The 142752-nt window shown below is 49.8% G+C and overlaps 2 protein-coding genes and 1 long non-coding RNA gene across 4 annotated transcripts in view; 1 reads left to right on the forward strand and 2 right to left on the reverse strand.

Annotated features, from left to right (window-relative positions):
* Nucleotides 1–452: 452 nt before the first annotated feature.
* On the reverse strand, nt 453–7228 carry TENT5B (terminal nucleotidyltransferase 5B). Its single transcript, XM_082614448.1, has 2 exons — nt 6747–7228; nt 453–2332 (listed from the first exon to the last, which is right to left on the reverse strand). Exons 1-2 carry the CDS (start codon nt 7008–7010, stop codon nt 1310–1312), a joined length of 1287 nt encoding a protein of 428 aa, XP_082470574.1. The 5' UTR covers nt 7011–7228; the 3' UTR covers nt 453–1309.
* A 58203-nt stretch (nt 7229–65431) lies between these two features.
* SLC9A1 (solute carrier family 9 member A1) lies at nt 65432–116088 on the reverse strand. Of its 2 annotated transcripts, none has more exons than XM_082612345.1 (12): nt 114939–116088; nt 78377–78837; nt 75069–75319; nt 73946–74163; nt 72778–72980; nt 70754–70843; nt 70209–70279; nt 69917–70090; nt 69566–69680; nt 69301–69402; nt 67911–67983; nt 65432–67235 (listed from the first exon to the last, which is right to left on the reverse strand). In XM_082612345.1, exons 1-12 carry the CDS (start codon nt 115288–115290, stop codon nt 66949–66951), a joined length of 2397 nt encoding a protein of 798 aa, XP_082468471.1. In that variant the 5' UTR covers nt 115291–116088; the 3' UTR covers nt 65432–66948. The 2 variants fall into 2 exon arrangements, with proteins under 2 accessions (XP_082468471.1, XP_082468470.1); XM_082612344.1 differs by having other exon boundaries at nt 65432–67289.
* Nucleotides 116089–135060: 18972 nt separating this feature from the next.
* LOC309799781 overlaps nt 135061–142752 on the forward strand; it is a 19982-nt gene continuing 12290 nt past the window's right edge. The window contains exons 1-2 of the long non-coding RNA XR_014293339.1: nt 135061–135168; nt 135318–135466. This is a non-coding gene — a long non-coding RNA (uncharacterized lncRNA). The remainder of the gene's footprint in view (nt 135169–135317; nt 135467–142752) is intronic.

Consider the following 142752-nt stretch of genomic DNA (forward strand, 5'->3'; position numbering starts at 1 on the left):
TCCTAGCTGCCACCACTAGGGGGTGGGTCTCCAGTCCAGAATCACCCTGCTTGTTCTCCACCTGCTTCCTGGGAAGGGTTAGGGAAGGGTGAGCAGGGCTGGGGTCAAGCAGCCCTGAGCACTGGAGTGTGAGGCCAGGTCCAGGGTCATTAGGACTCCAGGTAGGAAACACTGAAATATTTGCTCTTTAGCAAGAGACTTGCTGAGGTGATGTCCAGGGGCAAGTCACACCTATGTGGACAGGGGCTCCTAGGACAGTTGCCAAGCTGGGCTGGTGTTGGGGGAAGGAGGAGCATTCCCCAGCTACAGCCCAGGACTCAGACCCTGCCCTCCAAATGTCCCCTCCCATAATACAAGCCAGACTCAGGCTGGGGGAAGCAGCCACAGATCCCACAGACTGTGGAAGGTCCTTCTCCCAGGAGAAAGCATGGTACTAGGTTCAGTGTAGACAATCTTTATTGGTAGGTGTTAAGAGTGCTAAATAGTAGCAAATACAGAGGGATGGGAAGGGAAGTGGGGCGTGGCTCTCCTCCCCCATGTAAGGACCCTGTAACCAGGCCAGTGGGGTGGGAGCACTTGACTGTGGCTACTTTGGACCCAGCACCCTCTGGAGAACAAGCTCCCAGGCAGGAGGACTCCTCAGCACATGGGGGAAGGGAGCTGTACCCCGGCAGGGGCATGGGCTGTGTCCCACCCCAGGCTGCTTAGTTCCTGTCCACCGCACACCTCAACCGACAGCTTGGGGTAGGGGTGTTAGGGGACTGAGCTAAACCTATCCCTTTCCAAACCTAGGTATCTGCCTCATGCTTCAGTTTCCCTCCTCCTAGTTAGTGGCCCAGCCCGACCCAAAGTGACAGTTCCCATAACATACCATATTTTAGCCACTGTGTGGGCTGCAGGCCCTCGGAGGCTGCTGGTTTCACTGCGGGCTGGCCCGACCCAAAAAAGACCCCTTCTAGGCCACAGAAATCAACCTGAGATAGGCATTGAAGCTACCATCCCAAACATTCTTTGTCTCCTGAAGGCAATTGACCCCCAAGACGAATTTCCCCTGCACCCCACAATCATGCTGGTCCAAAAGTGTAGTGCAAATAACCAAAAGGTCCATTTACCAAGAATCTAAGCTTGGCCTTCAGCCCACAGGGGCTTCACTCGGGGGAGGAGTCTGGTCTGTTCAGTTTAAGGCCCAACCCTGCAGCAGTGCTGGGCTACCTGGCACAGGCTGCCTGTCTCTGGTCATGTTCTCCAGGCACTTCTGGAGGCCCCACTCCATCTGCAGAGGCCTAGTCCTTGCTGGCCAGGGTCTGAGTCAGTTACAAGGCAGCCAGGTGGGATAGGAGGCATGGGCCCGGGACAGCAGAGGCTGCACGGGGGTCACGTAGTAACTGACAGTGGCGGGCACGACCCCGTCAGGGACTGCGGAGCGCCAGGCCAGGCAGGCCGCGGCCGCCGGGCCCTGCTCGGCCAGCGCCTGGAGCGCCAGCGTGGCGATGAGGGCCAGCGTCTGGCGGCGCTCGTGGCTCATGAGGCACACTGTGCTCTCGTTGACCACCCGGTGCAGCGTCACCAGGCAGGCGTAGCGGCGCGCCGAGTCGGCCCCGCCGAAGTGGGCCTCGAGGTAGCGCTCCAGCATGCGCTGCTGCTCCGCCAGGTCCGGGAAGTCGATGAAGAAGCGGGAGCACATGTAGCGCTGCAGGGCGCTCACGTCGGTGCTGGGCCGCGGCCGTAAGCCCCGCACCAGCAGGTGGCAGTACTTGAGGAGGCCGCCCCCTCGGATCTCTTCGGGACTGCGTGTGGCAATGACGCGGTGCCGCAGGTGGTCCAGGGCCTCGGCGAAGTCCCCGTACAGGCTCTCGCCTGTCACTGTGGGGTGGAAGGCCTCGGACATGGGCGTGGAGGAGCACTGGCTGAAGAGCAGCAGGGAGTCCAGGAGGATCTGGAAGGAGTCTACGCTAAACTCGAATTGGCGCCTGACCGAATCCACGAACTTGAGCTCCACGTTCTTACCGCTCTTGTTGGACAACGAGATGAGGCTCCAGCGGTCCGTGTCTGTGCACACTTTCACCAGCTTCTGCACGTAAGCCTCCTTGAGTGTCAGGGGTGTGATCTTGGCCCGGCTCACGCCGGCCGGCAGGAAGTCCAGCAGGCAGGCCAGCACCACCTCTTTGGTCAGCTGGAAAGACGCCTCACTGCGCAGGTCCACGCGGAACACCAGGTCCAGGTCCTTGTAGCCCAGGCCACTCTCGGGGTGCAGCACGTGGCTGGCGGCCGAGCCGTGCAGCCGCACACCGTGCACACGCAGCCCCTGCTCCTCCAGGCTGCTGCGGACAACCTGCAGAGGGGATGGCAGGAGGGACAGGTATCAGCAACCTGGGCCCCTGGGGCCCGCTGTGGGCTTCCATGTAATAATCACAGTGACATCAACCACTGTTGACCACTTATCAGCTGTTGTGCCTTTGGAAAATCATTTAATTCTCTAAGCCTAAGCCTCTATTTCCTAATCTAGAGAGTGACCCGTTTGGAGGAATGACTCAGCAATAATGAAAGCACATACGTGCATAGAAGTTACTAAATGCCAGGTCCTGATCTAAGCACTTTATACATTAGGATATAAACTCACGTAAATCTTACAGTGACTCTATGAGGTGGGTATTATTACTCCCACTCTACAGATGGGGAAATGGAAGCACAGAGGGGCCAAGTAACCTGCCCAAAGTCACACAGCTGGTGAATGCAGAGCTGGGAATTAAACTCAGAGTTCATGTCTTAACCAGTATGCAATCCCACCTCTCTAAAACTTCAAGTAAAACACTTCGTTTTGTGCCAGACATGATGCAAACTGCTCAAATGTGTTGGGAATGTAACTGGCCGTTTACATGCATTACTACATTAATGCTCACAATAATCCTGTTTGAGTATTATTACTCCAATTTACAGATGGGGGACCTGAGGCACAGAGAGGTCATGTCCAAAGTCAGAGAGTAGTCGGGCTGAGACTAGAACCCAGGACAGCTGGATTCTCAAGTCCATGCGTGCTCTTTTGACTATGACACATTCATTTATCTTTACAAGGACACAGAGAGGCAAATATTAGACTAATTTTACAGATGAGGAGACTGAGGCTTATAGTGGTAAAACACTTAAGGCTCAGAGAGGAAGCCATTCAGAAATGGCAGGGCTGGAAGTTGAAACCCAAACTCTTTCTGCTCTTGGGTGAGGGGATGGGTCAAAATCCCTGGACCCAGACATTCAGTTTTCTCAGCAGCCCAGAGTACTTCACACACCGAAAGTGACCAGGCAGCATTCCTACCCTGAGCGATTCTGCAACTCCGCCTTGCTGCCAAGTCAGCTCCAGACCAGGCTGCTCTACTGGCCTCCCAGGGAATTACTACAAAGAATGCACGTAAGTGCTGAGGAGGCAAGCTGCAGTGGGGCAATCTGAGGCGGGCGACTCCCTCCAGAAAGCTTCCAGGAGGAGGACCCTGACTAGGGGAAGGTATTATCATGGCTATGGTGGGGGGAAACATCTGGCCATCAGGGACCTGCGGGGCCAGGCAGCTGGGGCAGGAGAAGAGGAATTTTGGCTCGGCACCTATTGGGTGCCAGGCATTGGACCTTCTTACCAGAATCTATGGGGAATAGATCTTTAAAATCTCCAAGTTATAGATGGGGAAACTGAGGAGTGAAGTTACCTGCCCAAGATCACCCAGAGGTGATCCCGGTATGGCTGACTCCAAAGTCTATCTTCTTTCTACCACATTACCAACCCAGGGTTTGGAAGGAGCAGAGGCCAGAAAGTAGGGTTCTAATCCTCTCTCCCTTTCAAAATTTCAAAGTGAGGGCAACCCTCCAATCACTGAAGCCCAGGGCCAGAGTAGCTAGGGAGCAGGAGGGTGGGGGTTTGGGAAGCCTGGCCAGGCAGATGGGGGAGGCTGGAAGTAAGGGGCCAGTTGTTGCAGTCCAGCCTGTGGGACTTCTAACCCACACTCTGGCAGCTGGCATCTGTGCCTATGTAGGCCAAGGGGAGAACTGGGCCAAAGACTTTGTCCTAAGGACACTGGCAGACCTGCAAAGTAGACCAGCCCCCTCTCCAAGTCCCATTAGAGCTGACTGGGCCTTACTCAGTGCCAGTTCCTGCCCCCAGGCTGATGCCCACCCTAGGGCATGGCAGCTGGCCTGGTGAGTAGGTAGGAGTACCCTTGTTAAATCGCCTGTGTCAGGCCGTAGGGCCGGCCGTGTCAGCCAGCCAGCCAGCAGCTGTTGTCTCTTTCCCAGGTGTGACTACAGCCAGCTTGGCAGGCAGTCCCCAGATAGATACCGCCACACCCAAGGACTGCAGGGCAGCTTGGAGCCTCCTGAATCAGACTTTCCAGCCATGGAGGGGGCAGTGGCTGCACCTTCCTTTCTTCTGTGCCAAGGCCCTCCCCCAAACCACTCTGCTCCCAGGCTGCTGCTGAGACCTGCAGGCCCTCTAGGTGCAGCTGGAGAGATCAGAGTCTAATTCAATCCTCTGGACCCAGAGAGGGCAAAGGACTTGTTTAGGGTCACACAGCCAATAAGTGGCTGAACTTAATTAAAACCAGTCCTCCTAGAGCTATGAGCAGGGGGCCTCCTACAGGAGTGTGGTCCCTCTAGCCCAGGGGACAAGCAAGAATAGCATCTCTAACTGCCCAGATCACTGCTGTAGGAAAACCTTGTGGGGGTAGAGAGCGAGAAAGGCTCCAATTCTTGAACCATCGGACAACTCAGCACTAGTGAGAAGCCCAAAATCAACAACCAGCACCCCCCCACACAAAACCAGTACCTCCACCCCCCCGCCCCCCCCCCCCACACATCCCAATAGTTTGTGAAGCTGCCAGCTGCAGATTCCTGCCAGGAGATGGTCTTTCTTCACACCAGGTGAAGGCACCTGTTTCCTTTGGATTCTGGAAGCAGAAGGGGAGTTGGAGAGCAGTTCAATCCATCCCCATTGAACAAATAGGGACACTGGACCCAGCAAAGGGAATTGACAACTGTCCAGGCCCTGAAGCCAGATGTCCAACCTCCCAGTCCAACTCTGAAGTCACCACTTCCCCCTCCCCACCACAGCCGGCAGCTCCCTGTTTTGTGATATTTCTGACCCTAGTCTAGGATAGTAGTACATTGTACTATTATCACATTGTAGAGTCAGCTCCTATTGACCTGCAGTCTCCCCCACCTGGCTGGAAGGCAGGGAGGCTGGGTCCCAGTCACATCTATGCCCCTTGTGTCCTGAACAGGGCCTGGCACAGAGCAGACACCAGTAAAGGCAGTTTGGACCATACTGATAGGGGCAGGGACTTCCCCTCCAGGGCACTGCATGGTGCAGAGGTGAATTGCCACACTGGGTTCATGCCTGGGACAATAGTCCTAGAGACAGCATTTGGGGCCCCAAGGTTGACCTGACTGTCAAGGGGAGAAAAGCCTCAACTGGTTTCCTAATTACCCCATGACAGTGGGGCAGCCAAGAAATGCCTCAGTGAGCACCACTGATGAGTCAGCCCTGGGGAATCTGTCCCCACCCCCTCCCATTCCTTGGGAGGGAGGGCGAGGTAATCCCCCAGCAAGCACCACTCCCCCTCTGTGGAAGCTAAGGCAGAAGGAGCAGGGGGGTGGCCTGCTTCACCTGGCTTGCATGGTTCACTTCCCCAGAAAGAAAGTCAATCTGCTGGCAGGAATATGCAGGAATTGTGGCTAGATTTTCTGGTTCCTTCTATCTGCTAACACCTAGAAGTTGAGTCTTGGGAACTGGGGAAGAGGTGGGAAAACCTTGAACCTGCAGTAACCGGCTCCTGGGAAGACCCAAGATTCTCTAGGTTTGATTTTCCCCTCTAGGTAATCTTAGGCAGCTCGCTGCCCATCTTGGGGCCTCAGCTTCCCCAGCTATAAAATGCATACAATAATTACCATCTTCTGGTATTTCAGGGCATGACAGTGCCTGGGCTAACAGGTGAAAGAGCAATTTTAGGGTTGTTGAGAGTCAGGTAAAGGGAAGAGGGAGTCTGTGGAAGAGAACAGTTGCCAGAATTCTCTTCTGCTCCTCAGGAGAGAGGTGGGGCTTGGGGCCAGAGACTCGGCCCTCATTTCCAATCTTGGGGAGGGAGAGAAACACCTAAACTGGACACCTGATGTTGCCCTCCAGCATGCAGGCATCAGGTCTGGACTGGGGCTTAATCTCCTTCTGCCACAACCCTACTTGAGAGGGAGGGAGTCCTTGCTGAAATTTCTCAGCTTTCCCACCTAGCGAGGGGGCTCTTGATCCATGCGCTGTGGGACCACAGGACAGAGTCTGCTCCTAGAACCTTGAGAGAGGGAAGAGGTAGAGGGTGAGACCCGGGGATGACGATTTAGAGACGAAAAGAACTATTTTGGACTCAAGCATGTACATCTACCCACCCAGCGCTGCCTGGCATCTGTTGTCGGGGTTGTTCTTCCTCCACGGCCAGGTCCCTCCCCATTTCCCGCCCCTCTCCCAGCCAGGGCCTAGGTGAATGGTCCGAGCGGAATTGGGGCTCCTTAAGGGGCGGGGGACGGGAAAGTCAAGTGGGGAGAGAGTATGAGGTGCAGGGGGAGGAGGGTATGGACTACCATCAATGTCGTGCGATTTTGTTACGGCCCCTGTCCTTCTCTGAGCCTTGTTTTCTTAGCTTTCCAGCAAATCGAACAGACTCCGGGAGCCTCCCAGCCACGAGAGCCTCAGCCCCATATCCCCGCCCAGCGCCTCTCACCTGCACGATCTGCCGGGGCTGCACGCTCAGCGTGGGGAAGTTGCCGCGCCCATGAATGGGAATGGGTTCGCTCAGGAGCGCATCCAGCCGCTTCACCTGCGGCCAACTCAGCCCACTCAGGTGCCGTCCGAGGGAGGCCGATGCGGCCTCCGGGTCGGGGCCGCTGCCTGCCGGGGCGGCCGTAGCCACCACCGAGGCCGCAGCGGTCTCCACCTGTGCAGTCGCTCGGTCCGGGCTCTCCGCTCCGCTTTCCGAAGGCATCATTAGCCCGGCCCCGGGGCCCCGACGGCAGAAACCGGGGGGCGGTTAAGGGGAAGAGGGCAGGGAGAGCGGCTGGGCCGAGGCCAACGCGGAGGGCGCGGGGCCGGACGGCAGCGACAGCGAGGCAAACCCAGGGCACACCTCCGACGGCAAAGACCAAAACTGACCCTAAAGCTTGTGGCCTGGGGGCCCAGCCGACTCTTATAGGCCGCGGGCGACACGCCCATTGGTCCCGGCTGCTGTCACACAGCGGGAACCGCCCCGCCTCTCGACGCTCCTACCATTGGTCAGCAGAGCTTTGCACGTGAGTCACTGGTCACCAGGAAGATTCCGATTGGCTGGAAGGCACGCCCCTGCCCCGCCCACCTTCTCCGGCAGAATTCCCTCCTTTGGTCCTTAAAGAACTTCTGTTCTCCGTGATTGGCCCGGGCAGAAGGCAGGGCCTGGATTTAAAGGGACTGCGCCCTCCAGGGGCAGACGTGAGGGAAGTGACCTGTGGAGTTTGTAGTGGAGTCGGACCACTAAGATCCCCCCCACCCCCGCTGGAAGGAATTTCGAAATCACCCGGCCTGGTGCTGGTCATACGCTATTTTCAGAAGCCCAGAGAGATTGTGCCACTTTTTCAGCTCCACACAGTGCTCCTCCTGCTCTCTGGCAATCTTCCAGAGTTGAGAAGAGGTAACAAACTTGTATACTGTGGTAGATACTTTTTTTTTTTAATGTGACTTTATTTGGAAATAGCGTCTTTAAAAAAATTTTAATTTATTTATTTTTGGCTGCGTAGGTCTTCGTTGCGGTGCGCGGTCTTCTCATTGCAGTGGCTTCAGTAGTTGTGGCTCGCGGGGTCTAGAGCGCAGGCTCAGTAGTTGTGGCGCACGGGCTTAGTTGCCCCGCGACGTGTGGGATCTTTCCGGACCAGGGCTCGAACCCATGTCTCCTGCACTGGCAGGCGGATTCTTAACCACTGCGGCACCAGGGAAGCATAATACTTTTTAAATGTACTCTCTTGAGTACATCACTGCCTGGCCAGCGTTAATGTTTTGGTCTAGGGGTGAGGAAACCTGCTCAGAGAAGGGGCCTGACTCTCAAGGTCACACAGTAGGTGAGACGGGGCCCTGGTGCTGAATCTGCGCTATAGAATCTGTGGGCGCATGCTCTTTCCACTACACTTGAGCAGACCCAGGGCCTTCACGGGGCTGGAGGTTGGAGGGAAGCTGGAACTGGGGTATTGGTCTTCTGGCAGGAGCTTCCTGGGCAGCTGGTGGAAGTCTTTCCTGCCAGCCTCTTACCTTTCTTAGGTCCTGTGTGACCTTGGGCAAGTCACTAAACCTCTCTAAGCCAGTTTCCTCATCTGCTCCAGAGAAGGAGCTCAATAAATTTTTTTTAAAAATTTGATTTGGGCTTCCCTGGTGGCGCAGTGGTTGAGAGTCCGCCTGCCGATGCAGGGGACATGGGTTCATGCCCCGGTCCGGGAGGATCCCACATGCCGCGGAGCGGCTGGGCCTGTGAGCCATGGCCGCTGAGCCTGCGCGTCCAGAGCCTATGCTCCGCAACGGGAGAGGCCACAACAGTGAGAGGCCCATGTACCGCAAAAAAAAAAAAAAAAAAAATATATATATATATATAAAATTTGATTTGATTATTTATAGTTGGCAAAACATTTTCATATGTTCTATTGAAATAATACGTTTACGTGTTTTTCTCTTGCACTTTACAGAGCCTAGTGGGATGAGGCTTATTATTGTTACTTTTAATCTTTTTTTCTTATTTTAAATATATGTGCTTGTGGCAAAATTTTAGAAATTGAGTCTGATTCATCTCTGCAATATTCTCTTTTAAATTAAACATCATTCTTCTATCAATTAATTAAATATCATTCTCCTAACACCCTCATTCCATAAGGTAGGCTGGGCAAGGAGCAATGTGTCCAATGAACAGACAGAGAAACCAAAACCTAGAAATGGTAAACTATATTCCAAGGTCACCAGGTTGTCTCAGACAGACCTAGGACTAGATCCCAGGAGCCTGACTCTCAGACTAGAGCAGCTGCTTCCTCTGTCTGGAGGCCAGCCCAAGCAAGATCCTGCCCTTGTCCCCTCCCTCCTTCCCTCCATCTTATCTGGGGTCAGGGACTTCCTCTGGCCCCCAGGGTGGGGACCTGCTGTTTGCTCCACTGCTTGGCTTTGTGACTTCGGGCAAGTCTCTTGCACTGTCCTCAGCGCAGTTGCTTGCTATTTTGTTTTACCTCCTCTTGAAAGATAAGAAATAGATAAAAATATACTTCAACCAAACCCAGAGTCTCCAAACCCTTGACCTATCACTTCCATGCCCCAGCAGAGGAAGGAAAAGAAAGGAAACTAACATTTACTGGATAACCTACTATGTACCAGATACTTTATATATGTGATCTCTAATTCCTAAAAATACATCTCAAGAAGTGGCATCATTATCCTCAACTTACAGATGAAGAACCTAAGGTTTAGAGAGGTCAAGCGACATGCCTAAGGTCATACAACTACTAATTGGCAGTGTGAGACTTGAACCCAGGTCTCCTGACTCCAGAGCCCTAATTCCCTCCTCTTCTTAAAAGAGTTGGCACAGATCACAGAGTCATGCTTGGCATAACCCTGGATGAATGGACCCACAAGATCCATTCATTTATTTATTCATCAACCAACACAGATATACTAAGCACCTACTGTGTACCAGGGGCTGGGCTAGGCCCTGGGATATGATAGGCAAGGTCCCTGCCCTTCTCGAACTGACATTCAAGTGTAGTAAGACAATAGTCAAGTAAGTAAATAAATAAGACATTTTGAATAGTGCTAAAAAGAAAATAAAACAGGGACTTCCCTAGTGGTCCAGTGTGTAAGACTGTGCCCTCCCAATGCAGGGGGCCTGGGTTTGATCCCTGGTTGGGGAGCTAGATCCTGCATGCATGCCACAACTAAGAGTTCACGTGCCACAACTAAAGATCCTGCATGCCGCAACTAAGACCTGGCACAGCCTAAATAAATAAATAAATAAATAAATAAATAAATAAATAATTTTTAAAAACAGGGAAATGGAAGAGAGAGCAGCCACAGGTGTATGTGAATGTGAAAAAATATATAGCAAGAGAGGGGAAGAGAACTAGAGAGATCAATATACATCATTAGATGGTGTAATCATGGAAGTCCTCCCTAAGGAGGGGACATTTCCATTGTGTCTGCTGGATTCACTTCTGCCCTATCTCCCCATGCTTGTCCCTGGACAGCCAGAGCAGCAGAGAAGGTGTCAAGCTACATATTCCTAGAACTCTGAAGGCTTTAGCTGAGAGGCCCTTTGGCAATCATTTTGTTTACTCTCTTCCCACTTTGTAGATGGGGAAACTGGGGTCCAGAAAGCAGAAGGGATTTACCCCAAGGAGACTGGCTAGGGCTGGAACTACACAGGGGCAGCGCCTTGTAGTGTGGGCTGGTGCTGTGCCCACCCCATACACTTGAATTAAGTTCTCTAAGGAAGGAAACTTAGAGATCTCTTTTCCTCTCCCCTTCCTTCTGCCTGGGCTAGGAAGAGCAATTAGTAAATTCATGCACTGTGAATCACCCTTCTGTTGACACTTCTATTTCCAAAGCTAATTGGTCCAATGTTTGACCAATCACAGGACCTGAACTTTAGTGTTGGAGGCGGGTGTGACTTGGGGATGTAGGAAGAGGAGAGAGAAGACAAGAGCAGGGGTAAACTCATAGGGTTTTTCAGTTTCACCAAGACCAACTTTTAATTGTTCCAATGAATGGAGGGGATAATGACAGCTGAAGTACATCCTGAAGAGTCCAACTGGCTTTCAAATTTTATATATGAGCCTTTTCCCCCCTGTACAAATTTCCCATCTTAATTCTGACTCCAGCTGATTTTAAAAGGGAACTTACTCTGTATAATAATTGACTCATAAGTGACACACTTAACCTATCTGGGCCTCAGTTTCCTATTCTGTAAAATGGGAGTCAGGCTCTTCCATTCACACCTTCTATGATTTAAGGTGGTGGGAAAGGAGAAGAGGTCCCAGGAGAGTCTTGGTCCCTACATTGGCCCCTCAGCTCTGGAACCCGAGGCAGGAGCATCCTGGGATCAGCCCACATTACTGAGTGCATTGTTCCTAGACCCACACCAGGCACTTTCCACGCAGTTTCTCATTCAATTTTCAGAACATAATCTTTTGACATAGGAGTCATCTTTCACTTTGCACGAGAGAAAACTGAGGCTCAGAGAAACTAATTAATTTGAGCATGAGTTGGCGAGTGGCACTTCATATCCAGGTCTGGCTGAATCCCATGCCCTACCCAGGGTCCTGCCCCTGAGGATGACTTGGTTTGTTCAGTTACACACAGATAATCCTCCCCTATGGAGAACACCCATTCCCTCCTCCCATGGTTCTTGTCCTCCACCCTGCCTCAGTCCCTCATGGCCAAGGTGATTTCCTAGACTTTGTCATTACCAACAATTATGCCCCTACCCTGAGTATTTTCAATATCAAGTATCCCATCCTTCGGACACCACCTCCTGTCTCTTCTGCTCACTCCCTCTAGAACCCTGACTCCATCAGTTCCAGATCTACCAGGACTTCAATCCACTGATCTTCCCACCTTTTCCCCTACTGTTCCTCGCCTCCCTCATGTCCTGACTTTCCTCCTTAACCAGCTTAGATTCTGTGGACCATAATTATAATTACTTCCTTGCATACGCCCTCAACCCCCTTGCTCTTTTCTTGTTAAGTTGCTCTCGCCTGACAAAACCACACCCTGGTTAATCCAACTCTGCACTTGCACCCACACAGTTGGCAGAAGCTTGAGGAAGACACACAGCCCTGCTGACTGGTCTCACTTTAATGTCACACCCACCCTCCTCCAGGGGACCCTTTGCACTGTCTCGAGATCCTACCATATGACCCAGTCCTGTCACTCTCCCGTGGTCCTATAGACAATTTCTTACCTTCTCCTCTCCCCTCAATCCTGGACAGCTCTTCCCCCAACCCTCCCTCAGCTCTTGACCTCGCTTCCTACCTCACTGAGAAGATAGAAGTGATCAAAAGAGAATTTCTGCAGACTCTCAACACCTCCTCTACCCAATCCCTGGGTCTGTGCCTCACTTTTACCCTCCCTCCTGCTACCTTGGATGAACCCCATTTGCTCCTCTCTGTGCTTCCCTTCCACTCATACACCGGATCTCCTGCCTCTCACCTGCTCAAGGACTTCGCTTGGGCCATTTCCCCCTCTCTACTGGTTCATTCCAATCAGTGTTGAGACATAATTTTTTGCATCTCAGAAAAAAACACAACAAAACCAAGAAACCTCTCTTGACCTCACATCTGCATCCCCTCTACCCCATTTCTCTATATAGATCTTCCTTGACTTACAGTGGGGTTACATCCTGATAAACCCATGGTAAGCTGAAAATATCCTAAATTGAAAATGCATTTAATACATGTAACCTACTGTTAACTAGGTTTAGCCTAGCCTACCTTAAACGTGCTCAGTACACTAACATTAGCCTGAAGTTGGGCAAAATCACTTAACACAAAGCCTATTTTATAATTAAATGTTGATTATCTCATCTAATTTATTGAATACTGTATTGAAAGTGAAAGACAGAATGGGTGTAAATGTATCGGTTGTTTCCCCTTGATGCGATGTGGTCATATGGTTCAATGGGAGCTGCAGCTCACTGCACAGCATCACGAGAGAGTATCAGACCCAATATCGCTAGCCCAGGAGAAGATTACAATTCAAAATTCAAAGTACATTTTCTACTGAATGAGTATCGCTTCTGCACCATTGTGAAGTCGAAAAATTGTAAGTAGAACCATTTTAAGTTGAACCACCATAAGTTGGGCCCCATCTGTATAGAAGAACTCTTTGAAAATGTTCATATTTGCTGCCTTCGCTTGTTCTCTTCTTGCTTGAACACACTTTAATAAGGCTTTTGTCCCCACCGCTAGACCAAGACTGCTTTTTGTCGAGGTCACCTGTGACCTTCATGTTGCTTAATCCAATTCTCAAGGGGTTTTGGCCCCACCGTGCAGCTTGCAGGATCTTAGTTCCTCCACCAGGGATTGGACCTGGGCCACAGCAGTGAAAGTGCCCAGTCTTAACCACTGAACCGCCAGGGAACTCTCCATCACATTTTTTTTGGAAATAGGTTTACTGAGATAAAATTTAGCTAATGAATTATATGGGTGAAGTATATGATGGCTAACGTATACTTCACCCATATGAAGTGTACAATTCAGTGGTGCTTGGTATACTGACAGAGCTGTTCAACCAGCACCATAATCAATTTTAGAACATTTTCGTCACCCTCCAAAGAAACCCTGTGCCCTTTAGCAGTCACTCCCCATTTTCCCCCAACCCCTTCAACTCACAGGCAACCACTAATCTACTTTCTGCCTCTGTATAGATTACCCTATTCTGGGCATTTCATATAAATGGAATCATACAATATGTGGTCTCTTGTGACTGGTTTCTTTTACTTAGCATAATGTTTTCAAGGTTCACTTATGTTATAGCATATATTAGTATTTCACTTTTTCTTTATTGATAAATAATATGCCATGGATATATGGATATACCACATTTTATTTATCCACTCATCAACTGATGGACATTTGAGTTGTTTCTACTTTTGGCTATTATGAATACTGCTATGAATATTCATGTACAAGTTTTTTTTAAACTTTTTTTTTCTTTTTAAAGAGCAGTTTTAAATTCACAGCAAAATTGAGAGGAAGGTACAGAGATTTCCTGTATAGACTCTGCCCCCACATATGCATAGTCTCCTCTGTTATCAACAAAATCCCACCAGAATGGTACATTTGTTACAACTGATGAACTTACATTCACACATCATCATCATTCAAAGTTTACATGAGGGTCCACTCTTGGTATTGTACACATACAATTTCTTGTGTGGACATGTGTTTTCATTTCTCTTGGGTAAATATCTAGAAGTGGAATTACTGGTCATAGGTAATAAGGTAACTTTATGTTTACCCATTTGAGGAACTGCCAGACTGGTTTCCAGAGCAGCTGCACCATTTTACATTTCTCACCAGTGGTGTATAAGGGTTACAATTTCTCCATATCCTTGTCAACACTTGTTATTATATGTCTTTTTTTTTTTTTTTTTTTTTTTTTGCGGTACGCGGGCCTCTCACTGTTGTGGCCTCTCCCGTTGCGGAGCACAGGCTCCGGACGCGCAGGCTCAGCGGCCATGACTCACGGGCCCAGCTGCTCCGTGGCATGTGGGATCTTCCCGGACCGGGGCACGAACCCGTGTCCCCTGCATCGGCAGGTGGACTCTCAGCCACTGCGCCACCAGGTAAGCCCCTCTTCTCTTTTCTGTCTACACTCACTCCCTTGGTGATCTCATCCAGTTTCAAGCTTTAAATGCCATCTCTGTGCTGGCAAATCCCAGATTTATATATTCCAGCCCAGAGCTCTCTCCTGAACTCCAGGCTCATTTATTTAATTTTACACAACACCTCTACATGTATCTTTATGGTCTCCTCAAACTTTGAACATCAAAAGCTGAATTCTTTTTTTTTTTAATTTTTAAAAGAATTTATTTATTATTTTTGGCTGTGTTGGGTCTTTGTTGCTGCGCACGGGCTTTCTCTAGTTGCGGCGAGCAGGGGCTACTCTTCGTGGCGGTGTGCTGGCTTCTCATTGCGGTGGCTCCTCTTGTTGCGGAGCACAGGCTCTAGAGCATGCGGGCTTCAGTAGATGCAGCACGTTGGCTCAGTAGTTGTGGCTTGTGGGCTTTAGAGCACAGGCTCAGTAGTTGTGGCGCACGGGCTTAGTTGCTCTGCGGCATGTGGGATCTTCCCGGACCAGGGCTCGAACCTGTGTCCCCCGCATTGGCAGGTGGATTCTTAACTACTGCGCCACCAGGGAAGCCCCCAAAACTGAATTCTTGAACTGAATTGCTCCTCCCACAGCAAATGGCAACTTCCAGTTCTTGGGCTGAACATATGAAGCCATTTTTTATTCCTTTTTCCTCTCACATCCCACATCCAATTTGTCCGCAAGTCTTGTTGGCTCTACCTTCAGAATACAGGCAGACTCTGACCCCATCTTGCCCCCCACCCAGCTTGCTGTCACCTCTGTGGGCATCACCCCCCTCCCCTGGATTATTGGAGCCTCCCTGCTGGCCCCCCTGCTATTGCACTTGTCTCCTACAGTGTGGTTTCAACCCAGCAGCCAGAGCGACCCTTTTAAAACACAAGTCAGATCATGTCATTTTAATGCCTCCATCTCACTTGGAGTAAAAGCCAAAGTCCTCCACTCACCACAAGGCTCCATGGGACACCCCTCCCCCATCTCCTCCCACTCTCCCCTCGCTCATCTGCTGCGGGTACACTGGCCTTCTTGATGCTCCTCTCCCACCTCAGAGCCTTTGCAAATTGCTTTCATCTGCCTGATACACTCATCCCCTCTTGGCCACATGGCTTCTGCCCAGTTCCTCCAGGTCTTTTGCTCAGTGTGTCCTTTTCTCAGTGAGCCCTAACTACCCAATTAGAATGGCAGTCTCCCCTCCCCACCCTCTCCTCTGCTTTATTGTTTCCATAGCACCCAGCACCATCTACACATCATGCTACACATCATACCTATTTATTGCCTGTTCGTCTGTTGGAACAGAAGCTCCAGGAGGGCAGAGATTTTGTCTGTTTTTGTTTTCTGTGTATCCCAGCTCCTGGAGTCTATAAATATTCATGGGACGAGTGAAGGGATGCTTGAGGGAAGGAGGAAGGAGCACCCTTCCAGAACCTGATCTTGCAGGGCGTGGTGCAGTATGGCTAGAGACAGATCTCTGAGGAGGGACTTGAATGGAGTCCTCCTCAAGGCCATGGAAAGTTGGTTCCTGTTTCCAGCTAAGGAAGCCTGGTGAAGTAGGAACCGAAAGCTTGAGTTCCTGTTCCAGCTTGGCCTCTTGTTGGCTGTGTGCAACTGGGTGCAAATCACTCCCTTTCACTGAGCCTGGGTTTTCTCATCTGCTCATTGGGGTATATGACCTAGTCTCAGGGCTGGCATAAAAGACCCAGTGCATGAGGGGTCCTGGCATGTAGTCAACAGTCAGTGCATGCTTGCTCTCCACAGAAGCAGTGCTAATTTGCTAATTGGAGCAAGGTTCAGATAGGTGTGGGGTTTTGCGGGGTGCAAGGGAGGAAGGAGGAAGAGAGAGTGAGACCATAGCGGCAGATGAGGCTCTGGGAGAGAAGGAGGAGGCTGAGGGCTAGACCCTAAAGGACAGGGAGAGACACAAGAAGACAGAGCTGTGAGCAGAGCACCCTCAGATCTCACTGCCCTCACCTATGGGGCAGCTCATAAAGCCCCACCCCTAACAAACTCATTTGAGCCCGTCCAGCCCCTTGGGGAGGCAGGCAGACATGACTGATGATTGATTACACCCATTTCGTGGGTGAGGAAACTGAGGCTCAGGAGGTGGCAATATGCATCTCTGTCTCATCTCCCTTGCTAGAGGTAAGCTCCTCAGGTTCAAGGGCTGCCCACTTCCATTTCTGTCTCCTCAGGGCTGACGCTGCCAGCTGAAAACAGGAGTGGGTATTCATCAGTGGGCTTCCAGCCCCAGCAGACCCCACACCCTCTTCTGTAATAAATTTCTTGCAATATCTCTTTCCTGTAATGGAATGAGATTCACAGATAAAATATCCTATTCACACACTCAAAATTTTGGAAAAAAAAAAAAATCAAGGTAATGCCCTAACTGAAATGTAGAGAAGAAATGAAAGGAAGGTAATCTGTTTTTTTTTTCATGATTTAATTTTTAATTGATATATAATTATAAAACATTACTTAAGTTTCAGGTGTATGACATGGTTTGATATTTGTATACATTGTGAAATGATCACCACAAAGTCTAGCTAACATCTATCACCACATGTAGTTACAATTTTTTTTCTTGTGATGAGAACGTTTAAGATCTACTCTCTTGGGACTTCCCTGGCAGCGGTCCAGTGGCTAAGACTCCACACTCACCACAGCTAAAGATCCCACAGGCGGCACCGAAGATCCCACGGTGCAGCCAAATAAATAAATAAAATAAATATTAAAGATTTACTCTCTTAGCAACTTCTGAATTATGATACAGTATTATTAACTTTAGTCACCCTGCAGGACACCCATGATTTATTTATCTTAACTGGGAATTTGTAGATATTTATTTATTTATTTATTTATTTGCTGTGTAAATACACAGGCAGACAGTTGCAAAACAGGGCTTGCCAAATTGAAATGTGCATAGGAGTTACCTGGAAATCTTGTTAAAGTGGAGATTCTGAACAGCAGGTCTGGGGAAGGACCTGACAACCTGCATCTCTAACCAGCTCCCTGGTGTTGCCCAGCAGCTGCTCCACTGGCGCTGGCGGGAGAAGGATGCTTCCTGTTCCTTGGGCCCACGCACCACCCCGCCTTCCCAGCAGGACCTCTGCCCAGGGCCATCCCCTCCCCAGGCCCAAGCAAGGGGCAGCCCTGTCGGGACGGCCCAGAACAAACACTGCCCAGGAAAGTGCCCGCCCTATGCCAAGCCTCATTCCCGGCACCCATGTGGCTGGGTGCCCGCTGCCACTGCCGAGACAGCAGTTCCCACAGGAGGAGCCCGCCCTGGGGTATGGGCCACTGGGGAGGGAGGGAGGCCCTGGCAATCAACGTCTGAAGGGGTGAGGGCTTTGTGTCCCTGCCGCACTGCCGCTTGGGCAACTAAATCCCAGTGCATTGTTCTCTTGCCAGGAGTGCCCTCCCATCCCCCTGTCTCCCACTTCTCCCTCATTCCCTTTGCCCTCAGTCTGGCCTAGGCCCCTGTAATGGGGAGCCCAGATTAATCTAGCTGTTCCCTATCCTGAGAAATTTTTAGGCTGGAGGCCAGCAGACAGGCAAAGAGACACCTTTCACCTTTAAGCAGGTGTTCTGTCAAAGGAGGTATGTGGGAGGGAACTCATTTCCAGCCTTTTGGGTACCAATCAGAGAAGGCTTCCTGGAGGCGGCAGGAGCCCAGCAGGGCATGAAGGCAGTGGAGGGATGCCTTAGACAGCCCTCTCTCCCAGAGTTCCTGCCTGGCCAGGGCCTGCTGATCTGGGGCACCAGCAGGGGCATTGCTGCTGTGAAGATTCCAGAGGACCCCATTTTACGGGCTAGGGTAGAGGAAAGAGAAGCTGGGTTTGAGGCCCAGCTGTGCTGCTGACATACTGTGTGCCTTCTGGGGCAAGCCCTTTTCCTGTCTGGGCCACCATAAAGGGATGGGATCTGGGGATCCCCAAGGCCAGTCTAGCTCTAAAGCCTGCGGTCCCTTGGTGACCAATGAGGAGGATTTATCAGCTCTGAGGTGGGGAGGCCAGGCAGCAGGCTTATGCAGGGCTGGAGCTGGCTCTGGGCAGGGGGAGTGGGTTCCGGGGAGACTCTGAGGCGGTCTCCCACCTGAGAGCTAGGCCAGACTGTTCTACTTTCTGGGCTCTGCTGGAAGGCAAAACATCAACCCATGACAACAGGAATAACAAATGCCCCTCCCTCCCACGAGGACTGTGCTCCACAGCTTACAAAGCTGTTTTCTTGCTACCATCTCATTTGATCTTCACAAACTTGGCGTTAGTGCCATTTGACAGATGAGAAAACTGAGGCCCAGAGAAGTCAAGTCACTAGCACAAGGTCTCAGAGCTAAGAAGACATCCCAGGACTTAAACCCAGTATCCCATACATGGTTTAGGGAAAGTTTCCTGAATCTCCTGGGTCTGAATTGTCCATGAAGTACAACCCTTGAACATGGGGCCCTAACTTTGGATATTAGAGCTGGAAGGCTAAATCTCTCACTGTGCAGGTGGGGAAACTGAGGCTGTAAAGAGGAAGGGTCTTGCCCATTTGCTAGGTAAGGTACTGGCCTCCATCCCTAGGTCCTCAGATGAAGTTCCTGGGGCTTTTTCAGCTCCCTCTCCTCCTAGTGATCTGGAGGCCTGTGTTTGGGCACAGTGGGGGGAGGGTTTAGTGCAAGAATCCTGCAAATCAGAGAGGGAGCCTGACAAGAATGGGGAGAGGTTAGGTCTTAGAAAATATGCTTTGCCTTTAGGCTTTATTTCCTAAGATGAAGATGTGTCACTAAAGCAAGGAGGAGATGGTGGTGGGTTTTAATTTGGTTTTGTTCTTCACTGTTTGCTTTCCAGGCAGGAGCTCAAGCCTTGACTACAGAGGTGGATGATGCTCAGCCAACCCCTGGCCAGGTCTGCTCCGCTTTGGGCTCAAGGCCCTGGCTTTGACGTGATTTTAGTGGTGAGCCTGTGTCAGGCACATATGGAAATGGGAGTGTGATTTCTGTGGCCCGATCATAGCCCAACCCAGAATAAGGGTGGGGTTCTGTTTGCGCCTGGGTGGAGATCTTTGTCACTGGGCTCAGGTCCAGTTTATGACCAAGGTCAGCGCTCATCCTGGGAGCAAGGAGCAGGGAGCAAGGAGAAGCAGCCCTTGGTCCCTCCCAGGGCAGACCCAGCCCAGGAGGGTGAGTCAGGCAGTCCGGCTGGGAGTCCCCCGGCCTTCCTTTCGGCTCCTGGACTGGAGCAGCGGCTCCGGTGAAGGTGATGCCCAGGCTCTCTGGTCCACCGTCAGGTGTGTCTTAAGGGGAGGTGACCCCCCACCTCCACCCAGCATCCTCCCACCAGACAACCTGCCCACCAGGACTCTGGACTCTCTTTCTGCTGGTCCTGCTCCAGGCTCTGAAGTTTACAGAGGCAAGTGGTGCGGATCATGGTCTCTAACTGTCCTCAGGGCTCTGTCCAGAGGTAAGCTGATGAATTGGCTAGCTGGGAAAAATAACCAAAAGCCCTCCACTGTGGCTGATTTCAAGCCACCCATGCGATGTCACTGCATGTAGAGTTGGGAAGAGATTCACAGAATCAGCTCTCGCAAGCAGGTAGGAGCCAGCTCCAGCACACCACTGGCTCTGTCCCAGCACAGTCCCACTGCCATCCACAGGGCAGGTAGGGGCTTGGGTCCCACTAGCTCACAGGGGCAGGGTGTCCTCGAGGGTTTCCTGTCCTGTCCTCGTGCCTGTTGGTGTGAAGATGACGGTGATTGTGATCGTGATTGACGTTGTGATTGTGATGGTTAAGGCTTCACTTGCTACCACTGACCTCTTCTCAGTCAAGGAAGTGCCTCCGTCCCCCGAGGGAAACTGCCAGGAGGTGTGTGTCCAGGAGTACGATGGCCGATTAGGCCCTCCCCAGGGCTGTATCGTGGCTCTTTCTAGGACACTGGAAGCCTGATGTGGCCTTATGGACAGATGTCCTGCCATCTCCTACTTCCCCTGTGCGTCAATGACCTAGCCTTATACCTCACTGAGGAAACAGGAGCCCAATGTGTGGGAAGCCCAGCGCTTACCTCTACCGACCCTATACCCCTCCCTGCACTCGGCCCATCTCCTTCCCTACTCATTCCTGAGAACGAGGCCCTTCTCTTATCAAAGGATGGCGCTTAGTGGCTTCCCATTGATGGGAATAAAAATCCCACTTCTTTCCCCGGCTGATTTTATTTTACTTTATTTATTTATTTATCGTTTTGGCCCTGCCACGTGGCATGTGGGATCTTAGTTCCCCGACCTGGGATCGAACCCGTGCCCCCTGCAGTGGAAGTGTGGAGTCTCAACCACTGGACCGCCAGGTAAGTTCCTCCCCGGCTGACTTTAACCTCACCTCCTCCCACCCTGGCTTCCTATGCTCCAGCTACTCGGGCCACCTTTCTGTTCCACAAGCACAGCAAGTTTGTTCGGCCTCAGGGTCTCGTAGTCCACAGTCGCCCCAGATCTCTGCACAACAGCTTCAGCTTCAGCTCAGAGTCCTTCCCTGACCTCCTCCTCTTAAGGGGCTCCCCCAGTTCCTCTCCATCTCATCCTCCTTGTGTTTCCTGCCCTGCAGTGTTCTTGTCTACTTATGTGTTACGGATTTGACTGTCTTCCCCATTAGATTGTAAGCTCTACGGTGCAGGGGCCTCATTCTCTGCTGTATCTGGTACCTGGTCTGTGCCCAATAAAAGGATATGGAATAAATGAATAGATGTCTGTGTTTCTTCCCTCTTTGTTCTCCCTGGGTCATTACTAGCATCTTGTTTGAATGTCCAGGCCTGGTTTCTGCTCTGTGCTGGGCTATACATGGAAGGGGCAATGTCCCAACTGCACTTGGCCGGAGTGCAGGGCACTTGTGGTGGTGACCTCAGAAGTTGGTAGGTGATTGCAAGCGGCTCTGGGTCTGACCAGTGTTGAAAGGTCCAGATGCCACTGACTTGGGTTTGGTTTTAATAAAGAAGGCAGCATCTCCTCCTAGCTTCATGCTATCATTACCACCAGGCTTCCTTACTGGGTGGACTTCTTTGGTTTTTGGCTGCCCTACATCCCAACCCCCTTTCTCTTTAGGGGGAAGCCCCCACTACATATGTCTCGATGGACGTCCTACTACTGAAGTTAAGGGGACCACAGGCCCCTCCTCCCACTCCTTGGCAGATAGGACATGGGCACATGACCTGGGCTCGGCCAAGTGGATGCCTCAGCCCAGAGCTTTGAATCTTGAGTGAGTGATGCAAAAATAGGAGGGTTTAGAATTCACTCAGAAAGGTGGCCTTTGGTAGTAGTGGTCAGTGTGGTGTCTGATGGTGACAGTTCTGTCTGGGTGTCTTGCTGAGGGGCTTGGTCTAACCAATGCTGTCACTTCCTTGGTTCCTGCCCTTTATCTCAGCCTGGATCACTGGGCTTTGTGTCCATTCTGGGAGCTCCCCAATATCTTTTGTTTCTTCATAGGTCAGCCAGAGTCAGGTTCTATTGCTTGCACCCAAGAACTCTTATTGCCACCTACCTCCACCACTAGACATTGTCATTATCACCATTCCCATCAATCCCAAGATCAAGCACCCATCAATTTAGCCCCATAATCTTCACCAGACACCATCACCATCCATGTCTTGTGACCTCAAGCATCAATAGCTTTAACCATCTTCAGGCTCTCAAACTGTATTCGTCAGGGTTCAGTGCAGGAAACAGAAACCCTGCCTTAGTGTTTTTAGCAGGAAGGTATTTAATAGAGGACAATTGTTCCAGAGACCGAAAGAGCCACACCTCTAAGAATGACTCCCAGAACCATACAGAACTGATCCACCAAGAGAGTCACTGTGAATTCAAGAACACGCCCCTAAAGCTTCAGTCCAGGGATCAGGAAGCTGCAGGTAAGAAGTTGCTGCCACCACATTCACAATTGCCACTGCCTCTGGGCAAGCAGGAAGCTGGACCCGATACAAGAACACTGCTGCAGAAAAACCTCCTGTTACTGCAAACTTGCGGACCGGCAGAAACAGCCAAAAGGGAGCAAAAAAACCCAAAAAACAAACCCCCCAAACCCCCACTACAGCAACCAAATCATAAATAGTGCTTATTATGTGTCCAGCACTCTTCTATTATTATCCCTATTTTATAAATGAGAAAACCGAAGCACGGAAATGGCTGCACCTCACTTTAGCCTTCCAAATCTTGCTGGAGTGAATCTGATAAGTGGAGCCTGTTCCACATATAAACACTGCAAGGGAGGGAAATGTAGTTGTTAGCTTTCCAACCTCCCCGTCTAGGAGGGTGGGATGGAGGCTGAGAGAGCCCAGCCACAGGATCTACCCTGTAAACCATCACTACCACTGTCACCTCTCCATCACGCTATGATCTGCTTTTTTTCCCCCCGAAATAAACTCTGCTTTATTCAGATAGCAAAAGGTTGAGAATCAAACATTATATTTTATCTTATTTTTTGGCTGTGTTGGATCTTCATTGCTGCGTGCAGGCTTTCTCTAGTTGCGGCGAGCAGGGGCTACTCTTGTTGCAGAGCCCGGGCTCTAGGTGCGTGGGCTTCAGTAGTTGTGGTGCGTGGGCTCAGTAGTTGTGGCTCGCAGGCTCTAGAGCGCAGGCTCAGTAGTTGTGGCGCACGGGCTTAGTTGCTCCGTGGCATGTGGGATCTTCCCAGACCAGGGCGCGAACCCGTGTCACCTGCATTGGCAGGCGGATTCTTAACCACTGCGCCACCAAAGAAGTCCTCAAACACTATATTTTAAACCTCATTTGCACATCTTTGAAACCAGAGGGGATATCCCTGGGCCAATCACCTGGGATGACCTTGGCTGACAGACACCTGGATGAGGGAACCATCCCCTTAACCACCATCAAGTCATTACCAGCCCCGTCACCTCCTCCACCAACACTGAGCTCTGACAGCCGTCACCTTTTCCGTCACTTGACAAACGTCACCATCAATGTCACTACTACCATTGTCATGATTATCCCCATTACTTCCATCCCCAGCGGCAGGGCGGTGTTGAGTGGCCATTGAGGTCACTTCGTTGCCTTGGTGCTCCAAAAAGTAATTGCTTAATTAGTTGGTTGTGCTTTGAGCTATTTCCTCAAAGTAGGAAATCTTCCCAGGCTCTGATGAGGCTGGGGATGGTTTATATACTGGAGGGGTCTGCCCCTGTGAGGGTCCAAGGCAAGCCTCTGGGAGGCCATTCCATCCATCCCCCTGCCTTTGTGGTGGAGAAAAGCAACATAGTAGTTAGGAGCACTGGTCAAGTTAGTCTAGGTCAGCTTAGACAAGTGACTTCACCTTTCTGGGTCTCAGTTTCTTTATCTGTAAAATAGGATAGTTCTTATAGAGGAACGTGGGGATTAGAAGTAATGTAAATAAAGAACCTGGCACAGTGCTTAGTGCTTAGGAGGCTCTCAAATGGAAGTCACTAATACCTCTTATTTCTTTTATCAAACACTTATATAGAGCTCACTTCGTGCCAGCACTGTTCGGAGCACTTGACAAATTTCAGTTCATTAATTGAAACTTCATAAGAGCCCGTAGAGATAGGTACTACTGTTTTCCCCTTTTTACAGATGAGGAAACTGAGGCACAGAGAGGTTAAGTAGCATATCCAAGGTTACACAGCTAGTTAGTGACAGAGCTGGGATTTTAGCTCAGGGAGTCCAGCTCAAATCTGAGCTCTTGACCCTGATGCTGTCTGGCAGCAAGTGTTTCTTCCCTGTTCTAAAAAGCTCCCCTTCTGCCCCATCCAGGTTGGAGAAGACGCTGCTCTTTTTGTCCAGCAATTGGAAACGGGCCTCCAGAAGTCACTGTGTCCAGCTTCTCATCTTGGACAGAAATACCCGCATTCACCTTGTCCAGGGCCTCCCATCCCTCCCAGCCGGGAAGTCTTTCCTGTTGTCTGATTTGGATTTGGGCTGAGGCAGCCGTTTCCAGGGAGGAACCACCTGGGCTGAGATACCTCGTAGTGGGGACCTCGGGAGATGTGGTGGAGGGAGGGGGCTTGACCCTGGGCTCTCAGCCAGTGGGATGGGGGTGGAGGGGGTCTGGGGTGGGTGGAGCTCTGGGGCAGGCCTCCCTGTTAGCTGCTCTGCAGGAGGCCTTGTTTCCCCACCCACCCCATGACGGCACCGGAGACCTCTCAGGCCCCAATGAGCTCCAGGCCCCTCACCCAGCCCCCTCCTCCTAAGCTCCCGCACACCTTACCCAGGCCCTGTCGTGTCCTCTGGGCCCCCTCTTCTTGGTCCCCATCCCTTTTGCCCTCTCGATGTCTGACATCGTTGTCTGCTCCCTGGATTCCGAGACCCCATTCTGCCCAGGCTTCCCTCTCCCTGCAACCCTCTTGGTCTTTTCTCCCTCTTACTCCATCGTGGGGGGCTCCTTGGGGAGCTGGCACCACACCCCAGGGCCTGGGCATCTCAGTCACCACAGCCTCAACATGTCCCAAAACCACATCTCGCTCCAAATTTGGCCTCCATCTTAGCCGGGGACCCAAACCGAAAAGAAAGCTTGGGGTCTCCCTAGACTTGCCCCCTTCCCCTCCACACGACATCCCGGCCATCTAACAGTTAGTAAGCACTTACTGCATACCAGGTGAAGAGCTCCCAGAGTGGGGCCAACCAAAGCAGGTTCCTGGGCATGTATAAACACTCCTGAAGCTTCCACAAATACAGGGATGGAGAAGAGGTTTGTAATAAGTCTGAATTTTCCACAGTTAAGCTGGGATGAGGAGGGCCCCTCTGGAGGGTCGTGTGAGGGGGCTGCTCGTGGCTGCTGGGGTGCATCACTCAGCACCCCCTGCAGGACTCAGGTACTCGTTCCCCCAGAAACCACCTAGTATAAGATTATGTCCCCTCCCTGGGGGCAGCCTGGATTCAGGGACTGGTCACCGGGGAAGCTCAGGGGCCTGGTCCCCTTGCCTCAGTTGGGGTTAACTCTGAAGTGCTGTCCCAACACCTTGAGGAGAACATTTCTGACACCCCACCACCTATTAGGCCTCTTGTTCCCTCATGCATAGACTTCCTGTATTTTTCATTCATAGCCTTCGTCCCACTTCATAACTGTCTTCATTCATTTGTTCAATACCAGGAGTGCTCCATGCACTGATGCACCAGTGAACAGGAGGCAAAGTCCCTGCTCTAGACGGGAGACAGGCGATAGCCGTATATAGTATAACGTGAGGTGGTGACCTGCGCTTTGAAAGAAAGTGAGGAGGACAAAGGATAGAAGGAAGGAAGATGCACTTTTTTTTTTTTTGATGTGGACAATTTTTAAAGTCTTTATTGAATTCGTTACAATATTGCTTCTGTTTTATGTTTTGGTTTTTTGGCCTCAAGGCATGTGGGATCTTAGCTCCCCAGCCAGGGATTGAACCCTCACTCCCTGCATTGGAAGGCGAAGTCTCAACCACTGGACCACCAGGGAAGTCCTGGAAGATGCTCTTTTGAGATGTTAACATTTGAATGGAAGCCTGTGTGGAGTGAGAGAGGAAGTCACAGCGACATCGGGGCATGGAACATCCCAGGAGAGGGAACAGCAAGTGCAAGGGGCCCTGAGGCAGGAATGTGACCATGAACTTGAGAAACAAGGAGGCCAGCATGTCCAGAATGGAAGGAGCCAGGGCCAGCTGCATGTGCTGGATTCCTTGTTCCTTCATCCCACCTCACCGGTGCCCTTGGGCAAGAGCCTGCCCTGTCCTGAGATTCAGGGTCTCCATCAGGTGCAGCGGGGGTGAGTCATCCTTGGCCACTGCTGGGCAGGCCTGTTGAGATTAAATTGGGGCCCCTTATCGTTTTCTCCCCTGGCCCCCCTCTATCGTTCTCTCCTAGCCCTTAACCCGATTTCGAACTATATTTTTATGTGTGATTACTGGCTGTCTGTAAGGTCTCTAGGTGCAGGGACGTTGCCTGCCTCATTCACTAGGAGATGCCCAGAGTCCAGCACTGTGCTGGTTTATACAGGAGGCACTCAGTAAATGTTGAATGCATGAATGACACCACTTTATAAATTATAAAGCAGGGGTGACGGGAAAGGCTGTGACGGTTGTAAAATAACTGCTGTTTACACAGGCAGAGGAAGCTGCCCAGCAGGAATCTGGCCAGTGTGTGGCTGGGGGGTGGGAATCTGAGCAGCCTCGTCCCCACCCCACCCCTAACCCCAGGACTTGGTAAGACTGAAAACAACACTAATAACGGCAGTCATTTTGGCCATGCTACCTCATTTAATCTGCATAACAAAGTCACCGGGTGAGTACTACAATTATACCCATCGTAAAGATTTCGAAGCTGAGGCTCAGGGATTTTAAGGAATTTACCCAAGATAAATAAATGGGGCTAGGATTCACACCCAGGCCTGTCTGAGGTCATGGTCCACCAGAGGGTTAGCAGTGACACTCTCCTGCTCCTCTCCTCACTTTTACACGTTTAAATCTTCCCTATCCCCATCTTGCCTTCTCCAGACTCCCTGCTCCAGGCACCTGTCAGAACCTGTTTATCTATCTGTAAAGTGGACACATTAATCCCTGCCCATTTCATAGTGACGGCCCATGAGGATGAGGACATTCTGGACATTCTGTACATTGTCAAGGGCTGGGTGGTGCCGAGGTAGTGGAAGACGCAGCAGGGACCTGCCCAAGGCCACCTCGAGGTGGCAGGTGAGCATCCCTGGGTGGTGGCTGGGCACTGTTGGTGAGTGAGTGTGAGTGTGTGAGGCTGAGGGTAAGTGTGAGTGTAGACCAGCCTCCAGGGGACTCTTGGAGGGCAAGAAAAGCCCCCTCTGCTTCTAATGTAAGGCGTCCGAAAAAGTAAAAAAGGCTGCATGATACATGGTATATTTTAACTGTTTACATTTAACAAATGAATGCTTTTAACACACAGAATACAATGCAATCTAATTGTGCTATTCACAAGATAATTACAGGATTTATAGAAAATATTAATTCATTGTGCACTGCAGGGGGTGTGGTCGGGTAAGGAGACACAAGTTTAGATTTGCCTAATGAGCAGTCTGTGCTTCTCTCCCGTCGTGTACCTTTGTCACTGCATGTTATATCCTCATTTGGGCATCTCAACAGCCTATAAGGCCCTACTCCGTCTGGCCCCCTCCTCCCCCCACTCAGCCCACTCTCTGGCTTCTTCAGGGCTCTATGAATCAAGGCAAGCACAGTCTTGCCCCAGGGCATTTGCCCTTGCTGTCCCCTCTGCCTGGGACCCTCCTTCCTCAGATACTCTCATGGATTACTTCCATCACATCTTCTGGTCTCTATGCAAATGTCCCTTCTCAGGAGCCCTTCCTGTACCATCCTATTTAAAATTGCAAACCATCCCTACATTCCCTATTCCCCATCCCATCTTTATTTTTCTCCCTAAAATAACTTTTCAACATCTCATCACCACACACACAACACACACACACACACACACACACACACACACACACACACACTCTATTGGTTTATTGTCTAGCTGCATCACCAGGGCTGCTAACAGCTGGACCATAGTAGGTACTTAATAAACAAGAATGAATTACTGGTTACATCAAAGGGTTCTATCTGATGCCCTGTCTGTGAGGCCCACCCCAGTTCCTTGACCTGGTGCCCATGCATTATAGGACGAATCTCTGCTATCTCATGGGGGTTGGACATTCGGACCCCAAGGGATGTCCTTGTGCTGCCATCTGAGAGGCACTGATTTAAACCAGATGGGGAACAAAGTGAGAGAGTGGCATGGACATATATACACTACCAAACGTAAAATAGATAGCTAGTGGGAAGCAGCCACATAGCACAGGGAGATCAGCTCGGTGCTTTGTGACCACCTAGAGGTGTGGGATAGGGAGTGTGGGAGGGAGGGAGACACAAGAGGGAAGAGATATGGGAACATATGTATATGTATAACTGATTCACTTTGTTATAAAGCAGAAACTAACACACCATTGTAAAGCAACTATACTCCAATAAAGATGTTAAAAAAAAAAAGAATATCTACATAAAAAAATAAAATAAAAATAAACCAGATGGGGACTGTGATCCCCTGCAGCTCCCCGAGTCTCAGGCCATTTCCCCAGTGGCCTCTGGGACCTACCTACTGCCCCCTGGTGGCTATACCTACCCCTGAAGTGCATCTGGTGTGGGTAACCAGTCAAGAGTCCTAAAGGTTACTGTGTGCCAGGCTCCAAGACTCATGTCATCCTCATCTTATTCCCATTTTGTGGTTGAGGAATCTGAGGCATAGTCAAGGGAGGGTTTTGTTTTAATGTCAAATCCCTGATGAATTCCCTGCAGACCTCTCTTCCTCCCTTTATGTTCCTCCTAAAGGCTTAGAATTCACAGTGCATGCCATGCAGGTGCTTGCTTGAGCTGTGGCCTCTATCTGGAGTGCCTTTCCCCTTCCCTCCTTTATAGGTCTCAGCTCTGCTGGTTGTCCTTCTCAGGGCTTCAGGGCAGGATGCGGTTAAGTGCCTCCTCTGGGTCCGAAATCTCCTGTGCGTCCCTCTGGTAAAGCACTGAGGGAAGGTGGGCAGTTCAGGAGGACGGGGTGTGTGGGGGGGAGCAGGAACCACTCCTGCCCTTTACTGAGCTGCTTTCCTCACCAGGCCATCAGCGCCTTGAGGGCAGGGACATATTTTCGGGTTTTTAAAAATCTTGTATTCATTCATTGATTAATGAGTTCATTCACAAATGTTTATTGAGCACTTATTCTGTGTTCTGAGATCGATTTTGAGCTCAGAGACGCAGCATCAGTGCTGTGAAGGGGATTAAGAGGGACTGAGACGGAGGATTACAGGAGATCCCAGTGCCCAGTGTAGGGTCTGGCAGAGTCAGCAACAAAAACATTTGAATTAGAGCCGAAAGGCCCCAAGGCCAACCAGCTGTTAAGGGGCAGGACCGACTGCTTCACCATCCCTCTTCAGTACAGAGAGAAGCTCTTCTAGTCCACTTCCTAGCTGTGTGGCCTTGGGAAAACTCCTTCACCTCTCTGTGCCTCAGTTTCCTCATTCGTAAAATGGTATTAAGTATTACCTCTCTTTTAAAGCTGTTCCAAGAATAAATGTGGTAAAGGCCTGAAAAGGGCTGAGCACAGAGTCTGGAATACAGTTAGTGCTCAATACATGGCAGGGAGAAGATGAGGAAGAGGATGGAGGCCAGGAAATTTGGAGGAGTGCTGGCGGGCCTCCCTCTGCCCTTGGATCACCCGCTCAGCCTGGGTGGGCAGTTTCACAAATGGCCACGAGGTGGCGCCCAAATCCCAGTTATTTAGTTGTTGGTAATTTTTTTTTTTTTTTTTTCCCCTTTAGCAGATGAAGCTCTTCAGGGGAGTTGGGGCCAGAGAGGCAGCTGGGTTCCTATGGCTTAGGATGGGTGGGGGCTGGGGGCTGGTCATGGCGCCCCTTTCACCCTCTCTCTCGTTTTGGTTTTTCTCTTGGGGTTTCCCTGTTAGTGTTCAGGTATACAGTCCACCCCACCCCCAGTGTCCGCCCCCTGCTCCCCCGCCCCGACTTTTCCCCTCCCTTCCCGGGGTTGGAGTCCAAGGCTTCTTCTAAGTAGGCCATGATCCTTCACTGCCAGCTGATGGGCACCCTGGCCCCTCAAGCCATTTCCCCTTCCCTTTCTCATTCATGAACGAGGCTAGGTTGCAGGGATTGGGGGACACTTAACTGAACACGTCCCGTAGGCCTTGCAGGGTGGGGAGCCAGAGGAAACGACCCTGTTCCTGTTCTTAATATTCTGGGGGTGGGGTGGGAGGTCGGAATAGAAAGCAAAAGAGACAAAAGGAAAACATGCAGGAGTTACTTAAGACTTCCTTCCCATCTGTATTTGTAGCACACCGGAAATATTATCCTCATTGCACAGATGTGGAAACTGAGGCTGAGAAGTGTTAGGCCACGCGCATATATTGCCCTTCGCGTACACTGGGCTCTCTCACCAGCAGGGGTTGTGGTCCACACTAAGTATATTCATAAATTCATTCAACAGCATCTACCAAGCTCTGCAGATCCAGTGAGAATCAGACCTAGCCCCTGCTCTCGGGCCCTAGCAGTCTGGAGCGAGAGGCTGGCAGAGAAGCACACAGGGCAGTTTGTCCTTGGAGTCAGTGCTGGAGGCAGTGGGGACCCAGAAGATGCAGTTGCTGGTGCCACCTGAACAGTTTGGGGGCACGATGGGAAGGAAGGTCTGAGAGATCTCTAGATTCCTTGAGGACCAAGAATCTACTCAAGTGTAATGTTCAAAAAGGGAAAATCATGACCTTCATACAAAAAAAAGAATGTGCGTCAAAGATTTTCTTTAACTCTGTAACTGACAAGGAACCAGCAAGGTGTTAAAAGTAGTTCAAATGAGAATGTTCTCTCCTGGACAAAATTCCTTTGCATGGTTATAAATAGGAATCATTTGCTTGCTATGGGCAGGAATCATTTGCATTATTATCTGTTTTCTACAAATTACTTCTATCCTTACAGAGTTATAAAGTCAGTTAAAGACAACCAACAGCACACCGTCCTAAGGATCAGATCATCATCAGAGGATGCTCAGCCTTCCTCTGAAAGGACACCTAGGACTCTCTTTTGCTTTTTCCAAGGGCTTTATATGTTTTCTTGACTAGCCCTTAGAAGGATCAGGAGAAATCAGGTAGCAACTGTTCCTGAGGGAGTAGGTCATCTGGAGAGAGCCTGGTCCCCATCCTTCCACCATCCCCTTCTGCATCCAGGTGACAGATTTCCAACTCTAGCAGGAACTGTCCAGTTAGTGTCCACCAGCAGGTGGCACTGAGGCAAATTCTCAGCAGCATGGTAGGGAATTCTGGGGCTGGGAACTGGGGGCTGACTCCCAGTTTTCCACCACTGCTGGCCTTCGGGAGTCAGGTTTCATGACTTGAGAATACCACAGGGCTGTTTCCAATGTGAGCTCACCTAGAGCCGTGAAGTCAGTCATTCACTGATTCAGCCATTTTTTCATTCAACAAACATGTGGTCAGGCCCACAAATCATGTTCCTGAGATTCTCCAGAGAATCAGTTTTTTTCTTTGCTTGTCCTTGCTTGCCTGGCTTTGCTGCCAGGACTCAGAGTAATCTGAAATTCTGAAAACTCAGAATCACTTCACTGCACTCCAGCCCTGCCTACGCATGTGTCCACTTCCCTTGGAAAAGTCACCTCATCAGAGGTTGAATAAAAGCTTTAATTCTATAATCTTTTAAGATCTTATTATTCCCATTTTCCAGGTGAGAAAGCAGACTCCTCCTCTTCTGGGGCTGTCCTGGCTGCGTGGGAAGGCTGTGCCCCCAACCCTTGAGGACCAAAGATGGCTGAGATGCCACCCCAGACCTCACCATTTCCCTGGCCTTCCCACAAGTTCACACTCACAGAGGACTGCAGCATAAAAGGCACCTCCTCAGCCCTTCCCAGGGGTCATAAGAGTTCTCCAAAATGTTGTGGGGATAACTACAAACTCAGTGCCTGCCGGACTCAGCAGACAAGGAGCTCTGGAGTGACCTCACCTCTCTCCTCAGCTGGGACCCCTGATCTGGGGTAGGGGCAGCCGGCTCAGGGATGGAGGTGGGCAGGTGGGGTCCTGAAGGCCACTGTGGCTGTAAATCTGCGCTGGGGCGTGAGAGTGGTGGGGGGAATGTGGCATTGGGCCACCAGAGGGCGCACCTGTCAGAGGGCCACCAGAGGGCGCACTGGGCACTGGGCAGCGGTTTCCAGGAGGGTCCTGCCCTGGCTCCTTGGCCCTGCCCTGTATGCTGGGTCCAGTATCGTGGAAGAAAATCTTCCTCCCATCCTGGGAGGTGGGGAGTGAGTTAGGGTGAGGGTCCCTGCTCCCACCATGACAAACATCCACAGGACAGAGGTCACCACAGTGCTGCTGTCAAGCCCCTCCGGAATTTCCTGAAAGAGGAATCTTTGAGAGAAAAGAGTTGGACTACATGGGAGGTGGATCCTGAGGGAAAAGGCCCCTGGTCTCTAAGTACCTTGGGCCTGCAGGCAGCGAGATATGGTGGGAATGAGGTAGAGGTGGCGGGGTGCAAAGCATGTGGAGAAGTAGAGGACAGGAAAGGGAGGCGGAATCATGAAGCTCTCAGAGGCCTACCTTTCCCTGAGGGAAGTGACGAGCCCAGACAGGCCAGGAAGATTCTCCACACTATTAGCACAACCTTGAGTCTCCCTTCTTTCCCGAGAAGCATGCAGCCTGACTCAGCATCCAGGACAGCTTGTACCAATGGCTTGGACTTCTTTGCTCTGAAAAATTGGGACATCCCTAAGTTGTTCCTTCAGGAAGGATCCCTGGGCTTTTTGCAAAGGCAATGTTTCCTTTCCTCAGAAATGCTCTGAGAAACTGCTAGAACGTCTGGCTTGGCGAAGGCTGTGCAGCTGAGAAATGGGCCCCCTCAGTGGTCTTGACCAGATTTTCTGGTTTCTTCTTCTACCAGGAGAAACCAACCAGGGTGGCCTCCTTTGGACTGGTAGATTCTCTGGGATCCTTGGATTTACCTCAGGAGAAAAAAAGGTGCATCTCCCACTATCACTAAGATGGGCACGTTGGTGCTGTATGATGGGGCAGGCCCTAGAGCCGGTAATATTGCCGAGGGCTGAGAGTCTCACTGGGAGATATTTATTCAGGAAAGAGGTTTGTTCTGTGCAGAAATAAAGTATCTGAAATATTAGGGAGCGCCAAGGCCACATTGCATCCCTTTTTCCTTTCTAGAATCTTCCTGGGACTCTGAGAGCCACTCACTGATTCAAGAAGCTTTCTTCTTGCTTATTCTTCCCCTCTGAATATCCTACTGGCATCTGGCATCCACTTATGGGCTTCAAAGTCACTTCAAAATGTGGTTCAAAGACTACCTACTTAGGAAGCTTGTCAAAAATCCAGGCTCTAGGGATTGGGCCTATGAATCTGTATTAAACCGACTCCTCAGTTGATCCTAATAAACAAGGTTGAGAAGCACCACCTTGGAGTACTTCAGATGCAGCCCACAAAGTGGCAGAGCTCTATGGGAAGCCACTTCTTCACCCCCATCCCCTCCACTACCCCCTGACCATCTCCTGGATCTAGTTCCAGCACTCTCCAGCGACTCTCATGTCCCTCTCCTAGCAGGAGCTTGGACCTCTGAACCTACTCCTGCTACTATCTTTTGTTTTTTTCCTACCTTCACTTTCCTTCTGTTCTGATTCTCTCCAATACTCATTTTTAATTTAATTTTATCATTAAAAAATCTTTGTGTTTATATAAACAACCTAAAACAATTTTTTTGGAGCTAGGTGATGAATATCCAAATGAAGGAATGAATTTCAATTGTCCCTAATCCTAGGGGATTATTAGTCCCTATGCAAATGGGCCTAATGAGCACTGCACTAAGATTTCTAATTATCCTTAATGAGCTTCCAAAATGCATGGGGCATAATAGGGTAAGGTGGGTTGTTACCTAAATGACCCAGTGAATCAAGCCTCTGGTCTCTATACCCTCCCACATTGACTCTGGGCTTGACCATGTGACTTGCTTTGGCCAGTGGAGTACCAGTAACCATGATACAAACAGAAGCTTGAAAAGTGCTGGTACTTTGGGGCTTTCATCTTGGAACTCTCATGGAATCACCATGTGAGGAAACCTAGCTTGGACTATCTTCCTTGAGGATGAAAGACCACATGGAGAGGGAGGCCCAGCCATCCCCACTGTCCTAGCTGAACTCAGCCCTCAGCCATTCCTCCAACTGAGTGAAGCTGCACAAGCAAGCCCTGGAAAAACCAGCAGAAGAATGCAGCCAATCCACAGAATCATGAGAAATAATAAAGCATTATTAAGTCCTAAATTTTGGGTGTTTTGTTATGCAGCAATAGCTGACTGATACATAGCAATAATCACAGGTCATAGCAATAATCACAGGTCATAGCAATAATCACAGAACAGTACTTCTGTGCCACTATTTCTACCTGATATTCTGTAGCCTCATGTATATCTGCTTTAGTGAAGCAATAAAAAAATACACTGGCTTAAACAAGATAATTTCTTTTTCTTATATGTAGGTGGTTCAGGGCTGGTGGGGCAACTCTGCCCACCCTCAAAATGGCTCCTCATCTTTGGGTCCAAGGTGACTGCTCAAGCTCTTATTATCTTCCCACCAGCAAGAGAGAGAAGAGCAACGGGAGGGTATGCCCAATGCTTTTAAGGGCAAAACCCAGAAGTGGCACGTATCACTTCTATTCACATTCCTTTGGCTAGAACTTGGGCATATGGCTTCAACTAGTTGTAAAGGAGACTGGGAAATGTATTTTCTAGCTAGGCAGCATGTGCCCAGCTAAAATATGGCAGTTCTTTTTATTAAAGAAAGGAGAAACTACATAACATTGTAAATCAACTGCACTTCAATAAAATAAATTAAAAAAAGAAAGGAGAAACTAAGTATTTGAAAATAACTGGCAGTCACTGCCATAGTCTGCCTGCAGGGTGAATATTCTCATCAATAACTATGAGTGTCCTATAGACTAGGTGGTTTTATCCTCACTGTAAATCAATAATGGAGTCAAGTTTTTTGTTTTTTTTTTTTGCGGTACGCGGGCCTCTCACTCTTGTGGTCTCTCCCGTTGCGGAGCACAGGCTCCGGACGCGCAGGCCCAGCGGCCATGGCTCACGGGCCTAGCCGCTCCGCGGCATGTGGGATCTTCCCAGACTGGGGCATGAACCCGTGTCCCCTGCATCGGCAGGCGGACTCTCAACCACTGCGCCACCAGGGAAGCCCTGGAGTCAAGTTTTATGTACAAATTGGTCAGGATGATTTAGGCTGCAGGTAACAAAATACTCAACTAAATGTTGCCTAAAGACTTGAGAGTTTTATTATCTTAAAAGGTCTTGTTTTGGAATCAATACTGCTGTCTTATTTCTGTCTTCCCGTCTTCTATTGATATGTTAGGGGTCCCTCCTTCATGGCTAAAAGATGGCTACAGTGGTTCCAAGCATCATATCCACAGATAAAAATAATAATAACAGCTATCATGTATCGAGTGCTCATCATGTGCCAGAGATGTCTAAACATTTTAGATGTATTTGCTCATTTGATCTTCACGACAACCCCACGAGGAAGGTGCCATTATTATTTTCACGTTGCAGATGAGGCAGGAAGATCAAGTAACTCTCTCCAGACCACACAGCTAATCAGAGCCCAGCCATACTTTTAACCCTGACTCTGTTTTTAATGGCTCAGCTGCTCGGCCAAAGACAGCATCTCCAAAAAAGAAAGCTGGGGCAGGCCTTGCTCTAAAATGGCTCTCTCTCCTTTTATTAGAGAGGGAAATCCTTCCTGAAGCCCCCAGCCCACTTCCCCTTCTGTCTCATTGGCCAGAAGAGGGTCACAGGCCTACCACAACCCAATCACAGCAGAGGGGAGTGGGAACACATAGAATTATCTTTGACAAGTCATCAGCTCCCCCGCCACCCGCTTCTCTGGGTGGGTACATTGCCCTCTCACCTGAACACAACAGGCTTCTTTTAGTAAGGAAGCAGGGGGCAGAGTCTGCCCCGTGGCAGAACCCAGGCTTGCCTGGGGGTTCCCAGTTCATCAGGATTGAAATAAATTTGACTCAGACCCCATCCTTCACCCTCCCCAAGACTTCTGCAATTTCTCAGGCTTACAATTGTGTGGCTCTGGTTTCCTGCTTCTGCTGAATTCTAGCAGCTGTTCCCTTTATTTCTGCCCTGGAATTGACTCAAACGTAGGATGCAGCCCATTTCTTCTCCCAAGAAACCATGAATCTGCTGCTCTAGTGAGCAGAAGCTGTTTGGGTCTCTGGAAGTCACAGCGCTGCTCAGCACACAACTGAAAGCGACATTATTAAAATCTGTGGCCCCCAGGCCTTCTTCACTCACGCTTCATCCCAACACCCCAGCCCTCTCTGCTGCCCTCGCTGGGCTGCCTGCTGCCATCTGCTGGCTCCTGCATCTCCACCTGCCCTCCTTCCTTCACAGCCCTCCCACCTCACCGCCCACAGGGGCTTCCCCTGCTCCGCTCACTTGTGACGCCAAGCAATTTGAGTGATTCGGCCTTCCCCAGCTTCTCCTCCTAAACTCGGCTACCTGACTACCTTTGCCAAACCCAACAAGGGGCCTCAGAACAAAAGGGCTATTGATTTATTTATTTAATTTTTGGCTGCGTTGGGTCTTTGTTCCTGTGCATGGGCTTTCTCTAGTTGTGACGAGCAGGGGCTTCTCTTGTTGCGGAGCACGGGCTCTAGGCATGCGGGCTTCAGTAGTTGTGGCGTGCAGGCTCAGTAGTTGTGGAGCACAGGCTTAGTTGCTCCGCGGCATGTGGGATCTTCCCGGACCAGGGTTCGAACCCCTGTCCCCTGCAATGGCAGGCGGATTCTTAACCACTGTGCTACCAGGGAAGCCCAGGACCTTTTATTTAAAGAAGCAGGATCTACTCTCCAGAGAAGGAAGCTGTGGTTATAAATAACAATGGTCCCCCCTCTGGATTCCTCTGGGTGAAATCAAAATTTCACAATAAATTGACAGCCAAGAGGGTCCTCCCCCTGTCGGGGCCTCAGCATCCTTAAAGTTCACCATAAAAGACACAGTCGCTCTTCCAGAAACTGAGAAGTAAAACCAAACTGCATTAGAAAGACACTGTCCTCCTGGAGCTTTCTAAATCCCTGTCCCCAAAACTGGTGCCTCTTGATGCATCTAGGGGTTACCCGCCCCGGCCAGCAGGTTATCTGCTTCTGAGACTCAGAAGCCTCAGTGATTCCTCGTATGAGCCTGCTGTGAGTGATTCTGAGAGCCAAAGAAGTAGGAAGGATCCTCAGCCCAGCATCTCTCACAATATTCCTAGAATCATCTCAAGACCAGCATAGCTCAGAACCAAACTCCAGTCCTTGCCCAGCCCACGGGAGTCAGAGTCCCACCCTCAGGCCTTAGCTGTCTTCTGTCTGCCCCCAGGGTTTGCTCAGATCAGAAGCACCCCCTTCCCGATCTGGTGGCTCAGACTCAGTATCCTTACTCCCAGGCTCTGTACAGGTGCATTTCTCTGACTCTCCTGCCCTGGGCCCACTGATCAAGGGTTTGGCCACTGGCGGGACTAGGGCTGAGTTGGGGAGGAGGGGGTGGAGGGAGCCCATTGCTCTGATGGAGGCATCGAGGGGGGTGGTGAGTATGTAGGAGAGAAGGCAAGGAGGCGGGGATAGGAGCTGGCTGGGCCCTGTGAGGGGTGAAGAGCCCTGAGAACTCACCCAGAACCTCAATGTCAGGGCAGCCCCAGGGCTTTTAAGAACAGGAACGGCCCTCGTGCTATTTTCCACTGTGTGCTGCATCTTTAGTAAAAGTCTTGCTCACACAACAGCCGGTACCCACGGTTGCTCTGTGAGCTGGGGAAAATGTTCTCCATCCCTCGTTCCTCACTTGGGTCCATTCCAGGGCAGAAACAAAGGCCATAGCGACAAGAAATCAGCAGAAGCAGGACAGTGGCCATGAGAACTGGCAGAGATCTGGGGGAGGTCTTTGTAGAGCCACAGCCCATCTCCAACCCCAGAGGCTGGTCAGAGGCCGGGTTACATCTTAGGGGCAGACATTTGTCCCCCTCCTCCTGGGATTCTCTTTTTTTTTTTTTTTTTTTTCTTTTTGCGGTATGCGGGCCTCTCACTGTTGTGGCCTCTCCCGTTGCGGAGCACAGGCTCCGGACGCGCAGGCCCAGCGGCCATGGCTCACGGGCCCAGCCGCTCCGCGGCATATGGGATCCTCCCAGACCGGGGCACGAACCCGTATCCCCTGCATCGGCAGGCGGACTCTCAACCACTGCGCCACCAGGGAGGCCCCCTCCTGGGATTCTCAAGGTGTGGTCCTGGGATCATCAGCAGCAGCAGAAGCATCTGGAAAATGCAAATCCTTGACCTTACTTGAGACCTACCTAAGCAAGCCTGGGAGGTGAGGCCCAGAAATCTGTGTTGTAACAAACCCTCCAGGGGATTCCAATGCACCTGGAGTCTGAGAAGCACATCAGAGCTAACAGAAGCCTGATTTTGTCCAGGTCTTGTATAACTAGGGCGTTTCCTTTCCTCTCTGCCAGTTATTCATTTAGGGACAGATGCGGAACCCAGTTCTGGTCAATGAGACAGAGGAGGTTCTGGAAAGATATCCCATCCTGAACCCCCTCATAAAACAGGAAGGACATCTGTCTTTGCCCTGTCTTATCACCTTTGGACACTGTCAGAAGCTGTGTACAGAGGGGTTAAATGTGGGCGCTCTGCAGTCAGGCTGCTGGCGCATGAGTCCCAGGGTAGAGGGCAAAGGGAAAAATGGAACAAAATTGTAATAGTCATACTGCTAACATTTATCAAGGGCTTTTCATATGCCAGGTGCTGTTCGAAGTACTTCACTTAGCATATTTCACCCTCATAGCAGTTCTAAGAGGTAAGCTCTGTTATTCCCATTTTACAGATGGGAAAACTGAGGCACAGAGAGGTTTAAATGACTTGTCCAAAGTCACATAACTGATATATGGAGTCAACGATTCAGACCCAGGCTGTGGGGGTGGGCTTCAAAGACCACGTAGGAGATCTTGGCCTTCTCCTAAGTGCCACGGGAAGCTGTTGAAAGATTGTAAGCAGGGGTGCAGCTCTGATTTGCCTTTTAAAAGTCACTGAAGCACTTTGCACATAAAATTCTCCAGGTGGCTGGGGATGAGCCAGATGCACTTGCAGGGCCTGTTCTTCAGCCTCTTTCACTCGCCTCTGAGCCATCACCCCCCTTAGCAAACCCAGAGGCTTGGGTGACTGTGTGGGACCAGGGTGACTCATGCTGGTGGAGGTGGGAGAACCACAAATACTAGTCACCCTCTGGGGAAAAAACAAATAGCACCAAATCACTATGATATAAGTTCAATACAAGAATAGAAAGATGATCTTTGGAGAGTGGGATTGTAGGTGATTTTTTTTCAATCTGAATTTTTACCGTTTCTACCAGTTGACCATGTATCACTTGTTATTTAAAAACCAACTTTATTATGCAGAAAAAGGAAGAAAAGGGGACAAACAGCCCTCTCCGGGTGGTTGGCTTCTGCTGGTACCATCTTTCGCTGAAATAGGCATAATGATGACTAATTCTTGGAGACTGTTGATAGAGAGTGTGCTGGCCCCTTTCTCAGTGCTTTCTGTGACATATTAACCCATTTAATCCTCACCAGGTCACAAAGCTGAGGAGTGACAGGCTAGAGTCCAGCATTTCAACCACGTACTCTGCTGCTTTTCTGGAAATTGTTTCCATGTCCCCTGTGGATAAAAGGCCTGTCCTCCTTTCCTCTCTCCACAGTGAAAGTGGCCTCCATTTTGGGCAGCAGGATCACTCAGGTGGTGGGTTAGGAGCAGGGGAAATTGAGGAGACCAACAGGAGTGTCCCGCAGTAGCTTGAATCCTTGGAAGCCCAGACAAAACTCATTCTTCTTGTTTGTGTCAGTGCACAGAACCATCAGCCTAGACCCCAGGCTCCTGGGACTTTCATGGTACGTGTGGGTAGAGAGGGGTGGCTATTTGAGAGCTGTAGACATCCAAGCACTGTGGTTAAAAAATGTGTGGCTTCATGGGCTTCTCTGGTGGCGCAGTGGTTGGGAGTCCGCGTTCCAATGCAGGGGACACGGGTTCGAGCCTTGGTCCGGGAGGATCCCACATGCTGCGGAGCGGCTAGGCCCGTGGGCCACAACTACTCAGCCTGTGAGCCACAACTGCTGAGCTCGTGTGCCACAACTACTGAAGCCCGCGTACCGCAGCAAGAGAGGCCACTGCAATGAGAAGCCCGAGCATCTCAATGGAGACCCAGTGCAGCCAAAAATAAATAAAATTAAAAAAAAAAAAAAAACTTCTACCAAAAAAAAAAAAAAAAAAAAAATGTGTGGCTTCAAATCCTAGCTCTACTGTTTACCAGGTGTGAGACCTTTGGCAAGTGCCTTGTCTTTGTGAGTCTCAGTTTCTTTTTTTTTTTTTTTGCGGTACGCGGGCCTCTCACTGCTGTGGCCTCTCCCACTGCGGAGCACAGGCTCTGGACGCGCAGGCTCAGTGGCCATGGCTCACGGGCCCAGCCACTCCGCGGCATGTGGGATCTTCCCGGACTGGGGCACGAACCCATGTCCCCTGCATCGGCAGGCGGACTCTCAACCACTTTGCCACCAGGGAAGCCCGAGTCTCAGTTTCTTCATCAGTAAAATGAAGATCTTGACAGTTGTCAGTGTTAAATGGCATAATATATGTAAAGCCCTGAGCATAGTGCCTGGTGCGTGATAAGCACTCATTAAATGATGGTTATAGTCGTTATTATTCAACAAGCGTTTAGGGAGCAACTACTTTGTGCCCAGCACTGTGCCAACAGCAAACACTCCTGGAGGTCCCGGAGCCCAGGAATTGCACCTCCAGGCTCCAAACACCCACAGACATAATTTAGCAGAAGCAAGAAGCCAGAGCTAGCGAGCCCTAGCATGACCACCGGATGGGGTTTGAGTGAAACTTACCTCAGTCTCATGGGGCTCCTCTGCTGACACCTGGCTTATAGACATTAGGGCAGCACATACCCTTTCTTCCTGGCTGGCAGAAGTCTGACATGGTCAAGGTTTGGGGGACACAATGTATCCAGGTCTCAGGGGTAAATTGTGTCTGGTCTGAGCTGAGTATGGCTTACCTATTCTGTTTTGCCAGCAAAGAACTTGATCAGAGTCACTCAGGAAGTAGCTGGCAAGGCTAATCTTTCAACTGGTGCAGTTTGGGGGTGAGTGTGTGACTCCATTCTGACAAGCAAGGAATAGTAGGACCTATGTCACAAGACTGTTGGAAGAATTGAATTCGTGGTTACACACAAAGTGCTTAGAACAGTTACTGGCATTCATAAGTATATGACTGGGGTTAGTAGACTGGTTTTATCTTCCTCTCCCACCACCCTTTCCTCTCTGTTTCAGCTACTTTACACACTCTGTGCCTTAAATCACTATTTACAAACAAATATCTATATTTCCTGATCTCCCTTACGACAGATCTAGCCATTTAACTAAGTTCTGGCTAATGGAATGTAAGTAGAAGTGGTTGTTTAACTTCCAGGAATTGCCCTTAAACAAGACTGTGCCGTTCTCTTCCCCTTTTCTTTTCTCCTACTAGATGAAATGCAGGCGTGATGGCTGGAGCTGGAGCAGCCATCTTGGACCATGAAGCAAAGCTGAATGTGGAGGATTTGGGACCAACAAGATAGAAAAAGTCTAGGTTCATAATGATTGTGGAACCACCATATGAGCCTGAATCCAGGACATTCCTGGACATTCACGTGAGAGATGGAAACTTCTAACTTCCCTCTTGTTTAGGCTCCTGTTGTTTTGGGTATCTACCCCTCACCGATGCAATGAATCCAAACTGATTCAGGAACAGAATTTGGATTTGGACCCAGGCTTGCCTGTCCTTGAGATGCCCCACCAGGTACATGGCAGACTACCTGAATCAGAATCATGGGTGTGGAATTTGGTTAAAACGTGTATTCCGGAGTCCCACATCAGCTCTGCCAAGTTAGACTTTCCAGAATTAGGGCCTGGGCAATTCTATTTAAAGCAAGATGCCCACCCAGAGGGTTCTAATGTACACTCAAGTCTGAGAACATGACGTGTCATTCTGTTTCCTCTTGCAAATCCTAAGAAAATCAGAAGTCCATTCTGATCTTTTGGGTAGAACTAAAGGTAAGTAGAACTCAGGGGCCTAAAAATAACAGAGGACTCTGGGTTGGAGAGGGGCTTGTGGACAGAGGTCAAGAGTCAGGAGCCTCAGGTAATCTGCATCTATCCCCAGAGGCAAGGGGCTGTGCAGCCCTCTCTGAGGTCGAGGACACAGCTCTATTGCGGTGGGGGGTAGGGGTGGCTGGATAATGTGGAGGATCAGCCATCTCCACGCTCCTGCCCTCACACATGGCAGTTGCTCCAAAGCTGGGATCGTCTGAGTCCCTGAGTGTCTCTGGCATATTGAGATGCCCTTATGGAGCCCAGGACAAGCCCCAGGAGGCAAATCTCAGCTCAGGAGCCTGGATTTTGGTGCAAAGCTGTTTCCCCCTTTGCCAGCCACTGTTCTCCTTTTGAGAAACAGCTCATGCCTTTCATAAGCTGGTGGGCCCCAGGGGAGACTCAAAGCCTGACATGAGGTACCTGGGGACCATGTGATGAGAGCTGCGTGCTGTCTGACTTTGCCACAAAGTCAGGTGTGCCCAGCAGCATCTGTCATCAAAGGGAGAAGGCACACAGGGAGAGAGACCGGGCCCAGGCACGTCCTGAAGCCCAGGCGAGCGCTAAGCAGGCAGTTAACTCCCCGGAGGCCCTTCTCCAGCTTCCAGCTGCCCCGCCCTCCACCCACACCTCAGACGCGGGTCCCCCAGGCCCAGTTGCCCAAGGATTGAAAACTCGATCCTGTGCCATGTAAAGAGCTCGGTGGACACTTGGCCCAATACTTGGTGAAGATTGGAACTCACAGGCAGAACGCCCACAGACAGCAGGTCCCTGGTGAGACTGGAGGCACCATGGGACAGAGGGTCCCGGTCCCCCCCTTGTTCTCCCTTTCACAGGTGAGTGTGAGAAGGACCTTGGGTTGATGGCGTGAGGGGAACGAATGCTAAGCAGTCTGACCTTAAGCGTCAGCTATCTGGGAAAGCCAGCCTGGAGGCCTTGGGCGCCTGTGCCCCACCTCATCATCATCCCAGGAAAGGCTGAGTTCAGGCACAGCCCCTCCTTCAGGGACCCAGAGCCACTGGTCCCAGCTTGCTAGTTGCCAGGCAACCCAGGATGAGCCTTCGAGGTCATTTCTCAGACAATCCTGAGGTCTCTCCACAGGCTGCTAACAGATGGTTCCACAGCAGCCAGCCCAGCCAGAAATCGATTGCTGTGGCACTGCTGCCCGTTTCCGACGGCGACAGCGATGAGAAACCTTTTCAGGGTTTCTAGCAGTACATTTTGTTGTCCGTTTTGCCTGGAAGGAGAGGCGGCTTGAGGTCAGGCTCTATGTCAGTTCAGGGCAGTGGCTGGTCTTGCCAGGTGGGCAGGGATTTGGAGGGAGGGAGATCGGAGGACTGGTGATAAGGAGGTACTCTGTGGTTGGACTCTCAGGATGGGCCCAGATTGCGAGAGAATGATTGTCCCAGGTGACTGTCCACCAAGGGGCACCCCTTGAATGGAGGCTCTATATTCAGGGGACTCCTGTGGGTGTCATTCTCTTCCCTTCTCTGTTTGTAGGACCTGGACAAAATTAGAGAAAATATTGCAACATCCACTAGGCCTTACCTTTAATACTTCTAATTGCAGTGAGACAAATTTTAGGACAAAAGAGGCAAGTCATGGCTTTTTCCTGTCCTGTTATCCTGACCTAAGAAAATGCTAGCAACATTTGGCTACTATTCCCTGGGGACAGAACTAGTCACAACTAGATTGTGACTCTTACTCATTGCAGGCAGCTTCAGAGGTGACATCTCAGCATGACTTTCTTGCCTTCTCTGAGGCACGAAGAGCTTAACTTTCTGATAGAAATGTTAAACTGCAAGCCAGCATTTTTTTTTTTCCAGGACAAGGACAAACTCCCTTAAGAATTTTGCAAACATTACATGTTCTCTTTCCCCTTGTTGCAATATGTATAATTTTTCTTCTGGTGCAACTTACTTAATAGTCATAGTTTGTTAATTCCATCTGTTTCCCAAGAAGAGGACAAATTGTTACATGGTGACACCCTGGGTTCTGAGAGTCTCCATAAGCCACAGCTGGTCAAGAACCTCATCAGTGGAGGAGCAGCAATTTGTCCTCCTGCAATAGAACCTTATTGTAGAGTTGGATGTGCTTCCCCGTCCTCCTTCTGCACCTCCATTCTTTTTTTTTTTTTTTGCGGTACGCAGGCCTCTCACTGCTGTGGCCTCTCCCGTTGCGGAGCACAGGCTCCGGACGCGCAGGCTCAGCGGCCATGGCTCACGGGCCCAGCCGCTCCACGGCATGTGGGATCTTCCCGGACCGGGGCATGAACCCGTGTCCCCTGCATCGGCAGGTGGACTCTCAACCACTGCGCCACCTGGGAAGCCCTGCACCTCCATTCTTAAACTTACTGAATGGCAGCGTTGGGCCTTGTCTAAGACAGCATGGCCCACTACCAAGAAGCTCATGTTTCTGTGAAGGCCAAAGGCATACAATAATAAGCCAGTGCCCATGAGGTTCAGTGGTCTTTCCTTGTGCCCCTCACCCAGGACTAGGTGGCCTTGAAGCATGGGGAAATGTCCCACTGCAGGCTCAGTTGTGATATGAGCTGAGAGACACCTCCACATGAGACCTGCTGGCCTGAAGATGGTGGAGTGCTCTGAACCATTATCAACATAGGATGCTAGTTCTCCTGGAGTCATACACGTGGGTCTGGGAGCCAGCGGGGGGAGGTTGGAGCGGTACATACTCAGTACCCAGGAGGAGAACTGGGTCCATCAAGAGATACAAAAGTGATTCCTCTGAAGTGGAAGCTGAGACTGTCACTGAGAAAACAGGTAATGAGGTGGGTTACGGTGTTGGCTGGGTGTTGACCTTGACTGTGGAGAGGAAATGCAGGCTGCCATAAAGCAGAGACAAGGAGGAACCTGGAGACAGCCCAGGGTGGGGTGCGATTATCTGGACACCTCCTTGTTCCTCCAGTCCCAGTGGTAAAAGTAAATGGAGGGGGCTTCCCTCGTGGTGCAGTGGTTGAGAATCTGCCTGCCAATGCAGGGGACACAGCTTTGAGCCCTGGTCTGGGAAGATCCCACATGCTGCAGAGCAGCTGGGCCCGTGAGCCATGGTCGCTGAGCCTGCGCGTCCGGAGCCTGTGCTCTGCAGCAAGAGAGGCCGCGACAGTGAGAGGCCCGCGCACCACGATGAAGAGTGGCCCCCGCTTGCCACAGCTAGAGAAAGCCCTCGCACAGAAACGAAGACCCAACACAGTTAAAAATAAATAAATAAATTTATTAAAAAAAAAAAAGTAAATGGAGGATTTCTACCCTACATGGCGAAAATACACGCGGGGTTGAGATTCTTCACGAAGGAAGCCTTGAATCATGAATGAATCCTCCAGCGGTGGTACCGGCTAAAGGCAAAAGGAATGCGCAACCAGAAGTGCCAGTGAGAACCACTGCCCCAGGAGGACCAACAGGCTCGGATGCCCCTTGGTGGGCCCTTGGAGGGCGGTGGGGTCTAGACCAGAACAGTCAAGAGGGAGCCTGGTCAGACAGCCAGCACCTCCCAGGGCAACTGGGAACCCTGAGTCCTTCCAGCCTCTCCTTCTCTCTCCTCTTCTCCAGCCCCTAGTGCCCAGCTCTCTCTTCCCATTGGGAAGGACAGGGGCCTCTGGCCCTAGAGAATAGTTTGGTTGATTTCCCTCTCTCCCCAATAGCACCTTTCAAAAGTGGTCCATAGAGGTGTGTCAGAGTTTGGGTCTGGCGTCTGACCTCTTGGATTCCAGCCCCAGCACAACAATTACTTGCTAAGAGTGTGTATGTGTGTGTGCCCATGTGCGAGTTACTTAGTCTCTCTGTGGCCGTAGCTTCTTCCCCTATGAAAGGGGAAAAAGTACCTAAATCTTGTGAATTATTGTTGAAATTAAATGTAGAACTAAAACCAAAATGTTGGGCTTCCCTGGTGGCGCAGTGGTTAAGAATCCGCCTGCCAGTGCCAGGGACACGGGTTCGAACCCCGATTCGGGAAGATCTCACATGCCAAGGAGATCTGTGTGCATGCCACAGATCTCACAGGAGTAGTTGTGTGAGTGTGAGCCTGTGCTCTAGAGCCCACGAGCCACAACTACTGAGCCCGCATGCCACAACTACTGAAGTCCGCATGCCTAGAGTCCATGCTCCGCAATAAGAGAAGCCACCACAATGAGAAGCCTGCGCACCACAAGGAAAAGTAGCCCCCGCTTGCCGCAACTAGAGAAGGTTCGTGCACAGCAACGAGGACCCAATGCAACCAAAAATAAATAAATAAAATTGTAAAACCATAAGATTTCTAAAAGAAAAAATAGGAGAAAAATTTTACAATCTGTAGGTAAGAAAAGGTTTCTTAGACTGGACACAGAAAACAATAACCATCAAAAAACAGTAAATTAGACTTCATCACAAAAGTCATCTTTAATAAAATGAATAGACAAGCCACGGAGTGGAAGAAAATATTCACAAAACCCATATCTTGACAAATGATTTGATTCCAGAAAATATAGAGTTTCTAAAACTCAATGATAAAGAGACAAATACCCAGTTTTAAAATGGGCAAAAGATTTGAACAGATACGCCACAAAGAAAGATATGAACTTGGCCAATAAGCATAAGACAAGATGTTTAACATCATTAGTTGTCAAGGGAATGTAAATTAAAGCCACAGTGAGATACCACTGCAAAACCTCACAGAATGGCTAACAATGAAAAGACAGTCCCAAGAGACACTGAGGGTGTGGAGCACCTGGAATGCCCGTGTATTGTTGGTGAGAGGATAAAACGGCTCAGTCACGTTGGGGAACAGATCTGGCAGTTTCTTATAAAACTAAATACTTACACACCCTGTGACTGGCAAGTCCACTTGTAGGCATTTACTAAAGAGACATGAAAATATACGCCCACAAAGAGATTTGGACAAGATCCATAGCAGCTTTATTGACAAGCCCAAATGGTAAACAGCCCAAGTGTTATCAACAGGACAATAGATTTGACTGTATACTTACAATAGAATACTAACCAGTAAGGTAGAAGGGACTATTGCTAGATGGCAGCAACATGGATGAATCTTAGAAACAGGCTGAGGGAAAGAAGACGGACATGGAAGAACACATAGTGTATGATTCCATTAATATGAAGTTCTAGAACAAGCACAACCAATCTATGGTTAAAAAAATGATTACAGGGCCTCCCTGGTGGCGCAGTGGTTGAGAGTCCGCCTGCCGATGCAGGGGATACGGGTTCGTGCCCCGGTCTGGGAGGATCCCATGTGCCGCGGAGCGGCTGGGCCCGTGGGCCATGGCCGCTGGGCCTGCGCATCCGGAGCCTGTGCTCCGCAGCGGGAGAGGCCACAACAGTGAGAGGCCCGCATACCGCAAAAAGAAAAAAAAAAAAAAAAAAAAAATGATTACAGTGTCTGCCTCGGGACTGGGGACAAGGGTGACTGAGGATTGACTAGGAAGGAACATGAGGGAATTTCCTGGGGTGATGGAGGTGTTCTGTATATTGATGAGGGTCTGGGTAACATGGAAACCTGCATTTGCCAAAATTCATCTAATGGTACACTTATAATCTGTGCATTTCACTGAGTCTAATTTTATCTCAAAAGTAAAAAAGAGGGGCTTCCCTGGTGGCGCAGTGGTTGAGAGTCCGCTTGCCGATGCAGGGGACACGGGTTCATGCCCCGGTCTGGGAAGATCCCACATGCCGCGGAGCAGCTGGGCCGGTGAGCCTTGGTCGCTGAGCCTGCACGTCCGGAGCCTGTGCTCCGCAACGGGAGAGGCCACAGCAGTGAGAGACCCGTGAACCACACACACACAAAAAAAAAGTAAAAAAGGGGGCAGAAGACCTGAATAGATATTTTTCCAAAGAGGTCATGCAGATGGCCAAAAGGCACATGAAAAACTGCTCAGCATCACTAATCATCAGGGAAATGCAAATCAAAACCACAGTGAGATATCACCTCACACCTGTCAGAATGGCGATCCTCAAAAAGAACACAAATAACAAATGTTGGTGAGGATGTGGAGAAAAGGGAACCCTGTACACTGTTGGTGGGAATGTAAATTGATGCAGTCACTGTGGAAGACAGTGTGGAGGTTTCTCAAAAAACTAAAAATGGAACTACTATATGACCCACGAACTCCACTTCTGGGTATATATCTGAAAGAAACAAAAACACTAATTCGAAAAAATACATGCACCCCAATGTTCATAGCAGCATTATTTACAACTGCCAGGATATGGAAGCAACCTAAGCGTCCACCAAAAGATGACTGGATAAAGAAGATGTGGTGTATCTACAACAGAATACTACTCAGCCATAAAAAAGAATGAAATTTTGCCATTTGCAGCAACATGGATGGACTTGGAGAGTATTATGCTAAGTGAAATAAGTCAGACAGAGAAAGACAAATAATGTATGATATCACTTATATGTGGAACGTAAAAAATACAACAGACAAACGAATATAACAAAAGAGAAACAGACTCACAGATATAGAGAACAAATTAGTGGTTACCAGTGGGGAGAGAGATAAGGATAAATGCATTATAAGGGTAGGGGATTAATAGGTACAAACTATTGTGTATAAAATAAGCTACAAGTGGGAATTCCCTAGTGGTCCAGTCGTTAGGACTTGGTGCTTTCACTGCCGAGGGCCTGGGGTTCAATCCCTGATCAGGGAACTAAGATCCCACAAGCCACACGGCGCAGCCAAAAAATTAATAAATAAATAAAATAAGCTACAGAGGGAATGGATAAAGAAGTTGTGGTGCATATATACCATGGAATATTAGCCATAAAAAGAAACAAAATTGGGTCATTTGTAGAGACGTGGATGGACCTAGAGTCTGTCATACAGAGTGAAGCAAGTCAGAAAGAGAAAAACAAATATTGTGTATTAACACATATATGTGGTATCTAGAAAAATAGTACAGATGAACCAGTTTGCAAGGCAGAAATGGAGAGACAGGTGTAGAGAACAAACGTATGGTCACAAAGGGGGAAAAATTGGAGGAGGGGATGAATTAGAAGATTGGGATTGACATATATACACTAATATGTACAAAATAAATAGGTAACTAATAAGAACCTGCTGTATAAAAAATAAATAAATAAAATTAAATTTTAAAAAATAAAATGAAAGTAACAGAAAACCCTAAAAAAAAGCTAAACAGGGAATATAGCCAGTATTTTATAATAACTATAAATGGAGTATAACCTTTAAAAATTGTGAATCACTCTACTGTACACTTGTAACATATAATATTGTACATCAACTATATTTCTATAAGAAAAAGAAAAAAAGAACTGCAAACAAATATTGAACTCTAGTCAATGCTATTCATGCTGAAGTGTTTAGGAATGAAGTGTACCGACACCTGCAAATTACTCTTAAATGCATTAAATATAAGATGTGTTGTTATTCACAATAGCCAAAATGTGGAAGCGATCCAATTGTCCATTAACAGATAGATAAACAAAATGTGGTATAGACACACAAAGGAATATTATTCAACCTTAAAAGGGAAGGAAATTCTGACACATGCTACAACATGAATGAACCTTGAAGAAATTTTGCTAAGTGAAATTAGCAAGTCACAAAAGGACAAAAACCTCTATGATTCCATGCATATGAGGTACTTAGAGTAGTCAGATTCATAGAGCCAGAAAGATTGGTGGTTGCCAGGGGCTGGGGGTGGAGGGGAATGGGGAGTTATTATTTAATGGGTACAGAGTTTCAGTTTTGCAAGATGAAAAAAATGTGGAGATGGATGGTGGTGATGGTCACACAATGTGAATGTACTTAATGCCACAGAACTGTACACTTAAAAGTGCTTAAAATGGCAAACTTTGTGTTATACATATTCTACCACAATTAAAATAGACAAAGTAAGATGCATTGATGGATAAATACATGATGAAGCAAATATAGCAAAATGTTAACAATTGTAGAATCCAGGCAGTGAGTATATGTGCATTCATTGTACAGTTTCTTCAACTTTTCCATGCATTTGAAATTTTTCAAAATAAAATATTGGGAAAAAATAGATATGGGAAAATAGTAATAGTGTAAATTAGTACAACATTCCTGGAAAACAATTCAGCAACATTTATCAAGAGCCTTGTCCCATTAATTTCCCTGTTCTAAGGGAATAATTGGAATGAGAACAAAGATGTATGTAAAGCTGGAATTGTTACTTTAATACTTGGCAGAACTTAGCGTGGAGGCCTGGGGTTTTCTCTGTGGGAAGATATTTGACTGCCGATTCAATTTACTCATGTGATGAGCAGACTCTAAGATGAACCCCTTCTGGTATCAAGTCTTTGTGTAATCTGCTCCCCTTGAGTGTGGGAAAGACATGTGATTTGCTCCTAAACAATAGAATGTGGAGTCATGGAAAGTCACTTCCATGATTAGGTTACGTAAGATTGTAAATTCTGGCTGGCTGGCAGACTCTCCCTAGACTCTCCCTATTGCCTTTTTGGCTTGTACCCTCTGATGAGGCAAGTGGCTGTGTTGGAGAGGTCCGTGTGGCAAGAAACAGATGGTGACCTCAGGTTAAGAGCCAGCTGGGAACTGAAGCCCAGAGTCCAACAACTTTTGAGGGACTGGATTCTGCAAACAACCATGTGAACCTACAAGTGGACTTTCCCCAGTTGAGCCTTCAGATAAGACCTAGCCCTGGCCAACAATTGCAGCCTTGAGAGAGATTCTGAAACAGAGCCCCCACCTAAGATGTGCCCAGACTCCTAACCCACAGAAATCATGAGATAATAAACATGTGGTTTTAATTTGCTAAGTTTGTTGTAATTTGTCACATAGCCATAGGTTACTAATTATAGAACTATTCAGCTACCTTATTACTTTTTGATTCAGTTTTGGAAAGTAGTAGTTTTCTAGAAATGTATTCATTTTGCCTCAGTTTTCAAATATATTGGCATAAAGTTGTTCTGTTTAAAAACTTGATTGTAAAATATAACTCACATACAGGAAGGTGCATAAAACATAAATGCATAGTATAATGTACAATTACAAAGCAAACATCTGTGTAATCACCACCCAAGTCAAGAAATAGAATATTGCCAGCACCACAAGAATCCCCATGGGCCCCTTCTCAATCACATCCCCACCTTTCCTCTTAGGAGTAATCATTCTTTTATTTACTGTTATCTCTGCCTAGTGTTATAGTTTCATCATTCTATATAGCTTATCCATCCTTATATAATATAGTTTAGATTTTTCTGTTCTTGAATTTTAAATAAATGGAAAAATCCCCTACATATCTTTTGTGTTTTGCTTCTTTTGCTCATCACTGGCTTTATAACATTAATTCATGTTGTTGTGAAGTTCTAGTTTATTGTCACTGCTGTTTAATATTCCATGGTATGATTATACCAAAATTGACTTAGCTATTTTATTATTGATAGGTATTTTGATTGTTTCCAGTTTGGGGCTCCATAAATAATTCTCCTCTGAACATTTTTGTACATGTCTCCTGGTGCACAGTCCATGCATTTCTTAGGGCATTTTTCCAGTGGGGATGTTGCAGCGTCACAGGATGTGAGTATTTATACCACTTTACTGGAGAATGCCAAACTTTCCCCCAGAGTAGTTGGGCTAATAGTCACCAGCAGTGTATGAGAGTTCCTGTTGGACCATACCCTTGTGACCACTTGTCTTGTCCCACTTTTGAATTTTACCCAACTGGTGTGTGTATAGCGGTATTTCATTATAGTTTTTGTACTACCTTGATTATTTATGGAGTTAAGCACTTTTCCATGTATTTATTGGTCATTCGGATTTCCTTTTTTTTTGCAAAGCATGCATTGAATTTATTTGTCCATTTTTCTATTTGGTGGGTTTGTCTTTTCTTGTTGATTTGCAGGAGTTCTTTATATATTTGAAATAAGACTCCTTTATCAGTTATATGTGTTCAAGTATTATTCCATTGTATGGCTTGTCTTTTCATTCTCTTTGTGGAGTTTCTGGATTCTGATATAATTAAATGTATCTATTTTTCCTTTATGGTCACTTATGATAACTTGTTCCCTTGTTTGCATGGTTAACGGTTCACATTTTAAAAAACATAACTTGTTGAAATTTTGAGGCTTAGGATGATGGTGCATTCCTTCGGAGGGCATTTGCTTCTATCAGGTGCTAGGGGGCATTACAAGCCCAGGATCATTTTAAATTAAATTTACAGTCTGAATATTTGGAGACCATGATAGATGATGTGAATTGTATGCATAAGGGACAGCTTCAGGAAGCAACTTCTCAGGGATATGGTTTCTTTCCTCCTGCTCTTTTCGGCACCATGTCGTATTTCCTTGTAATCCCCAGGGGCGGGGGTGGGATGGTTTCTGCTGCTTCACTCTTACAGTGAGAGTGTGGCCCCTTGGGGTCTCTTATCAGCTTCTCCTTCTTGATTAGGTCCTAGGCTTTGTGAGATCTCAAACCTGAAGCCCATCAGATATCAAACCCAAAGTTGGCAAATGACCTCAGGGAAAGATAGCTCCACACCTTGACTAACCTCACTCATTTGGCTTAGGTTTTGCCTGGTTATTCATTACAAGCTTGTCAGAATTCAAGGATGCTTATTCATTATAAGCATCTTCCTAAAAAAATCTTCTTTTCAGGAAGATGTTTTTAGGAAGATGCTTACCAGAAACTTCACTCCCAAAGACTTATGTACTAAGATGTTAATTGGCAAACTAGTTAAAATACATACAAATTAGGTAGAATAGGTAGTGTTCAAAAAAAGGTGAATTATTAAATTATGATATCCATATATGATAATTACCATGCCCATTTTCTAAAATACACCCTATGGCAAAGACTGTCAGATGTCCATCAAAATCTGTTGTCTCCTGCTTTTGTATTAGCAGTAAGGTTACTTTGCTGCCAAGCTAGAAACTACATTTCCCAGCCTCCATTGTAGCTGGATGTAGCTACATGATAGATTATTATCAGTGGATGTGAGCAAAAGTGATGGGTGTCACCTCCAAGCCCAGGCCTTCAAGTTTAGCTGCATTCCCCTTCATGCCCTTTTTTTTTTCCCATTGGGCTAAACATGGGCCATGATTTGACTTTGAAGATGAAGACAACACCTTAGGAGATGTCAGAGCCACAGGATGGGAGAGACCTAGTCCCTGAATGACCGTAGGGAGCACAGTGGCCCCAACAATCTGGACCACTCATCTCAGGATTGTTACATGAGAAAAACAAACAAACTTCTGTTGAGTTACTGTATTTGGGGATATCTTTGTTATAGCACTTTGCCTTTCCCCCTAATTAATACACACCCACTTAATGCTCCCATTTCATGGAGATGTCAATCCATTGACCTCAGTTGTTCTTCTTCCTCCCATCTTTACTTCTCTTGGGATCTCTTCTTGATTCTACGGTCTCTTATGACAATCACATCCCTGCAATATTAAGTCTTTAGCCCCTCTTTCATTTCATTTTACTTGGCAAAACTCATCCTTCTGGTGCCTGTGTTCAAGTATCTGAAGATCACTGATAAAATCATACAGTTAAGGCTGACTGGTTTTCTTTTCTCAAATAGAAAATGGACTCAACATGGAAAATTCTTCTATGTTTTTTGAATAAGCACAATTTCCTTCTTCTCTACTCTCTCAAGATTATAGTTTCATTTCTTTTCCTTGTTCTTCAAAATTTGTACCTCCTTTCCTAGGTTCATTCTTGTTTGGTGACCTTGCCTCATTTTTTCCTAAGAGAATTAAAGCCTTCAATCACACCGACATGTTTCATCTTCCCACCACTAAATCTGCAAACCCACCTGCTTCTGCAGGCCCTGGAGAAGCTGGCCCTGCTTCTCTCAAGGGTGTCTGACTCTGAATCTCTGCCTCTTTTACATTCTCAAAGTGTTTTCTTCTCAACTGGGTCATTTTCCAATAGCTCACGGATATCTGTAATATCTCTCTTGTTTCACCCGACAAAACAAGACACATATCTCTATTCACTTTCTATCCCATATGACACACAACCACAGACTTAGTGGCTTAAAACAATCCAGATTTATTGCATCACAGCTTCTGTGGGTCAGAAGTCCAGCAGGTTTTTGCTGGGCTCTCTGTCCAGGGTCTCACCAGGCTGAAAGCAAGGCTCTGGTTGGCCAAGGCTCTGATCTCCTCTGAAGCCCAGGTTCCTCTTCAAACTCACTAGTTGGTGGCAGAATTCAGCTCCTTGCTTCTCTATCCACACTGTCTCCCTAGGTTAGTGTCAGTTCATCTGGTGATGTGGCTTTAAACGCCATTTAGATACTGAAAGACTCACACCATTTTATCTCTAGCCCAAACCTCTTCCCCAAGCTCCAGACTCATTTCTGTGGGAACTTATCTGATAGTTTCATTCAGCTCTCTCACTGGCATCTCAAACTAAACGTGTCCTAAAGGGAACTCTGGATTTCCTGCTCCCCAAACCTGTTCTCCCTCTGGGTGACTGCACCAACCCGCACCCAGTCAGAGAGCCAGGAACCTGGAGTTTTCCTTGATCCCTGCCTTACCCTCACTTCTCATACACAGCTTGTCAGGGTCTGTCATTATACCTCTAAATTACACACATCTGAATCAGTACTGTCTGCACCTTAGTCCTGACCTCTGTCACCTTTTCCTGGACTACTGTTCTAGTCTCCTTACTTCCTACTTCCATCCCAGACCCCCTAAATCAATTCACCATATGGCCCAAAGGAATCATTTAAAAGCATAAATCAGGTAATATAACTTTCCTGCTTAAGTCATGTGAATAATTTCCCAATGCACTTCAAATAAAATTCACTTTCTGGGACTTCCCTGGCGGTCCAGTGGTAAAGACACCATCTTGCACTGCAGAGGGTGCAGGTTTGATCCCTGCTCGGGGAACTAAGATACCACATGCCTCGCAGAGCGGCCAAAAAAAAAAAAAAAAAATTCACTTTCCCCCCTGGCCTATGAAGTCTGTGGTCTGTGTAATCTGACCACTGTCTCCTCTGAAGCTCTCAAAAATGTCATCGTCCTGCCCATTCCTCTGACTGAACAATCTCTCTACTGTTCATCAGGGCTGGTTCCCTCTTTCCTTCAGCTGTGGTTTAAATGGTACCAGCTCAGAGAGCCCTTCGCTCTCCAATGAATCTAAAGGGTCCCCTCCTAGTACTCCCTCCGTCTCTTTCAGGGCACTTGTTTGATGGGTGCACTTATTTATTGTCCATATGCCCCACCAGCCCATGGTTGGTTTCACCTTTGCACGAATGGTGAACTTGCAGAGAATGGGACGCTATTCTAGCTGTGGGACTGGGCTGACTTCTAACCAGCCAGGCTCCCAGGAGCCTCCCAAGTAGCAGCAGAACAGCGAGTGCTGCAGGTGAATTATCCAGGATGTGAACTCAGGGCTGGTCACTAGATTTTTTATTTTTTATTTTTTTAAATTTACTTTTGGCTGCATTGGGTCTTCGTTGGGTTGCGCGGGCTTCTCATTGCAGTGGCTTCTCTTGTTGTGGAGCACGGGCTCTAGGCTCGAGAGCTTCAGTAGTTGTGGCTCTCAGGCTCTATAGCACAGGCTCAGTTGTAGCACACGGGCTTAGTTGCTCCCCGGCATGTGGGATCTTCCCGGAACAGGGTTCGAACCTGTGTCCCCCGCATTGGCAGGTGGATTCTTAACCACTGCGCTACCTGGGAAGCCCCAGATTTTTTGATATCATTTTTTAAATGGATATAAAATTTACACATAGTGGGCTTCCCTGGTGGTGCAGTGGTTGAGAGTCCGCCTGCCGATGCAAGGGACACGGGTTCGTGCCCCGGTCCGGGAAGATCCCACATGCCGCGGAGCTGCTGGGCCCGTGAGCCATGACCGCTGAGCCTGCGCGTCCGGAGCCTGTGCTCCGCAACGGGAGAGGCCACAGCAGTGAGAGGCCTGCGTACCGCAAAAAAAAAAAAAAAAAAAATTTACACATAGTAAAATGCACACATCCTAAATGTACAATTCAATGAGTTTTTGTTTTTTTGTTTTTTTTGCGGTATGCGGGCCTCTCACTGCTGTGGCCTCTCCCGTTGCGGAGCACAGGCTCCGGACGCGCAGGCTCAGCGGTCATGGCTCACGGGCCCAGCCGCTCCGCGGCATGTGGGATCTTCCCGGACCGGGGCACGAACCCGTGTCCCCTGCATCGGCAGGCGGACTCTCAACCACTGCACCACCAGGGAAGCCCAGGGAAGCCCTTCAATGGGTTTTGATAACACCCTGATCAAGATATAGAACACTTCTATCACCCCCAAAATTCCTACTTTCCCCTTTCTGGTCAATCCCCAAACCCCACAGGCAACCACTGTTGGTAGCTAGATTTTTTTTTTTTTTTTTGCGGTACGCGGGCCCCTCATTGCTGTGGCCTCTCCCGCTGCGGAGCACAGGCTCCGGACGCGCAGGCCCAGCGGCCATGGCCCATGGGCCCAGCCGCTCTGTGGCATGCAGGATCCTCCCGGCCCGGGGCACAAACCCGTGTCCCCCGCATCGGCAGGCGGACTCCCAACCACTGCGCCACCAGGGAAGCCCGGTATCTAGATTTTTATTCCCTGTTCAGGCAAGGGCAGTGGAGTGTTTCTATGATACTCCAGCCAATCCATATACCTTGACACCACTATTTTTATCAATGAGACCCATTTCTATAATTAAAAAAATTTTTTAATTTATTTTATTTTTTAGCAATAAAGGTATGTATATTGTTTTTGTAGACAGCGCTATTGCACACTTAATAGACTACAGAATAGTGTAAATATGAATTAAAAATATTTTTTATTTTATATGGGACTACATTGATTTATAATGTGTTAGTTTCAGGTGTACAGCAAAGTGATTCAGTTATACATATACATCTATCTATTCTTTTTCAAATTATTTTCCCATTTAGGTTATTACAGAATATTGAGCAGTTCCCTGTGCTATACAGTAAGTCCTTGTTGGTTATTTGTTTTAAATATAGTAATGGGTATATGTCAGTCCCAAGCTCCCAATTTATCCCTCCCCCTCAGTGAGACCCATTTCTAATATTCAGTGTGCTAACTGGCACAGCTTCTGGGGTGAATGGGAAATAAAATAAGCTGAAGCTCTGGTAGTGGTCAGGACTGGAGAATGGCCCTTCTGGCTAAATGAGAGCTGATAACTTCCAACCCTCTTCCCTCTCAGTGTGAATTCCCAATCAGAGCAACTGTCTGCTCCCTGGAGCAGAGCTTAAACTAATACACGTCTAACATCTCGCTGTTTATGCTCAAATTCAGACACTACAGCGAAGCAGAACCAGTGGAACAGGCTAAGCAAAAGGGACCTTTGGGGGTTGGATAGTGGGCCTGGAAAGCCAGCCAGTGGACCCAGTGCTGGTGGGCTGCTGAAACAGTGAGTCTGGGTGATGTGTCCTCCAGGGCACACACCCAGCCCAGCAGACGTAGATCACATCAGAACACAGTCTTCCCTTATGACCTGCCACCTTGTTTCAGAGCCACCCTTGACCTCCCCCTCCGCCTTCCACAATGCAGGCTGGTACCAGGGACTCCTTGGGGATGTGGAAGGAGAAACAGCTCCAGAGATGCTTGACCAAGGCTGCCCCCATCTCTTTCTCTGCAGCTCCCAGACTTTCCACCTTGGACTCAGGGACTCCCTCTCCTGGGTTCAATTTCCTTGGTCTTTCTTCCTTACATCACTCTCTAGGACACCCTGGGCACTAAGAAGGTGGGCTTCAACTATCTACAAGTGTCCCCTTCCACACCCCCATCCTCTCCCTGAGCACAGAGAACAGCATACAGTGGGTCCTCAAAAAATATTCCTTGGTGGAAAATTGCTTTCCTGGCTCTCACTGGCATGATCCTTCTACTGAGTTTATGACATGGGCAGTAATTGTGAATCCTTTGTTACAGACAAGGAAATGAGGCTGAGTGTGTCTGCCTCACCAGGCTGCCAGTTCTTCCAGGATGGGGCTCTGTGCTTCCATCTCTCCACACCAACACACACCCCTCACTGAGCCTATTTGCTGAATTGCACGAGGGCAGCTAAGGCTTAGTTTCCTTATCCGTAAAATGATGCATCATGTCTGGCGTTCTCCATGTGCCAGTACCGGTCCACTCTTCACTTTTCTCCATTCTGCACTGGTCAACAGAGGCTGACATTTCCTAAGACTGCAGCTCTCATCAGGTTCTGGGACTGTCCCTTGCTCCCTGGGTGGTGAAGCTTCCTGCTGCTGCTAGCCCCTGAGTACCTCACCAGCCTTTCTTGGTTCCTTTAACTGTGCCCACTACTTTGAAATAATCTTTTCATCAAACCCTTTTCAATTACCCCTTTAAATGTGCCATCTGTTTCCATCCAGTGCCCTGACTGCTACAATAATTGGTACCAGAATAGCCTCGGGAAACAGATTCTTGGCTGGGATTCTGGGATTCTGGGATTGGGTTGCTCACACATCTTGATTAGTGTGTGAACAGCCTCCTTGACGGGGGTAATGGACGATGGTTATCTGCGGCACCACAGTTACTGCCTTTATGACCAGTGGTGGCGTGACAGGAACTGGTAAGATATTGGGAGATCAAGTAGCTATGACACTTAGTCACTATGGTGACAGAAGTGATTACAAAGACTGGGGTGGCCTTCTGACTCTACATTTGATTGCCCTTGGAAACACACACAAAGGGAAAAAAAAAACAGATGGAAAGCCTTGAACTGGACTAAATGGGAAAGAATTCTCATTATGGTCCTAGAGGCAATGAGAGGTGATGGAGTGCATCCTGAGGAAAATCAGCATCCCTTGTGAGGAAACTGCCCCAAGTGAAGTCCCTGCAGGATATTTATGCTAGGAAGGCTGGTTTCCTCAGGCTGAAGACGGGGGGTGGGGGCTCGGGGCGGGGTAGGGCTGCTGCCTTCACCAACGAGGAAGATTCAGGAGGTGTTGGGGGTTCCAAGTTCTGACCAAATGTCCCCATCCCATGCCTGGGCTTCCCATTCTTTCTTTTTTTTCTTTTCTTTTTTTTTTTTGTGGTACGCGGGCCTCTCACTGTTGTGGCCTCTCCCGTTGTGGAGCACAGGCTCTGGACGCGCAGGCTCAGCAGCCATGGCTCACGGGCCCAGCCACTCTGCGGCATGTGGGATCTTCCCAGACCGGGGCACGAACCCGTGTCCACTGCATCAGCAGGCGGACTCTCAACCACTGTGCCACCAGGGAAGCCCCCCCATTCTTTCTTAACCAGTGCCTTTCCATTAGCATAAGGGACTTGGTAGGGTTGCACATTTAACTGGCTCTGCAACCCTGGGGCCCTGACCATCAAGGCCTGGGCTTGGTCCTCTGCTATATCTGCTCTGTGACTACCAGAATCAAAGATTCCTTCAGAGTCATTCTGGAGGCTTTTTGAATGTCCACCCTTGCACTGAGTCATGAGTTCAAGGCTTTCAATTCATTTTTAGCCTGAGTGAGCTCAATGTAAATTAACTGGCAGAATTCCACCGCTGATTTCCTGACTCATGGTAAAAGAGCACTTAGGCGTGGAAGGGTCAAATGGAAGCCCCTGAATGGCAACGTCCCCACCATCAAAACAGCAAACCAAAGGCAACACTACATCCCTAAGGGAATTCTAGAAATTAATGCCACCATCAAGGATCTGAGATATGTCAGGGGGTCATTCCTATTAAGACTCAGTTTAACATACCTATTTGGCTGGTGCAAAAACCAGTTGGGTCTTGAGGAAAGACTATAGATTACTGTAATTAATTATAGATTAATGTAATTACTATAGTTAACTAGGTGGGATGCCAATTGTAACTGTGATTCCAGACATGAAATCTTTACTGGAACGAATCAACACAACTCTTGCCCTTGTGTACATCTTTGACCCCAAATTCTTACTTTTCTATTCCACTAAGTAAAGATCATCAGAATTAGTTTGCCTTTGTGTAGCAGGGACAGCAGTATATCTTCACTCTACTACCTCAGGGCTTTGTTTACTCTCCTGATTTCTGCCATAATATAGTCCAAAGGATACTGATCATCTTGACATGGTTCCAAACATGCTGGTCCATTATATTGATGACATTACGGTAATTGGGCCTAGTGAGCAGGAAATTGCAAGCACTTTAGATTCTTAGTAGAACATATGTATGCCAAAGGAAGGGTGATACATCCCACAAAAATTCAGAGGAATGCCTTGTCAGTGAAGTTTCTAGGGTAGCCAGTGGTCTGGGGTATGTCAGGATATCGCCTCCAAAATGAGAGACAAGTTACTGAACCTGATACTGCCTACAACAAAGAGAGAGGGAAAACATTTGATGGGACTCTGGATTTTTGAGGCAATATATACTACATGTGGTCATGCTGTTCTACCCATTTACTGGAAAAACCTATAATACTGCAAGTTTTGAGTGAGGCCTGCAGCAAGATAAGACTCTACAGCAGGTCCAGACTGCAGAGCAAGCTGCTCTGTCACATGAGCTTTACGATTTAGAAGTTTATGGCAGAAAAAGATGCTGTAGGGACAAGCTCCAGTAGGAGAGTGGCAGTACAGTTACAGACCCTTAGGGTTCTGGATTAATTCATGCCCTCTTCTGCCAATAGCTATTCTCCACTTAAAAACAGCTCCTGGCTCAGAGCTGGGCATGATAAAGACTGAATGCCTGACTGTGGGACACCAAGTGACCCATGCAACCGGAACTGGACATTTTCTGATCCATCTAATCATCATATTGGACATGCATGGCAACATTCTATTATTAAATAGTATATATGAGATCAGGTCTGAGCAAGTCCGGAAGGCACAAGGAAATTGCAGGAACAGGTGGCTCAAATTCCTGTGGTAGGTACTCAGTGCTTCACTGCTTCTCTCTCAACCCAAAGGTCGGGAAGTTGCTATGGCAAGTTATCATGGAGGAAAAAGCAGACATGGTTTCCAAATGAGTCTGCATGGTATGTGAGCACCAGCCAGAAATGGATAATTGCCACATTAAAGCCACACTCAGAGTGTCTCTAAAAGACAGTGATGAAGAGGTATCCTCTATGGGCAGAACTTCTTGTTATACTGATTGTCCATTTTGCATGGAAGGAGAGATGACCAGAGGTACAGATCTACTCTGATTCATGAGCAGTGGCTCACAAGTTGACTAGCTGGTCAGGGACTTGAAAATAAGAAGATTGGGAGATAGGTGATGAAGAGTTAAGAGGTCTAAGGGAAAGACATCTGGATGAATGGCTTGAAATGGGCACAGGTGTTGAAGTTATTTTTAACCCACACAAATGTCCTGAGAGGGCATCCATTGTGAGGGAGGGTCTCAGTGAGCAGGTGGACAAGATGACCTATCCTGTTGATGTCAACTTCTTTCCCCATCTGCCCTGGTTCTTGCTCAATGGGCCCACATACAGAGTGGCCACGATGGCAGGGATAGGGGCTATTCATAGTGTGGTAGATGAATAATGACCTCCCAGAGATGTCCATGTCCTAATCCTAGGGACTTGTGAATATATTTTATATGACAAAGGGTAAATTAAGGTAGCAGATAGGATTAAGGTTGCTAACCAGCTGACCTTAAAAATAGGGAGATTATCCTGAATTACCTGGGTGGACCCGGTGTCATTACAAGGGTCTTTAAATGTGGAAGCAGGAGTCAGAGTCAGGGTGGTGTGAGGTGAGAAAGATTCTACTGGCCGTGGCTGGATTTGAAGATGTAAAGTGGGAGCAAGCCAAGGAATGCAGGCAGCCTCTAGAAGCTGGAAAAGGCAAGAAAACAGATTCTCCTCTAGAGATTCCAGAAAGGACTGCACCCTTGCTGACACCTTGATTTTAGCCCAGTTAAACTCATTTCAGTCTTCTGACCTCCCAAAATGTAAGATAATAAATTTGTGTTGTTTTAAGCCACTAAGTTTGTGGTAATTTATTACAGCAGCCATATAAAGCTAGTACACATAGACTCAACAGATTTCCCTCACCAAATCTGATTGGGCAGTTGGCATTGTTGAGTGCCCCAGCTGCCAGCAGCAAAGACCAAGCTGAGTTCCCTGTATGGCACTATTCCCTGGGGCAATGGTTCTCAAAGTGTGGACCAGGAAGCCCTGGGGGTCCCCAAGACTCTTCCAGGGGTTCTATGAGGTCAAATCTACCTTGTTAATACTAAGACAGTATTTGCCTTTTTCACTGTTATTCTTTCATGCGTGTACAGTGGAATTTTCCAGAGGCTACACAACGTGTATACAACAGACTGAATGCTGAAGCAGATCTGAGAATCTAGCTCTCTTTTATTAAGCCAGACTCTAAACAGATTTGCAAACATGTCAAATAATGCCACTCTTCTCACAATTTTTGTTTTGAAAGTTGTTTTTCATTAAAATATTTTATTTACGTTGCTATGTAATGGGTTTATTAGTTTTAAATAGTTTAAAGCTTTAATTTCTAATCCAGTAAAATATAAACTGTATAAACAAAAGCCCTTTGCAATTTTTAAGAGTATAGCTTTTCAATAATTTTGAAGAGTGTAAAGGGATCCTGAGACCTAAAAAATCTGAGAGCCACTGCCCTAGGGGGACCAGCTACTTACCTAATGGTAGGTTGATTGTCCCCTTCCTTCGTAAGGGATCTATGACCTCATGGTAATGAATATGGATTCCTGCTCCGGACTTGGCTTCCCTGCCTGCAGTGCTTCTGCCAGCCTCATCATTTTTGGACTTGCTTATTCATCACTATGCTATCCCACACATTGCCTATTTTCATTTTATGGTGAAGGGCACATAGCAATGGTCTCACCCATGGAACGCACTGGACGCACACTGTGCCCCATCGCTCAAAAGCAGCTGACTGGATAGAGAAATCTTCAGCTCCAGCTGGGAGACAGCAACCTTCAGGGTTAGGTTATTGACGTGTAGGACGCAGTATAAAATCAGCAGCTCCACCTCTCTCACAGCCAGAATGCAGAGACCCAGGGACCAAGGGGTGGAAGTGAAGGTGGCTCCTCTCACTATTATTCCAATTAACCTCCTGGAGGAATTTTTGCTGTCCATCGTTCAACTTTGTGTTCAGTGGGTCTGGAGTCCTTAGTGTCCAAGGGAGGAATACTTTCTCCAGGCAACACAGATGTGGTTCCTTGAAATTGGAAGTAGAGTCTTCCTTCCGGTCATTTTGAGCTCTGTATGTTGCTTAACTAAAAGGCAGAGTGGGCATCAACTGTACCAGACAGAGTGATGAATCTGGAAAATGGAAGGCGGGCAGGAAGGCCACGTCTGGAATCCAGAGGATTCACTGGGTACCTCTCAGATCTCCCATGTCTAATAACAACAGTGGGAAACAGCAACCCAATAGACCAAAGACCAATAAGAACCTGAATCGCATAGGAATAAAGACTTAGGACACACACACACACCTGGTAAAGAACCAGATTAGCCAAAGTGCTGGCAGCTGGAGAGAGGAGCATGGAAGGGGTGGAAGAAGGCGTGACTGCTATAAATATATTTATGTTGTGATCAGCGTGACCTCATGACCAGCTACAGAAGCGGGGCTGGAGCAGGTTTCTGCTGTCTGATTGAAAGAGCCTTGATGATGACTAAGTTAGGCTCCAGGTGAGTGTGACTGAAGGATGACAAGGATATGGTGGCTGATGAGACTGTTTTTTCCCTGTTAGGTTTGAGCTTTCTTTACCCCTTAATTTTTTTTAAGTATTGAGGTGAAATTCACATAACATAAAACAAGCCTTTTTTTTTTTTTTTTTTTTTTTTTTTTTTGCGGTACGCGGGCCTCTCACTGTTGTGGCCTCTCCCGCTGCAGAGCACAGGCTCCGGACGCACAGGCTCAGCGGCCATGGCTCACAGGCCCAGCCGCTCCGCGGCACGTGGGATCTTCCTGGACCGGGGCACGAACCCGTGTCCCCTGCATCGGCAGGCGGAATCTCAACCACTGCGCCACCAGGGAAGCCCCAAACAAGCCATTTTAAAGTGAACAATCAGTGGCATTTGTGCAACCATCACCATGATCTATTTTCAAAATTTTTCATTACCCCAAATTCTGAAACCATTAAGCAATAGGAATATGAGTTTAACAAGGACAAGAGTGAATAGTGGGGGAGGAGGGGGGGTAAGGAATTGCTCTGCTGGGATGATACCTTGTCTCCCCTCTAAATCCACTCTCCCCTTGTTCCATTCCTGGAAGGCTGACCTCTGTGGACTACACTCAGTGAAGTCACTCAGGTGCCTTCGCTTTTGGCTTGCAGATGGGTCTGACCAAGGGGAGGCACCAGCAGGATCAAAGTCAGAATATTTATCCCCTGGCTCCGCCTGGCAGAGGCTGTGTTCTGCTCCCCATGGCTGCAGCCCCAGCAGGGCATTCCCCCCCGCCCCCATAGTAACAACTCCCTCCTTTTGCTCTTCAGGTCTAGGAATTGTAACGGCTTCCTGTAATGTGAACCCCCTGGGTCCCACCCCTGGTAGGTTCCCTTAACCCTGCCCCTACCTCTGTAAAGACTTCCTTAGTTGAAGGCTCTTCAGTAACCCTTTGAGTGTACCATCCGTTTCTACCTGGGACACTGATACAAAAATGGATGGTGTGGTCCCTCCATATGGTCCTTTTGGCATAGACCACTTCAGATTTTATGGATCAAACCAGCTCTGTTCACAGGTCCCAGTCTGGGCAAAGGAGATGCTTTCCTCCACAAAGCAGGTTCCAAGGGTGCCGGGGGTGTGTACCAAGGCCTCACTGCCCTCTGGCGGTCAGCTCCTGAAAATGCACCTCAGATATCCAACCTCAGCTGAACTCAGCGCACGGGGCACTGGTGCTGAGCCCATTTCACTCCTGAGCACGTCTCACCCAGGGGTTATTGTCCCCACTTTACAGCGGAGAGCCTCTCCATTGCCCTTAGTATAAACCAAAATCTCGACCATGGGCTGCAAGGTCCCATCTTCGCCTCCCCTCCTGTCACTCTGACCCAGCCACATCAGCCTTTCCTCAGATCCTAGGGTGTTCCCAGACGCAGCTCCCAGTTAGAACATTCGGGCACTCTCTGAAACCTTCTTCATCTGGTTAACCTCAGCTCATCCTGTAGTTCTATCCATCACTTAGGAAAGTCCTCCTCGTCACCCCTTCCTCCCCTCACTGTCACACACACACACACACACACACACACACACACACACACACACGTTTTCCGCAGTACTGATTAATGGTGTTCTTCCCCAGAGGCTGAAAGAGCCTGAAGGCAGGGAGCATCTTGCTTTGCTCACAGCTGTATTCCTGGTGCTGGACCCACAGTAATAACCACACCAGCCCCTGACATGGATTAAGTGTTTCTCTGTGCCAGCCATTGAGCCAAGTCCTTCTGGGCTCTGGGCCACCCTCCTCCCACAAGTCCCTGGTCCCCAGGGAGCAGCCCTCGACTCTATCAAAAACTCACACGGATTTATTAGAATATGAAAAAGATTCGGTTTCTTCTGTACAGGCGGCAGAGCGGCAGCAGCTGTGGTGGCTTTGAACATGGTTGTCAACGTCACCCTTGCATGGTGACTCCTGCCCAAAACAGCACTTACATGGAGAGGAGGGGGGACAGGTGAGCACCCACTGCCCAGTCCATTGGGAAGGGGGACGCTCTGACTATTGCACAATCCTGGGGAAAGGAGTACCCTTGGGAGAAGGACAGACACCAGTAGGCCTGGGCCTGGCCCATGGTGGCAGTGGGAGTAGGAGTGTGTGCCTGTGAGCAAAGGCCTCTGGGGGCCCAGGACTCAGCCCACCCACCAGCCCTGGCCAGTGGGAGATGCTCAGGGGAGGCCCCTCCCCTGAGGACGGGGCTCCACAGCAAGCTGGGTGCAGTGCTTACAAGAGGTTCCAGGGGCCAATGGGGGAGGGGAGAGGGATGAGTGAAAGAACAGGCCAGCGGGAACTGAGGGTCAGGCCCAAGAGAAAGAAGGTGCCAGGAGGCCCGGCATCTGTGAGTTAGAGAAAATCATGATTAGGGTGTGTATGTGAGCGGGTGAGGTCATTTCTGAAATCAGAGCCCTGGGGACAGAGGGCTGTTATGGTGGACAGTGTTGGGCAGACAGGCACAGATGAGGATGGGTAATGCTCCAGAGTAGGATGGCTGGAGCTCTGTTTAGCTAGAGGTTTTCAAAAATGTTTTAAAAACAGGAATGCCCTCTGTGCAAATAGAATCATACATGGAAGTGTGAACAAACAAAACAGATAAAAAGGCAGCACTTTCTGGTGCCCCTGACAGTGGCCCCTGAAGGGCCCAGTGGTCCCCACTGGAGCACAGTTTGGAGAGCTGAGTCATATCATCGTCCAAAGCGCCCCAGCTGCACACAGAGCTCAGAGATGCCCTCAGCCTGCAGCTCTGAGTAAGGACAGGTCAGGTGGCTGGCCAGGGTGACAGAGCTGGCAGGAGGAGGGTGGGACGGCCATGGGTCACTGATCCCTCCCCCAGTCAGATGCCTGGTCCCCTAGTCTTAACGCTGTTAATGGAGGGCCCGGCCTAGGCCAACAGAGGCCTCAGCTCCTTCCCTTTCCAGGAGGGACCAAGGCTGAGCCAGAGGCTCTTTGGTTAGAAACTAAGATTGACTTCGATGAGGAGGGTGACAGATTGGGAGGGGGCCCTCCGAGGTCTGGGAAACTCAGAGGCCCTGGTCTGGGTATGGGAGAGAGCTTGGATCAGGAAGGGCAGGGTTTGCCTCAGCCCAGCAGGTCTGCCAAAGGACTGGGAAGGCAGTTCTGCTGGGAGTGCGCTTCCCAGGAGGCAGGGGGAGCCGTGCTGCGGTGGGGGCTGTGGGCCCAGCTGCCATGCGACAGGGGGAGGGGCAGGGCCAATCCAGGTCGGGAAGGACGAGGGGAGCCCCGCCAGCAGACCCCTGCTCTGGTGGGAGAGTCTGTGGTGGGACGGGCACCGCCCGCTGGCCCCAGTGCTACTGGCCCTTGGGGATGAAAGGCTCTCCCTCCCCAGGCTCAGGATGGGGGCCTGGGTCACTGAGGCAGCGCTGTAACCTCTGGGAGCTGGGGCTGTCACTTGGCGCAGGGGTGAAGACGTCGTCGGTGCCTGGGGACGAGGGCTCCTTGGTCCGCATCATGATGCCCCTGTCGTTGTCCTCATGGTCCTCCTCGGCCACCCTTCCTGGATCCCGGCTCAGCCCCAAGACCTTGCCCTTCAGCTCCTCGTTCACCAGGTCCACAGACTCGGGCGACTGCGGGGAGGCTGGGTCGATGGTGATCACAGGCAAGTCGGCCTTTGGCTCATAGGCCAGCGGGTCTGGGGACAGAGAGCCAGGCACAAGCTGGCTTCTGCCCCTGAGCCCTGCCCAGCGTGAGCCCCACCTCAGCCCGTGCCAGCGACTCCTACAGAACCTCAGCAATCCTGGAGCGCTTCAAGTCACTCCACAGGGGCCTTTCCAAGCCCCTGTCAACACAGCAGATTGCTTTTCTTCCCCTCGGACTGGGGTCTGAGAGGTAGGACTGTGCTCCCCTCCTCAGCCCTGGGGCTCCCGTAGGAGCCCCTCCTCAGACCAAGAATTCAGGCTCCGTCCTGAGTCACCGGGTCCTGGAAGGCCTGCCCTTGTTTTCCCCACATGCTGGTGACCCCAACGGTGCAGCCGCCTCCGGCCTCCCTGCCAGGCACCCAGCTCCTCGGCATGAGCCCCACGTGGAGCGCTCTGTCCCTGGGGAGGACAGCAGGGCCACTCTTCTGCCCCCGTTGGTGAACCCCCAAATCTACCCGATGTAGGAGGAGCTTGGGAGGAGGTCAGGGAGGGAGCAGCCCGTCCTCCCCGCGGGCTCTCTGAGGCCCGTTCCTGTTGGAGCCTCATCCTCGAGATGGTGGCACTGTGTGCCCAGCCTTGAGGCCCCTCGCCCAGCACCCTACGCCCTGCCTTACCTGAGCCAATGCGGGCCCGCGACATGGTGGGCGAGTCCAGCTTGTGGGCCGGCACCGTCAGGTAGTTGTTGATCTGACAGAGGAAGAGCAGACAGGGGTGAGCATGGGCAGCCCCTCTGGATGGCACCCAAGGCCAGTGGCCACACCCTCCTTTGGTGTGTCTGGGGTGCCGCTCCCTGTCTTCCTGGGCCAGTGCTAGGTCCTGAGGGCTTGGCCCAGCCTCTTGTCAAGCTCTGCAACCTCCGGGGTGGCCTTGAACACCCCCCTCGCTGCCCCGCCTCTCCCACGGTGACACCTGCCCAGACTCTAGCTCCAGCCCACACCTACCCATGAGGTACAGACCCAGAGAGTCAACTCAGGAGTGTCACCTGAGCCCTGGATGGCCCCCAGGTATCTCAGTGCAACATGCTAAAACTGAACTCAGCTTCTTATCTTCCTTCAAAAGCTGTTCTTTCCTCGGTGGACCCTCTCTCAGCCACCACTCCCGACTACCCCAATGGAAGGCTAGACGTGACCCCTGACTCCTTTTCCTCTTCCCTCAGTCCCACCTCAGTCTGGTGACCAAGTCTTGCTGCTTCCACCTCCTAAATGTCCCTTGAATCTACCTGCTCCTTTCCTCCGCCTGCCACTGCCCTAAGCCGGGCCACCCCCACTGCTCCCCATGTCGTTCCCTTGCTTAGAACCCTCCTTCATGACTCTCCACGCCCTTGGAATACAGCTCAAACCCTTACACCATTAACAAGCTTCCTGGAAAGCTGAGCCCCCTTAGTCTGTGGTCAGGAACTTATGCACAGCTTCTTCCTTCTGCCTGGACCTCCCTCTGCCACACTCCCTCCCCTGTGGCTCTTATTCCTAAGCATACCCTGACCACTTCCTTGTTCAAGGTGCTCAGGGCCCCTTGCACTTCCTGTCCTACACGGGCTACTGCATGAGAAGCTCCGTAAGGGAGGGACTGGGCCAATTCACCACCGGATTCACAGAGGATACTTTGCTGCTTGGCACTTAGGAACCGCTCCACAAATGCTTCCTGAACAAATGAATGAAGGCGTGTGTGCCTTGCTTTGTGATTTTGGACAGGTCCCTTTCCCCTGAGCCTTAGTTTTCTCACTAGAAAATGAGGGGTTAGAGCACAGGGACAGACTCTTCTAGCTCTGATGCCTGAGGACACAATGGGGAAGGGGGCCTCTTTGCTGCTCTGAGTGGGGAAGGGGGAGAGAAGGCAGCTTTCTGGAACCCGCCCTGGGGCTCAGTCTTTGAAACAAGTGGAGGAGGCCAAAAAATCAGATCCCAGTGGCTCTATCTCCAAAAGGGCCTGGTGATGGCGGTGCAGGAAGAGGAAGAACCCAGGCTCCCGGAGAAAGGTGGGAGCCAGCTCCAGTCCCAGACACACCTTCTGCTCCAGCTGCCGGGCCTTCTGTCTCTGGAGCAGCATCTGGTTCCAGGCCTCCTCGTAGGGGTCTGCCACCAGCGTGTGTCTGTTGTAGGACCGCAGCTGTGGGAGGAACAGTTGTCAGGCAGGGCAGGCCCCAGAAGCCGGGCCTGGAGGGGCTGGGCGGCTCTGGGTGTGTGGCGCGGGGCTGGGGCAGGGAGTGGGCAGAGAGTGGGCAGAGGGGCTCCTCTGCTGTAGGGGGGCCGGGTGGGGAGCAGTTCCTCACCCGCTGCCTGGTCTTCTGCAAGTTATTCCTCAGGATCTTGCGGATCTCCTCTTCCTTGTCCTTGGACAGTGCTGGCAGGATGCGCTCGGCAGGCAGGGACTTGGGGTGGATGTTCCTGGGATAACGGGGCACAGATGAGAAAACTCCTGGGACCCTGGGGCCTGCTGGGCTGGGCCAGAAGGGTCCCCCGAGGATGGCCGGGGTGGGGGGTGGGCCAAGCCTCAGGTCCTCAGTGTGGCCCTGCAGCTCTCCCGCCCACCCCGGTAGGATGCCCCAGGGGGCCTGCTCCAGGTGGGTGTCGAGGAGTCAGTGTGCCTGCAGAGGCTGCCAGGGTTGGCCACTAGCACTCACTGCATGGAGACGGTGGAGACGGCAGAGGGGATCTTGCCCATGCCCCCACTTTCCACCAGCTCGATAGCCTGCTTCATCTCCATCTTGTGGTAGAAAGCGATAAGCTGGGGCTCCTTGGAGCGCTCGCCAGCTATCAGACACTTCTTCACATACTTCTTATTAAACCGATTGAGCCTGGTGGGAGGAGGGAGGACATGGATGAAGCCACCTCCTGGGATGGGTTGATGCCCAGGCCCCGGGAGACCCTTACCTGCCCCTCCCCACCCTCCTGCCCACAAGGCCTGCCACCTACTTGTCCTTCCAGTGGTGGTGGCCGTAGTGGCCACAGATGTCCTCGATGCCTGTCAGAAGGTGGTCCAGGAACTGAAACGGGCCCAGGGCCAGGTCAAGCCTTACTACTGGGCTCCTCCCCTACCAAGACTTCTGAATGGGCGTCCCCCTTCCACCCTAGTGCAGCCCTGCTCAGCCCAGCCCTATAGTTCCAGGACCAGCCAGGAGGTGGCACCTATACCTCACTCATCCTGAACCCCAGGGAAACCTCAAGCCCTCTGGCCACTGGGGCCGGGCTGAGACCCCTTCTCTGAACCCACTTGTGCCGATGCCTGGGATAGGTTTCTGCAGAGGCAGAGATTGCATGACGCCCCTTCCTCAAGTTCTCGGCTGCTCATACCACACCTCCCTATTGTGTGACCTGGTGACCTCAGGAGGCTGAAGGACCACCTGGGCACTGGGATGAGGGAGGAGGGGCTGACTGAGGGCATGGACGCGAAGCCTAGCTGCTCCCCAGCTTCCGGAGCCTCCTCCTGCAACACAGGGCCCAGGCCCAGCTTCCAGTACCTGAGTGTGGATCTCCTCGTTGATAGAGCGCTTCGTTTCTTGCTTTTTCTTCACAGCCAGAAGGTCTACCAGGGGCCGAATGGTCATGCCCTGGAGGGCAGGTGGGTGTCAGGCACTGTAGCTCTGCTACTCTGGCAGGGAGGCCACAGAGGTCCCCCACCCCAGGGTCCCTGAGTCTGGGATGCCCTCTGCTCTGAGGTCCCCCATCTCCCAACCTCCCAGCAGCACTTATATAAAGCAGGTCCTTAAGGCCCGCTCCTTCCCAAAGACACAGCCAGCGGTTTCACAGCCCATCCAGCCGAGTGACTCATACACAGGCATCTAGCCCAGGTCAGAGGTCAGAGGGCCTGGGTTCAAGCGTGAGCTCCACCACAGATGCGTTCTGTCACCCCGGGGAAGTCAGGCCTGGCTAACAGGGAGGACCACCTCTGCTCTGCCCCCCTTGCAGGACTGCCACCCAGGAGGACCTAGTAAGAGCAGCAACTAATTTAACTGCACACTTGCCATGTGCCAGGACCAATTGTGTTTTACTAGGATTAGCACTTCAATACCCACAATGACCCTAAGAGGTAAGCCCACTCATTATCCTCAGTTTACAGATGAGAAAACTGAGACTCAAAGAGGTTACGTAACTTCCTAAGATCTCACAGAAGTAGTAAAGCTGGATTCAAACTCAGGCAGGGAGGTCCCTACCTCAAAGCTGCTTTCATTAAAAATGGGCTTGGTAGGGCTTCCCTGGTGGTGCAGTGGTTGAGAATCCGCCTGCCAATGCAGGGGACACAGGTTCAAGCTCTGGTCTGGGAAGATCCCACATGCCACGGAGCAACTAAGCCCGTGCGACACAACTACTGAGCCTGCACTCTAGAGCCTGCAAGCCACTACTGAAGCCCGTGTGCCTAGAGCCCGTGCTCCGTAACAACAGAAGCCACCACAATGAGAGCCCGCGCACCACAACGAAGAGTAGCCCCCACTAGCTGCAACTAGAGAAAAGCCCACGTGCAGCAACTAAGACCCAATGCAGCCAAAAATAAATAAATAAATAAATAAATTTATATTTTTAAAAAAGGGCTTGGTAAACCATTAGCATATACAACTGCAAAGTCAAGGTGATAAAATATTTTTGAAGATGGAAGCAGGGCAAGATGACAAAAGAGGCAGTCCCCTCTCCTTTTAAAGGACAGAAAACAAGTCCAGCCCCAGGAAGTTTCCTCTCTACTGTTTTTTCCCAAGAAGGCAATGATGTTTCCCATCTAGGGCCTGGCCAGGATTAGTGTCCAGGAAAGATGGAGGGGATGGTAGAGAAACAGAGGCCCAGACAGGGTGTTTCTCACTTGCCCAAGATCACAGGTCAGATAAGGAAAAGCAATTTACATCATCTCAGGCTGGGCTTCCTTGGGGACTCTGAGGGCAGTGAGGCTCTCAGCTAAGTCTGGGTTGTTTAAATGCACAGAAATCACAGCCAGCAGGCTGGAAGGATTCTTCAGGATCATCCAGTTCAGTCCCCTCACTTCACAGATGGGGATCTGAGACCCAGAGACAGGAGGAGAGTCTTTCCTGGGGTCAGACTGACAACAGCAGAGCTCTGGCTAACTCCAGACCTCCTGCTGGCCAGCTCAGGGACCTTTCCAGTTCCCCATGTTGTGCTATTATTCCCATTTTACAGATGCAGAAACTAAGATCCTAAGACATTAAACCACTTCCTTAAGCCCCTACACTGAGCATCATGGGCCTGCTGACTGGACCCACTCCTCTTAATGCTATCTGGATTCCCAACTAAACTAGGCAGCAGTCTGGTTACTTTACATTCTGATTGGTCACTTTTCAATGACGCATGATCACAACTCTCCCTTTACAATTTAGGACACTGGGGCCCAGAAAGGGGGAGTGGCTTGTCCCTGTGATAACTGCACTAGTTATCAGTGGAGCTGGGACTAGAACCCATGGGCCTCCTCTTGGGTCATGTGCTTCCTCTTTCCTGGTAGAGTCAGGGTCCCCAGGCAGGGCTGCTCCACCCTGTCCAGCACCTGCACAAAGACGGTGAAGAAGATGACGGTGATGATGGCAGTGAGGAACAGGTCACACATGGGAAAGTGCTTCTTGTCCAGGAGGTAGCCCAGGGAGAAGGCGATGGCCCCTCGCAGGCCCCCGTAGGCAATGATGAACTGGTCCTTGGGGGTCAGCTTCACGATGCGGAACTTGTTGATGAACCAGGTCAGGCCCAGCACACCTGCCGGGGAGGGGAAGAGAGGGGTCAGGCTGTCCTAGGCCCTCCTGGCTTCCGCAGCAGAGAAACTTCTCTGTCTGGAGGAAGCCTCCACTAGTAAGCCCACCCAGCTCACTCATTTCTCAGGTCCCTCAGCCCAAGATGCTCCAGATCCCTCAATCCAAGAGCTGGGTGGATCTTCAGTTTAAGGGGGTCCCTCAATCTGGATATATTTTAGAGACATTACAGAGGCCTCCAGTGGCTGGAGGTCAGGAGGGGGATGGGAAAAGAGATGGCCACAAGTTGATACCTATTAAATATGATGGGTACATGGATCTACTTTTCTGTGTGTTTGAAATCTTCTGTAGTAAAAAGTTATTTAAAAATGCAGAGTTCAGAGTCCAATCTCAACCCACAGAACCAGAATTTCTGCAGGATGAGGCCCAGGATTAAAGGGGTTTTAAGACAGTGCAGCAAGTAAATGCGACGCCCAGACCTAACTGCAGAGAGGAGGTGAGATCCAGAGCGGGGAAGCCATGCAATCACTGAGGTAATGTGTGCCTGGCAGGTGAAGCAGCACCCAAGGGCCTAAGGCCTGGTCCCCGTGTGCACCCCAGGCTGGCAGCAGAGGTTGGGAGGAACTGCAGGCAGCTTTGAAAGTGCTAAAGTCCAGACACTCACAGACCTGGCTCTGTGGGCCTCGGTCCCCTCCCCAGACACCGACAGGCTCAGAATCACAGGGCTCCTGAGGCCCCTCCACTGGCACACCATGACTGTCTCCCCAGAGATCACGGATGCACCTCAAGCACGTCCCTCTCCCCTCAAGGGCCCATTATGGCCTCAGCACTGCAGACAGCATGAGTGGGGAAGCCCAGCCAGGAGCCAACCCCAGCCCCTCCACCCGGCACACTTCTCACACACACACACACACACAGCACCCACCCCCACCACGCACACACACCTCCCCTGGCTCCAGCCCGGGACCTCACCCAGCACTCGGGCGATGAGGCAGAAGAGCAGGGTGCTGATGACAAAGGTCCAGTTCCAGTGGTGGGAGCCGGCCACGGTGGAGACGCCGAGGAAGATGAAGATGAGGGTCTCGCTGACACTGCTCCACATCTTCAGGAAATACTTGATGGTCGTGTGGGACTTGTGGGAGATGTTGGCCTCCACGTAGGGGCGCATCACCACTCCCGAGGCAATGAGTCTGGGGTCAGGGAAGTGCGGGGTTAGGGGTTCAGAGTCGAGCTGTACCCTCCCAAAGCGCCTCCACTGCCAGGGAGGCGGACAGGTGCCCGTCTCCTGAGCTCCCCTTACGAGTCAGACGCCCTGTTCTCACTCAATCTTCTCACCCAACCCTGTAGACACAGGCATATTCTTGTGTTTTCTAGACGAGAGATCTGAGACTTGTAGAAATAAAGTTGCCTGCCCACGGCCACACGGCCAGCGAGTGGCAGAGCTGAGACACAAACGAAGGGCTGCCCGACTCCTAGGCCTGTGCCTTCTCCCCGAGGCCATGCTGCCGCTCCACCTTTCAGAAGTCAAGTCTGAGGCCTCAGGTTTATCCCCCTGAGTGTGGGGTCCCTTTAACCTGTGGGGGTCCCCACGGGGAGCTCTCTTCCGAGCAGCAGCCCAAGCCCTCCCAGTCTGGTGCCCACCCCTGGGCCCCATTCCTGCTGGCCCAGCCTCCTTGTGGTCACCCCCAGTGCCCCAATCCGGCCCCGCCTCTACACTTCCAATGGTCTCCTCTACTGTGAGCACCTTTGCACCTCACTGCCTCTCCACACTCCCCCGGCTTCAAGACCCATCTGTGGCCTCAGGACCTCCAGGACCGTCACTTCAAGGGAAGCCTGGAGCCTCCTTGCTGGGGCTGCTGAGGGCAGCAGCAAGCGTGAGTGACTGTGTCCAGCTACCACCAAGGGGTTCCCTTTGCGACAAATGAAGGGAAGAAATAGCTGGGCTGAGACCTTCCAGAACCTTAAACTCAGTGCTTCAGGGGAAGCCCTGGGACCTGGAGTCTGGATCTGGGGGCTGGCCGCTGGGTAGCTCCCTTTGACCCTACAAGCCTGGGGAATCTGAGTTGGCAGCCCCCCACGCCACGCCCAGACTCACGCCATGATGCCCGACAGGTGGAAGAGCTCGGCTGACAGGTAGGCCATGTAGCTGTAGAGGAAGACGAAGAGCGGCTCGATGACGCGGATGTGGGAGGTGAACCGGGAGGTGAAGGCTGCGATGACCCCGTAGACCACGCCCACAAACACCCCGCCCAGGGACACCACGAAGAAGCTCAGGAAGCCGAGGACGATGTCCACGATGCCCACGCGGTCGTAGTTGGCAAACTCCTCAAAGAGGTGATACAGGACCTAGGAAGAGTGTGCAGGCTGGTCGGCAGGATGCCCCACGGCTCCCGGGGGTCCACCCAGGGTGATCCTATCCCCTCCGCTGACCACGGCCATGTGGTAGCAGAGAAACCCTAGCACCAAGCAGGTGCCAAAACCACCAGTCTCGGGGCCAAAGGGTCTTCGGGCCTGCAACGTGCTGTGCAGGTAAAGAGCACAGCTCTGCGGCCAAACCACCTGGGTTGAAATTCTGGCTCTGCCGCTCCCCAGTTGTATACGTGAGGCAAATTACTCTATCTCCCTGTGCTTTAGTTTTCCTGACCAGAAAATAGGGGTAATAGTACCAACTTTACAGGGCTATGGTGAGATTAAATTAGTCGATGAAGGCAAAGTGCCTATCACAGTATTAGCTGCTACTGCACCAAGTTCGCCTCTCATATCCTTGCCTGGATTTCGGTTTTTCCTTCAGCACAAAGCAGGGGAAGTTCAGGTAATGAACTAGGACAAGACTTAACCGCTGAAGTTTTCTGAAAATATACATGGCCAGGCCATACATACCCCACTTGGACTGTGTGGAAGTGGGGCCCAGAAATCTCTGCTCAACAAGTGGTTGCAGTAAACCACCAAGTTCAGGCACTGTGGGACTAGAGGCTCTCCATGGCTTCCCCACCTCCGGGCGGGGGAAATAAACGGTCATTGTAACACTACCATCAGACTTTAAGTGGCACTTCATACACTGTAAAGCCCTTTGATTATGGTCATCCTGCTCAACACACTACAGCCTGAAGACGTAGGCAGGCTAAGGATGCTTGTTCCCTTGCTAAACTTAGGGGCTCAGAGTAGTGAAGCGACTTGCCAGACGGCCCCCAGCCCAGGAGCAGCAGAACTGGGCCTAGAGCTTGTTCCCTGACAGCAGTGGATGGGGCCTCCCTGGGGATTCAGCTTGGAGGTTCTGCCCCCTCTTAGGTGCTGGCTGCTTGGCCCGCTCCTAAACAGCTCTACCTAGAAACCAGCTGGGGAGTGTCCAGGCCCAGGGGATGCTGAGGGAGTGGGGAAGAGGACCTGAGGGTCCCTGAGACAGAACCCTCCAAAGCCCCCAGTACCTGGGTCGCACCTGGAAGCAGGGCACCTTTGCTCCAGGGCAAAGGCCTGAGGCCACTCAGCTTGGGGCAGCCTTCAGCTCTACTGTCTGGAAAATGGGGCACTCACACCCATGCCCAGAGCTCTAGAAAGGGCCTGACTGGGGCTAGACAGGAAGGGGAGATGCCAAGCACCGGCCCCAGTCCCCGGGGCTGCCAGGACACAGCCGTCCGGGAGACAGGGCAGGGCTCCGGTGACGGACAGCAGTGCATTCTCAGCCCTGGGCTACCTAAACTTACTCCTGGCCTGAGGAAATTCATGGGTCCCTAAAGTGCACCACCTGGGCCAGTGGGGCAGGTATAGAGGGCAAGGTCCTCCTTTCTGGCCTGGTACCACTGTCCCTGGGACTAGAGAAGCAGAGTAGCATACTGGTAAGCGTTTGGACTCTGGACTCAGACTGGGTAGATGTGAACCCCAGTGACATCATTTATCAGCTAATATGACCTTGGGCGAGTTCCTTAATCTCTCAGTGCCTCAGTTTCCTCACCTGGAAAACTGGGGGAAATTACCATGCTAAGCTCATGGAGTTTCTGTGCAGGTTAGATGAGACAATACATGTTCCGACAGGAAGCACTCAGTGAACACCAGCGATCACCATCAATGCTGCCACCGTCCTGGGGAGGTGTGGCCGTGGCCCAAGGTGGCTGCACTGAGGTATCCACTCTTGCAACCACGCCCTGCTGCTCCCCAGTAGTGCCAACCTGAACCCCAACACCCAGATCCTCTGGGGAGGGCTTCGTCTCTGGCACTCACTGATTTTGCAGACATCAGTGAGTGTGACTCCTGTCAGAACCCTGGGAGGATGACAGGCTAAGCACTGCAATCCCTGTTACAGATGGGGCAACAGGCTGGTCTGGTAACCCTGGGCAAGAAGAGACAGGACAGACGTCAGCCTGCTCAGGTCAGGCTGCTGCTCCACCAGCCTCACAAGGAGCTGACGAGGGCGGCAGGGAAGGAAGAGGGAGAGGAAGCCCAGGCTGTCTGCAGCCGACCACCACCGTCTGTCACTTCTTTCAGGTGCGGCTTCCTGAGGGGCTGGGGGGGAAGTGGGAGTGTGTGCGAGCGTGCACGCATGTCCTTGTGTTTTCCTGTGCGGGCAGCTGCTCTCTGAGGGGTCCAGCTAGGAGGGGGGTGTAGGCGTTTTCACAACACAACGTGAGTGTGCACATACACGTATCTGTTTCCTGAGGAAGCCGACGGGGAGGAAGGGTGTGTGCAAACATATACGGCCTTGCCACGTGCAGACCCTGCATTAGGGGGTGTCTGTCCTTGTTAGACCTGGAAGGAAAGCACTAACTACTCTGCCACTTTGCAGCTGTCAAAGGTGAGGCCCAGAGAGGTACAGTCACTTGCCTAAGCTCACACAGTAAGGAAGTGGCCAACCCAAACCAACCCACTTTACTTGTCACTTTCTGGAGGTTTTAGAGGCAAGGTCCCCTTCCACAATTGCTGCCCCTGAACTCTGCACAAATTAAACTCTAACTTAAAACACAGCTAACATGAAAGCCGAAACGCCCCTCAGAGACTAAATGGTCTATAAAGGGTAAACTGAGGCACAAAGAGGATAAGTAATTTAACAAGGTCACACCACAATCCATCAGGGACAGAGCATATGACCTGGTAAGGCCAAGAGCTCAGGCCCTGGAGTCAGACAGACCTGGCTTCTAATTTTGGTTCTATCATATTCTAGCAAGTTATCTAACTTCTTTGAGCCTGATTCCTCCTTTGTAAAGTCAGAATAATAAGCACCTCCTAAGGTGGTCATGAAGATGAAAGGAGATAATCCGTGGCCAGTGCCCATCATGATGTCTGCACACAGCAAGCAGGAATGCACATTTGCTATCTTATTACTATCGTTAGCGGGTGGATGTGGGATTCACTCTGGACCTGAATTCGGATCTGCGTCTTGTGTGCACGTGGGTGTGGTCCCTGCCCCCTCACCACAGTGACGGCATCATTGAGCAGGGACTCCCCGAAGACAAGGATGTGCAGCAGCTCATTGATGTGAATCTCCTCGAAGACGGCCAGCACGGCCACGGGGTCCACGGCTGAAATGATGCTGCCGAAGAGCAGGTTTTCCAGGAGGCCGATGTTGTTGATCTGCTCGCCGCCCACCAGGCACACGGCGTACATGAGGCCGCCCAGGAAGAAGGCATTCCACAGCGTGCCCACCACAGCGAAGATCAGGATGGTGCCCAGGTTCTCTGTGAACTGCCGCAGCGGCAGGAAGTAGCCCGCATCCAGGATGATAGGGGGCAGCAGGAAGAGGAAGAAGACGTCTGACTGCAGGAAGGGGGGCGTCTCGCCCACGCCCTTGATCAGGCCCCCCACCAGCAGCCCCACCACGATCAGCAGGCAGCTCTCTGGGACAATGCTCGAGATGGTGGGGATCACGTGGAAACCTGCAGAGGGAGACAGAATGGGAGGCGTGGGCTTGCGGGGAGCGAGGAGAACAGAAGGCTGGGGGTGGGGTTGGGGACGAGGAGGGCAGCTGGTGAGAGGGGCACAGGCTTGGCTTCAGAAGGCCGCTTCGTTAACTTCCTGAGCCTCAGCTTCCTCGCCTGTAAAACAGAGCTGATGATACCAGCCTCAGAGGGTTGCTGTATAAACTAAGTGATGATGCTGTTAAAGTGCTTTTTGCAAAGGATATACAGATGCTATCTCTGTCACTGTCATAAAGTAGTAGAAAGAAGCAGCTCTGTATGCCTCCAGAAAGTGGAAATTATACACTGATTACTGAGGCTCCAAGTACCTCCAAGTTCCCTGACCACCCTGTCTGCCCAGGTCAGTGTAGGAGTTCTTTTCTGGTGCCTTCCCCTCTCACAACTTCTATCTGCAATCCTAAGGGCATTACCTACACCTGAACCCAAGTCACTTTCCAGGCACAAGTTCAGGGAGACAGATGTGAGCTCAAGACCAGGCCTAACAATCCAACAACTCTGTCTGAGCGAAGACAGCCAGTTCCTCATCATGGAGGTATTTAAGCAAAAGGCAGACAATGGTTGGTGGGGAAGTGACACAGGAGATAGGAAGAAGCACAGAGGAGTCAAAGAGTATCAGTGCAGGGAGGAACCTGGGGAATCATACCGCCGGGGGCCTGCAAACGTGCAGAACGCACGCAGCAACTTCCAATCCCAGACTCGCGTGCTTTCCTGCTGAGCCCAGAGAGCTGCTCAGGAAGCCGACAGCAATACATCATTTTTGCATGTGAGACAAAACCTGTCTGCCACCCTGTTTCTAGCCCAATTCCACCCACTTAAAAGACAGGGCAACTGAAGCTCAGAAAGGGGAAGGGACTTGCCCAAGGTCACAGGGCAAATCAGTAGCAGAACCAGGACAGAACCCAGGTCTGACTCAGAAGCTCCCATCAAATTCCGCAGTTCTTTAAGTCAACCTCTCCTTCCTCCCCATTAAGGCATGAAATGCCCCTCTGCTTGAGACCCATCAACTATCTCCCCAAGCCAGGTCCTGACCAGCAGTAGCAGCAGGCCACTCTCTGCAGCGGGCCCCTTTGGTTCCAAACCCAGAGCTGGGAGGTAGCAAAAATCCCTTTCAGAGAGGGCACCTCTCAATGCTATGGGTTTGGCTATGGGTTTTTGGTTTGTTTTGGGTGAGGAGGTGGGTGGAGAAGACCTGGGCATCTAGCTGCATGTCGTGCACATAACCTCCAAGGTCCTCTTGGTTAAGAGGGTCTGCTTGACACTTTGCTCAAGGTGAAAGCTCTTGTTCTCCTCCCCTCCTTAGCCTGTAAGCTCTGTGCAGGCAGATTCCATATCTGTTTATGATTATATCTCCAAGGCTGGGGACACAGTAGGCACTCAACAAGTATCTACTGATCTGAAAATGCAAAGGGCTTGGCCAGGACCCACATGATTCCCGATAACCTGTTTGGCCAGGTCTCTGCTCTCTTCATCCCTGAGATCCTTGGGAAGGAAGAGGAACGTCCCTCCCCACGCCCAAAGCCCTCCTGCTCTCAGGTACTGATCTGGGTGGTGCCAGTACAGCTACAATTCAAGACTCAGTACACTATCTGGCCCAGAACCTTGTCACAGCGCCAAGCACCCAGGAGATACTCAAAACATGTTGGAAAAAACGCATCTCCATCCTAGGCCAGGAGGCTTGAAAACAGACCTGACCAAAAGTCACCTCTTAGCTAAAAAGGACCCCCCCACACGCCGTCCCCTGTCTTTGAGCACCCTTCAGTAACCCTCAGTGTTCACCCGGCTGGTACACTGGGAAGGGTAGGTCAGGTTGAGTCGGGGTCTCCCTTGATCACTTGCTAAAAGGTTAAAGTCCAAACTTTCAGCACTGCCTCCATCATCTGGTCTTGTTCATGTCTCATGCTCCCCGCTCCCCACTGTCAATTTTTTTTTTTTTTTGGCCATGCTGTGCAGCTTGCGGGATCTTAGTTCCGTGACCAGGGATCGAACCTGGGCCCACAGCAGTGAAAGCACTGAGTCCTAACCACTGGACTGCCAGGGAAGTCCCCCCACTGTTTATTCTTATGTTTCAACCTTGACAAATTCCTTGCAAATGAGCTACATCCTCTTTTGCCTGCAGAACTTTGCATAGTCTAGTTTGCCTCTCCAGAACACCATTCCTGTACCTCTACCCCCACCCCCCCACCATGTGTGGCTGACACCATATCCTTGGGGAGACAGGATGTGAGTTTGGGGAAGCCAGACCCAGCCAGCTGGCCTCCACACCCCTACCCCCCACCCCTGGGAGCTGGGCACCAACGGCTGCCTCAAGAGGAGGCAGAGTCTAAAGAGCCAGCCCAGGGCGGGTGGAGGACAGCTTCCACCTCCACCCAGCATGTTAGGCTTTGAAACTGTCTCACCGCCCTCTCTGCCATCAACCAATCCACAGAGCTTTCCCGGCCCCAGGAAGTGCCAGGCAGTGCACGGAGACCCAGAGACAAATAAGCCACAGCCCCTGGGTGGGGGTGGGGGGTTGGGTGTGTGTGTGTGTGTGTGTATTTGTGTGAAACAAGACAAGAACAATAACATAAAGAATGTTCTTTACTCCTAAAGGTGCATCAGGAGCCAGGCCCTGAGCAGGGAGCATGGCACATGTCACCTCTTTAGTCCTCACAACAGCCCTGTGGGATAGGTATTGTCCCCATTTTGCAGAAGAGAAAGCTGGGGCTCTGGCAAAATTCAGTAGCCTCCCCAGAGTCTAATGGAGGAGTTTGACTCTAGCTCAGAGCATCTTACTTTCTTCAAATAAGCCAGCCCCCAGAGTACCTGGGGCTGGAGCCCTGCTCCCGAAGCAGATCCTCCCAGGTCTTCCTGTGTTGGCCCTGCCTCTCAGGGAGCAGAAGGAACTCCGGCCCCGGCCCCGAAGGCGAGGGAATGGGGTGGGGGGTGGGGGGGCAGGCCCAAGCTGGGGAGGAAGGTCTGGGATCGCAGCTTCAGGGGGAGGGGGTAGATTCTGTCATCAGCACGGTGGAAGGGGGCCTGAGGGCCTGTTCTGGGGTGTCCCTCTCCCAAGGTCCTGACTCCACCCTGTGGAGTCCCCAACCTGTACCCCTGAAGAGTCCCCTCAAAGAGCAGGAAGCTTGCTGACACTGAGTGAGGTGAAAGGGGGACAGTTGGGTTCCTGGTCCCCTCACAAAGGCCCAGCACTGAGGCAAGACCCCAAGATGCCAAGAAATGAGGCAAAACTTCCAAGGCTCGAACTTGTGGCAGTGGTGATGTCACCAGGATGGAATCGGGGGTGGGGCAGAGGCAATTAGAATCAGATCCAGCTCCGTGAGAGGTGAAACAGACCTTGGAGATCATCCAAATCCCCCATTACACAGTTGGGGAAACTGAGACTCAAAGAGAAGCGGTGACCTGTCAGTGGTCACGACCAGTCCCACCACGAGAACCTGTGAAGCTCCAAGTCCAGTGATCGCTCAAGCCACACACGGCCTCCTTCAGGAGCACCCAGGCCTCCCAGAGCAAGGACAGGAGGAGAAGGTGTGGAATTCAACATCTCCGCCATGGGGCAAACCTGCAGACACAGGTTGGGGCTGGCCTCCCTTTGATGTGAAGAGGCTGGGGGAGGGGAGAGGTGTTTCTCACTCTGTCTCTTGTAGGTGGCAGTTGGGCAAGTGGGGGCACTGTGGGAACACACACACGCGCACATACATACATACTCACACACACTCTCTCTCTGACACACACACTCGCTTTCTTACACACACACATGCACACAATCATCCATACTCTTGCTCTCTCTGACACACATACTCTGACAAACACACACTCACCCACCCTCTTCTCCTTCTTACACAGACACACGCACATACTCTCTGACACACACACGTAAACGGAACAGGCACTGGACGAAACGTCAGATTGATGAGGGGCTCCTGGTCCTCTGCAGCCTCTCTGCTCTCCACCATGAGAATATTTTATTTACAGCTCCTTAGACTGTCCCCATCTGCTGAGACTGGCACAGTGGAGCAAGCAGGCGAGGCTGTCCCACGTCACCCTTGGTTGCCGGGGTGACCAGACACCCCAGTCCCACTTCCCGAATCTTTCCCCTGCCCTGGCGGTCAGAGGAGAGTGCCGGGAAGAGGGGCCTCCTTGGCCCACCAGGGCCGGGTCACCAGGGACCCAGGGGCACGCGATGGGCTCTGCCGCCCTAGTTCCATGCCTGAGGACTGCTCTGGGGCTGCAACTCGGCCAGGTCCCAAGGGGTTCCTGGTTGCACAACAATTCCATTTCTTTAACTCCCTCTTCAACTGCCCCAGCAACCAGTCTCAACTATAGTAATGAAAGGTAATACCTCCCAAGGAAAGCCTGGCACTCCATAGTTTACAGCAGTGTGCTGACACGTCTAACTTACTTGCACCTCACCAAGCTCTGGGAAGTCACAATTACCATCCCCTCATTTTAGAGATGAGGAAACTGAGGCACAGAAAGGTGAAGCAACTTGCTCAAAGTCAAGCGGCTGGTAACTGATTCAAATCCAGACAGTCTGGCTCCAGTCTGTGTTCTTAGCCACTCCCTACATCATCCCTGGTTCTATGGTTATTTGTTTCTAAGGGGAGCGTCAGAACCCAGGACTGAAGAGCCCCAAAGTGGTTGCCAGGGTGCCAGAGGTGTTTCTTTCCAGGAGCTCTTCTCCAGGGAAGTCGCGCCACTGCTCCTCTTCCACTCTAGAGGCCGAGGAAAGACCTTGGGGAATCTTTCCCATCTTTTAAGCCCGCTGCCTCACTCCCCAGTTAACTCAGCCAGAAGGGGTCAGTCTTCTCCTAAACTCCTAGGGTAGGAGGAGGGAATTGTCAGATTGCTCAGCCCCTGCCTGCCTGGTCTGTATTCAGCTCCGGTCTCCACTGGGGCCGGAGGGTTCTTTGGGGTAGGAGGGACTCTTGATTGTTCTTGAGTCAGATTCCTCTCAGTATTGATTCTTCCCACCATCAACGTCAGCTCTGAGGACCAGGGAGAAAGATAAACCAGACGCAGCTGGCGGCGCCTCAGTAGGTTTGCAGCCAGACCGGCAGAGACGAAGATGTGTGGCACTCGCCACTCTGCCTTTGGTTCCATTCAGGGTGTAGCCACTGACTAGCTTGGTGGTCTTGAGCAAGTTACATCCCCTAGCCTCAGTTTCCCCATCTGTGTAAAAGCCTGTTTCAGAAGGCTTCTGGAGCACAAGAGGACATAATCAGGGCAAAGAATGCCAAACAATGCTGGCACTCAATGCTAGCAAAGAAGTGGTGGCTGCTATTATTATTACAATCTTCAAAACCCAGGTAGAACATGAACCACTCTACGTTATCATGACCTGCTGGTGCACACTTGTCCATCACTTGGGTGTTGAGCTCCCTAAGGGTAGGAACTTTCTAGAGTCAGCTGGGTCTCCAGCTGCCAGCATAGAGTAGGCATACTAACTATTTGTGAATTGAGATAAAACTGACTTTCAGATGTGAAGTGTGGGAAAAGGGAAGGGGGCTCTGAAATTTCAAGAGTAGGTGATGCTCCCAGAGCAGGACCATCTGAATTGGGCTTTGAAGTATACCAGAGAGAGAAGCAGGAAAAAAGGCATTCTAGGGTCTGTATTCTTTAAAGACCCCAGCATAAGTACCCTGCACGTAGCAAATGGATGTATGGGTAATGAGTGAATGAAAAACAAGGAAAGAAAAAGACAAATAGGAAGGCTTGACTTCACCAAGCCTTTGCCAATATCCAAATATGAGTGTTGCTGAAAAGATTAAATGAGATGGTGTATGTAAAACACTTAGCACAATACCTGTTACATTTCTCTTTGAGTCTTGGTCTCTCCTCTGTCACTGGGGTGATGACTGACCTGGTCACCCAGTGACCAGGGTGGCTGAGATCATTTATTTAGAGCTCCTGGCCCACAGGAGTCACCCAATGAGCAACAATTAAAAAAAAATGTAAACCAACAGTGCCCACTCAGTAAGACTATATTTGATCATGATTCACTTTAAGATACAATCTCCAGCACAGAGAAGGAGAAAAACACTTACTGGACACTTAGAGTGTCTGATGCAAGGCTTTTACATATCTCCTCTCATTTCATCTCATATCCTGACCCCCATCTGACAGATGAAGAAACTGAGGCTCAGAGAGGTGAAGTGACTTGCCCAAGGCTACCAAGCTGGGAAGTGGCAGAGTCAGAATTAGAACCCAGGTCTCCTAATTGCCAGTTCTTTGTGCCAGGCTGCATCAATGAAAACTAAACCTGTGAGCATCAACAGGAAGAGAACTCAAGTCTGCAATATGCCTCCCCTGCAAAACAGCCAAAAATAAATCTGTTCCAAGTACCTGGAGAAGAACTGTTCCCCATGCTCGTGGAGTCAGTCTCTCTCTGTGCCTTTTCCCAACATTCTTCCAAGTGGTGCCTCTATCTCTTGCCTGTTTCAATCCACATCTCAGGGAGACAGGGTCCCACCCTCTGGGAACATCGAGCCTGGGTGGGAAATTAGCTAATAAGCTAGCTGAGAACACAACAGCATACGCTGGGCCACCTGAGGCATGGGGAAAAAAGGACTAGGCCAGGGGGTCAAAACCTGGGTTTGAGGCCCAGCTCTGCCCTTTAGTAACCAGGAGGCTTGGGCAAATCATTACACCACAGACGACCTCAGTTTCCTCAGGTGTAGACAAGTGAAAATCAAGGGACTGGATACAGAAGCACCTGTACATTGTGACGTGGCACACAAACTTCAGAGATGATTGATAAAGGAGAGGTAAGGGCAGAAATGCCACATGGGCCGGAGGGCAGGGGGTGGACAAGGAGACTCGAAAGCAATAAGCAGAGTGATGCTGTGACTGCCGGGCCCTCTTGGAGACCTGGCAGGAGAAGCTGTGATCAGGATTCCAGGTTCGTTAACGCTTAGCACTTAACCTCCCATCCCTATCAACCCCTGTCCTCCAGTTGCTAGAAGTCCCCAAACCCCATCTCTGTGCACACAGAGGGAAATCCTTCACCTTGAACTTCTACCCACCTTTCAAAACCCAGTGCAGGGTTTTTCCCTCCTCTGGGAAGCCTTCCCTGAACCCCCAGGCTGAGTCAGGAGCTCCTGCAAACTGAGGAGTGAGAGCTCTGTAGCTGGTGTGCTAGTCGACTTGGCAGCCCAGCACACGGGGCTGGCACTAATCTTGTCGAATGGATCTGAGGTGGCTTTCCAAATATCCTGAGCCCCATGAAAATAATGCTCAGGATGAGTGGGTTAAGGGAATGATGGAAGCTTCCTAAAGGACGTGGAATTGAAGTTGGGTCTGGAGGGCAGGGAGCTGATGGGGCAACAGTGAACAAGTGTACAGAGGGGGCGTCTCAAAAGCCTTCCAAGGACCCTGAGGCCTCCAGCCAGCCTGGAAATGAGACTGGAAGCGAGGAAGGTGCTGGCGCACAGCTGGAGGAGGCAGGCATGCAAGGACCCAAGTCAAGGGGCCCGAGCTGATGCTGCGGGCCTCCGAGGGGCCCCTGACCTTCAGGCCTGGCCCTTGAGCCAGGTTCTATTCCTGCCCTGCCTTTCACTCCCACCAGACTTCTCCCTGGGTCTCAAGACCCATTTCAGTACCCCCTACTCCCCCTCACCTCACCCTGAGCTGGAACAGCAACTCTAGGTACCTAGTCCAGCCTCCCCAATCACCCAAGCTCTCCATAAACATTTGCTGAATGAATTTCACTCCCGCAGATTCTCCCCACCCCCCCACCCCCCACAGGATAGATGCTGGATGCAGAGTCCCCATGCGGTGAGGCGGAGGATGACTCACAGAGGGGCGGGGAGGTAGGGACACGGACAGGGACAGGCAGTAAACAGCCTGTGTGTGTTGACAAGATACAGAGATCCAGCAGGCAAGGGCAGGCAGCAGAGGTCTCCGCGCAGCCAGAAAGGGCAGCAGCTCAGGGGGGTGGGTAGGACCTCAGGCTCCAAAGACTCTCGTGGCTGGTTTGGGTCCCTGGCAGGGGACCTTGTGAGACACACTGGTTTCTTTTGATTTTTTTCAAAATGGAAATATATTACTTTGGTGATTTAAATGAAATCACAGTCATTTAAAACTTTTTTCCAAAAGAATATAAGTTCATTAAGTCGAAGGAGAATAATCCGCCAGTGATTCTCCTTTTCCTATGCCCATTCTACAACCCCCTAACCCCCGAAACAGATCGATACATAAACTTCGAAGCTTTTCTGTAAGTTGAAAATTTTTGTGTAAATAGCGTACGCTACACACTGCGCTGTGACTGCTTCTATGGGGCAGAGACTGCGCTAAACACTTCACTGCAGCATCTTGTTCAATTCTCTCAGCAACCCTACTGCAGTGGGTACTATTATTGTCCCCACTTTAAGGTGGGTAAAGAGAAGGTCAGAGGGATGACCACTTACGTGCCCCAAGGTCAGAAAGCCAGGGTTACAGAGCAGTGTTTCAGACCCAGGCTGACCCCACGCCCCCAGCCCCCCACCCCCGCCCCGTGAAGCAACCTCACTGTATGTACGGCCTTGTCTGTGCCACCACGTATTGGATGGTCCCTCCACGATGGCATTAGGCTGAAGCCTGCTTCCTTATACTCTGAGATCCTCCACTAAGAGTTCCAGGGAGGCCTCACCTCTGTGGCTGGCAGTGAGACTAGAGGGCCTTGGCTTCTGCTTTCTCCTGACTCTGTGGTACCACTGGTATCAGAAAAATCTAAATCACATCCCTCTCAAAGGAGGCCTTGCTGGGCTCCCCAGATTTCAACCACAGAGTGTGGAGGAGAGGAAAGCACAGAATGCTTGAGCTGGAAAAGAAGCCGGCATCAGTCTGGTTTCAAGCCACCATCCCCTTCCTTTGCTGGTGCCCCAGGTACGCCACTCCCGAGCTCGGGCTCTGCCCTGCCCAGCCCCAGCCCCAGCCCCAGCCCTGTCGTGACTCCTGCCAGACTGCTCTCAGGACCTACAGACAGCAGCAGGAGCGCCAAGCACCAGTCTGCCCCACACCTGGGGTGGGGAAGAAACAAGAGGTTCAATAATAGAGGTTCTATTTCCAGAAACCTTAGAGCCCTGGGAAAGCTGGGTTTTGCTTTTCCTTTTGGTGGGGGTGGTGTGTAGTCTGCAAAATCCAAATTTAAGAGAAAACTGAAATTGAGTATACCAAATACTTGCTGTTCTTAATGTCCCAGCTGAAAGTCACTTAACTTAGAAGCACAACAATGAACTAAATTCATTAGATATAACTTGAACTTGCTCACGAGATCATCGTACTCAGATATAGAGAGGTGGAGTACAGAGAGGTGGCCGTAGGAAAGCAACACAAAGAGAAATTCTACCATTTCCAGGACAACAGCTGTGCAGAAAGCAAGTCCTGGCGCCCCATTTTCAGCTGCCGCAGAGGAGGGAGGGGAGAGCTGCAGAGAGAGAACAGGACTTAGGTGGTGCTGGCTGGGCGGGGAAGAGGGAACAGCGCCCAGCGGAGGCATCCGGGGCCCCTTCTACCCCTCCCAGCTCAACTGGCTACAGAGTCTACACTGTGCTTCACAGCGTCTGGGGGTGGTGATGAAGAAGGGGTGCCTGGCACCCCTCAACTAGGTTTTGGTGACCACTCAGAGAGGCCAGAAAGACACTGATGAAAGAAAATGACTCTCAGAGGACAGAGCTTGGAGCGAGCCTGAGAAGATGGGGAGGCTTCCGGGGGGATGGGCGTGGGGTGACCCTGAGGCTGGTGTGTCTGGGTGTGCACAGGGTGGACCTGCAGAGTGGCAAGGTCCCCACCCCCAAACCTGCTCCTCCTCCCACGGTCCCCGTCTCCCCAGCATCACTCAGTTGCTCAGGCCCCAAACCCTGGAATCATCCTGACTCCTTTCTTTCTCTCACAACCCATAACCCAATCCAGTGGCAAACACCGGATCTGGCTCCACTCACTCCCTTCTGGAGCTACTGGCCTCCTTGCTTTTCCCTGGATGCAAATATGATTCCACCCCAGGGCCTTTGCATTTGTTGGCTCCTCTGCCTGAAACATTCTACACTGAATACGTGGACATGGACGGCAGATTCCCTCCCTTCTTACGGGTCCCTCCTCAGGGAGGCCTTCCTGTACCCTCCTATCCGCTTACCCTGCTTTATCATCCTTAAGAGCACTTATCACTTCCTGTCTGTATGTGCTCACTGATGGTTCCCCTGACCCAGAATGCGAACTCCATCAAGGCAGACTGTCCCAATCGCTGTTGTGTCCCTCGCACCTAGAGTTGTGCCTGGCACACAGTAGGCTTGCAATCAGTATTTGCTTAATGGATGGTCGTCTCCTGCCTCAGTGACCTAACAAGGTTGTTGTGAGGACCACATGAGACCCAGACATGGGAGTACTGAGCAGACCGAAAGAGTCTGCTCACACCGTGTGGCTGGCCATCTCCCGTCCAGATTGCTCAAGGGCAGGGACCCTGTCTTACTCACTGCTGACTTTCCAGCACTTAGCACAGAGCCTGGCACAGGGCAAGGGTAAAACTTGTTTGTTGAGTCTGCATGACTATTTGAGGGCAGAATTCCTGTGCTAATTTAACCTAATCTCCAGTGTTTGGTACTAAGCTTGTGTGCACTACACACTAGCTGAACTGGCCTGAGCCTGAAGGAAGGGCTGGGGTTAGGGAGACACGGGGAAGGCCTTCCAGGCAAAGCCCCAGCGTCCAGAAAGGCAGGACAGGCGGAACGAGTGTGGTGTAGGCAGAGGACTTCTACTGGGTGTAAATGACAGTGAAGGCTGAAGAGGAAACCATTACTCAGATGGTCATACAGCAGCCTTTCCTCTGGTCCTCACTAAAACCCAAGGCAGTAGACAACAGATGAGGAAACAGAAGTTCAGAGAGATCCAGATATGCACCCAAGATCACGGGTAATAGCAGAGCCAGGTCACAAAGCTGAAGACCACTGACCCAGTCCAGTGCTCACCCAGGGCCAGACTGTGAAAGGCCTTAAGTAGCCTGGAGAGAGAATTCTGGGTCAACCTGGTGAACCAGGCAGGACTGCTGGAGGGCTCTGACAGAGGTGGCGGAAAAGTCCTGCCTGCAAGCACCCTGGGGAGGGAGTCAGGGAGAGGGTGCTGCCCCCAGGCTCAGCACCCTGGGGTGGGGCAGAGCTCTCCAACTGCCTAGCCATCAAGTCTAGGATCCAGGGGCAGCCGGCACTGCTTCCTGCAGATTCCAGCAGGTGGACAAGCCCAGCCTCCATCTCACCTCCAAATGCCTGCAGAGACCAGGAAGCAACATTGGGAGAGGAAAAGGGCCTGAGCCAAGCCCAGGGTGGGGATCAGGAGATCCGGATTCCAGTCTAGATCCTGCCACCACCTCACTAGGTGCTTTGAACAAGCCCTTGCCTTTCTCTGGCCTCAGTTTCCCCATCCTCAGAGGCATGTTGAGAGCCTTTCCAGCTCTGACATCTGACCGATGAGCCCTGCTCATGGACAAAGCTGGGGCTCTGTAATACCGTCTCTGTCCGTGCCAACAAGCATGATGTCTGGGCCCAGAAGAGTCTTCATGCAGAGCAAGACTGCACAAGCAGCATGGGGCAGTGTACAGAGTCCTGGTCTGCCAACACGGGAGTTGGCTTCTGTTCCAAACTTGAACTTCTCTGTGATCTCTGGCAAATCATGGTACTGCCCTGAACCCCACTTCCTTCCCCTCTAGCATGGGGATACAGCAATACCGTGGCACAGGGTGGCTGTGAGAAAGAGGAGGGAATGGAGGCAAAAAGACTGAGAGGAAAATAAAACAAACACCCAGAGAGCTGCGGCAATCACCGTGACGACTCCGCTTTCAAGGAAGATGCGGAGGGAGAAGGACACATCTTGGAGGGAGGGGTGGGATGGCAAGGGGCCTCTCTGCTCCTGGGGAGCAGGGCATGTCTGCCCTCCAGGGCTCAGCCTATTGTGTGGCCCAGCGTGGCTGCCACCTGACTTGGGATCCACAAGAGCACAGCAGGAATATGGTGACACCAGAGGTGCTGGGCCCTCCGCGGGAGTAGAGACTCACTCTGAAGCCTCGGCCCAGCCAGGCAGCCAGGCCTTAGTGAGAGGAGGAGCCCCGGTCAGGCGGCAGTCTGCGCTAGAGGCAGCTTCTCTTGGGGGCCCGGCAGCCAGCTCTCTGGGGGACTGAGGTAGAGGGGCTGGTCCCGGGCTTGTAGGAGGGCTGGGCCAGGGGAGGCAGTCCAGGTGCAGGCTGGGAGCGAGACGGCTGGGAAGGGAGACGCTGAAAAAACACACCGGGGTGTCGCCTCAGAATTCTGTCCCAAGTTTCAACTCAAACTCAGTTACCAGAGGAGGCAGGGAGGCTGGTCTTGAGAACCCAGCAGCCTGGTTTCCTGGCTCTGCCACCTACTAGCAGGCACTCAACCACTGAGTCTCCATTTCTTCATCTGAAAAGTGGGGCTCACAATCATTTCTGTGTCAAAGGGCTGTCCTGAGGGTCCGAGGAGATGATGTATCTGGAGCAAAGGGCTGCCAAAGAAAGTGCTCAGCAAATGGCATGGTCCCATCGCTGTCTCCCCAATCCCAGGCCAGAGGGGACCCGCTGGCACCAGAGCACGGCTGCCAGGGAAGCAGCTGTCAGGAGACCGGGGCACCTTCTGAGGCAGCCCCTCCGAAGTAGAGCTTGGTGCCCTGTCCCTGTCGTCACTGGTTCCAGGCTGAGTCTGGCTGGCAGGAGTTTCTAGAGGTGCTGAGAGAAGACAGAGGGGACGCTGAAGAGAGGCAGAGGCCCCACTGAACCTGCTTCTCGTCCCCTATAAGACCTGTAAAGCCTTCTCCCAGGGTACCTGAGTACAGATCTTGAGAGCTGTGGGTGCGGCTGGGGCCCTGCGGATGCAGGTTCCCTGAATCCTCGGCAGCAGAGTCCCTGCGGTTAAGCTGCAGGAGCTTCCCCCTAAGCAGGTGCCCGAGGCACTCATCTCGGGTCTGCCCTGAAAGTCTCCACACACCTCTCCTGAAAACAGCTCAGTTGGCCGAGCGTCGCAAAGCGTTGGGGGGGGGGGGGGCGGGGAGGCGGACACAGAGGGAGCGTTGGCGGGCCTCTCCCTGCCTCCTCTCTCTGTCCACAGTGGACAGTTTGCCACCTCAGGCCTCTGGGAGCCAGGAGATATGGGGAGTGGATGGGAGAGCTGAGCATGCTCAGAGGAGGCTGCCCTTTAGAGGACACTGCAGAGATGAGGACACAGCCGGCTGCAGGCCTTGGTCCTGGTGCCAGGAAGGCCTGGGGCTCCAGAAACATCAAAGGGAAGTTGGACCTCTCCTGGCAAAGGAGATGGGCAGCAAAAAGCCACAGGAGGTTAGAAGAGGCAGGGCCTCCCCAGACCATTTCAATCTGACCCCTCCATTTCACAGATGCAAAGAATGAAGCCCAGAGACAGGCAGGGACTTGGCCAAGGTCACACTGCAAAGTGGTGGCAGAGCCAGGATTCACACCCAGGACTCAATATGCCAAAGCCAGTCCTCACTTGGAACACAATACCACCCCTCATACTACTCCCACCTTTTTTCAAAGAACCACCTCTTTTCTAGCACTTCACTGTGATGCTTTGTACACATTAACTGCATGGTTCTCCTGAAAGTTCTCTGATACAGGTATTGTCATCCTCATTCTGCAGCTAAGAAAACGGAGGCAGAGAGAGGTGAAGGGACTTAACCCAGGCCCTACAGCTGGTCTTTTTGACTCCAGAGCCACGGCTCAGCTAGGCTGCCTCCATCTCTGAGCCCTGGCTTTCTGTCCTGCTGGCTGGGAGCAGAAGCCTCAGTTTACTTCCAGCTCTGTCACTCCCTTGCTGTGTGACCTTGGAGGTAAGCCACCCACCCACTCTAAACCTCTGATTCCCTTTAGGTAACCCCTAGCAGTACCCACGTGCCCTGGTTCTGCGTGTGCTTTGCTTGAAGGAGAACCAGGAGCTATCTGGTACCCTAGTGAAGAGGAATGGAACGCTTGCAGAGGCACCTCCCAGGCCTGGGTCGGGCCTGTGCGCACTGCCTCAAGGGGCACAGCGTAGCCCTCCAGCTGCCCGCCAGCACAGGAAGGGAGAATCACACCAAGCCCTGTGCTTTCTCATTTTGCCTTAGTAACGCCATGAGATAGGCAGGGTTTCCATTTTCTGAGGAGAAACTGAGGCTCTCAGAGCCTGAAGAACTTGCCCAGATGGCACACAGCAAGCAACACAACTTGCTTGCTGTATTTGATCCCAGGACCACCTGATCCCCAAAGACAAGCTCTGCCCTCAAGCCAGGCTGCTCAGTAGGAAACGACCTGTAACAGCTTCCTACTGTCTATCACTCTCGTCCTCAGGGCACAGGTTCCAGAGTCTGGCTCAGATTGTGCGGGGAGAGCCTGGCTGGAGGCTGGGAGCCCATCAGTGAAGAGCCAGGCATGGAGGGGCAAGGTCCCAGGCAGGCTGAGAGGCTGCCCACCTGCCTACTTGCCTGCCACCAGCCTGCCCCATAGAAGGCAGTGCCCCGTGCCCAGGAAGGAGTAAAGAAAGTCACCATGAACACCTGCTTCCCCCTGGGCAGGGCCCATCGTATGATCCTTCACATGGTACAGAAGTGGGGATACCTGTGGCAGCGGAAGCCGGGAAAGTAGCCCCTGCAGGGCAGGACACGGAGGGCCTGGAACTCCGGCTGGAGCCCCGATTCTAATCAGCTAGCTCAGTGGCCCAGCTTCTGCTTGAGATGGGGATGTTAATGATGACAGCCTCACTGAGGGCTCCTTAGTCCTCACAACTACCCAGTGAGGGAGGCCCTATCACACCCACATCACAGATGAGGAACCTGAGGCTCAGAGAGGCTAGGTTACTTGCCCAAGGCCTCCTAGCCGGTAAGTGGCAGGGCCAAACAGGACTCCAGCCCAGGAAGCTGACTCCAGAGCTGACAGGTGCTCATCCTCCAGGGTGTTTCTCAGCCAGGTTCCTCATCTGAGCCACAGAGAAAATGATCTGGATACCATTTTCTCAATTCTCTGAAGGACGGACCTAAGTAGAACTGTCTCAGAATGTTCAAAGGACCAGGCTGGGGGCCTCAGTATGGAATAACTATTGTTGTTATCAGTGGAAAGGGAAGAACACTGTCCCTGAATGCCAGTCCCCACACTGTCCTAACTATGGGCCTTGGGTTTGCTCCCCTGTGAGCGGAGGGGACCAGGGAACCTCAAATGGGTCTTCACTCTGACTTCCCAGGATTCAAGGTCACTCAGTTCTTCCACTTTCTGGTGCGTGTGACCCTGGGTAAGCTAGTTAACCTCTCCAGACCACAGGGTCCTCAGTTATAAATGGGGACACTTCCACCCACCTCACAGGGTCAGGTGAGCCCCATTGTGTGGATGAAGGCAAAGGGCCTGTGAGGTAAGGCTCAAGCACCAGGTGGTGATGCCTCCTATTTTTTGAGCAGGACTCCTGTGATGTCACCATTCACCGCCTCTAGAACACGTGTCACTCCACAACCTCACCCTGAAAGCAGATACCAGGGCTCAGAGCCCCTCCCCAAGTCCCACCCTGGACCAACACGGCACTCCCAGGCGGGGCCTTGCCAGCTCCCTGATATTCACTGCCCTGGTGCTTTCATAATGAGCTGCGGCTCCTAGACGGATGGGAGCCAGAGCACAGGAGCCATTTCTGCCGCTGTGTGCCTGGCACCACGTGCGGTGGCTAAACACCGAGGAAAGTGGGGCCCTCCTGGGCTGGTACCGTGCAAATCTTATCATGCCAAATTCTTCCTGGGAAGGGGCTGGCTAGTGAGGCAAAGGCCCAGCCCATGCTGGTCAGGGTTTTGTTTCCGGATTCTTGACCTCAGCCTAGGCTGTAATCTCACAGGCCTGGAAAACCGCCCTCTACCCTCTCGTAGAATTTGTGAGGGTGAAGCCTCAGGGCACCTGAACACTGAGCTGGAAGCTGTCTGAGCGACTACTCAGATCCAGGCCTTTGTCTACCTGAGGACAGGGGCAGCGGTGCTAACTTGGTTTCTTAGGAGGAGGAAGTGAGCTCCATGGGGCTGGGGGACTCACACAGCCCCAGGTTTGGGGGTCCTAGACCAGGGCTGCATCTCCTATCCACCCAAGTCCCATCCAAGTCCCCGCTCCCGTGCCCCACCTCCCTGCTTCTCTGCTTTCTTGGACCAGGGGAGGGTGGGGACAGATAAGTGCCTGGAAGTTCTAGTCCCCAGTGGCCTCAGTCAGGAACCAGGGGGAGAGCACCCTTCCTGCCTAGCAGGGAGTCCCCACAGATAGGAGGTGGACCGGTTAGAGCCAAGCTCTGGTCCAGAGAGAGTGGGAACGGTGGGGAGGGGGGCGGCGGCAGCAGGCGGGGGTGAAGTGGGGTGCCCTGTGAAGTTGTAGCTCCTACGCCTCCCTTGGTTCAGATCTGGTTCTATCACTTGCTGGCTCTGTGACCTTTCCCGGGCCACCGTTTCCTCACGTTTAAGATGGTGGGCTGAGTTAGCTTCTCAGAGGCCTCCTCTAGCTCTGACAGCCCCTGATTTTACAAAATAGCCAGCTCACATGCACCACTTTCCATTTTGCTTTGTACTTTCGCATACTTCGTCTCATTTAAGCCTCATGGCATGCTTCAGAGGCAAGTATGGGTTCTCCTAGGTTAAAGATGAAAAAACCAAAGCTCAGGGCATTTAAGCCCAAGAACACATCCAGATAGGGCGCAACAGAGCCAGAACTTGCACCCTGGGCTCCACATTGAGGAAAGCTGAAGGCAGTCCAGTCAGGCCAGGGTGAAAGGCCTGAGAGACCGGTTCAGGAGCTCACTTAGCCTGTCTCTCTCAAAGCTGCTCCACTGACACAGAGAAGGGGACTCTTTTAAAAGATCAGATTTAATGACAAAAGTAAGTTGCAAAAGATTACAGACAGGGCTTCCCTGGTGGCGCAGTGGTTGAGAGTCCGCCTGCCGATGCAGGGGACGCGGGTTCGTGCCCCGGTCCGGGAGGATCCCACATGCCGCGGGGCGGCTGGGCCTGTGAGCCATGGCCGCTGAGCCTGCACGTCAGGACCCTGTGCTCTGCAATGGGAGAGGCCACAACAGTGAGAGGCCCGCATACCTCAAAAAAAAAAAAAAAAAAAAGATTACGGACAGCATGATTATTATTGTGAAATTGTTTTTTATTAAAAAGAACTTCATACAACTGTAGGGAAAAGTCCAGGCAGACACACTGAACTGTGAAGACTGATAAGCTCTGAGGAGCAGCTGGGGTGAAAGGTATGATTTGCACTTTTTTTCTTTAAATACTTATGTAGTGTTTGTTGGTTGTTGTTTTTTTTTTTTTTTTTCCTTTTTACAAACGACAACAAAAATCTGGGGGGGGGGCTTCCCTGGTGGCGCAGTGGTTGAGAATCTGCCTGCCAATGCAGGGGACACGGGTTCGAGCCCTGGTCTGGGAAGATCCCACATGCCGCGGAGCAACTAGCCCCGTGAGCCACAAATACTGAGCCTGCGCGTCTGGAGCCTGTGCTCCGCAACGAGAGGCCGCGATAGTGACAGGCCTGCGCACCGCGATGAGGAGTGGCCCCCACTTGCCACAACTAGAGAAAGCCCTCACACAGAAACGAAGAGCCAACACAGCCATGAATAAATAAATAAATAAATAAATTCTAGAGATATAGGAACATGTGACTTTGTAAAAAAAAAAAAAAAAAAAAATCTGGGGGGAATTTTCTGGGCAGCAGCTCTAAGTCAAAACTCAGCATTAAACATGTTACTGTAATTGATTATCTCACTTAATTTTCACAAAAACCCTATGGAGGATAAGAATATTCATAGCAGCTTTATTCATAATTGTCAAAAAAGGAAACCAACCCAAATGCCCACCAACAGGAGAATGAACCAACTGCAGCTTACTCACACGAGGCGATGCCGCAAAGCTACGGAAAAAACAAACCTCTGGGACATGCAAAGATAAAGGGAAACCTCCCAGAAATGCTGAGCAAAAGAAGCCAGACACAAGGGTACCTGTGTCTGACTGCGGGTATATGGAGTTGAAGAACAGGTACAACCAAGTGACAACGACAGAAGACAAAACGGTGGTTCCCACAGGGGAGAGTGGGGATACAGACTGGGAAGGGCAGAGGGGACTTTGGGGAGGTACACAGATGTCCTTTATCTCCATCTGGACGTGAACATTTGTAAATAATCAGCGAGCCATAGTACACTTTAAGATCAGCGTACTCTACGGCATGTATGTATGTTATTCCTCGATTAAATGAACAGAGGGAAAATGGTTTAAAAAAAAACATGCAGGCGAGGGACTTCCCTGGTGGCACAGTGGTTAAGAATCTGCCTGCCAATGCAGGGGACATGGGTTCGAGCCCTGGTCCGGGAAGATCCCACATGCCGCACAGCAACTAAGCCCGTGCGCCACAACTACTGAGCCTGCGCTCTAGAGCCAGTGAGCCACAACTACTGAAGCCCATGAGCCTAGAGCCCGTGCTCTGCAACAAGAGAAGCCACTGCAATAAGAAGCCCGTGCGCTGCAACGAAGAGTAGCCCCCGCTCGCCGCAACTAGAGAAACCCTGCGCACAGCAACGAAGACCTAACGCAGCCAATAAATAAAGAAAGAAAGAAAAGAAAATTTAAAACAACAACAGCATGCAGGCGAGAATTATTTCCAGATAAAAACGATGCTGATAGGTCAGGTACTCAGCCCAAGGTTATACAGCTGGCAGGTAGTAGAGCTGGGATTCAAAGCCAGGTTTGTTAGATTCTGAAGACCTTAAGCTGCCAGGCTATACTGACCCCTGACTGCCCTGAAGGATGCCCTGAACCTCCCAGTGGGTCCCTGTGTCACTACAAAGGCAGCCTTGCCCCTGGGTTCAAGACCGTCTAAGACCATCTGGCTCTTCACTGTTACCACTGTGGTTCAGTCACCTGCTCACACCAAGTGGATGCAGCCTGGCTCCCCGGAAGGCTCGGCACACTGAGGGCTGCGGTTTAACCAGCGATGCCAAACAGGAGCAGAGGCCACACCCACAGCTAAAGTCTTGGGCCCACTGGAAGCTGGGATGCGAGGAGTGCCCTGTGCCAGGAGGGGGTGCCTGGTACACACCCACTTACCATAATAGGCCCTGGCCCACAGTGATGGAATTTCAGATGTGTAAGGATAGCTAAGCAGCACTGCTGGGCCCGGGCTTGGCTCTGATACCCAGCCCAGCGCTCCAGCCGCGAGGCTTCACTGCCTCACATTCTCCCATTAGGACCTCAGCTCCTGTTGACCCAGAAAAGCCAGACCCTGCCAGTCAATCTCACCCTTCTTCCCCACCAGGGACCAGGAACAGGGGAGCTCTGAGGAACTTGGCTTCCCCAGAGCCACCACATTCTGCTTTAAATTTCCAGCCTGCCCAGGCTCCCCTCCCCCTCCAAAGGGAGCCACCTCCTGCTGCTTGGCATGGATCTCTCTCTCCCGCTATATCCTCTCCACTCTCTCCCCAACTCCTACACAATCCTTGTCCCAAATCATTTCCTGCAGCTTCCCATCTGATCAGTTTCTTAAGAAGCATAATTATCCAGGGAGGGAGGAGGTGGAAAATTCCCAGAGCCAAGAACACTGGGGAAAAGTTCATCCAGTTCATTCTCCACCTGCCAGGAAAGCCTCTGTCCTAAACACAAGCCAGTCAGTCACGGTCACACCTCCCTCCTAAACCTCCGCAGTTCCCGCCACTACACTTCAGTCCTCGCTGCTCTGCAGTGAATCAGAAGCCTTTCTGATCTGGCCCAACTTCGGTGCGGGCCTCATCACCACTACATTCTAAGTGACGGCGCCAGAACTGAGACCGTCTGCCACCAGGGCCCACGCTGCATGGTGCCGCCTCCCTGTGTCACTTCAGCCTGCCTTGTATTTAAGCTGTTTACATGTCTATCTCCCACACAGCCCTGCAATTGCGTAGTAGGTGCTCAGAGGCAAGCTGAGGAGGAGGTGGGATGCCCAGGGCCAGTCGCCTCACGCCTGCAGAAGGGCCAGCGGACTGTTCCAGAGGAACAGTGCAGGAGGGAAGGAGGGAAGGGCCACTCACTCCATCACAGAAGAGCTCCGGACCAGGAGCTGAAGACCTGCACTCGCCCAGCTCTGCCACCGCCCCCCTGTGGCCTGTGGGCAAGTCATTTCCTCTCTGGCCTTCTGCTTCCTCCTCTGCGAGATGAGGAGGCCTTGCCGCTGCTCGGTGCCCTGCACGGCGCTGTCACGGAACCTCCACATCTCTGCCCGTCAGTCACCACACAGCTGCAAGGACAGGAGCCGGGATTCGAGTCCAGGCCTTTTAACCCCCGATGCCCTTATCTTTTTCCATTACACCTCCTGGACTCCTAACTCCGTCTCTAGCATCCCTCCCAACAATCAAGTCCAATTCTCTGATTCCAGGCCTGCCCTTTCTGGGCCTGATAACTCCTCAGGCCACGTGGGACCGTAAGGTTCAGGCGGTAGGAGGCATGTCAGGGCCCTGGCGCTCGGCGGCGCCACGCCTCCCACATGACAGGTCTGGTGACATCCTGCCTGGAGGTGCTGGGGCTGGGCAGGGGAGGGGGCAGGAGTCCAGCAGAGCCTGGCACCTCACTCAGCCCCTCCCCTCGCCACGTGCTCTCGCCCCCTCCTGCTCCGCTCCCTAGGCACTCCTCCCTGGGCACGGCTCTCCATCCCGCCCCTGGCCTGGCCAGAGGTGCCTGCCGGGAAGCTTTGCTCTTGTTGCTCTCACAGACCTGGCTGAGTAGCCCTGGGCCAGGGCCCTGCTTTGCTTGGCTCGCTGTGGCCCAAAGCCAGAGCCGACCCTGGGAGCCGTCTCTTGACCCCTCGGCTGCTCTGCACATCCCTCCCCAGCTCAGTGGCACTGCACGCACCTAGAATCCAATCCGATGCCTAACCCAAGGCCCACGGGCCAAGCAGGGTCTGGCCCCCGCCTTCCTCTCTGTCCTCACACCGCGCTCCCTCTTATTCCACCCCAGCTTCCTCAAAGACGCTCTCCACAGGGGCCCTGATCTTTGAAATGTGGGTGCCTTCTTGTCATTGGCTCAGCTCAAAACCAGCTCCTTAGAGAGGTCTTCGCTGACCATCCAAAGTAGCACATCTTTCTCATATTTATTTTCTTCCGGACACTTATCACTGCCTGACGTTGTGTCCACTGTGCAACACCCCACACTGGCCTGTGAGCCCCCTGACATCCAGAGCCTCCTCATCTTGCTCCCGGCTGTGTCCTCAGCACCCAAAAGACTGTCTGATGTGGGCCGGGGCCGGGGGTGGTGAGGCGTGTGCTACGTATTAGATTAGGTGGCCAGGGAGGCCTCTCTGAAGAGACGGCATCTGACCCAGAGCGTGAATAAGGCAGCCGGCCTGTGACCATCTCCAGGCAGTCTTCCAGGTGGGGGGAAGCAAGCACCACGGCCCTGCGGAAGGGGAAGAGGTCTGGCAAGGCTTGGTGTGTTTGAGGAACCCAAGAAGGTTGGTGGGAGTGGTGGGGAAAGAGCAGCAGGGAGTGAAGGAGAGAGAGGAATAGGCCACACCTCTCCTGGATTTTATCCCAAGTTCATCAGGAAGCAACTGAAAGGTTTTAGCAGGGGAACACCACATTGTGAGTCATGTTTCTATACGACCCCACTGGCCGCTCTGTGGAGAGCTGATTACAGGCAGAGGGGAGTGGGGCCAGGAGGCCACTGGAGGCATCCGGGTTAGAGATGCTTGTGGCTTAGATAGGGAGAGCAGAGGTGGAAATGGAGGGAAGAGGAAAGCGTTCGATCCGTGGAGCCAACTGTCCACCGGCCTGAGAGGCCTGGCTGACTCTATATCCCTCTGGCTGGAGTTCTAGGCGCCTGGGAATCCAGCCCAGCCCACCTACCCAATCTTATTTCTCAGTAAACCCCAGCCCAGACTTTCCCCCCAGCTGGCTGGGCCTCCTCTCAGCTGCCCAGTCACACCTTCAGCAGGTGCTGCAACCCTCACTTGACCTGCCACCTGCCCTCCCCTTATGAGGGTCTAGTGAAGGCACCTGCACAAAGGCCCCTGCTCCCTGCCCATTCCAGCCACATTTCTCCCCTCTCTGAAGTCCTCCTGGGCTTTGAGGCAGTGGCACATCAAGCACTTAATTATTCCCTCTTCCACTTTCCCGAGGTAGCTGTAAGCTGGATAAAGGCAAATACCATGACTCGCACCCTTCGGGGTTGTCGTGACACTCAGGCAGTGATGCGCTGTGTGGAGCCCTCAGTACAAGGCCAGGCACTCGGTAGGTCTCACTCAATGGTAGCTTCCTCCTTATCGCCTGTATATGAGGACTCCCATCCCTGGTGCCCACTGTCCCACATGGAAGCTCGGCTCCTCTGCCCAGCCAGGCACGTGGGTTAAGTACGTTTGGGGGTGAGTGAGGTGGAGGGGATGCAGAATGCCCCGACGGCTTTCAAAAGCAAAAGTCAATGGCTCTGCATTATCTATGCTCTGCATTATCCACATCTCATCTTTCTCCAGCTCCTCCCTCCGTGTGAAATGAGCAAACTCCTGCTTAACCTTCAAGCTCTGGGAAGCCTTCCCGATCCGCCTCCCACCCAACTCCTCCCGTGCACCCACAGTCCTGTGGGCCCCTGCTGTGGCACTTCACAGCACATGGCAAGTGCCAGTTTCCATGTCAGCCGCTCCCATGAGGTTGGGATTATATTTATTCATGTTTCCATCTTCAGCACAGCATTTATCACGCACACATCAGTGTTTACTGAGTGTGTGTCTCCCCGTCTTCCACCTGAAGGCCAAACTCAGACACTTCAACTCACAGTCTCATTTTATGCCCACCCCATTCCTGGTGACATTCAGCCCTACCCCAATGTCCTCCGGCCCCCTTACCTAAAACCATCCTCCACTGCTAGACTTCACTCTCATCTCCTCTTCCTTTATTTTATTTATTTTATTTTTTATTTTTTTATTTTTTTTGGCTGCGCTGAGCGGCTTGTGGGATTTTAGTTCCCCAACCAGGGATTGAACCCACACCCTTGGCAGTGAGAGCGTGGAGTTCCAACCACTGGACTGCCAGGGAATTCCCTCCTTTTCCTTTAATGTTACAGGACAGTGGTGACTCCCATTTTTGAGCGCTTATGATGTGCTCGGGGCTTTACAGACATTACCGCATTTGACTGGGAACACTGAGGCTCACAGGGTGGGGTGGTTAGGAAGTGTCAGACTCTTCTGCCCTTAACGCTGGCACAGATCACCTGGCACCTCATCACAGCTGGGCCTATTTTAAAAATCCTCATCTGGGGGCTTCCCTGGTGGTGCAGTGGTTAAGAACCCACCTGCCGGCGCAGGGGACACAGGTTCGAGCCCTGGTCCGGGAAGACCCCACATGCCGCAGAGCAACTAAGCCCGTGCGCCCCAACTACTGAGCCTGCTCTCTAGAGCCTGCGAGCCACAACTACTGAAGCCCGCATGCCTAGAGCCCGTGCTCCGCAACAAGAGAAGCCACCGCAATGAGAAGCCCGCGCACCACCACGAAGAGTAGCCCCTGCTCGTCGCAACTAGAGGAAGCCCACACACAGCAACAAAGACCCAATACAGCCAAAAATAAGTAAATAAATAAATTTATTAAAAAACCATCATCTGTTCTGCAAAATTTAGTGCTTTTATAGCTACACATCAAATTGTCATACAAAATCGTGCTCATTAAATGTTTCAAGTGAAAAGTCTTGCTACTCCAGCTAGGTGGTGAAAGGACTGTTATGTAGGAGAAACAGCATAGGACTTGGAATGGGAAGCCCTGGGTCTGGCTTCAGCTATGCCATAGTCCGGCTATGTGACCCTAGGCAAGTCACCTAACCTCTCTGGGCCTCAGTTTCCTCATCTGTAGAAAGGAGAAGGACAGTATCTCCCCAAAAGGTTTCCTGATGCATGCCGGAAAGGGCTCTACCCACTTCATTAAAATAATAAATTTTGGGACTCCCCTGGTGGCGCTGTGGTTAAGAATCCGCCTGCCAATGCAGGGGACACAGATTCGATCCCTGGTCCGGGAAGATCCCACATGCCACGGAGCAACCAAGCCCGTGTGCCACAACTACTGAAGCCCGCGTGCCTAGAGCCCGTGAGCCACAACAAGAGAAGCCACCGCAGTGAGAAGCCCACACACCGCAACGAAGAGTAGCCCCCGCTCGCCGCAACTAGAGAAAAGCCCACACGCAGCAACGAAGACCCAACGCAGCCAAAACTAAATAAATAAAATAAATTAAAATAATAATAATAATAATAATAAATTTTATTTACCTGGAGCCACCTGCCCCCTGTGTTTAGCACAGCACTGGATGCCCAGCAGGGCATCAGTAAGTCTTGCTGAGTGATTTTTCAGTTGCTGGGAGATTCAGGAGTCACAGAAAAGAAGCTGGTATTTCTCCTCCTCCTGATCCTAGAAGGACTCCTAAGTGCCACCATTTATCATATGTTCAGAATGTGTCAAACCTGTGCCATGTATCTTACAAGGGTACTCTCCCTGAATCCTCCCAACATCCCTGCCAGGTGTTGCCCCATGTTGGGGATGATCAAAATGAGACACAAACAGGTAAAGTGACTTGCCCATAGTTAAGGTGCTACTGTGGTAGAGCTTAGATTTGAACCCAGGTCTGTCAAGTTGCAAAGCCTGTGTTCCTAACCACCATGTTTCCAAAGGAAACTGCTCTCAGACACTCCTCTGCAATCCAAAGGTCCTGCCCCAAGTAGAAGCTTCTGGCTGTGCCCAGTGAGCCCTGTTTCACTCGAGCATCTCATCTAAATCCTACCTATTCTTTAAGGCCTAGTTCACCAGTCACCTCCATAAAGCCTCCCTGATCCTCCCAGGTGGGAAGGTCTTTCTGCCTCCTCTAAACCCTCAAAAAATTCCATCTGCACCTCGACTCGCACCCACTGTCTACTGCCTGACTCTCCTGCAACTATACTGAATTTCTCAGACCAGTCCTTGAGCTCCTTGAGAGAAGCAGCTCTTGGGCATCTTTGTTTGTTCCACCAGCCAGGCAGGCCCCGAAGAGTGTGGTAGGGTGCCAGCTCCCCTCCCCCACTGAGCTGTAATCTGAGTCTTGGGCTGGGCTCGCTGAGGTGAGCTGGCCCTGCCTCCACACTGGCATCCTGCCTACCTGGTACGGCATCCAGATTCCTGTGGGCCCTGGCCCCAGGAGATAAGATCTCATTCCCTGGTTTGAGGGCAAAGATGCTATAAAAAGCAGAGCACCTAGGCTCCGTATTGGCTTGTGAAGGAGCACAAAAGCCTGAAGGATTCGATGGGTGAGGGCAGAAGCTTCTGGGTCCCAAGGCTTGCACTTGGTTCTCCTGCAAGGACCTGTATGACCAAAGCCAAATGGCTTCTCGGCCAGGAACAGTTCTTCTGATGGATAGTCCAGCACGAAGCTGCCCTTCCTTAGGCTTTTAGGGCCCACTAGAGAGGTACCAATGCTTAGATACCAACATCAAGGCCAAAGACCACAGCCCTTCCTCTTGGTCCAGCTCTTACTGCCTAGAGACCCCTGAGTTAGTTAACAGAGCAGGGAAAGCCCTCCCTGCCCTGCTGTTAATTCACTTGTGGCTCTGGGCACATCCTCTCTCGGCCTTAATGGGGAGATGAGAGGACTGGATCAAAACATCTCCATCTCTCCTTTGGGCCCTGGGGCCACAGGCTAATATTCTACAGGTAGAATAATATTGTCTACTTTCACTCCCGGAAGCAGAGTCAGAGCAGGAGATGGGGGTCCTCAATCCCAGAAACAGCAGAGGCCCATCGGGGCTGCCTAGTACTGTGCCCTCAAAGCCTGTCTCCTTAAGAGGCAATGCCTTGTTTCTGCCGCCTCCGACGTAGCTGCTTCCCGTAACAGAGTCTCAGAGGACTGTCTGGGCCCTGGCCACCTTAGGAAAAAGGGCAGGAGGACTGAGTTACCTCCCAGGGTGTCAGCTGAGCTCACCTTGGAAACCCACCAGAACCAGGGGCAGAATGAACCCAGTACTTTCCCTGTCTACACTGGGCAGGGGGAGCCTGCTTCATCTGCTTTGATCCTCAATCCGGAAAAGTTTTTCTCTACTTTACAGAATCATCTTCCCTCCTCTTCTCCTGGGACACAGCTTGTTCATTCTGACTGGGTTCATTCCCCTTGCCTAGAAGGAGTTCTGCAGTTCCCCAGGCAAACCCCTCTCCTCCCAGAGGTAAGTACCACTTCGTCCAAGGAAAGCCCTTTACCCTTCTTCAGATTCCCACAGGACAAGGGCCAAAGCTCTTAACCTTTGGCCGGGGGGTGGGGGCACAAATCCTGCTGAGAATCTGTGGCTACTATGGGCTTTCTTCCTCTGATACAAACACACAAATGTCTGCAGATATTTGGAGGGGGATGGTCCATGGGTCCCCTGAACTCCATCAAGAACTCAGAAAGAATCTCAGAGACCTAGATCTAGATCCTAGAAGAAGAGCAGGTCACCCAGTCCATTCTCCCACCTAAGCCAGGATCCCTTCTAACAGCAAGGCCCCCTGAGTGACGTTTCTCTTCTCCACCTGGCCCACTGCTCAAGATCACCTCCTTCAGGGAGCCTTCCCTTGTCTCTCCCCCTCCTCTCTGAGCCCCTCTGCATCCTAGCCAGAGCCACACAACTTCCCACCTGTGCTTTCTCCCCTGTATGTTGTCTTACTTCCCCAGCAAGAGAGCTGGCTCTCTGCAGACCCATTCATTTAACCCCATAACCCTGAGCTAGAGTTGGAGATGACCATTACCATGAACTTGAGAATTCTGTGCTTTGAAGCCAGTGCTCATGACAGCAGTGGCCCATTCCCCCAGAGGATGGGGCTGTGGAGATCTCCTTCCGAGGGCCTCAGTCTGCCCAGGCCTCACCAGAGGTGGGGCTCCTGTGGGACGACTGCCTTTCCTGCTGGAAAGTCCCGGAGAGCCTTTCAACAACTGAAATCAACAGACAGGGAAATTGAGGCCCAGGGAGGCAAGATGACAATATTCAAGAAAGAGGCAGAGCTAGGACTAGGACCCAGGTCCCTGATTCCCAGCCTGGAGCTCTTTTCCTTACACAAGTGGCTTTATAAAAACTAAATCCGGTTACAATAGCCAGGACATGGAAGCAACCTAAGTGTCCATCAACAGATGAATGGATAAAGAAGATGTGGCACATATATACAATGGAATATTACTCAGCCATAAAAAGAAATGACACTGAGTTATTTGTAGGGAGGTGGATGGACCTAGAGTCTGTCATACAGCCTGAAGTAAGTCAGAAAGAGAAAAATACCGTATGCTAACATATATATATGAAATCTAAAATAAAAAAAAAAAATGGTTCTCACGAACCTAGGGGCAGGACAGCAATAAAGACGCAGACGTAGAGAATGGACTTGAGGACACGGGGAGGGGGAAGGGTAAGCTGGGACGAAGTGAGAGAGTGGCATGGGCATATATACATTACCAAATGTAAAATAGATAGCTAGTGGGAAGAAGCCACATAGCACAAGGAGATCAGCTCAGTGCTTTGTGACCACCTAGAGGGGTGGGATAGGGAGGATGGGAGGGAGACGCAAGAGGGAGGGGATATGGGGATATATGTATATGTATAGCTGATTCACTCTGTTATAAAACAGAAACTAACACACCATCGTAAATTATACTCCAATAAAGATGTTAAGATTAAAAAACAAAAAACAACAAAATCCGGGAATGCCCTGGCGATCCAGTGGTTAGGACTCCATGCCTTCACTGCTGAGGGCACGGGTTCAATCCCTGGTCGGGGAACTAAGATCCTGCAAGCCTCACAGCCACAAAAAAAAAAAAAAAAAAAGATTAAAAACTAAAATCTGCCCTCACACTCTCACACTCATAAACGCACAGAAAATTTCTGAAAAGATGCATGAGAAAGTTAACAGTGGTAACCTCTGGGGAGTATGACAGTGGAGGTGGTCAGAGAAGTGAGGAGGAAAACTTTTACTTTTTACCTTAATACCCCTCTCTACTGTTGAACATGTTTTATTTATTCATATTATAAAAATAAACCTGCCACAGAAAGGAGATTCTGGCCCCAGCCCACTCCCAACACACACACAAAGAGAAGACATAAGTCAACCTGTCTAGGTACAACTATAAAGTAGCAAGACTGCCTTTTTGCATGGTTTACGGCACTGGTCTCATTAATTCACAGTCACAGTGCGGTTGATGACTCGATGAATCTTCCTAGGAAAAGCTTAATTCAATTAGGGCTCTCGGCAGCTCCCTGAGGAAGCTCTGGTATCTTGCTTTTACTTATACAAATTGAGGGTAAACCAAACAGATGCAGACTTTCCCAGAGAGACCCCACCCAGCCCAGAGAGGATGCCCTAGAAGACCCTCCATTAGAGCCAAGCCGAGGGGGGCAGAGGGGGTGGAAGGCGGCTGTGGTCGCAGTACTTACAGAGGTGCCGGCTGACGCCTAGAGCATCTCTGTGTCAGGCTGGTTTCTTGTCTTCCTCAGAGGCTTCACATGGACACGATCTCTACACGGAAGTCAGTCATGCACTTATTTGTCCCCCGAGTATTTAGGAGCCCTCCCTCTGTGCCAGGCGCAGAGAAGAAAGCAAACAAAGGCTGTGCACTCAAGGGGCTTCCATTCTTGTAGGAAGCCTGTCCTAAGAATAGCTCTCTCTGTCCCGCCTGCTTGCCTAATTCCTCTCCATCTTCAAGACTGGCTCAAATTCCACCTCCTCTGAGAAGCCTTCCCTAACCACCTGTGCCCTCGGGGACTGCTTGTTCCCTCTGAACTCTGCCTCTGCCAGGAGTCTGCCGAGACCTCAGCACAGGTGGACCATTTTCTCCACACAGACTGGAAGCTCCTGGTGAGCCAGGCCTGGGTCTCACTCTTCTTGGTTCCCCCATGTGCCACAAGCTCAGAGCCCGCTGGCTGGTTTCAGCTGACCTGCTTCTACGACCCCACCTTGGACAGATGAATTAATTAGCTGCTCTCAGTCCTGGCTGGCCAGCCCAAAGCCAGAGCCTCTGTGAGTCTGCTGGCACACAGCAAGTGCTACGTAAGTGTTAGCTACTTATTATTTTGGTGAGCTCACAGATTCTGCCTGACACAGCTGTGATGTCACCTCTCCGCTTTTCAGTGGCCTGGCCTCAGATAGGCCCAGCGCTGTGGAAGGGCCAGTCTGGGCTTAGGGGTAAGTGTCCCCCAAGGGACCGGGAAGGGGACTTGGGAAGGAATAGGAATGCTCATTCTGAAGCTCACTCAGAGCTGCTTAAGGCTGTATGTTTTCAGGAAAGAGCTTGCCTGGGTAATTTGGGGAAACTCCAGGTTCTCAGAAAGTCAGTGTCAGAACTCAGGGGTCATGTATGACCTAACAGACTCCAAAACTGGCCCCGCATGTTGCAAGAGCTTTCCGGGGAAGGAAATGAAGTCAGTACGATCCCAGGGAAGGGGGGCAGCCCACTGATCCCGGCCCAACTCAAAACTTAGTTCAGTTAAAATTAGATTAGCCTGTAAGATTAAAAATACTCACATATAATCACGGCCTGCCTTAAAGTATCAGTTGATGTTTGTCGGCATCTAAAGAGATGGTTGGGCCCAGCGCAGTGTGTGCAGACAATCTGGGGGAGACATGTCTGACTCAGACGTTTACAGGGGGAGTGAGTGCTGCAGAAGGAGGCCCACACAGGCAATGGATGACTCAGGAATCACCCAGGTCCTGGGTTTGCTGAGTGAGCCTTCTCTCCCCACCACGGAAGGAAAGGGGGCCAGGTGGGGGAGGGTGACAGGAGGAGGGGAGGGAGGGAGGGAGGGAGGGAGGCAGGCCCGCCAGCTGTGTACAGGCTGGCATTCCCGAAGGGAGCCCAGGCCTGCTGAGCTCCAATGCCCTGTCCCTCCTGTGTTTCTGAATGCCACCACCTCTGAGAAGGGCTATTTGCTTCATGGTAAGACTTGGAAGAGAGGGGGGTGGGTCACAGTTTCCCCACACACACCCCAAGAAATGATCCACAGAGAGCAGCCAAGACTTGAAATGCCTTTAATCCTTCCCTGTTCAAAATGATCATGGGAAAAATAAAACTTTTGAACCGAAAGGGAATCAGGGCATGATGATAAAAAGAACAAGAGCTCCAAAGTCAGACAGATCTGGGCTTCAACCCCACTGTTTTCTAGCTGTGCAAGTACCTGACACAGCCTCTGAAACAGGAGCTTAATAAGTGACAGCTAATATAATTAACAAATATTTAACATAAATATTACAAATTAGGAAACGAGGGCTCAGAGAAGTAGTGCCTTGCCTAAGGTCACACAGCTAAGCAGCAAAAAGCTAGCACCACACCATATCTCAGGGTCTCTTGACCCCTTCCCTCTCCTGCCCCATTCAGCATGTTTTCTGTTGTAATTCACTTCTCTGCCTCTCCTTTCTCCTCCCAGAGGGCCTACAACACATCAAGGGAAAGGAAAAGTTTCCATTTCAAAAGTTTGCTGCTCCACAGGCTGTGAGAATGACAGGTCCCAAGGCTGAGTCAGCCGTCACACTCTCACACACTTTCTTCATACAAATACAGGCATGCTTGAGGGGTTAAGAACTTGGAGTTAAGTTGATCTGGGCTCCAGACCAACCCAAACCACCATGCTCCTTTAGCCCCTCGCTCCTCCAAGAGGAAACAGTGTCTCTCCTGTCAACCACTCAAGTTACCAACATGGCTGTGCCTGGTCATTTACTCTAGTTAAAGACCCTTGGGACCTCTGGTCCCCCTTGATCTTCACAACGACCTGACCAGGCAGGAAAGAGGACACGGCCTTGGGTTAGAAATCCAGGGATTGTGTCCTTTGCCACTTACTTGCTAAGTGACCTCAGGCAGGTCACAACCTGGGGCTCGGTTTCCTTAGATGTAAAATGGTTACATCAATTCCACCTGCTATTCTAACCCACAGGACCATTGAGAAGATCGGAATTAAATACTGTACACACAAGTGCTTTGGAAACAAGTTACAATACTAATGAGAATTACTACTAAACTCCACCTGCCTTACAGGGCTAAAGAGAGTTGTGCCATCTGCTTCCAGCACAGAGGTTGCCTCTCAGGGGATCCTGCTGGGCCCCAAGGGTAACCAAAAGCAGCCCAGTACCCTTCCAGCCCAGAAGCAGGAGATGGTCAACACAAGGTTAGCCATCCCCTGCTGGGCAAAGGAAACTACTCTTTAAGTGGCATTCCCCTGCCCAAGCAGGGAAGAAGCAAGCTCAGTCAGACCACTGAGAGAGCAAAGAGATGGCAGGCAGGGTCACTAGCAGAGGACAAGGGATAGGCCCAGCCTGGCTGCGGGATTCAGGTACACATATGTGGACTCACAGGGACAGAGGATGGGCCCAAAGCCGGCACAGAACCCCTACAGCTTTCCCAGGGCAGGGAGAGGGCTTCCGCCATCAACAAGTGCCAGCCCCCAGAGGGAGTCCTAAAATCCCGGAAGGCAGGTGCAGTGAGCTGGGCACCCACCCCGTGCAGGGTCCCGGGCATCTGCTGAGGAGGATGTGAGAGGCAGGAGATGCAGCTGCACCCTGAGAGGAGACTGTGCCAAGGCTCAAACAGAAGATAAATGGCAATTCAGCATCAGAGCAGATAACCCCTTTGGGCTGTTTCCTCATCTGTGAGACAGAGAGCCTTTATCTCATAGGATGATAGTAGGAGTTAAATGAGATTACTTTTATAAAGTGCCTGACACCACTCTGTAGATACTCAATAAATGGTAATTCTTACTAAAACACACATCCCCCCCCCCCAACAGAAGAGATGTCACAGGGCAGGCTAGGCCTAATGCCAAAGTTGTGGATAAACAATAAGGGATACGGTTTTAGCGGAGAAATGAAAGCAACGGCTGTGGGCTGGAGTGGGCTGGGAAGACCGCCCAAAGTGGAGGAATCTGAACAGGCCCTGAAAGCTGCCACAGCACGTTGGGCTCTGTGCTAGCATTCCCACGTTTGGTCTCTACATCGATCCTGGAAGGTAGAGACGGCATCCTTACCTTCCCGATGAGGCAAGTCAGGTTCAGAGAAACCAGGGGCCTGGTCACACAGGTACAGAGGGGCAGAGCCCGGGCTTTTGTGACAACGTCTGTCCTTCCCACCAGAGCTGGAGGGGCTAGGTGGGGCGGGAAGGAGAGGCAAGGTGCGCCTCCCGGGTGTTCAGTTGAATGAAGTCCAGGCGATATGACCAACAGAGGCCCTCTAAGTGTCCTGGAGCCTCAGGACACACATGTCCTACCTGAAGCTTCTTCCAAGTCCCCAGATGACCTCCCCTCCCACTATCCTGCAGTCACTCAGCTGTTTTCCCGAAGAGGAAAAGGTCACCTTTTTCTTTTTGGAGAGTTCCATCTGGGCTTCTAGAGACAGTTTCAAGGTGACCTTTAAGTTGTTCCTCTCTCCTTCTGAGAAGTGAGAGAGGCGAGTTCTAGTCTTACACAGGAAACCAGTTGCTGGGTCTGATATCCACGTATGTGAAGTGGGCAATAATGATCCCCATCTCCCCTCCTCACAGACTTGCTCTAAGGAGGACATGGCAGAACACACCTTGCAAACACCAAAACCAGAAAAAGCTGTAAGATGTGATGGGACAAAGGAAGGTTTTTTTGTCTCTGGTCAGGAGACGAGATGAATACCTGCTTCATAGGCTGCCAGGAGTTCCGGGTCCGGGATATCCGTAAACAAACACAGGGGGTGCCAGTGGTGAGCTGGGTTACAGTGAGGCTCTCCCTTGAAACAGGCACTGGACTGGGAGCAGGTAAACAGGGACAACACGGAATTCATGCAGGGTCCAAACCACAATGTGAGGCGGAGGTGGGGGAGGGGAAGGGGCCTACCTAAGGCTTGGAGTCATTCTCAGAGTTCTCCCAATAGTCTAACCCCAACTCACGTCACGAGCCCCTCCTCACCAAGGAAAAGGCAAGAATCCCTGACTGTCAGAGAAAAAAGGCCCAGAGACGGGAAGTGACTTGCCTAATGTGACCCACTGAGTCACTTAGGAAAGAATCCAGAAGCATCTACCTTAGAACTTCAGCTCTAACCCTACCCTTCCCACACGCATCTCCCACAGTATCTACCTGAGGCTCTGCTCAACAATTAGGATAGGAGTGAGAACTGCACACAGCACCTTCTATTTTTAAAGGAGGGATAACTTGCAAGGGAAGCAGCTGCCCCAGATGACAGAGTGAGACCTCCAACATAGCTCCTACCCATGCTGGGGTGCTGAGAGAATAGGCAAGACCCCAAAATGAACTCCTAGGCTCCTGGGTAACTGATAGTACAGAGGGAGCATGGCCTCGGCACACCCCCATCCCCCAAGTTGGTTGGTGCCATGTCCCCTCCCCACAGGACCTGCTCTGGAGGCAGCTTAACTGAAGGAAGAACAAAGTCAGTAGGACTGACTTTCAGTCCTTCCTCAAACCTTAGGGAAGGACTGCTGGTGGCAGCCTAGGTTGAGAGATTTGTAATCCTCCAGCCTCAGAGGAAGACTGTAGGAGGGGCTGAGGTAGGGATGCATTTACCTTAGGTGGTTAAAATACCAACAGGAGCAGCTGCAACTCACTGAGTGCTTCCTATAGGTACAAAGCCAGCTTTACTGTGCGTTTCTTTATGTCATCATCACGCCAGCAGCATTAGAGCAGGATACTATTATTTCCCCCTTTTTATACTTGAGGAAACTGAGGCTCAGAGAGGGTAAGTGGCAGAGTGGTGCCAACCTCAATTCAACACCGCAAAGGGGGAGTTCCCTGGTGGCCTAGGGGTTAGGATTCGGGGCTTTCAACTGCCGCAGCCCAGGTTCAATCCCTGGTTGGGGAACTGAGATCCCGCAAGCTGCGTAGCCAAAACAAAACAAAACAAAACAAAACAACCAAAACACTGCAAGGTAAAGGGAAAAATGGGCTTTCACTTTTTGCCACCTGAACTGGGACCCTTAAGATCTTTTGGCCATCTTTCTCTCTACCCTCTTTCCAGGATGGCCAGATGCTAGGGCACCCCTGTTTTCAGAGGCAGAAAATTGCCCTATCAAGCCAGAGACACAGTCTCTTGGAACTACAAATGCCCTCAGAGATCATATCCAGCCTCCTCACTTTACGATGAGAAAACTGTGGCCCAAGGGTGACTTGCCAGGGTTACCCAAGTCAGTGGAATGGCAGAAATGTCAGACCTGCAAGAGGCCACAAAGATCAACTGACAAGTGGAGAGGCATGACTGGCCCAAGGTCACAGAGGGAGGTGGTATAAGAGGCCAAGTTTCTTAACTTCTAGACTGATACCCTTGTCATAGCACCACCTCTGCCAGCTGCCCAGGGTCCCGGGCACAGTTTTGGCAGGGACAAAGCAGGCCAAGCCTGACCCCATTAGGATTAGAGGTAATCAGGCCTGCAGAGAGAAACTCCTGACTATCCAGAGTAGGATCTTTGTGGTCATGCTGTCGACCCACCAGAAGGCACTGAGACCCACAGTGTGTGCATTAGCCTCTAATGCCCTAACACAATGCCAGGTGAGGGGGTTGGAAAGAGGAGGGCAATTTATAAATAGTGCTTATGAGGCCTCTTCCTGGTCTCACACAGGCAAATGACACATCAGTCACTTCAGCTTCTTACCAACAAATTAAGACACAGGGTTTCATGATTCAATTGATATGGTAAAATTTAGAGATTCTTGCCAGTTTCACGGGTGGGCGAGACCTGCAGAAAAAGGCCCCAGCTTGTCCAGGGTCATGTATTTGTCAGAATCGGTACACATGGCTCCCCTTGCCCAGACCTCGATTTTTTCCGGAAAGCTGGCTGCCATCAGGGGATAGGTGCTGGTGGCCCAGCTCCATGTGCAGGCCTGCTACTGTCACAGCACCAAAGCCCCGTATCAGGAAGCCAGCTCCTGGATCTGTCAAAACAGAAGCACGAGTGCCCTCCTGCAGCATGTCCCAGAGCCTGCCTCATACCAGCCTGGCATCACCACTCAGCTCCTGCATGTCCTTGGGAAAGCTGCAAGGCTTCCTGCCAAGAGTCACAAACTCTCCAAACCCAAACCAGCAGAGTTCCAGGCCCCCGTGCCTTCCACAGCTAGCTGGGGGCTAGAAAAGCAAAAGCAGCTTTCAAACCCCCCCACCTCTTGCCCCCCGGACACCACTTCAAGGGACTTCTGGGCTATGCAGGCTCTGGTGAGCTCCATCAACCACCCAGCAGAACAGAGTGCTCAGGCCTAGCAGGGTGATAATCCTCTGGAAGGGAACAACTCTTCTGTTTCCTTCTCCCAAAAAGAACGTTTCAAAGTCTCTTCAGATCAGAACATGCTGAGCTCCTCCACCTGTCCCTCTCCCTCTTGGATGAGCAGCAGGCAGGCCAACAGGACAGCACCTTGAGACACAGCTGGGTGCAACCTGGAGATGAGCTGGGGCCAGACCAAGCTTGACCCTCCTCCACTCTCCCTCCACCCCCAAACCAGACTTCGGGAATTCCTAAGGCCCCTGTCCCATAAACTGTATAAGGAATGGCATTCCCAGGCAGGAAACTGACTCAGGGGCTCCTGACCAGCCTGGGCAGGCAAAGCCGACAGATAACACTCTGGGGATGAAGGAAGGTGAGGATATGGGGATGCCTCATCTTCCACCACACCTGTAAGTCTCCAGCACACAGGTCCCCCTCTACACTCAAACTCCTTAGACAAACCAAGTAGAAATAGCCTCCATCCTGGAACACCCTCCCATGAAGCATGTAATTACACTGGTCGCTGTTGACAGAGCGGACTGTGCCACTTGCTGAAGACACTCCTGTCTCACACAGCTGGATGCCTGGCTCCCCTCGGGGTCTGTCCCAGCCAGAGGAGACTTGCCAGGCCTGGAAGCCTCGCTGAAGGCACCTAGTACCTGAAGCATCCCATCCTCTGGTCCTGCTCTCTCCCATGAACAATGCTGGCTCCAATCTTAGGAGGCCTCAGACCACAGAGGCCACGGAGCTCCAGTTTGAGAAGGACCACGATGATGGGATAGAGGCTGCCTACTTTACAGTAGTCCAGACCTTTATTCCTAGGCAGCCTCAAGTGGTAAGGATGGTTCAAGAAGCTCATTAGTTTGGTGGCGGCGGAAGCGTCAGGGGCGAACTGCACTTACCTATCTTCATAAGGCAGGCCAGCAGGATCCAGAGGGAGATTTCGAAGGGTATGCGCACGTGTGTGTAGTCGATGCCCAGGACTGGAAAGGCCTTTCGAGATTTCAGGCTGTGTTCAGTGAAGGAATGGTTAACAGGGCGGCTCTCGGGGGCGAGCTCCGGCGGGGCGGTGGTGACCTCCCCAATGGAGCGTTCCCGTGGCGGCTCTGAGCCTCTGATGGTGCTGGCAGTAGGGCTGGGCTGGAGGCCATGGCTTCTAAGAACGGGTAGCAGCCCCACCAAGGCTACTGCCACGAGCAGCGAAGGGAAGATTCGAGGCGGAGAGAGGCCAGAGACACCAGACCAGAGAAGCATCCTGCTGCCACCCTCAACGCTTAGCAGAGTGAGAGTAAGACCTGGAACATAGGTAGCAGGGAGTCAGCAGCGGGGGAAGAGAGACTGGGGGAGTCTCTAAGCAAAGTTCATGTTTTAGAGATGTGTTTTTGTGGAAGCAGTCCTCTGGAAGTGGAGGAAGGCTGGGTTCACGATCTAGAACTCCAAACTGGGGAAGAGGGACAAGGACTCAGTTAGGACCGTAAGAGAAGACCAAAAGGTCTGGAACTCCAGGCCTGGGAAAGGGGGTGGGGGAGGGGAGAGACTGCACCCTAGGGACAGAGGAAGGGACAGGATGGGTTGGACCCCAGGCAAGGAAAAGGAAAAGGGAGGGTGGGGACCCTCGGCTGAGGAAAGTGACTGATGAGCTGGGACTCGGCTAAGGTAAGGGGCAGGGAGCCTGAGCTAAAGGAAGGGGATCGAAGGGAGTGAGACCCAGTCGTGGAGAAGAAGAGAGGGGGCTGAGAGCCCAGGCTGCGAGGAAGTGAAGCCAGAAAGCGGCCGGGAGTTTCCCCACCCAAAGAAGGACCGGGTGCAGGCGCGCCGGGCTGAGATTCCGGGGAAATGGAGGGAGGCGGAAGGCGGAGGCAGGCGGCCTGGCGAGAGGGCGCCTTGGCGCGCGCTGAGGGCGGCTCGCGGTGGGCCAGCAGCGAATCGCCCCTTCTTGCGGCCCCGGCGCGGTGCTGCCCTGCGCCCTGGCCCAGCTTCAGCTCCTCCGCGTCCAGCTCCACTTCCAGTTGCAGCCCCAGCCCCAGCCCCGGCGGCGGCGGACTGATGCTTCTCTGAGCCCGGCGCTGCCACTTATAGGCACCAGCGAGCAGCCGGTGCAGCGGGCTAGAAGGACCTGTCAGCGCCCGCTCAACGCAGCGACCCCTGTCTCCGCGGAAAGGAAGTATCGCGTCGCAAGAGGAGGGAGCGTCAGAGACGGCAAAAAAAAAAGTCCGGCATCTACAGAGATTCTGACTAACATGAGTAAAATGCTCTACTATTTACAAAGCGCCTTCACATCCACATCCACATCCACAGTCTCATGGAGACTCCCCAATAATCTTGTGAAGGATGTAGTATTATCTTATACATTTAGTTACCGTGTGATCTTGAGCAAATTACTTAACCTCTCTGTTGCATAGTTTTCTCATCTGAAAAAGTGGGGATAACAGGAGTACCTACATCTGCTGATCTGCTGTAGTATAGTATATGTGATGACTAAATGAGATAATCTATGTAAAGTGTTTAGAATGGAGCCCAGCACACAGAACAATTATTATGGTTCCACTTTTGCAGATGAGGAAACAGGTAAAGAGAGTTCCTTAACTAGTATGTAAATAGTTATATCGGTTTGCTAAGGTTACTGTAACAAAGTACCACAAACTGGGTGGCTTAAAGAACAGAAATTTACTGTCTCATATCCTGGAGGCTAGAAATCTGAAGTCAAGGTGTCAGCAGAGTTGGTTCCTTCTGAGGGCTGTGAGGAAGAATCTGTTCCATGCGTCTCTCCTGGCTTCTGGTGGTTTACCAACAATCTTTGGTGCTCCTTGGTAACTCCAGTCTTCACGTGGTGATCTCCCTGTGCCTCTGTCTCTGGGTCCAGATTTCCCCTTTTTATAAGGTTTCCAGTCACACTGGATTAGGGGCCCACCCCAATGACCTCATCTTAACTTGATCATTTTCAATAACCCTACTTCCAAATAAGTCCACATTCACAGGTGCTGGGGGTTAGAACTTCAGCATCTTTGTGGAGGACACCATTCAACCCACAGCAGCAGCGGAACTGAGATTTGAACATATAGTGTTGGTTGGAATTTGTAAGATTTGAGAGATCATGGCCATACACTGGAATCCTTGGAAAGCTTTTAAACACTACCATTGCCTGGGACCTTCAGAGGTTTGTATCCACTTCCTCCAGGGTAGTGCCCAAGCAAGATGGATAGTTTTTCAAAAGTTTCCCCAGGTGATTCTCAACTAGGGTTGAGAATTATTGAGATTACTAAAATGCCACCCTTGTTTTGCAGAAGAGTGAATCAAGGCAGAGGAAGTCCAAGTGACTAGCTTGAGATCACAAAATGATGTCAAAAGGCTTAGTTCAGTTTAGCAACTATTTATGGGCCTCTTGACAAGGCTTTGTGCTGGGCTTTGGCAACACAGACATAGACATGGGGAGGAAGGAGGTGGCAGTGGTTAGGAGGGGGCACAAAGTGGATACAACAAGGGCTTCTAGGGTGCTGATAACATTTTCTTTACTGGGTGGTGGTTACAAAGTTTACACAGATGTAGTTGTTCTGTGATAACTCATTGAGCACTCATGATCTGTGTACTTTTAATGAGATATGCTCTCCTTTCACATAAAAGTATATTCAAATGCTACTAGAGTGATGTGATTGTGACTGAAGGTGCCAACATTAAACTGAATTCTCTGTACATCACATTCTCCTGGCACAGGTCCAGCCATTTGGGAGATGACAGAAGAGCCTAGAAAAGCCTTCAGAGAAATCCAAGGGCCTTGTGTCACCTGGAGCAGATGAAAGGAGAACATCAGCTATAATGGAAATAACCAAAGAGAGGAAAAGCATTTAGGACGAGGATCAAAACAATGACAATATATCTCACATGGTTCGGTCCTTTATAGTTTACAACCAAGTGCCCCAGGTTTATCAATGATCCAAGTCCTGGTGCTCAAGAAATAGTAGCTATTATTCTCATTTCCATTTTACAGATGAAAAAACTGAGGACTCACAGACATAAAGCCATTTGGCCAAGATCACACAGCTATTAGGTAACAGATCCAGGACTTAAGTCAGTTTTCTAACATCTTAATCCAGAGCTCTTTCAAAACACCACAGGTTCAGTGTAGAAAAAAGGAGGCAAAGGTGGGGCTAGTGGAGGGACTTTATGCAGGTGACATGGGCCAGAACCCTGAGACCTATAGTCCTTTCCAGTCTTCTTTTTTTTTTTTTTTTTTTTTGCCATGCTGCGTGGCTTGCAGGATCTCAGTTCCCAGGGATTGAACCCAGGCCACGGCAGTGAAAGTGCCAAATCCTAACCACTAGATCATCATGGAACTCCCAGTCCTTTCCAGTCTTAAGGTTAACATTCACCCATGCACTCTGATCCTCCTCACTCTCTGACTCTCCCTCATTCCGGTCCTCAGTCAGTCCTTGGGTGCCAGCCTTGGAGGTAGCAGATCCCATGAGAACCAGGAAATAGCAGCCCTAAGATCCTCCACAGCCTGGAGAAGGTTGTATCAACATGACAGTGCCAGGAAAGAGCCCTTGGGAAAAACCATCTGGGACAGCCCATGGCCAAGGCCCAGCCTAGACCAGGCAGTATAGCATAAGAATTAAGATTAAGAATCTAGGGCTTCCCTGGTGGCGCAGTGATTGAGAGTCCGCCTGCCGATGCAGGGGACACGGGTTCGTGCCCCGGTCCGGGAGGATCCCACATGCCGCGGAGCGGCTGGGCCTGTGAACCATGGCCGCTGAGCCTGCGCGTCCGGAGCCTGTGCTCCGCAACAGGAGAGGCCACAACAGTGAGAGGCCCACGTACCGCAAAAAAAAAAAAAAAAAAAAAAGAATCTAGCCAGATTGTCTAGGTTCAGATCCCCATACCACCACTCACTAGTTAGAAGACCTTGAGTAAATCAGTCAACCTCCCTGATTCACTGTTTCTTCCTCCATCACATGGAAACAATAATGCCAATCTCATGGGGCTAAGGGTCTTAGCCAATGTATATATAGAACTCAGGGCAGCAGCCAGCAAGTACCACATATATTTACCATCTTTATCTTTACTTACATGTACTGAGGGCCTCAAATGTAGACTTTCTGTGTTAGGGCCACATGAAGTTATACATTCAGACACAGAAACACAGGCTAGAAAGAAGTCCCTCACATTTGTGAAATTGGTCCCATCATCAGACCACTCCCCCTGTGGTATGCTATAAATTTAATAATTTTACATAAATTATATTGCTGTGTATTCTGCATGTTTTTAAAAATTTATTATTTATTTTATTTTATTTATTTTTGGCTGCTTTGGGTCTTCGTTGCTGCATGTGGGCTTTCTCTAGTTGCAGTGAGCAGGGGCTACTCTTCGTTGTGGTGTGCGGGCTTCTCACCGCTGTGACTTCACTTGTTGCGGAGCACGGGCTCTAGGCATGCGGACTTCAGTAGTTGTGGCACACGGGCTCAGTAGTTGTGGCTCATGGGCTTAGTTGCTCTACGACATGTGGGATCTTCCCGGACCAGGGCTCAAACCCGTGTCCCCTGCATTGGCAGGTGGATCCTTAACCACTGCGCCACCAGGGAAGTCCCTCTGCATGTTAAAAGCATGATCTTGTTGAAGGTAATCAGTTAAAATATGCTGCAATATTTGTAACCGTGTCTTAGCAAGTCCTCTTTTTTTTTTTTTTTCCTGGCCACCCCATGCGGCATGTGGAATTTCCTGGACCAGGGATTGACCAGGGATCGAACCCATGCTCCCTACAGTGGAAGCACGGAGTCTTAACCAATGGACCACTGGGGAAATCTAGCAAGTCCTCATTTTTAAACCATTGCAGGCCCACACTGCTCTTGACTCAGAGGGGCCATATATCTGCAGACTCTTCTTCCTGCAGATCCAGAACAGTTGCAAGATGCCTGGGCCTGGGTGGTATCCCCCCTTGCTTAGGCCATGTCTGCTCCTCAGTCCCCCTCATTGAATCCTTTTGCTAAAAGTAATGGGAATTTTATGGAATTGCTATAGCTATGACAGATACATAGCAAACAATGTGTAGTGCTTGGAAAGGATCATCTGGGCCACTTACTAGCTGTACATCATGAGCAAGTCATATTTTGTTTATGTCACTCAGTTTATTCATGTGTATAAAAAGTGGGTGAGGTCAGAACACCTGCCTTTAAGGTTAGTGCAAGGATTAAATGGCTGACGTATGTCAAGCTCAGTTCCTTACACATTATTGGCACTCTGTAACTGAGTTCATTTCCTTATTTCCTTTGTTATATAACATCACAGCCCGGCAAGGCCCTCTTCTTTTTTTTTAATAGTCTTTTAAAAAATATTTATGTATGTATTTATTTATTTTGGGTGCACCGGGTCTCCGTTGCAGCACGCGGGATCTTCGCTGCAGCATGTTTATTTGTGGCATGCGGGATCTTCAGTTGCAGGATGCAACTTTCTTAGCTGCGGAATGCATGTGGGATCTAGTTTCTCGACCAGGGATCGAACCCAGGCCCCCCGCATTGTGAGTGCAGAGTCTTACCCACTGGACCACCAGGGAAGTCCCAAGGCCCTCTTCTTTCAGTCTCCCCTTCACTCACTTCACTCCAACCACACTGCCTCCTTGCTATTTCTCAAACACTGCCAGCCACACTTCTACCTCAGGGCCTTAGCACTTGCTGTTCCTGCTGCCTGGAACACTCTTCTCCAGATATCCACTTGGCCTACTCCATCACATCCCTCAAGCCTTTCCACAAATCTTCCTTCTCACCACTACTATGTGGTGACTCCTGATACTTCCCCTACCTGACCACTACTACCACTACCACTCAGGCCCAGCCACCTTCTCACATATGATATAATAAACCTATTTACTGTATCTATTGTTTACTACCATTCCCCCCATAGGATGTGAGCTCCAGGAGAGCAAGAGAGCCCTAATGAATGAATGAATGACAGGGTATATTACTTGCACATGAGAAAACTAAGATTCCAAGGAGAGAGTCAGTTGTGGCCACAGAGCTGGGAAGAAGGGGAGCCAGGTGAGAATCCAAGTCTGTCTGACTCTGAAATCCAAGCTTTTCCCACTTCTCTGGGCTGATAGCCAGCATGAAAAAACATGCACGTCCTCAGCAACTAGGAGAGAGTTGGTAAGGAGGTAGAACTTGTGATCCAGTGAATGGCTTTTAAGCTGAAGTCATAATTCACTCAATAAACTTTTAGCACCTACTGTGTGCAAGTCCCTGTGCTTCCTGCTGTGGGAGACTTGACTATGAATCTGATCAACACCCATCAGTGAACTTGAAACTCTTATATCTACTCACAGGCTGGAAGTCCTGTGGGTACCTCCATCTCCACAGGTACTAAACGCAGCCCTCCACCTTCCCCTGAACTTGTTACTACTCCACCTTCTCAGGTACAGATTGCTTGGCCCTGCTGGAAACATTAGGATTTAGGAGGCTGGAGGGGAAAGGCCCAGGGTTTGAATTTTATTGAGTGCCCTTGGGAGGGCAGATGGTCCTGTCCACACTTTGGAAAACTCTGGCCTGGACTATTAAAGTAAACTTTTTACTGTTCCCACATCCAGTCTGCGCTATACACAGCTTTCAGGGAGAACATTCTGAGCCATGGCCCCCCTGTTTAGACAGCTGTAGACCCCATTCCTCACATGGCACTCAAGGGCCTTCACACATTCAGGGCCACAAACTTTTTTTGCCCTCTAATTATTTATAAAGACATTTGAAAGTGTAAAGATAATATAACAAACATCAAACTTTTTACCTTTCTGAATTATCAGCTGTTACAGTTTGTTCTATTTGCCTTCAATTTTTTTTTACAGATATCTGCACTATTTTATCAAATTTTAAAGTCTCTTTGAACCTTCACTGACATCAACCTCTATCAAGAATGTAATGTAGGACTTCCCTGATGGTCCAGTGGTTAAGGCTCTGCCCTTCCAATGCAGGGGGTGAGGGTTCGATCCCTGGTTGGGGAACTGAGATCCCACATGCTACATGGCCCCCCAAAAAATAAAAAGTAATGTACATCAGCATCTACCAATGACAGGGCAATCTCTATCATGAGCATAATGCTTTTTTTAAAATTTAATTTATTTTATTTTTGGCTGCTTTGGGTCTTCGTTGCTGCGCACGGGCTTTCTCTAGTTGCAGTGAGTGGGGGCTACTCTTCGTTGCTTTGCGTGGGCTTCTCATTGCGGTGGCTTCTCTTGTTGTGGAGCACGGGCTCTAGGCGTGCAGGCTTCAGTAGTTGTGGCATGCAGGCTTCAGTAGTTGTGGCACGTGGACTCAGTAGTTGTGGCTCGCGGGCTCAGTAGTTGTGGCTCGCAGGCTTAGTTGCTCCACGGCATGTGGGATCTTCCCAGACCAGGGACTGAACCCATGTCCCCTGCACTGGCAGGTGGATTCTTAACCACTGCGCCACCAGGGTAGCCCGCATTATTTTGACACCTTAACACACATCTCTTCACCCCACACTCCCTTCCAGCTATTGCCAAAAACTTGAGAGAATTGTTTGTACTGCCGGCATCGTTTCTCTCCTCCCAGCCTCTCAAATCTGATCCAGTTAGGTTTTCACCCCCATATGCTGTACCTAAAACCACTCTTGTCAATGTCACTAATGACTTCTATAGGAGAATAAAAATCTCTTCCTCTGCCCATCTTAGCTTCTCCAGCTGGGGCTGCGTAAATTATACTAGCAAAAGACAGATTAACAAGAGAAGAAAAAACAGAAGTTCATAAACATGTGCACCATATACCCAGAGATGAGTGACTCAAAGATTAGTTAGAACTTGGGCTGATATAGCATTTTAGCAAAGGAATGATAAACTTTTAGAGAAGTGACAAGAGAAAGGAAAAGGATCTGACTCTAGGGGCAGCAAATTGTGGGAAGGCAAATCAAGGGAAATGATGGTAGATAAAGGTTAGTTAGTAAAGTTTGTATATAGATTCCTCCAGAGCTGTCTCTAGGCTGATAAGGGTCTAAAGTTGTCTCTGGTGATTGACTTCTGTCCTTCCCGGTAGAGACAGGAGGAAGGACACCTTTATAGATGTGTGTCCTGCTTTTATGCAAATAAGGGTAGGGTAGAGAAGCCTCTCCTTCTTCTCAATTGCCTCTACCTTCAAATAATCCTTATTTGACGTGAGTTGCAAAAAATATTAACAATAATAATAATAATAATCCTTATGCCAAAGTGGCATATTTTGGGGTGGCACATTCTGCTACCCTGTACCTCCATGTTGCTTGATCAAATGGTCATTTCTCAGTCATCTTTCTTTACCCATCAGCAGCCTTCAACACTTCTGATCACCTGATCCTTCTTGAATCACTTTCTTCAATTAGCTGGCTCTCTCTCCTGGCTTTTCTCCTGGTTTTTCTTCTGCCTCACTGGCTGCTCCTTCTCAGTCTCCTGTTGCTGAATTCTGCCCCTTCTCCTTTTCCTCTTCCTCAGCTGCAAACTCTGAATGTTGCGGCCCCAGGATTCAGTTCTCACACTTTCACTGCTCTATATCTGTATTCATTTCTCTGGTGATCTCATCCTTTCCTGTGGTTTCTAATAAGATCTATATGCAGACGATGCATAGATTTTCATCTCCTCTGCTCAAAACTCTAGACTTTTACATCCAACTGAATGCTCAACGTGTCCACCTGGTTGTCCAACAGAAATCTCAAACTCAGCATGTTCAAAAAGAAACTCCATGCCTTCCCACCCCGTCCCCAAGCCTGCTTCTCCCCCTGTCTTCCACATCCAGGAAACAATCACTCTGTCTTCCCACTTACATAGGCCAAAAACCTGAGTCATCCTTGACTCCTTTCCTGAATCCAATCACTTCTCTCCACCTCCACTGCTACCACTCCAGTCCAAGCCACCACCCATTTCTTTCCCAGATTATTACAATCGCCTCTGAGCAATCTTGCTTCAACAAAGAGGGATCCTTGAAAAGCCTAAGTCAGATACTGTCACACCCTGCTCAGACCCCTCCAAGGTCCACATGACTTATAAGGACCCACCCAATGTAGCTCCCACCTCTCTCTGGCCTCATCTCTTTTCCCCTTATTTGCCCTTATTCCCTCTGTTTTAGCCACCCTGGCTTCCTTGCTGTTTAGTTTTCAAACACTCAGGTTTACTCCTTCCCAGAGCCTTTGACCTTGTTATTTCCTCTGCCTGGAATGCAGTTACCCCCAGGTATCAGCATGGTTTCCTCCTTCACTTCCTTGGGGTCTCGCTCAGATGTTATCTCTCAGTGGGGCCATCCATGACCACCACACCCCACACCCTGTCTCATACTCCCTCTTTCCTTCCCTTCTTTTTTGGCTGTGCCGACTACTTACAGGTCTTAATTCCCCGACCAGACTGAACCCAGGCACTCAGCAGTGAAAGTGCGGAGTCCTAACCGCTGGACCGCCAGGGAATTCCCTCCTTCCCTTCTTTATTTTTTTCCACAGCTCTTTCACTGTCTGACTTACTACACATTTTTATGGTCTGTCTTGCCTTCACTAGAATGTAAGCTCCATGACAGCAGGGGATTTGAGGCAGAGAGCATGATGGTTGGTAGGACAGACTTGGAGCCAGTATGCCAGGATTTGATTGTTGTCTCTACCACTGTCCAGCTGTGTGACCCTAGGCAAGTTACTTAACTTCATTGCCTCTCAGTGTCTTCATAAGTTGGAGGTAATAACAGACCCTGTGTCATAAGGTTACTATGAGAATTAAATGAGTTAATGCATGTAAAGCGCTTAGAATTTTACCTCTATAATAGTAACTATATAACTATAGCATAACTATATAGTAAATGCTACATCAGTGTTTGCTATTATTATTATTGTTATTATTATTGCTACTATTATTACAGAATGCTTGGCTCTTAGTAAGTCCTATACAGTTGTTAGCCATTGTTCACTGCTATATCCTCAGAACTGAGAATAGCACTTGGCACATAATAAGGTATTCAAGAAAGATCTGGGGCTTCCCTGGTGGCGCAGTGGTTGAGAGTCCGCCTGCCGATGCAGGGGACACGGGTTCGTGCCCCGGTCCGGGAAGATCCCACATGCCACGGAGTGGCTAGGCCCGTGAGCCATGGCCGCTGAGCCTGAGCGTCCGGAGCCTGTGCTCCGCAATGGGAGAGGCCACAACAGTGAGAGGCCCGCGTACCGCAAAAAAAAAAAAAAAAAAAAAAAAAAAAGAAGGAAAGATCTGTTAGGGAATTCCCTGGCTGGCAGTCCAGTGGTTAGAACTCAGCGCTCTCACTGCCAGGGCCCTGGGTTAGATCCCTGGACAGGGAACTAAGATCCCACAAGCTGCGTGGCACAGCCAAAAAAAAATCTGTTAGATGAATGAATTAGGATACATGTATACATAAACAATATAAAGTATTTTTGTGTGTCTTTCAAATTTATATCAATGGTATCATATCATATATATCCTTCTTCATCTTTACTTTTTCACTCAATATTTGTAACATCTAGCCATATTGATATATAGAGATCTCATTCTTTCCTTTTAGCTGTTGTATAGTAAATATTCCATCACATTTATATATCTCAATTTTTATATCTGTTTGCCTATTGATAGACATTCAAGTTGCTCCAATTTTATGTTATCGTGGACAATTTGTATCAAATGCCTTTATAAATATCTCTTGGTGTCCATGTGTAAGAATTCTTCTCTATATATACTTGAAAATGGAATTTCTGGATTGCAGGGTTTGTACATTCACTGCTTTCCTAGACTAAATTGTTTTCCTAAAGTACCTTTGGCCCTTCTGCCTGCAAGTATGAGAGGACCATTTTTCCCATATCCTCCTGACTTACTTGAGTCAGACTTTTTATTCTTTGTTAATTTCATGGGTAGAAAATAGTATCTCATCATTTTTTTATAGATAAGATTTTTTATTTATTTATTTTTTATTTTAGGCTGTGTTGGGTCTTCATTGCTGCGTGCAGGCTTTCTCTAGTTGCGGCGAGGGGGGGCTATTCTTCATTGCGGTGCGTGGGCTTCTCACTGTGGTGGCTTCTCTTGCTGTGGAGCACGAGCTCTAGGTGCACAGGCTTCAGTAGTTGTGGCACACAGGCTTCAGTAATTGTGGCACGTGGGCTTAGTAGTTGTGGCTCGCGGGCTCTAGAGCGCAGTCTCAGTAGTTGTGGCACATGGGCTTAGTTGCTCTGCGACATGTGGAATCTTTCTGGGCCAGGGCTCGAACCCATGTCCCCTGCACTGGCAGGTGGATTCTTAACCACTGCGCCACCAGGGAAGCCCAAGATTTTTATTTTATATTTATTTTATTTATTATCATTTATTTTTGGCTGTGTTGGGTCTTCATTGCTGCGTGCAGGCTTTCTCTAGTTGTGGCGAGTGGGGGCTACTCTTTGTAATGGTGCACAGGCTTCTCATTGTGGCAGCTTCTCTTGCTGTGGAGCACGGGATCTAGGTGCACGGGCTTCAGTAGTTGTGGCATGCAGGCCTAATTGCTACCAGGGAAGCCCTCATCATTTTTTAAAATAAACTTTTTACTTTGGAATATCTTTAGATCTACAGAAAAGTTACACAGATAGTCAAGGGAGTTCCCATATACCCCTCACTCAATTTCCCCTAATGTTAGCATTTTATGTCACCATGGCAGATTTGTCAAGTCGAAGAAGCCAACATTGGCTTATTACTATTAAACTCCAGACTTTCTTCAGATTTCACTACTGTCCTTTTTCTGTTCCAGGATCCCATCCAGGATACTACACTGCATCTAGTCCTCACGTCTCTTTAGCTTCTTCTGGTCTGTGACAGTTTCTCAGTCTTACCTTTGGTAGTCTTGAGGAGCACTGGTCAGGTATTTTGCAGAATGTCCCTCAATTTGGACTTATCTGATGTTTTCCTCATGGCTAGACAGAGGTTACGGGTTTTGGGGAAGAGATGAAGTACACTTCTTTCTTTTTTAAATTAATTAATTAATTTTTTTTTTTGGCTGCGTTGGGTCCTTGTTGCTGCACGTGGGCTTTCTCTAGTTGCGATGAGCACGGGCTTCTCAATGTGGTGGCTTCTCTTGTTGCAGAGCATGGGCTCTAGGCACTCAGGCTTCAGTGGTTGTGGCACGTGGGCTCAGTAGCTGTGGCTCGTGAGCTCTAGAGCACAGGCTCAGTAGCTGTGGCACACGGGCTTAGTTGCTCCACGGCATGTGGGATCTTCCCGGACCAGGGCTTGAACCCATGTCCCCTGCATTGGCAGGCAGATTCTTAACCACTGCTCCACCAGGAGCTCCCTGAAGTACCTTTCTTATCACACCCTATAGGAGGTCACATGTACCCACATGACATTACTGGTGATGTTATTACCTTTCATCACTTGGTTTAGTTGGTGTTTCTCCTCTGTAAAGTTACTATTTTCCCCCTTTCCCTACTCTATTCTTTGGAAGTGATATCTAATCATTTTAATTTGCATTTCCCTCTGCAGTTGGGAGTTCCTGTGAGAATTACCTCTTCATCCTTTGCTTATGTTTCAACTTGTTTGCTTGTCTTTAGTTCTCACCGTCTTCTAGGTGTTATTTATATATAAACTGCAATTATCTTTTTCCAGAGAGTCATTTAGTATTTTAATTTTCTTCATAATGTCTTCTGCCATTTTAAAATTTTTAATTTTAATTTAATCATATTTACAAATGGTTTCCTTTAATCTTTGTGCTTTCTGAACTACCTTTTGAACACCCAGCCATGACTCAGCAATCCCCTAACAATCGTTGGTTCTCCTGACTTGATTCATGTTGCCCTTTTGCCTCGAATGCCCTCTCTGCTTCTCACTGCCAAACAAGCTCCTACTTATCTTCAGTGCCATAAACCAAATAAAACCTTCTGTGGGAAGCCCCTCCCAATTGCCCCAGGTAGAATTGGCTGCTCTCTCCACAGTGCTCTCACAACTTGTCCACACCTTTATTAAAGTACATATTGCGGACTTCCCTGATGGTGCAGTGATTAAGAATCCACTTGCCAATGCAGGGGCACAGGTTCAAGCCCTGGTCCAGGAAGATCCCACATGCCGCGGAGCAACTAAGCCCGTGTGCCACAACTACTGAGACTGTGCTCTGGAGCCCACGAGCCACAACTACTGAAGCCCTCATGCCACAACTACTGAAGCCTGCGCGCCTAGAGCCCGTGCTCCACAACAAGAGGAGCCACCGCAATGAGAGAAGCCACTGCAATGAAAAGCCAGCGCACTGCAATGAAGAGTAGCCCCCACTCGCCGCAACTAGAGAAAGCCTGCACGCAGCAACAAAGACGCAACACAGCCAAAATTAATAATTAACAAAAATAATAAAGTACTTCATATAAGTGGAATCATACTTTTTCTGTCCTTTTGTGACTGGCTTATTTCACTTAGCATAACATCTTCAAGGTTCATTTATGTTGCAGCATGTGTCAGAATTTTTTTTTAAGACAATAATATTTTATTGTATGAACATACTACATTTTGGTAAACCGTTCAACAGTTGATGGACACTTTGGCTGCTTCCATGTTTTAGCTATTACGAATAATGCTGCTGTGAACATGGGTGTACACAGTAGTGTGTCTTCAAGACCCTACTTCCAATTTTTTTGAGTATATACCAAGAAGTGGAATTGCTGGGTCATAGGTTAATTCTGTTTAATTTTTTTGAGGAAACTCCATACTATTTCCCACAGCTTCTTCATCATTTCGCATTCCTACCAACAGTGCACAAGTGTCCCAGTTGTTCCACATCCTTGCCAACACTTGTTGTTTTTTGTGTTTTTGATAGTAACCATCCTAATGGGTGTGAGGTGGCCAACTAATTCATCTTTGTAACTGAACACTGGGCATGGTACAGTCAATGTTTTTTTGTTTTTTTTTTTTTTGTCGGTACGCGGGCCTCTCACTGCCGTGGCCTCTCCCGTTGCGAAGCACAGGCGCCAGACGCGCAGGCCCAGCGGCCATGGCTCATGGGCCCAGCCGCTCCGCGGCATGTGGGATCTTCCCAGACTGGGGCACGAACCCGTGTCCCCTGCATCGGCAGGTGGACTCCCAACCACTGTGCCACCAGGGAAGCCCCCAGTCGATGTTTATTGAATGAATGAATGAGGCTATAGCCTGGATCAGTGGTCTTCAGACTTTTTGCTCTTGTGCCCCCTTAAAGAATTTTTTTAAATTCCGCATTTGTGAGGATTCCAACAGGAAACAACGCACTCAAAGTAAAACAATTCAAGAAGGTCATATATGCAAAGAAGCTAATGTAGAAGGTGTGGTCAAAGTGTAGGGAAATCACAGGGGATTATGCTGGAAGCTGGGAAGGGCAGCAGCCAGGCTGTTACCACCTGCGGTCTAAAGGGCAATTCCTCTTCCTTAAGAGGAGCACTAACTTTCTGTCCAGGGACAGGGCCAGACTGACTAGATGTCCAGAGGTGGGAACAAGGGAAATAGAGACCCGAATCTCACTCTCTTCCCTCCCTCCTGTCTCCTGCCAGGACTTCCCATTGACCAAATCCAAGCCAAGGCTAGAAGGCATAGAGCTGTTGATGTCCTCCATCCAAGTCAGCCAACCAGGGGAGAGGAAGGGAGGAGTAGGTCAAAGAATGGACCTGCTGGTCCACATGCAGGCTATCTGGCACATTTTAAAATTGACAACTGAAACGTTCATCTTAGGGGCTTCCCTTCCCTGGTGGCGCAATGGTTAAGAATCCGCCTGCCGATGCAGGGGACACGGGTTTGAGCTCTGGTCCGGGACGATCCCACATGCCACGGAGCAACTAAGCCTGTGCACCACAACTACTGAGCCACGTGTTGCACATACTGAAGCCTGCACACCTCGAGCCCGTGCTCTGCAAGAGAAGCCACCACAATGAGAAGCCCGCGCACTGCAATTAAGATTAAATGCAGCCAAAAATAAATAAATAAATAAAATTAAAGATACTACAGTTTTTTTTGTTTTGTTTTGTTTTTGCAGTATGCGGGCCTCTCACTGTTGTGGCCTCTCCCGTTGCAGAGCACAGGCTCCGGACGCGCAGACTCAGCGGCCATGTCTCACGGGCCCAGCAGCTCCGTGGCATGTGGGATCCTCCCGGACCGGGGCACGAACCCGCGTCCCCTGCATCGGCAGGCGGATTCCCAACCACTGCGCCACCAGGGAAGCCCCAAAGATACTACAGTTTTAAAAAAATGAAAATAAAATGAAGGAATGGATATGGATCAAACTTAAAAAAAATAATAAAATATTCATCTTAAATGTAAGCCATTGCAAAGGATATACTTGCTAGCATATTGAAAATATTTTAAATAAAACTGTTCCATCATCAGTTGAATGTAAGTATCATCATGGTTTGATACTATTATTCATGTCAAGAAAATATCAGAACAAGCTGTACATTAGCAGGCAGAAATGCTACATCATTATTATTTTTCTTCTTGAATGTATAGTTACATTTTGCTTCCTCTCACAAATGTTCTCCTAGGGTAATATATTTTCTGCTGGAAAGTCTGTTATTGATTACTTAATTCATAGTCCCAACAGAAATTTATATATATGATTGCACTTTAAGAAATTTTGAAATTTAAATAATGTAAAATTTCCTTTGACTCTAAAGCTCTATGTTTTAAAATTTCTTCTGGATTGAAATATCACTTATTATTGTATTAGTACACGATTGATCAAAGCAACATAACATATATCTTTTGAAAAATGATTATTAAAGTGTAAAATGATATTGGAAATGTATCTCTTACTGAAATAGATTTTTTTCAATTAGTTTATGTATTTATGAATAAATGTTACTTATTGCTGGAATGAAGCTGGGTTCAGCATCAACTTTATATCTATTTTTAACTTTTATAAATAGAAACTCTGAGAAACCTTGTTCAAATAAATAAGTAGGTGAAAGTGGAGGGAGTTCTGTTACAATAATATCACTTAATTATTTGAATTCTTGGTGTTACAAGCCAAAAAATTGCATAGTGACCTATCATCAAAAGTTATTTTTAATGACAACAAAATCAGAATCTCCTTCAACTCTACTGAAAGCAAAGTACCAGCAACTGTCCCACTTTTGCAAAATGCCTTATTTTCCAGTCATCACAGTTCTTCACCTTTGGTTGGTGCCCTGAAAGTGTTTAACCCCCCACCCCAACCCCCTGGGGTAAGGTTGTGGGTGAAAATCAGGGCCGAGAGCCTTTTGTAAAGTATGAGCAGGGTGGGTGGGAAGGAAAAAGGTGGACCTGGACTTCAGAGCGTCTTCTCCAGAAAATGTGTCTTAGGAAAGAGCATGAATAGAGTTTGAGGATGCAGGTCAGTTCTTGGAAGTATCTATGCCACACACCCTTGCCTTCAAGGTACTTCCAATCTAGTAGGGGAGAGAAGTTAGCAAATTGACAAAGTACCAAATGCACTGAGGGGTTGGTGAGTAGTGATGGAGGTATTCAGGGAGTTTACTTCCTGCTGTGGGAAAGACTTCATGGGTGAGCTGGCATGTCAGCTGCTTTTCAGGTTGGGTAAGATTTTGACAGAAGAGATAGTGGAGAGGACATTCCAAATGGACCACACTGGATGAACAAAGGCTCAGAGAGAAGAAGCCATAGGGGAAAAAAAAAAAAGGAAGCCATAGGGCATGTTTGGGGAATAAGCAGAGTGTAGACAGAGGCAAAGAGTGGGAGAAAAGACAGAGACATAGAATCATAAACTCTCAAGCCTAAAATCTTAAGAGTCACCTAATCCAACCTCCACAATTACCACCAGCACTGCGCCAAAATCCACTCAGTTCTCAAAAACATTTAGTCACCAGGAGCTCTCTCTTTGTAGAATACCCCGTCCAGTGGAAATATAAGGCAAGCCACATATATAATTTAAATTCTTCTGGTAACTACTAAAGGGAAAAAAAAAAGAAACAGGTGAAATTAAATTTTTTTGTCTTCTCAGACTTTTTAAATCCCCATTATTGATTTACATGCAATAAAATTAACCAATTTTCAATGTATAAGTTTTGTCACATGTACAGGGGCAATTAATTTTAATAATGTTTTATTTAACTCAACACATCCGAAATATTATCCTTTCAACAAGTAATCAATATAAAAAACTGTTAATGAGATATTTTACATTCCTTTTTTTTTTGTACTAAATCATCTCAATTCAGACCAGCCACATTTCATGTGCTCAGTTGCCCCATGTGGCTAGTATGTGCCCCATGTGCCTAGAAGCACAGTTCTAGAGGGAAATCATTATATCCTTGGACCACTCTTGGTGGTTAGAAATTTTCCCTTGGATGGTAGAATAATGCTGGCTTGGTTTCTTCTTTAAACATCGGCATCTTCAACTTGTTTACCATAGACATGTATTAATATAGAATTAGCATAGGAATAAGTACTAGGTGTTATGGTTGCTCATGTGAGGGGCACCCCATCCTGGCCTTGTAGGTCAGGGGAAGATTTCAAGAGGAAGATACACAGGAATGGACATAATTAATGCTAAAAACAGATTGGATTATGTTCAGCTTATAATTATTCTTTAAACCATACTTATATGTTTGATGTGCTCTTCTGTATAATGTACATTTCACAATTTAAAAACATAGGTCTACTCCCCAGTAGCAATGAGCAATGATCCAGCGTCCAGAGTTTGTCTTCTAAAAACCATTCTCCAACAGAAAGAACCAGGGATCTTTGGAGAAGTAGATGATTTTAGGGCTGGGGTAGAGAAAAGACAAGATGAGCTTAGAGCATCTTGCAGTGCCAGAAAGTAAGGAAGTGTTCAAAAACCAAAGGTTGGGGGGCATGGCAAACGCTCAGGAGTCAACCTGACAACCTGAAAGAGTTCCCAATGGGCAAAGCTGGACAATTTGAGCAACAAAAGAAATAACATAGTATTGGATTATAACCCAAAGTATAAAATAAATATTACAGAGTCCCTACTGATAAAACTAAATGATTGAATAAATAAATAAATAAATAGGGGAGAAGAGACAAATCTTCTTTAAAGAAGTATTCCAAAGAATTTATGTAGATGCTTCCCCTTCTAGGAGGTGGAACTTAATCCCACTCTCTACCCATTGAGTGTCAGCTGGATTTAGTGACTTGCTAAAGAATAGAAAGGTAGGGGTGGGGGTTAGGGAGTGGATGCAGTAACTTTACAGTGGAGAGGCCTGGTCAATATCACCAAGTGATGGCAGTTAACATCACCAGTAATAAGTCATGTGGGTAGCATGCAATCCATGACAGGGTGTGATGAGAAGGTCACTTCATCTCTGGGCTATTTTTTCCCCAAAACCCATAACTTCAGTCTAGCCATGAGGAAAACATCAAGTAAGTCCAAATTAAGGGAAATTCTGCAAAATACCTAACCAGTGTTCCTCAAGACTGTCAAGGTCATAGGAACAAGGAAAAACTGGTAAGTTGTCACAGACCAGAGCAGACTAAGGAGACAGGAGGACGAAATGCAGTGTAGTATCCTGGATGGGATCCTGGAACAGAAGAAGGACATTGGTGAAATCTGATTAAAGTCTGGTGTTTAGCTACTGATAATAAGTATATCAATGTTGACTCCTTTGTTTGTTTGTTTGTTTTGTGGTACGCGGGCCTCTCACTGCTGTGGCCTCTCCCGTTGCGGAGCACAGGCGCCGGACGCGCAGGCTCAGAGGCCATGGCTCACGGGCCCAGCCGCTCCGCGACATGTGGGATCTTCCCAGACCGGGGCACGAACCTGTGTCCCCTGCATCGGCAGGCAGACTCTCAACCACTGTGCCACCAGAGAAGCCCCTGACTCCTCAGTTTTGACAAATACACCTTGGTAACATAAGATGTTAATGTTAGGGAACTGTTGACTGAAACCATCTGCCTTGGTCAGGCCTGGTTGCTTGAGCTGTCTCACAACAGGGGTCCCGATAAGGAACATGGTGCTGCAGCCGAAAACTAACCGGGAGAATTCGAGAAGTGCCGAAAGGAGGGAGGAGACGGTATGTCCTGCCCTAACACCCCAGAAACCCTCACGCTGGAATCCATCTTGGCTGAGAGATGCATGAGCCACCAGGAAGGACCCTGAGTCACCAGATATGGGCGAAGCAAGATGATTGACCAGAGACAACCCGGAAACTAACCCCATTACCATAAAACCTGAGACTGTGAGCCGCGTGGCAGAGCAGCTCTCCTGGGTTCCCTGACCCTGCTGTTCTCTGCCCACGCGCCCCTTTCCAATAAAGTCTCTTGCTTTGTCAGCACATGTGTCTCCTCAGACAATTCATTTCCGAGTGTTAGACAAGAGCCCAGTCTTGGGCCCTGGAATGGATCCCTCTTCCTGCAACATTAGTATTAGGGGAAACTGATTGAGGGGTATACGGGAAGCCTTTTGACTATCTTTGCAACTTTTCTGTAAATCTAAAGTTATTCTAAAGAAAAGGTTTAATTTTTAAAATATATCACATATAGGGCTTCCCTGGTGGCGCAGTGGTTGAGAGTCCGCTTGCCGATGCAGGGGACACGGGTTCGTGCCCCGGTCCGGGAAGATCCCACATGCCACAGAGCAACTGGGCCCGTGAGCCATGGCCGCTGAGCCTGCACGTCCGGAGCCTGTGCTCCGCAACAGGAGAGGCCACAACAGTGAGAGGCCCGCGTACCACACACACACACACACAAATATATATATATCACATATATATGATATGTAAATATGTATATCATATATGAAAGCAGGGGGAGAAAGGAGAAGAAAGAAAGAGAGAGAAAGAAAGAATGAAAGGAAGGAAGGAAGGAAGAAAGAAGAAAGGAAGGAAGGAAAGTCTTGCTTACTCGAAGCAGAAACCTCTGATGAGGTTGCATTGCAGGGAGCATGGGGACAAGGTGGGGTGCAGGTCCAGTGGTTACTATAAGTTGGGTCAGGGTTAAGCCTTTGGGACTTTATCCCGTGGCAGTGGAGAACCATTGAAGGTTACTGAGCAAGGGTGTGGCTGATTATAGAATGACTCGGCCAAAGTCACACAGTTTCAGCTTCCCCAGGCCCCTTCCTTCCACGTGCTCTTTATTCTTTGCCTGCAGAGGCCAAGCTCTGGCAGGAATCTAAGTCACTGGCACAGAGATGATCACCTCCACTGCCCACCCTCCCACCCCCACCCTATCCTGGTTCAGTGGTCTTTAGAGGCTCAACATTGCCACACCTGGTAAGGAGCAGAGCCACCTTTCAACCTTCCCAGCAGAGACCCCTGGGCCGGGAGGTGCAGGGCGGGGCCTCCTGTAAAATTCCCACAAGCTCTAGGTGGAGTCATTTCTACCATACCCTCCTTGCTCTCTCTCCTCTCTCCTCCCATAGTGAAAGGAAACCAGTCCATCGGTGGGGGAAGGGAGCTCGGGGCAGAAGAAGAGGCAGTTTCAAGACTGAACCTTCAAGACTGACACCAGGAAAATTGTCTGTTACCAGTCTTTCTTCCATGGCCTGCTTGGAAACACAAATATGTCCAGGTCAGAAGCTGGAGGGGAAGAAAAGGGGAGAGGAAAATTGTCAGTGTACAGTTTGCCCTCCATATCCGTGGATTCAACCCACTGCAGATTTAAAATATTCAGAAAAAGAAAACTCCAGAAAGTTCCAAAAAGCAAAACTTGAATTCGTTGAGCACTGGCAATGATTTACATTGTATTCACAACTATTTACATAGCATTTACATTGTATTAGGTATCATAAGTAACCTAGAGATGATTTAAACCTTTTTTTATGGTAGATTTATGTTTTTATGCAGATTCACTCTTTTTTAATATTTTATTTATTTATTTATTTTTGGCTGCGTTGGGTCTTTGTTGCTGCACGTGGGCTTTCTCTAGTTGCGGTGAGCGGGGTCTACACTTTTGTTGCGGTGCGTGGGCTTCTCATTGTGGTGGCCTCTCTTGTTGCAGAGCACGGGCTATAGGCGTGCGGGTTTCAGTAGCTGTGGCACACGGGCTTCAGTATTTGCGGCACGTGGGCTCAGTAGTTGTGGTGCACTGGCTTAGTTGCTCCACGGCATGTGGGATCTTCCCAGACCAGGGCTCGAACCCGTGTTGCCTGCAATGGCAGGCGGATTCTTAACCACTGCGCCACCAGGGAAGCCCCTAGAGATGATTTAAAGCAGGGGTACCCAACCCCTGCCCCCCGCCGGACCCCGCCATCTGTGGAACAATTGTCTTCCATGAAACCAGTCCCTGGTGCCAAAAAGGCTGGGGACCACTGATTTAAAGTATACAGGTGAAGGGTGGGCTGAGGGTGTGGGTAGGTTATATGCAAATACTATGCCATTTTATAAGGGACTTGAGGATCTGCAGATTTTCGTATCAGCAGGAGGTCCTAGAACCAATCCCTCACAGATACTGAGGGACGACTGGTACACTTTTCCTGCCAGCAGTTGTAGCAGTGAGAGTTCAATGCTAGAATCTATCAGATTTCCACACATCAGTTAAGCCAGTTTGGACTTCCCTGGTGGTGCAGTGGTTAAGAATCCACCTGCCAATGCAGGAGGCAGGGGTTAGAGCCCTGGTCCGGGAAGATCCCACATGCCGCAGAGCACCTAAGCCCATGCACCACAACTACTGAGCCTGTGCTCTACAGCCTGCAAGCCACAACTACTGAAGCCCAAGTGCCACAACTACTGAAGCTTGCGTGCCTGGAGCCCGTGCTTTGCAACAAGAGAAGCCATTGCAATGAGAAGCCCATGCGCTACAATGAAGAGTAGCCCCCACTCACTACAACTAAAGAAAGCCCGCATGCAACAATGAAGACCCAACGCAGCCAAAATAAATAAATTAATTAATTTAAAAATAATTAAGCCAGTTTTCTCATCCTTTATCTTTTATCCCTCCATGGAAAAAAAGAAAACAAAAGGCTAACATTATTGAGCAACCTGTTCTGTGCTAGGCACTACGCATAACTTCATTCGGTCCTCACGGCAACTCTATTAGTATACCCATTTTATTTATTTATTTATTTATTTATGGTATTTTATTTTTAGCTGCATTGGGTCTTCATTGCTGCTCGTGGGCTTTCTCTAGTTGCAGCAAGTGAGGGCTACTCTTCGTTTTGGTGCGTGGGCTTCTCATTGTGGTGACTTCTCTTGTTGCTGAGCATGGGCTCTAGGCACACGGGCTTCAGTAGTTGTAGCATGTGGGCTCAGTAGTTGTGGCTGGCGAGCTCTAGAGCGCAGGCTCAGTAGTTGTGGTGCACAGGCTTAGTTGCTCTGTGGCACGTGAGATCTTCCCAAACCAGGGATTGAACCTGTGTCCCCTGCATTGGCAGGCAGATTCTTAAACACTGTGCTACGAGGGAAGTCCCAGTATACCCATTTTATAGGTGAGAAAGCTGAGGCTCAGAGAAGGTAAGTGACATGCCCCAGGTTATGCAGCTAATCAGTGGCAGAGCTGGGAGAGAGCAAAACCAGTTCAAGTCTTCAGAAGCACGGGCTTGAAAACGATCTTGGGGAATTTTACCTTTCAGGGTAGAGGAAATGGTTTTATGGTAAAATCCAAATTTCTTGCAGGATACCTAGCCCCCATTTCTTCCTTTTTTTTGTTATTTTTAATACATTTATTTACTTTATTTTTGGCTGCATTGGGTCTTTGTTGCTGCACGCGGGCTTTCTCTAGTTGCAGGGAGTGGGGGCTTCTCTTCGTTGTGGTGCACGGGCTTCTCACTGAGGTGGCTTCTCTTGTTGCAGAGCACGGGCTCTAGGCGTGCGGGCTTCAGTAGTTGTGGCATGCAGGCTCAGTAGTTGTGGTGCACAGGCTTAGTTGCTCCACGGCATGTGGGATCTTCCCTGACCAGGGCTCGAACCCGCGTCCCCTGCATTGGCAGGTGGATTCTTAACCACTGCACCACCAGGGAAGCCCATCATTTTGCACTTATTAATACCGTGCCTCCAATTATGTACTCTTGCTCCTGTGTGGTAGCCTGCTGCTTACGTGCGGAAGCCAACTGGGATCATGTCTCTTACAGCTCTTCTGCATCCCCTAGAGTCCAGAGATCAGTGCCTAGCTAACAGAAGGTGTATTTTATTACTTGTGACTGTGATTGTAACCAACTACCATTTATTGATCGCCTATTATGCGCTAAATACTCTATATTTTATTTCTCAGAACTACCTTAGAGATAGGTATTTTTATCTCCACTATGAAAACTGAGGCTCAGAAACATTAAATAACTTGTCCAAGGTTACAGAGCTGTTAGGACCATGGGGGCAGGAGCATTGAGAGTCTGGCACTGTCCCCAGACTGATGTTAAGGGGCTTGTGGCATTTCACCTACTCACTCATCCCTTGACCATCAGCTGAGCTGTGTCTGAAGAAAGAGAAAAAAATATCAAACTACAGGCTTGTCAGAGGAGGTGGCTGCCATGTCATGGACCAGACACAGGGACAGGAGACTTTTGACAAGTAAGTTAGGTACGACTCCACCAAAAGCAGTCACAAAGTCTTGTTCCTGTGGATGCAGGGGGTGAGAAGTGGTCAGGAAAAACCCTGGGACATCTATTAGTGTCAGCACTTGACAGCTGCCCACATCTACGTGTGGAGAGTAGAGAGTGGGATCTGATGGCCAAATCACTCACATCGAGGGGGTGATCAACTCACGAGGGTTTCCATCTTCCGTGTCCAAGAATTTGATCCAAGAGGAGGAAATGCAGGGTTCATAGTGCACCACTAGGTGGCACTGTGTGAGGAGGGCACAAAAATTATCCAATCACAACTTTTCAATATGAATAATTAGAAGGGATTTTAGAGCAAGCAAACCATAACGTAAACATTTCCTTTCACAGAAGGCATGTGAGATCCAGAGAAGTTATCCAAGTTTCCCAGCTTTGTGGCTGAGCCAGTACCAGAGACCCAAGTCTGCCTCTTTCTAAGTTCAGTGCATTTCATCTTTAACGCTCATCAAAACACATCTAGATGTCCATCTACTCATGGTGTGATCTTACTCAAGTCACTGATGTTTTTCTGAGTCTCAGTCCTCTGTGCATAGAATAGAGGATTAGTCTAGATCCATAATGTCAATAGCCACACGTGGCTATTTGAATTTAAATTAATTAAAACTTAAAATTCAGTTCTTAGTCACACTAGCCATATTTCAAGTGCTCAATAGACAATGTGGATAGTGGCTATCATATTGGACAGCGTAGATATAGAATATTTTCATTATTGCAGATAGTTCTAATAGACAGCATTGGCTGGTATTTAAGGTCCTTCCAGATTTAGTATCCTATGGATCCTCTGTGAGAGCATTGGAGGGTATAGGAGTAAATGCATAAGGTTTCCCAGCTCTCAGCCTGAGTTTTTATTTATTTATTAAATTTATTTATTTATTTATTATTTACTTTTGGCTGTGTTGGGTCTTCGCTGCTGTGCGCAGGCTTTCTCTAGTTGCAGTGAGCGGGGGCTACTCTTTTTTGCAGTGAGCAGGATTCTCATTGTGGTGGCTTCTTTTGTTGCTGAGCATGGGCTCTAGGCGTGCGGGCTTCAGTAGTTGTGGCACATGGGCTCAGTATTTGTGGCTCGCGGGCTCTAGAGCGCAGGATCAGTAGTTGTGGCGCATGGGCTTAGTTGCTCTGCAGCATGTGGGATCTTCCCAGACCAGGGCTCGAACCCATGTCCCCTGCATTGGCAGGCGGATTCTTAACCACTGCACCACCAGGGAAGTCCAGCCTGAGATTTTAACCACATACAAGCACTGAGGGATACAGAAAAGAATAAGATGGATACAAATCCTCCGTTAATGGAGTTGACATTCTAATGGACCTAAGATACTGAGTCTAAAAACCACAGCTTCTGCAATCAAGGCACTTAGAACCGTGTGTCTTCAACTTTAATATATATACATGTAAAATGCAGTTTCTGATTCAGTAGGCTGGGATGGAGCCTATGAACCTGCATTTCTTTTTGTTGTTGGCCACTCTTAGCAGCTTTCAGGATCTTAGTTCCCCGACCAGGGTTTGAACCGGGGCCCTTGGCAATGAAAGCGCTGAGTTCTAACCATTATACCACCAGGGAATTCCCTGTCCTTTAACTTCTTTAAAGAACTTATAGCCTACCTAGGACTTCATATTTTAAATGTATTTATGGTAGATAGAACATAGTTGGATCTTGCTTTCTTTTTTTTTTTTTATACAACAGAAATTTATTTTCTTATAATTCTGGAGGTTAGAAGTCTGAGATCAAGGTGTCAGCAGTGTTGGTTTCTTCTGAGGCCTCTCTTCTTGGCTTGTAGATAGCTGTCTTCTCCCTGTATCTTCACGTGGTCTCCCTCTGTATGTGTCTGTATCCAAATTTCCTCTTCTTGTAATAACCCTAGTTATATTGAATTAAGGCTCACCCTTAAGAGCTCATTTTTTTTCCCTTACAGCAGATTTTATTTTATCTCTTTTTTTTACATCTTTATTGGAGTATAATTGCTTAACAATGGTGTGTTAGTTTCTGCTTTATAACAAAATGAATCAGTTATACATATACATATGTTTCCATATCCCCTCCCTCTTGCATCTCCCTCCCACCTTCCCTATCCCACCCCTCCAGGCGGTCACAAAGCACTGAGCTGATCTCCCTGTGCTATGCGGCTGCTTCCCACTAGCTATCTACCTTACGTTTGGCAGTGTATATATGTCCATGCCTCTCTTTCGCTTTGTCACAGCTTACCCTTCCCCCTCCCCATATCCTCAAGCCCATTCTCTAGTAGGTCTGTGTCTTTATTCCTGTCTTACCCCTATGTTCTTCATGACATTTTTTTTCTTAAATTCCATATATACGTGTCAGCATATGGTATTTATCTTTCACCTTCTGACTTACTTCACTCTGTATGACAGACTCTAGGTCTATCCACCTCATTACAAATAGCTCAATTTCGTTTCTTTTAATGGCTGAGTAATATTCCATTGTATATATGTGCCACATCTTCTTTATCCATTCATCCGATGATGGACACTTAGGTTGTTTCCATCTCTGGGCTATTGTAAATAGGGCTGCTATGAACATTTTGGTACATGACTCTTTTTGAATTATGGTTTTCTCAGGGTATATGCCCAGTAGTGGGATTGCTGGGTCATATGGTAGTTCTATTTGTAGTTTTTTAAGGAACCTCCATACTGTTCTCCATAGTGGCTGTATCAATTCACATTCCCACCAACAGTGAAAGAGGGTTCCCTCTTCTCCACACCCTCTCCAGCATTTGTTGTTTCTAGATTTTTTGATGATGGCCATTCTGACTGGTGTGAGATGATATCTCATTGTAGTTTTGATTTGCATTTCTCTAATGATTAAAGATGTTGAGCATCCTTTCATGTGTTTGTTGGCAGTCTGTATATCTTCTGTGGAGAAATGTCTATTTAGGTCTTCTGCCCATTTTTGGATTGGGTTGTTTGTTTTTTTGTTATTGAGCTGCATGAGCTGCTTATAAATTTTGCAGATTAATCCTTTGTCAGTTGCTTCATTTGTAAATATTTTCTCCCATTCTGAGGGTTGTCTTTTGGTCTTGTTTATGGTTTCCTTTGCTGTGCAAAAGCTTTTAAGTTTCATTAGGTCCCATGTGTTTATTTTTGTCTTTATTTCCATTTCTCTAGGAGGTGGGTCAAAAAGGATCTTGCTGTGATTTATGTCATAGAGTGTTCTGCCTATGTTTTCCTCTAAGACTTTGATAATGTCTGGCCTTACATTTAGGTCTTTAATCCATTTTGAGCTTATTTTTGTGTATGGTGTTAGGGAGTGATCTAATCTCATACTTTTACATGTCCCTGTCCAGTTTTCCCAGCACCACTTATTGAAGAGACTGTCCTTTCTCCACTGTACATTCCTGCCTCCTTTATCAAAGATAAGGTGACCATATGTGCGTGGGTTTATCTCTGGGCTTTCTATCCTGTTCCATTGATCTATCTTTCTGTTTTTGTGCCAGTACCATACTGTCTTGATTACTGTAGCTTTGTAGTATAGTCTGAAGTCAGGGAGCCTGATGCCTCCAGCTCCATTTTTCGTTCTCAAGATTGCTTTGGCTATTCGGGGTCTTTTGTGCTTCCATACAAATTGTGAAATTTTTTGTTCTAGTTCTGTGAAAAATGCCATTGGTAGTTTGCTAGCGATTTCATTGAATCTGTAGATTGCTTTGGGTAGTAGAGTCATTTTCACAATGTTGATTCTTCCAATCCAAGAACATGGTATATCTCTCCATCTATTTGTATCATCTTTAATTTCTTTCATCAGTGTCTTATAATTTTCTGCATACAGGTATTTTGTCTCCTTAGGTAGGTTTATTCCTAGATATTTTATTCTTTTTGTTGCAGTGGTAAATGGGAGTGTTTTCTTGATTTCACTTTCAGATTTTTCATCATTAGTATATAGGAATGCCAGAGATTTCTGTGCATTAATTGTGTATCCTGCTACTTTACCAAATTCATTGATTAGCTCTAGTAGTTTTCTGGTAGCATCTTTAGGATTCTCTATGTCATCTGCAAACAGTGACAGCTTTACTTCTTCTTTTCCGATTTGGATTCCTTTTATTTCCTTTTCTTCTCTGATTGCTGTAGCTAAAACTTCCAAAACTATGTTGAATAAGAGTGGTGAGAGTGGGCAACCTTGTCTTGTTCCTGATCTTAGTGGAAATGGTTTCAGTTTTTCACCATTGAGGACGATGCTGGCTGTGGGTTTGTCATATATGGCCTTTATTATGTTGAGGAAAGTTCCCTCTATGCCTACTTTCTGCAGGGTTTTTATCATAAATGGGTGTTGAATTTTGTCGAAAGCTTTCTCTGC

The sequence above is a fragment of the Mesoplodon mirus genome, assembly GCF_964341445.2.
Source record: "Mesoplodon mirus genome assembly, chromosome: 3".
Lineage (NCBI taxonomy): Eukaryota > Metazoa > Chordata > Mammalia > Artiodactyla > Ziphiidae > Mesoplodon > Mesoplodon mirus.

What these genes read in the sequence shown, in the direction of transcription:
- TENT5B (XM_082614448.1), bottom strand. Translation starts at nt 7,010, where the DNA reads ATGATGCCTTCGGAAAGCGGAGCGGAGAGCCCGGACCGAGCGACTGCA. An exon ending in AGCCCCGGCAGATCGTGCAG is followed by an intron (nt 2,333 to 6,746) that starts GTGAGAGGCGCT and finishes TCCCCTCTGCAG; the next exon opens with GTTGTCCGCAGCAGCCTGGA.
- SLC9A1 (XM_082612344.1), bottom strand. Translation starts at nt 115,290, where the DNA reads ATGCTTCTCTGGTCTGGTGTCTCTGGCCTCTCTCCGCCTCGAATCTTC. An exon ending in TCTTCACCGTCTTTGTGCAG is followed by an intron (nt 70,844 to 72,777) that starts GTGCTGGACAGG and finishes CCTGCCCTCCAG; the next exon opens with GGCATGACCATTCGGCCCCT. An exon ending in CACCACCACTGGAAGGACAA is followed by an intron (nt 70,091 to 70,208) that starts GTAGGTGGCAGG and finishes TCCTCCCACCAG; the next exon opens with GCTCAATCGGTTTAATAAGA.